Below are 144,179 nucleotides of genomic sequence, written 5' to 3' on the forward strand. Positions count from 1 at the left end.
AAATCAGGCAGCATCTTGGTAAACCTCTTCTGCACCCTTTCCAAAACCTCAACATCCTTCCTATAGTGGGACAACCAGAACTGTAGGCAATACTCCAGATGTGGTCTAAACCATTTTGAGGTTGCCACATAACCTCTTGACATTTGAACTCAATACCTCAGCTAATAAAAGCAAATACTCCATAAGCCTTCTTAACCACCTTATCAACCTGCATAGCCACTTTCAAGGAGTATGAACTTGGATTCTAAGATCTCTCTGCTCAGCAATACTGTTCAGGATCTTGCCCTGAACAGTGTACTGTCCTCTTGCATTTGCCCTGCCAAGGTGCAACACCTCACATTTATCTGGGTTAAACACCACCTGCCATTTCTCTGCCTATATCTGCAACTGATCTGCATCATACTGTATTCTTTGCCAGTCTGCTACACTATTCACACCACCACCAATCTTGGTATCACCAGCAAACTTACCACCCATCTATATTTTCATCCAGATCATTTATATACAACACAAACAGCAGAGATCCCAGCACAGATCCCTGTGATACAGCACTATTTACAGACCTCCAGCTCAAATAAGTCCCTTCACCACTACCCTGTCTTCTATGCACAAGTCAGTTATGAATTTAAAAAACAAACAATTCACCATGGACCTTAATCTTAATCATAAACATCTTAATCTTCTGGATTAGCCTCCCATGAAGGACTTTGCCAAATGCCTTACTAAAATCCATATAGACAACATTCACTGCCCTACCCTCAATCTCTCTCATCACCTTGTCAAAAAACTCCATCAAGGTGGTAAGGTACTACCTACCACACACAAGGCTATGCTGGCTCCCCTAACTATGCCATGGGTTTCCAAATACTCACATTCTATCCCTATGTCAGGATGCTGAAGCAGGGACCCAATCACAGACCAAGTACTGTGCACACTGTGATATTTACTGAGTAGCAAATCCAGAGAGGCAACAAAGTCAGCATCAATGTTCAGGCAGAGATCAAAAATTCCAGAGAAATCCAAAAACCAGAATCAGGCAGAGTCAATATTCAGACAGTTGAAGTTCAGATACAAATGCTGGAAAGGCTCAGGAAAACTCATTGGCACAAACTAGCAACAAACAGGTGAAAACACATGACTAAAATACACTGAGCAATAAACAGAGAGGCAGATGATAGGTGGAGCACAATGAGACACAGGTGGCAGCAAAACAGGTGATAATGAGAGACAGGTGAGAGGCGGAGTAGAGCAGGAACAGGGACAGGAGTACATGGGGCATGAAAACAAACAAGAGCACGTGGGAATACAAAACCACAGAGTGATGGCTTGGGGGAAAACACACAAAAAGACAAAGTTCAACTGGAGGTACTGACACCCCAAGAATTTTCTCCAGCAATTTCCCTACAACTAATCTGAGATTTACCAGTCTATTGTCGCCAGGACTTTCCCTTCTTCCCTTCTTAAATAGAGGTACAACATTAGCTACGCTCCAGTCCTCTGGAACCTCATTGCTGGATAGAGAGGACATGAAGATACTAGTCAAGGACCCAGCAATCTCATTTCTTGCCTCCTTCAATAACCAGTGGTAAATCCCATCAGGTCTTGGGGACTTATCCACCTTAATACTCGTTAGAAGGCCCAACACTTCCTCCTCCCTGACCTCTAGCTGCCCAAACATATTTATACACTCAGCACTGATCTCCTGGTCTTCTATATCCTTTTCCTTGGTAAATACTGAAGTTAAGTACTCATTAAATACCTCACTCACATTCTCTGCATCCAAGCAAATGTTTCTATCCTTCAGTGGTCCCACCCTCTCCCTAGTTATTCTCTTACTCATGATGTATGTATCAAATGACTTGGGATTCACCTTGATCTGACTTGCCAAGGAGCTTTCATGTCCCCTCCTGGCTTTCCTGATTTCCTTCTTTAGTTCTTTTCTGGCTTCCCTATATTCCTCATGTGCTTCATTTGATCCTAATTTCCAAAGCTTTACTTTCTTTTTCTTTTCCTTCTCTACTAAATTCATCAACTCTCTGGATATCCAAGGTTCCCTTATCTTTCCATCCCCGTCTTTCCTTCTAACTGGAACATCTCTCTCCTGGACTCTGTGCAATTGCTTTTTAAACACCATCCACATGTCTGATGTGGACTTGACAGAGAAAGGGTGTTCCCAATTAAAGTTTCTTAGTTCCTGCCTAATGCCCTTGTAATTTCAGCTCCATCTAAACCCTTTGCACTAAAAAGGTCCCAGTTTATATTAGGGAAGGTGAAATCCCCCCTGACAACAACCCTATTACTTTTAGACATTTCCTTAATATGATTACATATCTGTTCCTCAATGTCCCAGTATCTATAAAGGGGTCGGTTGTATAATTCTATCAGTGTTATTGTACTCTTCCTATTCCTGATGGATTCAGTGTCCAAGCCCTCCATTATGTCTCCCCTGAGTGCAGCTGTGATATTGTCCCTGATTAGTAGTGCACCACTCCTCCTCCTCCCCCGCTTTTACATCCTCATCTATTTTTTCTAAAACTTTGAAAACCTTTTACATTAATCACCCATTCCTGCTCCTCTCTCAGCCAAGTTTCAGTAATGGCGACATCGTAGTTCCCAGGGGTGCAGTGCTGTCGCAGCTCACCGGAACGCCACTCCGGCACCTCTCTAAAAAAAAAGTCAAAATAAACAAGCGGGGAATTTAACAGCGGCGGCATACTAAATAGAGGGAATTTTACAGAAGAGGGGGTTGGGGAGAGGGGGTGGTGGCTGTTGGGAAAATACCACTAATAACATTAGGATATTTGACCGTTTTTGGTGAAATCCTGGAGCTGTGACTGTTTTTTACTTAGGTATTTGTGAAATTCTTCCTCGCTTGACCTGTTGTCCCAGCATACCCTGCTGTAGCCTCCCGCCATTTCACAGATCCTCAATCTCTCTTCAGCACTTGTTGTTTGAGCATTGTTCACTGAGAAAATAAAAATCTTAGATCTTTTGAAAAGTGGCATGTCGCTTGCTGAAGTGGGCCGTAAGGTCAGTAAGAACCAATCGAGCATTCGCACAATAAAGCAGAAAGAAGCTGGAATTCGTGGAAGCGTTAGTGCTATCCCTACAACGGCAAAATGGTCTGTCTGGTTTGTGATAAAGTGCTTGCAAAGACTAAGAAAGCATTAAGTGAGTGGCTAGAGGACATGTCACAGAAGCATATCCCCGTTGATGGCAAAATTATGCGTGAAAAAGCACTTAGTAAGGCTACATCTGTGGTGGTCCGTGGATTACTCGCTAATACAAAAGTAAGTTTTTCTCACTAATAACCCTATGGCTTCTAAGCAAACAACGTTAACTTCTTTCTTTCATAAACAAGCTGAGGAGTGTAACAAGAATAATGTACAAGAGACTGATAACAGTAGAAGTGACAAAAGCTGTGTTTCGCCTGCTTCTAGTTCAAATTTTCTAACCGGGTCCAAATGCAGATCTGAAAGTAATGGTCAGGCTTGTATCCCTATTCAGATGTTTGGACTGAAGCAATGTGGAAGAAAAAGAAGGAAACTTATCCCTGGTTAGACTTCAGGGATGATAAACTTGGGTGTAAAGTATGTGCAAACAAAAGCAATCCAACACTTTTCACTTCTAAGGGTTTGAGGCTGTCAAATGAATGGCAGGTGTACCAAGTATCCTATTGTGGACCCAATCAAAGTACACACTTGAAGTCTCTCAGAAAAAAATTGTTGATCACAAACTATCAAAAGCTCACACTGCTGCTCTAAGTGTTGAAAATATAGCTAGTGAAGATGCTTTTGGAAAATTATGTGACACCATGAATGCTTTACGTCTAAAGGCAACTTGTTCAATTTTTAATTCTGCATATTATTTAGCACAGAATGACACACCGTACTCTGATCACTTTGGCTTATTGGAACTTCAAAAAAAAATGGTGTTGACATTGGAATTGGACTGCATTCCCGCACTAGTGCTACAGAGATAATTAATCACATAGCCATTAATATGAAAAAGAAAATTTGCCAGCATATCAAGCGGATAAATGGCAAATTTTCTGTTCTCATTGATGAATCAACAAGCCTGAGCAATAAGACCGCCCTTATAGTTGATTTGAAATGTGAAAGTGATAAGAAAGGTGATCCCTATTTTATGTTTTTAGATTTAATTGAACTGCCTGATCAGAAAGCTGCAACTTTCGCTAAGCATCTATGGAACTGTCTCAATAACCATGGGTTTGATGACTCATACTTGAAACAGAACCTTGTAGCATTTGCTAGTGATGGGGCGAGCGTAATGCTTGGTGTCAAATCTGATGTTGCTACAATTCTCAAGGAACATTACCCTGATGTGATAATTTGGCACTGTCTTAATCACAGATTAGAATTTGCAGTAGGTGATTCTGTGAGAGAAGTTCATGGAATAAATCATTTTGAATCATTTATGGACAAGTTGTACTCTGTTTATAGTAGATCACTTCTAAATCAAAAGGAACTGTCTGAATGTGCCTCTCAACTAGAACAACAAATTTTCAAAATAAGCCATGTTCTGGGCACCAGGTGGGTAGCTAGCTCGTTTCGAACAGTTTCAGCAGTGTGGCAAAATTATGAAGCACTGTGTTTTCATTTTGAAAAAGCAATGAAGGATGAAACAAGATCTGGGAGGGACAGAAAAACCTATGAAGGTCTGTTGAAAAGACTCTCTTCAGAACAGTTTCTATTGGACTTAGCTCTAATGTATGACACGTTGCATGAACGTGGTTTACTGTCAGAGTGCTTACAGAAATGCACTGCTACGATTGCTTATGTAGATAAACTGATCTGATGGAGCATAAGATCACTGCATGGGCTGAAAGAGCAACCTGGTACAAAAACTCTAGAAGCTCAAGAGGCAGTTGAAAAGGGGAAGTTTGGAGAAATTACCTTAACAATCAACAAAAAATTGTCTTGTGGCGACCCACTTTCTAGCACACACAAACCGGTGCACGCCGGCAGAGGGGCCGGCCCCAAAAAGGGCACCAGGCTATCTTCACCAGCAGGGGGAAGATCCCACACACGGGAATGGGAAGGCTTAAAAGGCCGCGAAGTTTGAATAAATCTCTTTTATCGCAACTCCAACTCACGTGTTGTTACTCTGGCGCTGTGTGTAGCACACTGCTACAATTGGTGACTCCAACGACCCAAATGATATTTGGACCAGAGATGACCAATGCCACATCTGTTTACGCAATTTTGTTAAAACTGCCAAGCTTCTGGACGCTACGACCTCGCTTATGGTTCGAACAAGCAGAAGCACAATTCCATGTTTGGCAGATAACCTCGGATTCCACTCGTTACTACTACATGCTGAGCTTCCTCGACCAGGAGACAGCTGCACAAGTTGAGGAGTTTATCCAGTCACCCCCAGAGGATGGCAAATACACAGCATTCAAAGTCCTGCTTGTAAGGACTTTTGGACTCTCACAGTGTGAACGAGCTGCCCACTTACTGCACCTGGATGGTTTGGGAGACAGGCCGCCATCGGCATTAATGAACGAAATGCTGGCCCTGGCTGAAGGACACAAACCCTGCCTCATGTTTGAGCAGGCGTTCCTAGAGCAACTGCCCGAGGACATACGCCTGCTGCTGTCCGACGCAGATTTCAGCAACCTCCAGAAGGTGCCGGACCGGGCAGATGTGCTGTGGAATGCCAAGGAGGAGAGGGGGCATCCATCGTACAGATCACCAAGCCGCGTGCCCAATGGCAGACCAGACCAGGCCTGGCAGCAGAGCCTACAAAACCCGGCGACAGGGGTAAGGAGTCCAATGAACAATGGTGCTTCTATCACCAGTGGTGGGGCACAGAGGCCCACTGCTGTAGACCACCCTGCAAATTCCCGGGAAATGCCACGGCCCAGCCACCGCTGATGGCTATGGCAGCTGGCCATCAGGACAGTCTCCTGTATGTCTGGGACAAGCAGTCAGGACGCCGCTTTTTGGTCGACACTGGAGCAGAGATCAGTGACTTACCTCCAACGAGTTACGACATCCACAACAGAGAACCGGGACCCACCCTGAGGGCCGCAAGTGGCAGCACAATACGGACCTATGGCACCCGCACGGTGCGGCTACAGTTCAGCTCCAGCCGGTTCACGTGGGACTTCGCACCGGCCGCCGTGGCCCACCCACTCCTGGGGGCGGATTTTCTACGAGCCCACAGCCTGCTGGTCGACCTGCAAGGGAAGCGACTAGTCCTCGCCAAGACTTTTCAAACGTTATCCCTGGGTGAAGCCAAGTTGCCAGCCCCACACCTGGACTCCATCACGCTGTCCGACAATGAACTCACCGGGGTCCTGGTGGATTTCCCATCAGTTCTAACACCGCAGTTCATGGCAGCCATGCCCAGACACGGAGTACAGCACCACATCCCGATCCAAGGACCACCCCTCCGCGCCCGTGCTCGAAGGCTCCCCCCGGACAAGCTCCGACTGGTGAAGGAGGAGTTCAAGAAGATGGAGGAATTGGGGATCATACGACAGTCCGACAGCCCATGGGCCTCCCCCCTGCACATGGTGCCCAAGGCAACGGGGGGCTGGAGACCATGCGGCGACTACTGCAGACTGAACGAGGCTACAACACCAGACTGCTACTCTGTGCCACACATTCAAGACTTCGCAGCAAACCTACACGGTGCAAGGATCTTTTCGAAGGTAGACCTCGTCTGGGGATACCATCAAATCCCAGTACATCCAGACGACATCCCCAAAACAGCACTCATCACCCCGTTCGGCCTAAAGAATGCCGCACAGACGTTCCAGCGGCTAATGGACGTGGTGGGACGCGACCTGGACTTTGCATTCATCTATTTGGACGACATCCTCATAGCCAGCAGTAGTCGTCAGGAGCATCTGTCCCACCTCTGTCAACTCTACTCCCAACTGAGTGAATTCGGCCTTACAATCAACCCAGCCAAATGCCAGTTCGGACTCGACACCATCGACTTCCTGGGCCACAGGATTACTAAAGACGGGGCAACCCCGCTGCCTGCCGAGGTAGACGCGGTCCGCCACTTCCCCCAACCCAACACAATCAAAGGCCTGCAGGAATTCGTGGGTATGGTGAATTTCTACCACCATTTCCTCCCCTCAGCAGCCCGAATCATGCGCCCTCTGTTCACCCTGATGTCGGATAAGGGCAAGGACATTACCTGGGATGAAGAGGCCGCAGCCGCTTTCGTTAAAACCAAAGAAGCCTTGGCAAACGCCGCGATGCTAGTGCACCCCAGAACGGACGTTCCTACTGCCCTCACGGTGGACGCATCCAACACAGCAGTCGGTGGAACGCTGGCGAAACTCATTGAGGGTTGCTGGCAACCCCTGGCGTTCTTCAGCAAACACCTACAACCACCCAAACTCAAATACAGTGCTTTCGACCAGGAGCTATTGGCACTATACCTGGCAATCCGGCATTTCAGATACTTCTTAGAAGGTAGGCCCTTCACCGCGTTCACAGACCACAAACCGCTTACCTTTGCGTTCATGAAGGTGTCCGACCCCTGGTCGTCCCGCCAGCAGCGACATCTGTCCTACATCTCCGAGTACACGATGGACATCCAGCATGTCTCGGGAAAGGACAACATCGTGGCGGACGCACTTTCCAGACCGACCATACAGGCCCTGTCGCAGGGGGTGGACTATGCAGCGCTGGCAGAGGCACAGCAGGCAGACGATGAGATCCCTAGTTACAGAACTGCGGTCTCTGGTTTGCAGCTCCAAGACCTCCCTGTCAGCCCAGGTGAGAGGACCCTACTGTGTGACGTAGCTACCGGCCAACCCCACCCCATCGTCCCGGCAGCCTGGCAGCGACGAGTTTTCAACTCCATTCACAACTTAGCACACCCCTCCATCAGGACAACCATCGGGCTGGTCTCCAACAGGTTCGTGTGGCATGGACTTTGTAAACAGGTCAGTGAATGGGCCAAAACGTGCATGCAGTGCCAAACGGCCAAGGTGCAGCGGCACACCAAGGCTCCACCACAGCAGTTCGAACCCACCTGCCGGAGGTTCGACCACGTTCATGTGGGTATCATGGGGCCCCTGCCAGTGGTGCGAGGAGCGCAGTACCTCCTAACTATAATAGACCGGTTCACCAGATGGCCAGAGGCGGTCCCGCTCACCGACACCACCTTCGAATCCTGCGCCCGAGCACTGATCACAACCTGGGTAGCACGCTTCGGGGTACCAGCCCACATTACCTCCGACTTGGGCGCCCAGTTCACCTCCAGCCTGTGGTCAGCTATGGCCAGTCTTTTAGGAACACAGCTACACCACACAACTGCCTACCACCCACAGTCGAAAGGACTAGTGGAGCGTTTCCACCGTCACCTGATGTCAGCTCTCGTGGCCCGTCTGGAAGGGCCTAACTGGGTGGACGAACTTCCCTGGGTCCTGCTCGGAATCCGCATGGCACCCAAGGAGGATCTGCACACCTCGTCGGCCGATTTGGTGTACGGAGCACCCCTGGTAGTCCCAGGAGAGTTCATACCAGCCCCAAGGGGGCAAGAGGAAGAACCCGCAGCAGTCCTGGACAGACTACATGAGAGGCTCAGTAACCTGCGTACCCAAAGACCTGCAGAACTGTAAGTTTCTTTTTGTATGATGGGGCAGACACTGGGCACCGCTACAGCGGCCCTACGAGGGGCCGTTTAAGGTGATCAGGAACAATGGATCCACGTTTGTGCTGGACATTTGGGGGAGAGAGGAGGTTTTCATGGTGGACCGACTCAAACCAGCCCATGTGGCCTTGGCACAGCCGGTCTGGGCTCAGGCACTGCGGTGCGGAGGCAGACCTCTGAAACAGAGGCCGATCCAGACTGTGGATATTGGGGGATGTATCGCTGGTTCTGGGGGGGGGGGGTGGTTATGTGGCGACCCACTTTCTAGCACACACGAACTGGCGCGCACCGGCCCTAAAAAGGGCGCCAGGCTATCTTCACCAGCAGGGGGTAGATCCCGCACGCAGGAATGGGAAGGCTTAAAAAGAGGCCGCGAAGTCTGAATAAACCTCTTTTATCGCAACTCAAACTCACCGACTATGTGTCGTTATTCTAGCGCTGTGTGTAGCACACTGCTACAGTCTCCATTAACTATCTACAGTTTCTTACTAGTCTTATAAACAATTTGCAGCACCGTCTGTTAACGGCAACATCCTTGAAAGGTTCTCAAACTTCTAAACCTCAAAGTACGTATAAATCCCTGCTAAATGAAATCTGTGTCCTTGATAAAGATAACTGGCATGCTGAAATACCGCCTAATTATGGAGAAGCTGCAATACTATCTCTCTGTAAGAGGTTTAGGCTTTCTTTTTCCTCTGTAATAAATGCTTCCAGTGATTATGTGGAGGATCATGGATGCCACATCCCCCAAAATTTACACCCATTACTGAGCTGTTCACAAGTTATTCCTATTAGTACTGCTGAGTGTGAGAGAGGATTCAGTCACCTGAACTTGATAATAACAACAACACGCTCAAGAATTCTCATAAATTATGTATCGGCACTTATATTTGTTAAACTGCACAGACCTCCTCTAGTTCAGTGGAATCCTGAGCCATAAGTCACATCATGGCTGCGGTACCACAGATCAGCAGATGACACCAGGACAAGAGTTGCTTCAGACCTCCGAGTACATATTACACCTGACCCTTTGTGGAAATTATTGTGAAACATCTCATTGGTGGCATTTGGTAAGTAGGTAATTACTTTTAAATTGGTAAAATACATAATTACCTTCTTTTTCTTTACTTGCTTGATAATTATATTTTATGATAATTAGTGAGTGCAACTGTGCAATACTTTATACTTTATTATCGCCAAACAATTGGTACTAGAACGTACAATCATCACAGCGTTATTTGATTCTGCGCTTCACACACCCTGGATTACAAATATCAAATATTAAAAATAGTTAAAATTAGTAAATATTAAAAATAGTTAAAATTACTAAATATTAAAAATTTAAATTATAAATCATAAATAGAAAATAGAAAAATGGGAAGTAAGGTAGTGCAAAAAAAACCGAGAGGCAGGTCCAGATATTTGGAGGGTACGGCCCAGATCCGGGTCAGGATCCATTCAGCAGTCTTATCACAGTTGGAAAGAAGCTGTTCCCAAATTTGGCCGTACGAGTCTTCAAGCTCCTGAGCCTTCTCCCGGAGGGAAGAGGGACGAAAAGTGTGTTGGCTGGGTGGGTCATGTCCTTGATTATCCTGGCAGCACTGCTCCGACAGCGTGCAGTGTGAAGTGAGTCCACTGATGGAAGATTGGTTTGTGTGATGAGCTGCGCTGTGTTCACGATCTTCTGCAGCTTCTTTCGGTCTTGGACAGGACAACTTCCATACCAGGTTGTGATGCACCCTAGAAGACTGCTTTCTACGGCGCATCTATAAAAATTAGTGAGGGTTTTAGGAGACAGGCCAAATTTCTTTAGTTTTCTCGGGAAGTAAAGGCGCTGGTTCTTGGCAGTGAACTCTGCCTGGTTGGACCAAGTCAGGTCATTTGTGATATTGACCCTGAGGAACTTAAAGCTTTTGACCTGTTCCACTTGCGCACCACTGATGTAAATTGGGTCATGTGGTCCGCTACTCCTTCTGAAGTCAACAACCAATTCCTTCGTCTTGCTGACGTTGAGGGATAGGTTATTGTCTTCGCACCATGCCACCAGGTTCTTAACTTCCTCTCTGTACTCAAACTCATCATTACCCGAGATACGGCCTACAATTGTTGTGTCATCAGCAAACTTATATATTGAGTTTGTTGGAAACTTGGCTACACAATCATGTCATATTATTAAATTATGTATTGTATGTTTTATTGTACCAGTAATACACTGAAATGTAGTGATAGGCTATAATCTTGTTAATGTCTTAACTACCTCTATATTTCTGTGGAGCTGTGGAATTCTTGTATTTCTTTCATCTTGGTTTAGTGCTTGACATTATAAGAAGCCCTATTCATATATATATGTCACACCCACTTTGTGTACCTACCCATTACATGAATGGGGCAAGGAAGTTGCCCAGTACATGAAATGAGCAGGTACACAAATTGGGTGTGACATATATAGAGAGAGGATATAGGAAATGGCAAACATTTTGTCAGCTCTGGCACCTAAAAAATTAGCACTGCACCCCTGGTAGTTCCATCTGCTGATCCATGCTCTGAGTTCATCACCCTTACCCATAATATTCCTTGCATTAAAATATACACACTTTCAACTATTCGACCCATGTAATTTCATTTTTGCTTTTCCGTACTTTCCCTAACATCTACCTTCAGGTCCAATCCTTATTTTACTGACCTGTGGCTCTGGTTCCCACCTCCCTGCAATTCTAGTTTAAACTCTTCTGAGTAGCATCAGCAAACCTTCCAGCCAGGGTACTGGTTCCCCTCCAGTTCAGGTGCAACCTGTCCCTCTTGCACAGGCCACCATTTCCCCAGAAAAGGCTCCAATGATTGAAGAAATTGAAACCTTGTTCCCGGCATCATCTCTTCAGCTACTCATTCTTTTGTGTTATCACCCCATTCCTACCTGCCCTAGCCCATGGCACAGGGAGTAATCTAGAGAATACTACCTTGGAGGTCCTTCTCTTCAGCCTTTATATATTCATTGCATAGGTCCTCTTCCCCTTTTCTGTCTATGTCATTGATGCCAGTATGCATTACGACTACTGGCTGATCCACTGCCCCCTTGAGAATATCCTGTAGCTGCTCTAATCATGGAGGCAATACACCATCCTTCAGTGTTTTTTGCTTTTAAAGGGAGATTATACTGTAACTACCCAATCTTCAAAGACTAGTTCACTTCCCTGTTTATTCTCCATGGAAGGTTTAGTTGCCAATGCCCACTACTCAAGCAATATGTCCCTCCTCTCTATCAAGCAGAACATACTTCCAGCTAGCAAAGTAGTGAACACAGTTCATTTATTTTTACTGATAACGTTTAAATCCAAACAACGTTCTTAAAACACATTTAAAACTCAAAGAGGATTTCTAACTTAAACATTTCCAATTTATAAACTATTTCTAAAACATAAACATTTTGAAACTCAAAGGACAAAAGATTCCCAAAACAGAAGTGCAATTTTTATAAACTAAGAAGACATACTGATGAGTTTCAGATGAACAATTCATCCACTGCGGGAACTGAAGCCGGAAGAATAGATTCTATTTCACCATGTGTTTCTTTCATATTTCCTGATGTCCTTCATCCCATTCCCAATAAGGTTGAACTCCTCTTTACTTTTATACTGTTTCTCTCCACCTGTCTGACTTCAGAAAAATATATTTCCTCAGATACCCTTTTAACACAAAAACATTTTGGAGACATAAATCTCAGCTTAATGCTCTCAGTTTACAATTATTGCTGTAAAGCTAACTTCCTTGAGTATATAAAGTTCCCAACATTAATAGATCAGTTATTGATATGCTAGATGATATTATCCATCTGGTTTGCAAGCTTCCTTGAACTAAGCAACTGAGTCAGCTTAGCTGCTTTGAAACAAGCTGAATTAAATAACCTATTGTCTTATACTGCATCCATGAGCAGCAATAAAGCAGGTATAGTTACCACTGACAGAGCATCTTCTGAGCTGCTCTGTAGACAATACATTGTTTTAACTTCAAACTGATTATTTCTTTCTATTTACATTTTAAAAACTGAAGACAGACTCCCATTTATGACCAGAAGCTAAACAGTGTTAGTTGGAAGTTGACTTACAACTGTTTGATCTTACAAATGGCACCTGCTGTGTTTAGAAAGCAAGCTTTGCAAAACATCAAGAGCCTCTTGCCCAAGGAAGCGAATATCCATCACAAACCAAAGTACAGCAATTTTAAGTCTATTTCTTTTTGTTTCTCATTGAGCTTTTTTGTTTTCCTTGTTTTTTTTCTCCATCATAAAAATCCTCCAAATAACAGTAATTCAACATGTAAAATATATCTACAATGAGACCTTCAAACTCAATTATCCGAAAAGTAGTACTCTTATTTATTCACAACCAGGTTATACCAAAGCTGTTTTCCTGTGCTTTTTAAATGGTCAACATTCAAACTACGTTCTTTACCCTCATTGAGTTCTCTAAGCTCTTTACCAAAAATATAATTTCATGAGTGTTTTGCTTTCTTTTGGAGATGGAGTTCAGATTTGCAGTCAAATCTCAGCTTCCCAGCCTTGTGACTTTTCTCAGCTGTTAATCCCTGCCTCATCTTAGAGTATGGCGCTCACTGATGCATTAGGGAGAACATTCAGACTCTTAAATGAAATCTCTTGTCTTTAAATTATGCCCATGGGAGTGGGTTTTCCAAGGTGCAGGCATTCTCAGGCTGCACTCATGTGCCAGTGGGGATCTCAATCCCCAGGAGCGCCTCACCTTAGGCTTGGCTCCCAGGTACAGTCATTGTGCTCCAGATGTGTCTCCACCCCCATGCACAGCAATCCTTAACACCTCCCCTCACCCCAACAAGACTCAATCATTGCAGCATCCATTTATTCAGGGCCAATAACCCCAGCAGCTGGTAGAACATTATTGGCATTCTGGTATATCCTGTTAAAGACCAGCTCCAATAATTGCTCAGTACCACAGCTGGTTGGGGAGCACCCTCAGGTCTCCAGTGACCTAAGTTCAATCCTGAACTCTGACACCATCTGTGTGGAGTTTGCACATTATGAGTGCTCTGATTTCCTTATGCATTCTGAGTGCTTTGATTTCCTTACGTATCCCAAAGACGTGCGGGCTGTTAGGCTAATTGGTCCCTACCATGCACCTGAGTATTAGAATATGGAGAAAGTTGATCATAATATAGTAAGAAAAAATGATATTGAAGGAGAGTTAATGTAGGTGGGTGCTTGATGTTTGACAAGGATTTGGTGGGCTGAAGGGCCTGTTTCTAGGCTGTGTTGTGCTATATCTCAATGAGTTTCAAGAGTTTGCAACATAACAGTAGGGAATGACATACTGAAATGAACAAAGTCAGTTTCAGCATGCACTGCATAGGAAACTAAGTGTCATTGTTCTTCGCACACTGAAAATACCTCTTTCACTCTTTATGTGACTTTAACAAATTTGCAGGGTAATAATGGGCCCATTAACCTTCACTGTAACTTTCTAGTTTCCAATATACCTTTGCTTGGTACCAAGAAACTGAAGCACAATTTACATGATTGAGATGTGAAGAATTTTCTTCATCCAGAGGGGAGTGAATTTTGGAATTCTCTACTCAAAAGCACTTGGAGGTTGATTATCCAATGAAGAGATTCAAAGAAATTTTGATATGAAGGGAGCCAACAAATTAATGCCAAAAGATGACACTGAAGTAAAGGATTAGCTATGATCTTATTGAGTTGTGGAACAGGAGTGAGGTTGAAAGACCTACTCCTGCCTCTGTTTTTTACATTCTTACTTTTTGGATGTGTTCACTCACCCTTAAATAAACTACACAGGCAAAAACTGTTGTTCTCACAGTAGGTTTGCTATTATTTTGTGCCTGACTCACCATGGGTATTTGTTTCATGACAGTCCAGGATATAACAAATTCAAAATTCTTAATCAAAACATAAGAAGTGGCGAGGTAACCAAAGATTGTTGTCTCTGGAAATCTGTTTATTTTCCATTTCAATACCAGCAAAGTTAATAAAGCAGTGTTTATACATAACAATATTTTAATTACTGGTACTAGATATCTAAAAATCCTCCAGCATGGATGGTCCCAAGCCTGGCTGTAAAAGGAAGAGAGGTGGGCATGGGGCTAAAAACCCCATCCCATAAAAGCCCAGAGCTACACAAACTCCAAACACCGTATCTCTGGAAGAGTAAGGATCGTTGCTTTGAAGATTCATGAAGTCATGTGGTGACAGCAGGAGCCACAGGGCCAATCAAACTTAAGTTCAGGACAGGGGACTCTGATGAGCTGCTGTTAGCAGCCTATGCCCCAGTAGGGGTGATGGGTTTAAGAAGAAGAAGAAGAAGATATCTAAAAAAGGATTTAATTTGCCTGGGCTTATTGATGCATACACAATTGTTCTTATAGCATATCATCAACAAATAATACATATTACATTTCCCTCCCATTACTGACCAAACCAACCAGGAAACATTACAAAAGAATAGTCACATCTATTATACAAACTCTGTGACTTTACACTGCAACACAACATAAATCCTTAAATCTTAATTTACGAAATATATTGAATAGTAAATACACAAAAAGTCATTGCATATCATGAATATTTTAAGCTAGTTTTTTTATTCAAATTGTAACTCAGCTAACACAGACATTGCTTACTCCCACAGTTCATCACCAGATCACTAGCATCAATCAGAGGTAGACCAAAAAATATTCAGCACAAGTAAAGTAACAAAATGTAGCATCCCATTCAGTCTATTTTTGAGAACAACGTAAAAGGAATGCTGTTACAGAATTATTTACTCTCTCATCTAACAGTGCAGATGAGATCATATTGTATAATATTAGGAACAAGTTTAAAATCACTAACTGCTACCTCAAATAAATATATGTTCTGAATAGCTGGTTAGGATAATAGACAAAAAACATTGTACATTAACTTACCCAAAGACATTTTTCAATGATTTACTCTCCTAACTATTGTCTCATAATGTAAATGTTAGTAACGGAATTAAGATATTGGAATTTAAATTCTGTTGAGTGATATTAGCATAAATCTGATAATGTTTATATCAAATACATGTGTATCAAATTCCTCATCCATTTGAAATACTTGGATAAACTCCCTCATAAATGGTAAGAAAATCAATTACACATGAGTACTAATGTTTTCAATACCAATAGCATATTGCGCAAATTCAACCCAAATGTGTCTATGTTAAGGCTTGGGTTTTTCATTTATTAGATAGACAATGATAATTTGTCTAGGCCAATGTTTAAAGTGATATTTCCTAATACTGCATCTTAGGTAAACATTTCCTTGTTGATCCACATCAGGCTGCGAGTCTCGTTGGGTTTACACTCATACTCGATGCTGCCAAAGCTGTTCCCCCACTGGCAGTGATCCCGTTTGTGATAATTGTAGAACTTCACTTGCCACACAGTCTCAAAGGTGCCAATGTCATTGAACTGGAGAGAGAGGAGAGAAAAGAATGTTTTAGTAACACTTGTGGTTCATTGGGATAATACATTTCGAAGCCAAATCAAAACCCCAAACCTAAAAAGGAAATGTTACTAGACTGTGAGTAGAATTACTTTAGTTACTCGAATTCAAGCTTATTGTCACATCAAGTACATGTATGCAGAGTTACAATGAAAAACTTAGTGCAGCAGCATCACAGGTACATAGTAATAGATACACAACATTCACAATAGAAATATTATATGAAAAAACCCAAAAGAACCAAAGAAAAAAATTATTGCAGTGGAAAGTGGTCAAAGTTCATTCTACTGAGGTAATGATTACGGTTATGGTTCAAAAATTGAATGGTTGAGGGAAGCACCTGTTCTTCAACCTTATGATGTGGGACTTCAGAGTTCAGTATCTCCTTCCATGAAAAGGTAGCATGGCCTGGATGATGGAAATTTTTGATGATTGATGTTGCCTTCTTGTGTTAGCACCTCATGCAGATAATACCAACAGTATGCATCAATAAGCCCAGGAAAATTAAATCCTTTTTTTAGATATCATCTTCTTCTTCTTCGTAAACCCATCAACCCTGGGGCATAGGCTGCCAACAGCAGCTCATCAGAATCCCCTGTCCAGAGCTTAAGTTTGATTGGTTCTGTGGCTTCTGCTGTCACCACATCATACAGGAAGGAGGGATCGTCGACTCAGGCCTAAGAGACCAGGGTCGGGCATTTTCATGCCTTACAGGGTGCGGAACGAAAGATTGTGTGGCGCGCCACTCTTCTCACAGACATACAGCAATGTGTGGTTAAGTGCCTTGCTCAAGGACACAACCCACTGCCTCAGCTAAGGCTCGAACTAGCGACCTTCAGATCACTAGATGAACGCCTTAACCACTTGGCCACATTACATCATACAGGGCTGAGGTAATGTCCTGTAGTGATCAGTGCAGTATGTAAGGTTCAGCTTTTACAATAAGGCACACGTCAAAATAAACAGTATGATCTGAGTTTTTACAATATAAACATGACTTCTGGTCGAACAAAACCTGGAAATGAATGTTTAAGGATATTTGACATTTAGGAAGAATAGGCAGAGTTGTAAAGGTGATGGTGTAAATAGTAATAAGGGAGACCAGTATAGTAGTAACAGGTGGTTTTGGCTCAGTAAATCATTATATAGGCAAATTGGTATATTAGTATTGTCTTAAATCTTGTCAAATTGGCTTATTATTGTCATATGTACCAAGACATAGTGAAAAACTTTGTTTTACATGACATACTTATGGATCATTTCATTACATTAGTCAATTGAGGGAAAGCAGGAGGCAAAGTAATAACAGAATGCAGAATAATATGTTACAGAGGAAGTACAGTGCAGGCAGACAATAAGGTACAAGGCCATGATGAGGTAGATTGTGAAGTTAAGAGTCCACCTTAACGTTGTTGTTGTTCCTCTTTGCACCTTGTGGTGCATTGGGTGGGAAACTTGCTGTTTCTTTAGCATTTTTGTCTGTCCTGGAGCCTGTTGGTCCTGGTTTTAATGCTGTGGTACCATTTCCCAGATGGTAGCAGTTGGAACAGTTTGTGGGTGGGGTGACTTGGGTCCCCGGTGATCCTTCGGGCCCTTTTTGGAGCCCAAAGTAGCATTTCCAAATTTACTGACAACACAGAACTAGGTGGGATTATGGGTTGTGAGCAGAGAGGCTTCAAGCAACTGAATCAGGTTGAGTGAGCAGGCAAATACAGTAGGCAGATGCAATAAAGATGGATAAATATGAGTTTGAAAGGAAAAGAATAAAAATAGAATATTACATGATTGATGATAGATTGGGATCTCACTGAAAGCTACATAGGTTGATATGGTGGTAAAGGCGGCATATGGTGCGCTTGCCTTTATTAGTCAAGGCATTGAATTCAAAAGTCAGTAAGTTATGTTGCAGCTTTATAAAACTTTAGTAAGGCCACATCTGGAGTTTGCATACTCATCTCATTACAGAAAGTATGTTGAGGCTTTGGAGAGGATGCAGAAGAGGTTTACCAGGATGCTGACTGGATTAGAGGGCATGCACTATAATAAGGGTTGGACAAACTTGGATTGTTTTCTGTGGAGTGCTGAAGGCTTGGGAGGGAGATCTGATAGAGGTTTATAAGATTATGAGAGGCATAAATAGAGCAGACAGAAAGTATCCTTTCCCCAAGATTGAAATGCATTCCCCCAGGGCATGCATGTAAAGGGAGAAGGGGTAGTTTTAAAGGAGATGTAAAAAGCAAAACTTTTACACAGAGAGTGCTGGGTGTCTGGAATATGCTGCCTGTGGCGGTGGTAGAGGCAGATACATTTGGAACTTTTAAGAGCCTTTAGATAGACACATGCACGTGAGGAAAATGGAGGGATGTGGGTTCTAGATTCAGGTGTTAGTAATAGCTGGTGTTAGCCCCATTTCAATTCTAGTTTGCTAAACACTGCAGCTCCATTCATACCCTGTAGTATCTCATCTACAGTTGGAATGGGATGTCTCTCCCTCCAATTGCTTCATTTGCCCTTCTCATATCTAGGTACATTCTGATGTTCTTATTGGGTATTAGTAAAATTATTACCGGGTTAACCCAAGTAGTTAAGCCTTCAACTTTCTCAATAATGTCCATTTTCATTGGCTGTTCAATTTTTTTCTCAAAAGCCCGAAGTTGTAAGGTATGTGTCTCAGTGACTGGGCCACAGGCTTAATCTTTGGATCAATGTATAGACTGATCTGCCTAGTGTTCAGCTTTCCTACCCCTTCAAACACTTTGGGGCTCTGCAGCTTGAGTGACTCTTTAACGTCGGTCACTACTGACACCTTTTCTCCAATCTTTATCACACCCACTTTTGTAGCAGTTTCTCTACCTAGGACTGGTTCACCATTTTTTTTTAAATCACAATGAACTCTGCCTGGTCTGTTCTGTTTCCAATACTTATTTCACATTCAAACACCCCTTTCAACCCCAGTGATGCGCTAGTTGGCTATGCGTACAACTTTCTCTTCTGCTTGAGAATAAATGACTGGCACTTTATCTTCTCTGACTGAAGTTTTTCCCACATATTTTCACCCAGTATATTATTTCAGGTCTTGAATCTACTAACATGTACAGATTTACATCCCCTACACAAAAAGTACATTTTTCGGATAACTCTGTCTCATTATCACCAAATGTAAATTCCCACTGTTCATCCTCAATAGAGTTCACTTTTTGTGTCTTTAATTCTTTTGTCCGGATTACTTGAGTTGGCAATTTGACTATTAATTTATTTGGTTCAGCACAGCATTGTGGGTCAAAGGTCCTGTTCCTGTACTATATTGTTCCATGTTCTATGTTCTATATAATAGGAAATATGAGGAAACCAAAGAATATATGTTGTTAATCAACCATGATTTTATTGACTATGCTGTTCATCGACTATAGCTCAGCATTTAATACCATCATTCCCACAATCCTGATTGAGAAGCTGCAGAACCTGGGCCTCTCTACCTCCCTCTGCAATTGGATCTTCGACTTCCTAACCAGAAGACCACAACCTGTGCAGATTGGTGATAACATATCCTCCTCGCTGATGATCAACAGTGGCGCACCTCAGCGGTGTGTGCTTAGCCCACTGCTCTACTCTATACACACATGTCTGCGTGGTTAGGCATAGCTCAAATACCATCTATAAATTTGCTGACAATACAACCATTGTTGATAGAATCTCAGGTGGTGATGAGAGGGTGTACAGGAGTGAGATATGCTAATAGTGAAGTGGTGCCAACTAGTGGTGTGGTGCCACAGCATCATCCTGGCACTCAACGTCAGTAAGACAGAAGAGCTGGACTTCAGGAAGGGTGAGATGAAGGAACACATACCAATCCTCAGAGGGATCAGAAGTGGAGAGAGTGAGCAATTTCAAGTTTCTGGGTGTCAAGATCTCTGAGGATTTAACCTGGTCCCAAACATTGATGTAGTTATAAAGAAGGCAAGACAGTGGCTATACTTTTTTAGGAGTTTGAAGAGATTTGGTATGCCAACAAATGCACTCAAAAACTTCTATAGTTACACCGTGGAGAGCTTTCTGACAGGCTGCATCACTGGTACGGAGGGGCTACTGCACATGACCGAAAGAAGCTGCAGAAGGTTGTAAATCTAGTCAGCTCTATCTTGGGTACTCACCTACAAAGTACCCAAGGCATCTTCAGGGAGCAGTGACTTAGAAAGGCAGCATCCATTATTAAGGACCCCCAGCATCCAGGGCATGCCCTTTTCTCATGGTTACCATCAGGTAGGAGGTACAGAAGCCTGAAGGCACACACTCAGCGATTCAGGAACAGCTTCTTCCCCTCTACTATCCGATTCCTAAATGGACATTGAATCTATGGACACTACCTCACTTTTTTAAAAATATACAGTACTGTATTTCTGTTTTTGCACATTTTAAAAAATCTATTCAATATACGTAATTGATTTACTCATTTATTTTTTATTTTATTTATTTATTTTTCCTCTGCTAGATTATGTATTGCATTGAACTGCTACTGCTAAGTTAACAAATTTCATGTCACATGCCAGTCATAATAAACTGATTCTAATTCTGACTATGTGAAGGAAATAAAGTCCAAAACTGGTTTAATCACAAACTTTCACTCACATTTTCATATATGGTCCTGTGGTGACGTTTAGATTACACTGATCCATGACTTTGCATGCAAAGAGTTCTCTTGCCATCATATCCCAGATCCTCCTGGAGAGGGCTCTGGTGGGTTGCCTATAGCTCTACCTACACAAAGTAGATCCTTGCTTTCTTCAAAAATAAAGTAAAAGACTGCAGATGCTGGAAATCTAAAATAAAAGCAGGAAATGCTGGAAGACTTCAACCTGAAACAATAGCTATGTTTCTCTTTCCACAGATTCAGCTTGACCTACTGAATGTTTCCAACATTTTCTGTTTTTATTTCTTTTTTTCTTCAAATGAGGCTTTTGCATCTCCTTCTCCTCCCTGGGGCCTCAGTATTGTTTGACTAGCATATTGTCCAAAACTTGTTTGCTAATGTTGGAGCAGCCCTTTAAACTCGGTATCCATGCTTTTTGGCAGCTTAACAAACAACTAACAAACGTCTCATATTCTGGAATGGTAATGCAATTTCATAAAACATGGAATTGGCTATTTCAAACAAACCAATTAACCACAGAGATGGAAATCCTGCCTCTGTAATTGTTGCATATTAAAGAACATACGATATATTAACACTGATTTATTGACTGTTTCCAATATCAATGCTTTAATATTGCATCCAGCTGCTGTTTTCAATATATAAGCCTCCAGTCCGCACAGACCAGCAAGGATCTCATCTATTTCACCTCGATTTATTTTGAGGCATTCACCATACATAACATTACTTCTGATTTAGAATTTTCTCATCTTGTGGAAATGTATTCAGTGTTCCACGCCATAATTTCTATTTATTTTAACATTAAAGCAAAGACCAGTAAAAGACGTAATAGAACAGAATTAATGACAGGAACAATAACAGTTCTGTCACAGAAACAGATGTCAAGAATCCATTCTATTTGTGGCTTGTATAATGAAGGTGGAACAAAAGGCATTGTGCTTTGAACACAAAGTAGGAGAACAAGTGTATGAAAAAAAGGTTGTGATGCTTTCAGATGATAAGTAGATAGCTGCTGCTAATGCTAACATGACATCAAGAATATCACCCACGTGCCACGTTACTGGACAGCTATAAATATTGGAGCTGCTACAAAGGGCTCATGTAGGACCAGATGTATTTTTGTGAGCATCCCCCTTGGTCACATTCCTCTCCTTTTCTCAGTTGATCACGTTTTCTTTGTTGGAACAACCTGTAACCCTCTCTCTGGGCTCAATCTCGGCTCGTTAGCTAGCTCTGCTAACGGCCTTGTGACTCAGCAGTAACTCAACCTGAGGAGGGGAATCTCTCAGGCTAAACACATATACAAACAGAGAATCGACGAGCATTTCAACTCCTCAGACCCCCGGTACATGTGGCATGGCATACAGGTCATTAGATTATGAAGACATGCAGTCCTCTTTTATTGTCATTTAGAAAAGCACGCATTAAGAAATGATACAATATTTCCTCCGGTGTGATATCACAAAAACACAGGACAGACCAAAACTGAAAAAAAACTAACAAAACCACATAATTATAACATGTAGTTACAACAGTGCAACAATACCATAACTTGATGAAGAAGTCCATGAGCACAGTAAAAGTTCAAAGTCTCTCAAATGTCCCACATCTCACGCAGACGGGAGAAGGAAGAAAAACTCTCCCTGCCATACCCGACCACGGTCCGACTCTGAGTCATCCGAAAACTTCAAGCTCTGCTCAGCTCTCCGACACCGAGTACTAAGCGCCATTTCTATCTGAGTGATTCGACCTCCAACTCGGTCACCACCAGCAGGCAAAGCCGGGGACTTTGAGGCCTTCCCTCCAAAAGATTCCCAACCGCGCAGTAACGACAGCAGCGAACAAGCGTTTCAGAAATTTTTCCAGATGTTCCTCTGTGCTTTCACGTCCATCTCCATCAAATCAGAATTGTCCACGGCCCCTATTTAACGGATACAATATTATTTTTCATCGGAGGGCTGCGCACGCGCAGCGCGCTGCTCTCTCTCCTCCCGCCGATTACAGACTTCAAGCCACCTAGTACTGTGCCCTCTTCCAGCTCTGCTTCCTTCCCTGATGAACTCAATTACTTCTACGCTCGCTTTGACTGAGAGAACAAGGAGGTCACCCTCAAAGCAGATCTTCCTCCTGGTGAACTGCTTCTCTCACTTTCCACCTCCGATGTTTGCGCCACCCTGAGCAGGGCGAATGTACGGAAGGCAGCTGGTTTGGATAGAATACCTGATCGTGTGCTCAGAGTCTGTGCAGGGCAGTTGCCTGGCATCTTCATGGACATTTTTAATCTGTCCCTGGCCCAGACAGTTGTCCCCACAAGCTTCAAGATCTCCACCACCGTGCCAGTGCTGAAGCATTCCACTGCCACGGGCCTGAATGACTTCCGCCGAGTTGCACTCACCCCCATCATTACAAAGTGCTTTGAGAGGCAGGTTCTATCACATCTGAAATCCTGTCTGCCCACTACCCTGGACCCCCATCAATTTGCCTATCGCACCAACAGGCTAACAGAGGATACCATCTTCACAGCACTTCACTCTGCCCTGACCCACCTGGACAGCCCCAACTCTTACGTCAGAATGCTGTTCATTGACTTTAGTTCGGCATTCAATACTGTGATCCCCTCCAAGCTGATCGCCAAACTTCGCCGGCCTGGTATCAGCTCATCCCTCTGCAATTGGACCTTGGACTTTCTGACTAACAGACCCCAATCAGTTAAGTTAGACAACCTCTCCTCCTCCACTCTCACCCTGAACACTGGCGTGCCCAAAGGCTGTGTGCTGAGCCTTCTTCTGTACTCCTTTTTCACCTATGACTGCGTTCCTGTACATGGTTCTAACTCCATAATCAAGTTTGCAGACGACACCACGGTGGTTGGTCTGATCAGAGGGGATGACGAAATGGCCTACAGGGACGAGGTCCAGCACCTGGCTGCATGGTGTGCCCTTAACACCCAGAAGACCAAGGAGATCATTGTGGACTTCAGGTGTGTAAGGAGCCACACTCATGTCCCCATCTACATCAACGGAGCTGTAGTGGAGTGTGTATCAAGTTTCAAATTCCTTGGTGTGCACATTTCCGAGGATCTACCTGGTCCCTGAACTCCTCCATCCTGATCAAAAAGGCTCAACAGCGCCTTTATTTCCTGCGGAGCATCAAGAAAGCTCACCTCTGTCCCAGGGGTGAGTCCTCTGACTTGGGGGAAGAAACTGTTACATAGTCTGGTTGTGAAAGCTCGAATACTTCGGTGCCTTTTGCCAGATAGCAAGAGGGAGAAGAGTTCATATGAGGGGTGCGTGGGGTCCTTCATAATGTTAACAACAGGAATTCTGCAGATGCTGGAAATTCAAGCAACATACATCAAAGTTGCTGGTGAACGCAGCAGACCAAGCAGCATCTATAGGAAGAGGCGCAGTCGACGTTTCAGGCCGAGACCCTTCGTCAGGACTAACTGAAGGAAGAGTGAGTAAGGGATTTGAAAGCTGGAGGGGGAGGGGGAGATGCAAAATGATAGGAGAAGACAGGAGAGGGAGGGATAGAGCCGAGAGCTGGACAGGTGATAGGCAAAAGGGGATACGAGAGGATCATGGGACAGGAGGTCCGGGAAGAAAGACGGGGGGGGGTGACCCAGAGGATGGGCAAGAGGTATATTCAGAGGGACAGAGGGAGAAAAAGGAGAGTGAGAGAAAGAATGTGTGCATAAAAATGAGTAACAGATGGGGTACGAGGGGGAGGTGGGGCCTAGTGGAAGTTAGATAAGTCAATGTTCATGCCATCAGGTTGGAGGCTACCCAGACGGAATATAAGGTGTTGTTCCTCCAACCTGAGTGTGGCTTCATCTTTACAGTAGAGGAGGCCGTGGATAGACATGTCAGAATGGGAATGGGATGTGGAATTAAAATGTGTGGCCACTGGGAGATCCTGCTTTCTCTGGCGGACAGAGCGTAGATGTTCAGCAAAGCGGTCTCCCAGTCTGCGTCGGGTCTCACCAATATATAAAAGGCCACATCGGGAGCACCGGACACAGTATATCACCCCAGTCGACTCACAGGTGAAGTGATGCCTCACCTGGAAGGACTGTTTGGGGCCCTGAATGGTGGTAAGGGAGGAAGTGTAAGGGCATGTGTAGCACTTGTTCCGCTTACACGGATAAGTGCCAGGAGGGAGATCAGTGGGGAGGGATGGGGGGTACGAATGGACAAGGGAGTTGTGTAGGGAGCGATCCCTGCGGAATGCAGAGGGGGGGGAGGGAAAGACGTGCTTAGTGGTGGGATCCCGTTGGAGGTGGCGGAAGTTACGGAGAATAATATGTTGGACCCGGAGGCTGGTGGGGTGGTAGGTGAGGACCAGGGGAACCCTATTCCTAGTGGGGTGGTGGGAGGATGGAGTGAGAGCAGATGTACGTGAAATGGGGGAGATGCGTTTAAGAGCAGAGTTGATAGTGGAGGAAGGGAAGCCCCTTTCTTTAAAAAATGAAGACATCTCCCTCGTCCTAGAATGAAAAGCCTCATCCTGAGAGCAAATGCGGCGGAGACGGAGGAATTGTGAGAAGGGGATGGCGTTTTTGCAAGAGACAGGGTGAGAAGAGGAATAGTCCAGATAGCTGTGAGAGTCAGTAGGCTTATAGTAGACATCAGTGGATAAGCTGTCTCCAGAGACTGAGACAGAAAGATCTAGAAAGAGGAGGGAGGTGTCGGAAATGGACCAGGTAAACTTGAGGGCAGGGTGAAAGTTGGAGGCAAAGTTAATAAAGTCAACGAGTTCTGCATGCGTGCAGGAAGCAGCGCCAATGCAGTCGTCGATGTAGCGAAGGAAAAGTGGGGGACAGATACCAGAATAGGCACGGAACATAGATTGTTCCACAAACCCAACAAAAAGGCAGGCATAGCTAGGACCCATACGGGTGCCCATAGCTACACCTTTAGTTTGGAGGAAATGGGAGGAGCAAAAGGAGAAATTATTAAGAGTAAGGACTAATTCCGCTAGACGGAGCAGAGTGGTGGTAGAGGGGAACTGATTAGGTCTGGAATCCAAAAAGAAGCGTAGAGCTTTGAGACCTTCCTGATGGGGGATGGAAGTATATAAGGACTGGACATCCATGGTGAAAATAAAGCGGTGGGGGCCAGGGAACTTAAAATCATCAAAAAGTTTAAGAGCGTGAGAAGTGTCACGAACATAGGTCGGAAGGGATTGAACAAGGGGTGATAAAACAGTGTCGAGGTATGCAGAAACGAGTTCGGTGGGGCAGGAGCAAGCTGAGACAATAGGTCGGCCAGGACAGGCAGGTTTGTGGATCTTGGGTAGGAGGTAGAAACGGGAAGTGCGGGGTGTGGGACCTATAACATGTCTGACATGTCTATCCACGGCCTCCTCTACTGTAAAGATGAAGCCACACTCAGGTTGGAGGAACAACACCTTATATTCCGTCTGGGTAGCCTCCAACCTGATGGCATGAACATTGACTTCTCTAACTTCTGCTAGGCCCCACCTCCCCCTCGTACCCCATCTGTTACTCATTTTTATGCACACATTCTTTCTCTCACTCTCCTTTTTCTCCCTCTGTCCCTCTGAATATACCTCTTGCCCATCCTCTGGGTCACCCCCCCCCCCGTCTTTCTTCCCAGACCTCCTGTCCCATGATCCTCTCGTATCCCCTTTTGCCTATCACCTGTCCAGCTCTCGGCTCTATCCCTCCCCCTCCTGTCTTCTCCTATCATTTTGCATCTCCCCCTCCCCCTCCAGCGTTCAAATCCCTTACTCACTCTTCCTTCAGTTAGTCCTGACGACGGGTCTCGGCCTGAAACGTCGACTGCGCCTCTTCCTATAGATGCTGCTTGGCCTGCTGCGTTCACCAGCAACTTTGATGTATGTTCCTTCATAATGTTGGTTGCTTTACGGATGCAGCGTGTGGTGTAAATGTCTCTAATGGCGGGAAGAGAGACCCCGATGATCTTCTCAGCTGACGTCACTATCCGCTGCAGGGTCCTGCGAACCGAGATGGTGCAATTTCCGAACCAGGTAGTGATGCAGCTGCTCAGGATGCTCTCAATACAACCGCTGTAGAATGTGGTGAAGATGCAGGGTGGGAGATGGACTTTCCTCAGCCTTCGCAGGAAGTAGAGACGCTGCTGGGCTTTCTTTGCTATGGAGCCGGTGTTGAGGGACCAGGTGAAATTCTCTGCCAGGTGAACACCAAGAAATTTGGTGCTGTTAACGATCTCTGCGGAGGAGTCGCCGATGATCAGCGAAGAGTGGTCGTTCCATGTCTTCCTGAAGTCAACAGCCATCTCTTTTGTTTTGTTCACATTCAGAGACAGGTTGTTGCTCTGCACCAGTCCGTTAGCCACTGCACCTCCTCTCTGTATGCTGACTCATCGTTCTTGCTGATGAGACCCACCACGGTCATGTCATCGGCGAACTTGATGATGTGGTTTGAGCTGTGTGTTGCAGCACAGTCGTGGGTCAGCAGAGTGAACAGCAGTGGGCTGAGCACACAGCCCTGGGGGCCCCCATGCTCAATGTGATGGTGTTGGAGGTGCTGCTTCCAATCCAGAAAGACTGAGGTCTTCCAGTCAGGATGTCTAGGATCGAGTTGCAGAGGAAGGTGTTCAGGCCCAGTAGGCTCAGCTTTCCAATCAGTTTCTGAGGAATGATTGTGTTGAATGCTGAACTGAAGTCTATGAACAGCATTCGAACATACGTGTCTTTTTTGTCTAGGTGGAGAGTGATGGCAATGGCATCACCTGTTGAACAGTTGGGACAGTACGCGAACTGCAGGGGGTTCACTGAGGGAGGCAGCGGGGCCTTGATGTGCCTCATGATGAGCCTTTCGAAACACTTCATGATGATGGATGTGACTGCGACGGGACGGTAATCATTGAGGCAGGACACTGAAGACTTCTTTGGCACAGGGACGATGGTGGCGGCCTTGAAGCACGTAGGAATGACGGCGCTGCTCAGGGAGATGTTGAAGATGTCAGTGAGAATCTCAGCTAGCTGGTCTGCACATCCCCTAAGCACTCTGCCAGGAATATTGTCTGGTCCAGCAGCCTTCCGTGGGCTGACCCTGCACAGGGTTCTCCTCACATTGGGCATGGTAAGACACAGCACCTGCTTGTTTGGAGGAGGGGTGGTCTTCCTCGCCGCCACATCATTTTCCGCCTCAGACCGAGCATAGAAGTTATTCAATGCATCTGGGAGGGAGGCATCACCAGCACAGGCAGGTGGTGTTGTCTTGTAATTGGTGATGTCCTGAATGCCCTTCCACATGTGCCGCATGTCGCCACTGTCCTGGAAGTGGCTGTGGATTCGCTGGGCGTGTGCATGCTTTGCCCCTCTGATGGCCCGGGACAATTTGACAGTTGGGCTGCCTTCTCACCTGCTCTGAAGGCGGAGTCACGGGCCCTCAGCAGCGCACCCACCTCCGTGGTCATCCATGGCTTTTGGTTAGCACATGTAGTCATGGTCTTGGCCACAGTGACATCATCGATGCACTTGCTGATGCAGCTAGTCACTGATGCCGTGTACTTCTCTAAGCCATCAGTTGCAGCTTCCCTGAACATGTGCCAGTCAGCATGCTCAAAGCAGTCTTGAAGAGCAGAGATGGCTCCTGCTGACCAGGTTTTCACCTGCTTCAGAGCTGGTCTGGAGCGCCTGATGAGCGGTCTGTATGCTGGGATTAGCATAACAGAGATGTGGTCTGAGTAGCCGAGGTGGGGATGGGGCTCCGTCGGGAATGTTTGTGTAAACAAGGTCCAACGCGTTCGCTCCTCTCGTTGCAAAGTCCACATACTGATGGAATTTGGGGAGCACTGACTTAAGATTTGCGTGGTTAAAATCACCGGTGACAATAAACAGTCCATCAGGGTGTGTGTTCTGCAGTTCGCTAACAGCCCCATACAGTTCACAGAGTGCCTCCTTAGTATTAGCGCTGGGGGAATGTACACACCGGCTACAAGGACAGTGGTGAATTCCTGTGGTAAATAAAATGGTTAGCATCTAACAGTCACAAACTCCACTAGCAATGAGCAGTATCTTGAAACCAGCACAGAGTTCTTGCACCATTCCATATTGATGTAAACACACAAGCCACCACCACGAGTCTTACCGGAGAGAGCTGCATCTCTGTCTGCTTGAAACAAGACGAGCCCATCCAGCTGAATGGCGGCATCCGGGATTTCATCAGAGAGCCATGTTTCTGTAAAAACGTACGCACAGCAGACTCTGTACTCCCGCCGAGTATTTCGTTGGGAGTCGGATATAGTCCAATTTACTGTCCAGGGAGCAGATATTGCAGAGCAGAGTGGACGGGAGAGCTGGCTGGTTAGGGTTTGCTTTTTTCCTGGCACGGACTCCTGCCCACTTGCCTCGCTTCCGCTTCCTCGCACACTGTTTATGACGTCTCCACCTCCGGCCACTGGCATCAGGCAACTCCAAGGACTGTAGGCCCAACCCTCAGCAAGCAGAGGTTACGTAATTTAACCAGCAGATCTTCATAAAGGTTTGTTTTTGGGCGATCTCTACATTGTAGCAGTATCTGGCGATGGTAGATAGTTGCTCTGTTATCCATGTGCCCTAATCAAAAATTGTGCCTTAAAATTAAACTAAAAAATTAAATTAAAGTAACACCAGATCCGAAAGGCCGCTGCTGCCGTGCCGCACCACCTGCTGAACCTCACATCACAGCGCTCAGCAGTATTGCACCCATATTGTGCTGTCTCAGTACTTTTATATTTGTGTGCTGTAGCACTTACTTTTTATTCGCAGTTATTTTGTAAGTAACACTATTCTTTACATTTCTGGTTAGATACTAACTGCATTTCATTGACTTTTTATCTGTACTCGGCACAATGACAATAAAGTTGAATCTAATCTAATCTAATCCCCATCCTGCTGATTGGATGACACAACATTCCTAAATTGAACAACTTGGCATCTTATCTCTAGCTGAAACCAAAACATTCTACCCTGGATTCTACAGGCATTAGGGGCAGGTTTACAGTGCCAATTAACCTACCCATCAGTCCTTAGGACGGGAGGAACCAAAGAAACCTGGGGGAAACATGCAGTCAAAGGGAGAACATGCAAACTCCATACAGAAAACACTTGATATCAGTATTCAACCGAAGTCTCTATCACTGTGAGGACACAGCTCTACTAACTGTGTCGCACATTGCCTGTGAAGTATTGCTGCTCTAGTAGATGATAATATTTTGAAATCTTTGTTCAATTGCCTTTTCGATTCAAATGGAAATTATACAATGATATACATTGAAAGCTTATCCTTTGCTATTTATCTCCAACAAGGACTAAAAAAATTGTGCAGTGTATAAAATGCAGCCAACATAATCGAAGACCCCACTCTATCCCATCAGGCAAAGGATACAAATGCTGGAAAATAACTATCACTAGGCTTAAGAACAACTTCTATCTCATTGTTATAAGACTATTGAAACGCCCCTTAGTGCAATAAGATTTCGCAATTTACCTCATTATGATCTTGCACCTTATTAACTACCTGCAATGCACTTTGTTATTGTTTTCCCTTACATTACCTCAAGGCACTGTAATAAGGAAATAATCCGTATGGGTGGCAACAAAAAACAAAGTTTCTCACTCTAGCTTGGTACATGTGACCATTGTAAAACAATTGGACTGGAATTTGATCTATACATGGTTCAAATTTAAATCAAATTGATATATTATAGTCATATGCAAAAGTAAGCTAATCAGGTTCTCAAGTCCATTCCACTTTTCAACCATACGCTGTTTTACTCTGCATCTTAATGTCATCTTACTTGTTATTTTCTCACTTGCAGACCTCAGTCAGTTCAGACTGGCAACAACATCCCCTTCATGACCTCCGTGTTCCACAGGGCTGTGTGCTTAGTCCCCTGCTCTACTCATTTTACACCACTGACTGTGTGACTAAGCTCAGCTCCAATGCTATATTCAAGTTCGCTGATGACACCACTACTGTGGGTCCAATCAAAGGTGGTGATGAATCAGCTTACAGGAGCAAGCCTGAAGATTTGGCTTAGTGGTGTCTTAACACCAACCTCTCACTCAATGTCAGCAAGACCAAGGAACTGATTATAGACTTCAAGAGAGGGAAACCAGTGATCTATAAGCCAGCCCTTATCAGAGGTCAGAGGTGAAGAGGGTTAGCTAAATTCCTGGGTGTTACTATTTCAGACGACCTGTACTAGATACAGCAGCATGTGAGTGCAATTGCAATGAAAGCACAGCAATACCTCTACTTCCATAGGAGCCTACAGAGATTTGGCATGACATCTAAAACTTTAACAAGCTTCTATAGGTATGTAGTGGAGAGTATATTGACTGGCTACATCACAGCCTGGTATGGAAACACCAATACCTTTGAACAGAAAACCCTACAAAAGATAGTGGATTCAGCCCAGTACTTTACAAGTAAAGCCCTCCCAACTATTGAGCATATCTACATGAAACACTGTCATAGGAAAGCAGTATTCATCATCAGAGATCCCCACCACCCAGGTCATGCTCCCTTCTTGCTGCTGCCATCAGGTAGAAGGCGTGAGTCTCAGGACTCGCACCACCAGCTTCAAGAACAGTTACTACCCATTGACTATCAAGGTCTTGAACAAAAGGGGATGACTACTCTCACTTGCCCCATCATTGAAATGTTCTGACAACCTATGATCTCCCTTTAAGGACTCTTCATCTCATTATCTCATGTTCTTGTTATCTTTTTGCTATTTATTTATATTTGCATTTGCACAACTTGTTGTCTTCTGCACTCTGGTCAATTTTTTAATTGATCCTGTTATAGTTACTATTCTATAGATTTGCTGAGTATGCCCACAAAAAATAAATCCTAGGGTTGTATATTGTGACATATATGTACTTTGATAATAAAATTTACTTTGAACTTTGATCTAGCTAATCTGATATTGTCAACCTTGCTACTCTATGCTTACATTGATTCGAATCTTACACCAAAGGCTCAGTGTCAGTAGATTTTTGGGGAAAAGTGTTTAAGGATTCCATTTTACTTCCTGACAAAAACCATTGGAGCATCACCCTAATTTTCAGACTATTTCCCTTTATTCTGAGTCTACCATCGCCAATATTGCTATGCACAATAAAAATAAGAGAAGATGATTAAAAGAATCATTGAAAGGGGATAAGATAGAATAGAGTGCTTTTTATCAAGCAAGTCATCCCCCTCTTTAACTGTATATTGTAGATGTTGGCTGATTTCAGTTATGATCTTAGGATTTTCATTAACATGGTGCTGAAGGCCATGTGAAACCCAAAAATAAAAATGATTGTGGCTTTCATGAGGGGGAAGTGCACATCATCTCAGTAACAAAAAGGTTAACCACTTTTTGTGTCAAATAAGGCCTAGTCCATAAATAGCAATAAGTATGAAGAATAGAATGGATGCATGTTTAAATAGCATGAGGATATTAACTTACATTCTTCAGATTGATCTGTGTGCCCTTGCCCAGGGAACATGGAAAGTTGTCATGAGAGTATAGATAATAATAATGAAGGGAAATGGAATATTGATCTTTATTGCCAAAGGAGCAAAGAAAGAAATAGAAGAAAAATCAGTTGATGCTGTAAGTCTGAAATAAAAGTCAGAAAATGCTGCAAATACTCAGCAGGTTACGCAGCATCTATGGAGACAGAAAGCTGAGTTAAAATTCTAGATCAATAAGTGTTTTCTTACAAATTGGAAAAACTGGTTATCTGGAATTATTGAATTCAGTACTGGGTTCTGTGAGCTGTAAGGTACCTGGATGAAGTGTACCTCTATGCTATGTGGGGCTTCATTTAAACAATGCAAAAGGCCAAAGGCTGAAAAATCAGAGTGAGATAGGGTTGGAGAATTAAGGTGACATGTAATTAAAAATTCAAGATCATCCTTGCTGACTAAATGTGATATTTACAAAGTGGTCACTTGATCTGTATTTTATTTCTCCAATCCATGAGCTACACCTGGAAGGAGTGTTTGGGCACCTGGATGTTGAGCAGGGAAGAGGTAGCAGGGCAGTATCTGAATCAGGTTTATTATCACTGACATATGTTGTGAAATGTATTGTTCAGTAGTAGCAGTACAGTATAAGACATATAAATCAGTGTGATTTACAATAAACAACTGCAGTGGATTCCTGTTAATTGGGACACATTGGGACCAGGACATTTTGGCCCAATTAAGCGGCTGCCCCAATTATCTGAAGTGTCATGGAAAACGTTAAAAAGGTATAAAAAGGGTAATTATGTATTTAAATGAAATACAGGACAAATTAGAACACTACCAATACTACTACAGTTCTATAAAACTGTGTATTAGTTCCTAACAATTATCGATGGAGGAATTCATTTAGTCACGTTCTTTTGATTGTAAGTGAACAAAATGAACACAAATACTTAGTGCAAATGATGGATTGCCTTCATACAATGCTATCGATGATTGTATCTTCCAAATCTTCATTTTCATTGTAACATTCAAGATGATTGCCGATACCTTCAAATTCTTTCTAGTTCCTAACTTACTGAAGTAGTGAAATTGTTTCATTTTCCCATTGACCATTTCTGGCATCCCTGAATGCTTGAAACCACAGTGAGCAAAACAGTTCAGAATTGTCTTACTGATTATTTCTCACCAACTATCAGTTACAGAAAACTCACATTTTTTTTAAAACACAAACACACACAACTGACGGCATTTTAAAAACTGTTCACTGGAAGCACAGTGTAGTGTCTAAAGGCTGTGCAAGTCTTCTGCACTAATTGAGTGGCATAGAGTCCCAAATAAATGAAGGGAATTCTAGGTATTTTCTCAATTTGTTTTTGTTTTTTTTTAATAAGAGTTATCCCCAATAAATGGTTGCCCCAATTAACTGATGGCCCAATTAATTGGAGTCCACAATAAATAAATACTGCAGAAGAGGAATAGCAAAGTAACGTTCATAAGTTCATGGAACATTCAGAAATCTTATGGCAGAGGGGAAGAGGCTGTTCCTAAAACAAATGAGTGTGGGTCCTCAGATTCCTGAACCTCTCTCCTGTTGGTAGTAATGAGAAGAAGGCATGTCCCAGTGGTGAGGGTTCTTAATGATGGATGTGGCCTTCTTGAGGCACCGCCTTTTGAAGATGCTCTTAATGGTAGGGAGGGTTGTACCCGTGATGGAATTGGCTGAGTCTGCAACCTTCTGCAGTCTTTTTCGATCCTGCATATTGGAGGCTCTATGCCAGGCAATATTGCAACAGTTAGCATGTGCTCCATCTAACATCTATAGAAATTTGCTAGAGTCTTTGGTGACATACCAAATCTCCTCAATCAATTAACTATTGACATATAGCTGCATCTCCCATAGTTGCAAGAGAGTAGGTATTTGTGAAGATAGATTAATGGACCAGTGATTATGAGAAAACAGTTTCTGTGGAATGCTTCAAGGGCAGATGAGAGAATGTCTGGAAGTACCATCACATTGAAGGAGATAGAAATTACACAGGATGGTCGACTGAATGTGGAGGCTGGTGGGGTGGAAAGCAAGGACAAGAAGAATTCTATCATCACTTTTTATGAAAGACAAAAGGGGATGAGGCACAGTGCACCACCATCAGTCTCGTTTTTCATTCACCATACAATAAACATTCCAGCTCCAGCTTTTCCTTTTCTCTGCAATTTAAGACTACTTTGTCTTCTAACTTTTTCTAGTTCTGATTAAAGGTCTTTGAACTGCAATATGAATTCTGTGTCTCTCTCCTCAGGTTCTGCTGGTTAACTTGCCAGAGTGCTTTCAGAATTTTCTGCTTTTTTCCCCAAGAATAAGGAAATCTCATTCCAATGTAGAAGCCTATCTGGCCTATGATGTATAGCTTTGATTGAATTTACTTGATTTAAAGGGTTTGTAACAGAGATATACTGTACATGGTATTGCATAGGATGTACAGCACAGACATAAACCCTTAGCTCAACCAGTCTGCACTGGCATTTATGCTCATATCAGGTCTCTCCCATCCTTCCCTAAGAAGTCCTTTCTCACCCATTTGCTTGTCCAGTGTTGCTTCCAATATATCAATACAGTTCACTTCAACTATCATTCTGTCAGAGCAAATTGCCCATTCTCACTATTCTTCAGCAAGGCAACTTTCTTCCTTTGCATATCTTGCTGACTATCTTATATTGATTGCGTCTACTGACTGTTTTCCCCAAAAGTTGAAAATTGGCTCTGTATCCATTCTAAGAATTTTTTTTTTTCATTTTAAAGACCTCTGTTAGTCTGCACCTCAGTCCAAAGAGCAATGGGGCATGATTTGTTCATTTCTTCCTAGTAGTGCATAGCTGTGTACTTCTTGCATCATCCTTGTAAACCTTCACTGTGGCCACTCCAGTACATCTATATTCTTTTTTTAGAAATGGGAACCACAAAAGCTTGCAGTACTGCAGATGTTAATTCACCAAGGTCTGATACTTCTTTGGTTCCCTACTTTGTTATTCAATTCCTCATACAGTAACTATTGGTTTATGGCCTTACTAACCAGCTGTACAATTTTTAGTGAGTGGTATCCCATTGTTCCTTTACCCTGCCTAAATAAGGGGGTAATTACCCTCCATCCTTTCTGTTCTTCCTATCAAAATATATCAGCTCACATTATCAATGTTGAACCTCAGCTGCCATTTGTTTGTTAATTTTGTAACATTTTAAAAGCCTTCTCAGAATTTTCTCCAGACTTCCCCTAAGACTTATGATTGTGTGTCTACGTACAGCTCCAACACCATGTACGAGTTTGCTGATGACACCACAGTTGTGGGCTGTATCAAAGGGGGTGATGAATCAGCATACAGGAGGGAGACTGAAAATCTGGCTGAGTGGTGTAATAACAACAACCTCTCACTCAATGTCAACAAGACCAAGGAACTGATTGTAGACCTCAGGAGAGGGAAGCCAGAGGTCTTTGAGCCAATAATAATTGGAGGAGCGTAGGTGTAGAGGGTCGGTAACTTTAAATTCTTGGGTATCCCCATCTCAGAAGACCTGTCCTGGACCCATCATATAAATAGCATTGCGAAGAAAGCATGACAGTGCCTCTACTTCCTCAGGAATCTGCAGAAGTTTGGCATGTTACCAAAACCCTTAGCAAACTTAAAGTGTGCTGACTGGCTGCATTACGGCCTGGTAGGGGAACACCAATGCCTTTGAGTGGAAAATCCTACAAAAGGTAGTGGATTCAGCCCAGTACATCATGGGTTAAACCCCCCCTCCCCCCAACCACTGAGCATGTCTACATGAAACGTTGCTGTAGGAAAGCAGCGTCCATGATCAAAGATCTCACCATCCAGGCTATGCTCTTTTCTCACTGCAGCCATCAGGTAGAAAGTAAAAGTTCCCCAGGACTTGCACTACCAGGTTCAAGAACAGTTACTACCCCTCAACCATCAAGCTCTTGCACAAAAGGGTATAACTACACTTTTATCTTGTTATCTCTTCTACCTTGTTATTTCATGCACGTTATTTATTGCTATTTAATTATATTTGCTTTTGCATAGTTTGTTGTCTATTGATCCTGTTTACAGTTACTGTTCTATAGATTTGCTAAGTGTGCCCACAGAAAAATAAACCCAGGGTTTGAATGGGCTGTCATGTATGTACACTGGTAATAAATTTCTCTTTAACTTACTTTGACTTTTGACTTTGATTTCATTTATTCTCCAACTGCAATGCTCTGGCCCCGCACACACATAATTTGTTGTCATCTTCAAATTTAGAAAAGATGTTCTTGATACTAAAGGGCAAGTCATTAAATCCTTAATCTAAACTCAGAAAAGTAGAGGTGCATAGCCTCGGTTGTTGCACTGTGCCTTGGGGCTGGCCTGTTGCAGACACTGGGGAAGGAGATGCTGGAGCTGGCTGTTTGCCGGGTTGGGTGCTGGCCTTTTCTGTCAGTTCTGCTCAACTGTGTTTGCTTGGTGGAAGACAAGTTGGATTGCATTCATCTGCAGCTGAACTCACACGAAAGGTGGAACTGTTTCGGATTTGTTCTTGCAGAGACATGACTCCAGGAGAACATCCATGCATCATCAGTCTACAGGCTATGACACTCGGGCACTTGCGCTATCTGTTTTTTAATGTATTTTTTTGTAACTATATATTTTCTGTTATCATAATTTTATGTGCTGTGTACCTGATGGTATGAACATTGGCTTCTCTAATTTCCATTAATGCCCCTCTCCTTCTTACCCCATCCTTTCCTTCTTTCCCTTTTTTCCTCTCTCTGTCCCTCTCACAATAACTCCTTGCCTACTCTCCAACTTCCCCTGGTGCTCCCCTCCCCCTTTCTTTCTCCATAGGCCTCCCCTTCAGCCTTGTATCCCTTTGCCAATCACCTGTCCAGCTCTTCGCTCCATCCCTCCCCCTCCAGTCTTCTCCTATCATTTCAGATCTCCCCTGCCCCCTCCCACTTTCAAATCCCTTACTATCTCTTCCTTCAGTTAGTCCTGACGAAGGGTCTCGGCCCAAAATGTCGACTGTACTTCTTCCTGCTGTGTTTCACCAGCATTTTGTGTGTGTTACTTGAATTTCCAGCATCTGCAGATTTCCTCGTGTTTGTGATTGTTGGTATTGTGTTTTGTACCTTGGCTCTGGAAGAAGGCTGTTTTGTTTGGCTGTATTCTTGTGTTTGGTTGAATGACAATTAAACTGGAACTTGAACTTTGCAGAAAACCACTGTCTACATTCTCCTATTCTCTGCTTTTTGCCTCGAATCCAGCTAATAATCTGTTCTGTTACATGCCACTTGATCTTCCATTCTCTGATCATATTCTTTTGTCAATTATGAGATAAGTTATCATTGTTTCCCATACCTGATAGGCATCAACTAATTTGATTCCTGGGATGGGAGTTGAAAATTAATGGAAGTCCCTCTAATTTATGTAATTGAGAAGAACAACGGAGAACCTTATTGAAATATATTACATTTTGAAGGACTTGACAGGATGTGGGTGAGAATGTTTCCACTATTGAGGGAATCTATTACCAATAGGCAATGTGAGAATGAGACATCAGTCACAAGGCAGACATTGTGTACACTCACAGCATTGCAACAATTTGCTATTTTCTGCCTTAGGACACTGTGCTAAGCATATTCAAGGATGAGAAAGATTTTTTGGAATCCAAGTTATGTATGCTCTCTTTACAAATCTTTGTTTCATGCCAGATTTTTAATGGTAGGCAACCTTGACATATTTGCTGGCTGATATAATGAGTAATGTGCCACCTTCCATCAAAAATAGTATGCAAAAATACTCAAAATGCATTTCTCCAACTTTTCCAATTTGAGTGAGCTAGATTATATTTTCCCAAGAACATAGTCCTTTCATAAATCACAGGAATGCCTGTACAGTGAAATTCAGGGCAAGAAGGATCAGTCTGAGTTGTGTCCAAAGGTCAGATCAACCATGATTTTATTGAAAACACAGAAGGCACAAAGGACCTTGTGGTTTACTCCTACTCACATTTCTTTTTTCCTATGATCTTATATATGAAGATCAGTTCATTTCTGGCTTTCAGATTATGTCATGGAAACAACAAGAATGAAAAAGCAATTTCTTTAGATCATAGGGCTCACACACTTTTAGATTTGTTGTCAGATTTTATCTTTTAAATCTCTACTATTGCAATTCTCTGAATTAGATGACTTTACATAGTGGGATTGTTTTTTAATAGTGCACAATGTGGTAAAAGTATCTATGAACAACCTTAGCATCCTATAAAATAGATTAATTATCAAGTTACTTTTCCAAATCGTGAGGATATTCCCCCCCCCACCGAATTTGAGAATTAAACATCCATCTGAAAGTGAAACTCTCATTTATCATTGATAACTTTCCCTCCTTCAGAATTTGATCCTCCTATTTTATTTCTTGCTCTGGTTCAAGTCAGATTTAGTAGCTAACAATTAAAATCACTTACTGTTGAACTGCTAATCTCTGCAAGTTTAGAGCCCTGCTACACAGTGTAGGAATGGCATTATAAGCTACTGACTTGGAAAGACATTTTATTTTTTTTTTAACCTGAATGTTGACTTGTAGAGGCTGGCGTTCCCCACTTTTCGTGTGAGCCACTCCTTCAGTGTCATAGATCCCAGTATAATTCACCACTTGTGGGTTCCTCGATTTCTCTTCTAGGGGGATAAGTACAGCCCCAATCATCATCGACCTGCAATCACACAGGATCCTCCTTCAGTTATCTCAACATCTTGGGTGCATTATGATTTGTCACAGACAATGCTCCGAATGACAGTGAATGCCGTAGGCCGTCTATCAATGCTGATTGTGCCGTTTGCACTATTTTATTAATAATGCAAGAAATGTCATGGACGTGAAGAGATAATTTACACATTTAATAGGAATAACAAATATGGAATTGCAGTATAACCATTCCGTTTTTGCTACGTGCTGCTGGCGTGGGGAGGGGCAGCGGATCTTTGATGACAATGGGGCTGGGTCTTGTATCAGCCGTAACCTGCTCTGCCGTCTCCTATGAACCTTCCGCCGTTATTTGAAATTGGCCGGCCTTTAGGTTTGGGTGCGCGGGAATTAAACGAAAATTTATTGCAGCGTGAAATTCCGAAATGGTCATTTATTTAGATGCGGGCATCCGCGTGCAAAAAAGCACCAGCTGGTCAGATTTTAAGAGACACTGACAAGAGGGGACCAAATGACAACTGGCATCGCCTCCTTTCAGAAGCTCAGCCGCGAAACGCCCACGGGATGGTCCCAAGGATCTTTACACCTGAAGCTGGCCAGGATAGAGAACAGCTGTCGTCAAGCGCACCAGATCATAAAGGCAATAATAGCCTGGAGATGGAAAAAAAACAGCGAGTTTACCTAATTACACCCCCTCACCCAAAGATGATGAAAAGGTCTCGCCAGTATAGCCTTTATACTCACTTTGCTGATACAATCCCAGGCTTTAGCATAATATCGATCTTGTACTTCGCTCCCGTTAACAGCTTGATGGTCCGGTTTTGCCCGAATCGCTGACCGTCGACTTTGAAATACACCGGCCCGTCACCGGGTTGGATTTTCAAAGAGACGCCGATTTTCACCAAACTGGGCACTTCGTCCATGATGGACAACGAGGGCGTCTCAATGATGCTGATGAGCCGGGCGAAAGGTATACTATAGCCTAGTCATTCAGAGCCCGTGGAAATCTCCGGTGCAAGCGCACAGCACCACCAAGACTGCATGCATCAACCTGCACGGGCTAAATCCACTTTGATTGCACACATAATCCTAGGCTACAATGCACAGACGTCAGCACTGCGCTGCCGGTGTGGGACACTGCCTAATGAACTGCTGTTCCTGAAAGCAGTCAAGATGGCATGGCATGTAACGTCCTCATTTCTCTTCATTCGGTGTAAATACATGGCTCACCCACTTGAAAATAGAATGCACCATGGGATGGAAAAATATTGTCAATTACCTTATTCGTGAACGCATATCAATTCATTCGTGTCAAAGGTTTACAGCATCTTTTGATATAGGTTTCTGATGGAAGGTGCTTTTGTTTAAAATTCTTTACTAACTGCAACATTAAAATCTATGTTGCATTACACGCGGAATGTGGAAAATACTGAGGGTTAAACAAGAGATAGCAGATAGGCCGAATGGCTCTTCTCTAATGCACTATTTTCTGATGCAAGATAATTCAAGTTAATTGCCTAAAACTAAAACTCTGTCTTCACACTTCTTAACAATATATTTGTGTTTTATTTTAACGTGTTTTGATTAGAGCTAATTCTCTAATCACAGTTGCTCACATACAAGGGGGAAACAGTTGCAACACATAGCATGAACAATTAAATAAAATGCTAAACACTTGTGTCTGGAATATCCACTTGTTCTAAAATCTCCCTATATATGCCAAGTCACAACTTTTGAAATACCAATGGCTAGTGAATTTAATTTGATGCCAAAATTAAGTTGGATTAAGAAATGCAAACGCGCCTGCAGCTGTAATTGATTTTTAAATCAGATATGTTGCATCCTATCAGCCCATAATCACTGTGTTTCATGACTTTTCCAATTCCAGGCATAATACCACTGGATTTCTGAATTCAAGGGTCTATATACAGTATGAGCAGGATGACATTTAACTTTGTTTGTAGTGGGTGACCACAGTCTTTATAAACATCAGTTGGGCGCAACATAATTCAACTGACTGTTACAAAATTAAAAACAAATATATTGTTCTTTACACCTGCCAACATTGCTCTGCCTGCTGGACATTTACAGTACATATTAAACTGTTATTCCTATAAGCTATCAAGATCATAGAACATGACAACAATGTGAATTTTTAACATAGTGAAATACTCCATGGCACTCCACAGAGACATACTTGTTACTTGCTTCTTGCATTGATCAATGGGGCAAATATATTGTAATACATACAGAGGCTTGCTCGTGAATTTAGCAAATACTTAAGTGGTTGATACAGAGGAGCACTGCCTCAGTAATGACACCCAAACCAAAACTGAATCATTTTAATATTGCCTTGCAAGCAAACATTATACATACTGGCTTCAGAAAGCATGACAAACAAATTGCCATCTGCAGTTCACCACATGCTATTCCCCTCCACAGCATACCACATCCTGACAGTGGCAATAGATAGAAATGCTTGACCTGCTAGAAAAGCTCACATCAGAAAACTAGTAACAAGATATTGTAACTATTGTAAAGACAAGATAGAATCTGATGTGTAATGTAAATTACAATCCTATACATTGTTGTTTAGATGGAATAAGTTGTATATAAATCAATTTACAAAGTAAGTTCATAGATGAATGGATGCCCTCTTTAAAGTTAAGATCAGTTTACCTCTAGGTCCTCAGTCAGTCTGCAATGAATCTGCACTATAAGAGAAATATTAATAAGTATTTATTTAATGCTATATTAAACCTGCATTCATGTAAACACTGGCAATGGCTAATTAATGGAATTATTTACAATTAATATACAAAAATACATTTCTAATGCAAATAGAATAACATTAATAAAATATGTACTTAGTATGCCCAATGGCAGTCACAGCTCTACTCTCTCTACACTTGTGACCGTGTAGCTAGGGACAGCTCAAACACCATTTATAAATTTGCTGATGATAGAACTATTGTTGGCAAATTTTCAGATGGTGATAAGAAGGTGTACAGGAGCTAGATAGATCAGCTGGTGGGGTGGTATCACACAACAACCTTGCATTCAATGGCAGTAAGACCAAGGAACTGATTATGGACTTCAGAAAGTGGAAGTTGAGGGAACATGCACCAGTCCTCATCAAGAAATCAGCAGCGGAAAGGGTGAGCAGTTTCAAGTTCCTGGATGTCAACATCTCTGAAAATCTATCCTGGGTCCAACATATTGATGCAATTACAAAGAATGTATGACAGTTGCTATATTTCATTAGGAGTTTGAAGAGACTTGGTGTGTTACCAAAGACAGTTGCAAATTGCTACAGATGTACTGTGGAGAACATTCTAACTGGTTGCATCAATGTCTGGTATGGAGGGGCACTGTATAGGATCAGAAAAAAGCTGCAGAAAGTTGTAAGCTCAGCCAGCTCCATCATGGGCACCAGCCTCCCCTGCAGCAAGGACCCCTTCAAAATGCGATGTCTCAAAAAGGCAGCATCCATCATAAGGACCCCCATCACCCAGGACCTGCTCTTTTTGCATTGCTACCATCAAGAAGGAGGTACAGAAACCTGAAAACATACACTCAACATTTCAGATACAGCTTCTTCCCCTCAGCCATGAAATTTCTGAATGGACAATGAACACTACCTCACCATTTTCTCTCTTTTTACACTACGAATTTATTTTAATACAGTATATACCTCTTATTGTAATTTATAGTTTTATTATTATAATGTATTGCAATGTACTACTGCCACAAAACAACAAATTTCATGACCTATTCCAGTGATATTAAACTTGATTCTGATGATGGGCAGTTCCATTTCCTCAAACAGCACAAGGTGTCACAATGGGGCATTGGGAACGGACCCAAATGCAAGACACAGACACTAAAGTACAAGGAACAGGACTCGACTAAAGTAGGGACGTGACAGGATACAGACAAGGAGCAGGGACAAGAACGCTGACTTGGGCTAGGACCCCGAGCCAGAGACTGGACAAGGACCCAGAACCTGGGTCTTGCCTCGGGCCCCAGAACCAGGCAAGGACATGACATGACTACATGACAGGAGGCTGGGGTCTTGAGACTTGAGCTTGGAAACAGGCTGGGGTCTTGGACCTTGAAATGCAGAGGCTGATAACTGGAGGCTGGAGCTCAGAGACAGACTGGGAACTGAACATCAACATAGAACTGGGACTTATCCTTCAAAAAGCTGGGACTCATCTTTAACACAACACCAACATGAGACAGGACAGTACATAGACACAGAGCCCGGACTTATACTTAGACAAGCCAGGACTCAACTTTATCTCCACACCAAGGTGGGACAGGACTCCCCGCAGGGCAACAGCAGAACAGCCGGACTTACCCAACAGAGGCAAAAACAAGACAGGACCCCCCACAGGGCAGACCAGCCTGACTTAGCCCACAGAGGTGAGGACAAGACAAGTCAGATTTCCCCACAGGGTAACAGCAGAACAGCCTGACTTACCCCACAGAGGCGAGGACAAGAAGAGACAAACACCAAAGAACGACAGACAGTTCCATCTCTGCATCAGGGTTGCTCCGAGTCATGGTTGGGCCAGCAGCCTCAGCTGGCTACGGAAACAGCCAGATCCCTACCTAGCTCAGAGTGGCTGACATCCACTCAGCTGGCCCAGGAAACAGCTGAATCCATACCACAAAGACAGCTCCAACTACTGACAGCAAGGGTCCATGATGCAAAGGTTCTCCAACACAGCCTAAAGATGGCAAGTGGCCACTCCAGCCTTCCACCAGCAGGCTGCTCCCAGGGAATCTTGACAACGCAAACCAGTAGCCCACACTCAACCCCAAGGCTACTTATATTCCAAGCCCCAAGATGGGAATCAGGTGCCTATGATTAATTCAAACAAAACAAGGGACAGCTGGAAGACCCAGAGTCCTGAGTCCACGGACCGGACTGTGAACCAGAATGTGGACTTCACGGACCAGACCATGACACAAGGGCTTACCACTTGGCCTATCAAATCCAAACCAGGCTTCAGAGTGTTTCCTTCACCCCGGCCTTCCACATATTTTACAGTAACCTACTCTCTTTCATCCATCCATTAACTCTTTGTTTTCTTGCCATGCCTAGGCTAGGGATAACTTACAGTAGTCAGTGCATCTGTTGTCCAGCACTACTTTGAGATGGGGAGGAAACCAAATGAACCTGCAGGAACCCCACAAGGTTGCAGGGAGAATGTGAAAGCTTGACACAGACAGCCCAGGAGGTCAGACTGAACCCAGAACCCTAGGGGTGTGTGGCAACAACTCTGTCAGCTGGACCATTGTACTTGGTTTTCATACAGGGAAATATATATGGATGAGTGAATATGGTAGATATTCAAACAATGAATAAATTAGATGTGATAGATTTGCAGTGAAATTTTCCACTTGAAAATTCAAAGAGTGGTAGATGTAGGCAGTTACTAAATTAGCCCAAAAGGGAATTAAGTGCAATTTTCTTTAATCAGAGGTGGTTAGAACTTACTACCAAGACTAACGACTTAAATGCTTTTGGGAGCAGACTAGATTTGTACATGACATAAAAGGAAATATTAATATGTTGAAGGCTGGGATAGGATTGTAGGGAGCTCATGGACTAATTAGTTTGAATACATACTTCTCCATAGCATATCTAATAAACTCTATGCATAACTGTGCACTGGCAATGTCAGAACCCAAGTGTGGAGGAAAGACAGAGTGTTCTGTGTTCAATTCCCAATGCTGCCTGTAATGAGTTTGTACATTCTCCCTGTGACCATGTGGGTTTCCTCCGGGTGCTTTGGTTTCCGCCCACAGCCCAAAGACATACTGGTTGGTAGGTTAATTGGTCATTGTAAATTGTCCCATGATTAGGCTAGGGTTAAATTGGTGGGTTGCTGGGCAGCGTGGCTCAAAGGGCTGTAAGGTCCTACTTTACACTGTATTTCAATAAATAAATTCCAATAGCTGAGTATCACCATGAGGTGTAACATTCTCAATACTCAGACCCCATGATTAGTGCTAATCAGGCATCTGTTTAAATAATGCAAGTACCAAGGAAGCCCTGAGCCTATCAAAATAAACTTAACAAGTTTAAACAGAATGCACCAGGAGACTGCATTACAAAAAACGGGTTGCTCAAGAAAAAAGACACAAAGAGCTCTAAACAATTAATTTATCTCATTAAACAGCAATTAATCAATTCAGATGCTTTGGAGCCCAATGCTCTCTGGCTCCCCAAAGAGCTCATTACAGCACTTCCCTCCTTATGGCTGGCAGGCCTGACAGTCCAGGGGATCCTGAAAACTCGAGAGGGACTGAAGAACCATGAGAGAAACTCAAGAATGTTAAGGCATCATGGAATAACCCTCAAGAACATTGGAAAACCTGCAGAAACATTCAATAAACCATGGGAAACCTGGAGGGTCATGGGAAACTTTGATGACCTTGAGAACCTTGACAACCTTGCAGACCTTGATGACCCTTAGACCAGGGTCACTTAGACCAGTGATGCTTAGATTGGGGTTTGCTTAGACCCAGAAAAAGCCTTAAGACCTGAAAAAATACTTGAGATCCAAAAAAAAGCCTTGAACGTAGACTGGAGAAGTTCAGAACATGGACTCAGAATGGGAGCTTGAGAAGCTCAGAACATAGACTAAACACACTTGGAATGCGGACTTGGGTATAGATGGGATTCTTACCTAAACCCGACTCACAACAAAACACCCCAGTTCTACCTCCACTGGTCCACTACTTGGCAGAGTACTTCTGTCACAATGTGCGCTCGCAATGTCGGAACACAAGTATGGAGGAAAGACAGACTTCAATGTAGAGAAGGCAACCAGAGTTTATGCTTAAGAATTCTAACAGAACATCGGTGGCTCAGTCGAGTGACTTCACGAGACATAACATTCTCAAAGCTGGGATCCTGTGATTAAAGCTAATTGGGTGTCCATTTAAATAATTCAAGAAACATTGAATCCCTGAGCCAATCAAAATAAATTTAAACAAGTTTAAAAAGCACCAGGAGACCGCATTACAAAGAGCGAATTGCTCGAGTAAAAGCACAAAGAACTTTAAGTGAATTAATGACCCTCATTAAACAACAAGTATCCAATTCAGGTGCTCTAAAAACCTCAGAGCCCAACGCTCTTCTGCTCCCCGCAGAAGTTGAAAAGCTTATTTGTCATAGTCCGGTCCGTGAACTCCATATTCCGGTTCTCGGTCCGGTCCATTGACCCTTGCTCCAGGTTTTCCTTTCTACCCTGTTTCTGTCCTTGTTGAGCTAATTGAGGCAGCTGATGCTAATTGGGGCTGGCTGCATAAATACCTCCAAAGACCAGGGCATGGTTGCTGGATTGTTCTGGTCCCCACTCCTTGTATCCCTTGCTCTGCCTTCTATTTCCTCTCCCGTAACCCTCGCCTCAGCTTGGCTACAGTCCCCGCCCCACCCCCACCCCCAGCCCTGCCTCGAGCCTCCTGCCACCAGCCTCAGCTCGAGCCTCCAGCCTCGCCTTCTGCCTCGAGCCTCCAGTCTTGCCTCGAGCCTCGCAAGTCTCCAGCCTCCTGCCGAGCCAAGCCAAGTCTCTAGCCTCTAGCTTCAAGCCTGTAGATTTCTGCCTCATCCTGCCTGCCTGCCGAGCCTCGTCCTTGCCTAGTTCTGGGGTCCGAGCCAGAGGCAAGACCCAGGTACTGGGTCCTTGTCCAGTCTCTGGCTCGGAGTCCAAGCCCGGGCTCCTAGCTCTCTTGTTCAATACTGTTCCAGGTTCCTGGTCTTCCTGTCCATGTCCCTGCCATCACCCTGTATCCTAGTCCTGTCCCTAGTACTTCAGTGTCTGTGTCCTGCACTTGGGTCCGTTCCCAGCCACCACCTTCTGACATTATTACAATAATTGAGGATATCAATAGCCTAAACTTCCTAAAATAAATCATATTTACATTTAAATTTATATAGCATTTATCAACATATGTTGATATTCTTCCATTATCCCTAATGAATCAAGAAGTTTCTGTCAGATTTTTGATTCAAGGAAATTAATGAAATTGATGTGGGCTCAGTGTGTTCTCCTGAATAGGAAACATAAATGATAGGATGAGTTCAGTTGGTCCCTGATGCTGAGATGAAAACTTAACGGATGAAGACAGGTACTGTAGGTGGCTAATGAGGGACACTCAACACGGGTTTATATTTCTGTGTTTAAAAAATTGGGGAAAATCACAGTCAAAGATAACAGTGATAGGCAGGTTGTTGCTTTGACTCTGGATTTTTAGAAAGCATCAACAGAATCACTGTTATCTGCTGACAATATCGAGCATTTTCTTTTTGCATTTTACTATTTGCAAAAAAATTCACGCACAGGGACATGATGTTACCACAAGATCTATCTAGTGAAATGAGCACCCTCAACAGCAGAGGGACAGTACTACAGCATAACAGGATGATCATGATTTGACAATTCCAGTCAGCCTCACCACTGACTGCACTACACTGTACCACTAAAATTGAATAGAGCAGTCGATTTGTGTCTAACAATTCCCAGCACCACGCTCTTCTGATGAAAATACACTGCTTGGGTTGCGAGGAGTTCACCTGGTTTCCTTCGTAAAGCTATGTTTCCTCTGCTCTTTAAATTCACAGCTTTCTAAGTCAATGTACATGATTAGTGGAACCATCAGTTTTTGCCCTGAGTTCAGATCATATGCCTTGCCCCATGTTCAAGTTGTCAGTTGTTGTTGGCACCCACTTCAGTTGGAGTAGCCCAAGAAATTATTAGTTGGAGAAGGTAAATGGATGGTGAGGTGTGTGTGGATCATGGCCTCCAGTGCTGTGAATAAGAACCTTACCTGCATCATAACATGAGAATTTTTTTTTTATTTTATGCCGTGATAACAGCCTTCATAACGTAAGATGGTTCTAAACATAGAAACATAGACATCTACAGCAATGTTGTGCCAACCATGTAACCTATTCTAGAAGCTGCCTAGAATTTACCTACTGCATAGCCCTCTATTTTCTAAGCTCCATCTACCTATCTAAGAGGCTCTTAAAAGACCCTATTGTATCCGCTTCCACCACCTTCACTGGTAGTGCATTCCACGCACCCACCACTCTCTGTGTGAAAAACTTACCCCTGACATCCCCTCTCTACCTACTTCCAAGAACCTTAAAACTATGCCCCCTTGTGCTAGCCATTTCAGCCCTGGGGAAAAAAACCTGTGGCTATCCACACAATCATTGCCTCTCATCATCTTATACACAATTATTGCCTCTCATCCTCCGTCGCTCCAAGGAGAAAAGGCCGAGTTCACTCAACATATTCAAATAGGGCATGCTCCCCACTCCAGACAACATCCTTGTAAATTTCCGCTGGACTCTCTCTTCAGCATCCACACCCTTCCTTTAATGAGGTGACCAGAACTGAACATAGTACTCCAAGTGGGGTCTAACTAAGGTCTATAACATTACCTCACAGCTCTTAAACTCAAACCCACGGATGATGACGGCCAATGTACCATATGCCTTCTAAACCACAGAGTCAACCTGCGCTTTGAGTGTCCTATGGACATGGGGCCCCAAGATCTCACTGATCCTCCACACTGCCAAGAGTTTTACTATTAATATTATATTTAAAGGAATTTCTTGGATGGGTTCAAAAATTAAGTTTCAATGACACAGAGGCTTTGGCTTTGTGCCATTCTTTCCTGTTGTAAATTCCTGGATCCAGGAATTCTGACTCTTTGTTCAAGTCATCTGTGGCTCAGTAGATGCTTCCCCTTCTTTAGGGTCAGGGGTCCGGGTTTGCAATGCCATACCCAGACGCCAGAGCACAAGGCAGGCCTTCCAATAAAAGGACGGATGAATCTCTAATCCGAGGGTCCTTCTCGCTTATTTTAACCGTCCCAACCCAAAGCACTGACTGCGTCCAATATTCACCCGTTAATTGGCATTACGAAACAAACTATCTGGCCATAACCAGGTTTATATTTGTGGGATCTTATAAATTGGCTGCCACGTTTCTTACAACTGTGTCTGCAGAATAAAACAGACTTCAGTAGCTGATAGAAGAACTGAGATGAAAGCCGCTTTACAAGGCCAGGTCTTTTCTTCGAACAAAAGGCAACGTGTTAGAAATGGCTCTTGCAGTTGTCTGGATGGTGGTATCAGTGCAACGTGACGGCGGAAGGCAGATTACCAGCCACACGGAGATCCAGAATTTATCTCCATCCCTGCAGCAGCGACAGCACGCTCCCCAACTGACGACCAGAGTAAAATGGAAATTCAGCGGCTTTGCATGCGGAAGTGGGTCTCTTTCCTGGGCGTCACGATACACCGTGACAGCGAGGAACCGCAATCCATTTCCAAACTGAACTGTTGGTACAGGAGCCTAGCATGGAGGAGGAGGCGAAAGTTATCCGAGAGGGTTACCTTGTCAAAAAGGTAGAGTTGTGTTAAGTTTACCTGTTATATTTCTCTTGTTATGTTCCGGCGGGACGGATCACTACTATTAACAAGATGTTTATACCGCCACAAAAAAATCGGTGTTTCTTAGAGATACGAGAAATTTTAGCTGTTGCTAAAATTTGGACAGAAAGAGAAAAAATAGCAAACTGCTGGAGGACCTCAGCAGGTCAGACAGCATCTGTGGAGGCAAAGGGATGGTTGGTGTTTCGGTTTAGTTTTTGCTAACGTTTCTTTAAATCCGATTGTAACATCGTGATTATAATGTTTTAGAGGGACCAAAATCATTGCACGTATTCTCCTGAAAGGTTTGGATATCATGGGGTATATAGTGCCGTTTGTAAGTGAAAGCGTGTTGCAGAAGTATTTACCCGTATTTTTGCAAACTCTTGGTTTTTTAAAAGTTTTCTCCTACCAGTAGAAATAAACAAGGAACCGTGGTTTTTCAAAACTTATGAATGTGTGCGCAGGGTAATACAGTATACCATAGCTGATTCCTAGTACATTGAAATGTATCTCAGTGCAGGGGCAGCCAACGTTTCGGTTTGCAGGGGGTTCACGCATCATTGTTCTACTTGGCGTTTGCAAGTTGCCAATGAACCAGTTAGAATTTGTTGGCCCAACTGGGAGCAGTGCCCAGACTCGAAGCAGGAAATCTTCAACTTGAACTTCTCAGACAGTCCAAGTCGCGGTTCCGAGTTTCTTTGTGCAGAGGGGGATGAGAAAAATCCCTTTACAACTAAGGGGAACTAAAAAGAACCGCTAGACTAAGAGTAACCACCCCGCTCCCTCACCGCCCGCCCTGGAATAACTCTGCAATTTTTTGGATGGTGTATAATTTAGGGACATAACCTGCGTTTTCTTTACATTTATTTTATAACCTGATATTTTCCCAAAGTCATCCAACAGTGTAAACAATCCTATAAATGATTTTTCTGGTTCACTCAGATAGACCAAAACATCATCTGCGAATAACGCCACTTTCTGTTCAATCCCTGCCACCTTGATACCTTTTACGATTTCGCTCTGTCTTATTAGTTGGGCAAGTGGTTCAATATATAGCGCAAAAAGGAGAGGAGAAATTGGGCATCCCTGTCTAGTGCCTCTCTCTAAAATGAAGGAGTCAGAGAGGTCCCCATTTATCTTAATTCGGGCTGTTGGGCTGTCATACAGAGTCTGAATTACTTTAATAAACCTTTCTTGAAAGCCGAATCTTCCTAACACTCTGTATAGGAATGCCCAACTAACCGAATCAAAAGCTTTCTCAGCGTCCAATCCTACTACCATTGTCTCTGTCTCGTTCTTATTAACCTGTTCTAGTATGTGCAGAGTTCTCCTTATGTTGTCCTGTGTTTGTCTTTGTTGAATAAATCCAGTCTGGTCTAAATGGATTAGGCCAGGTAAAAGCTTTTCCAATCTGCGCGCTAATATAGATGTAAATAGTTTGTAATCTAAATTAAGAACACTAATTGGCCGATAATTGCCACATTCTAGTTTATCTTTACCCTCTTTAGGAATAACTGAAATAATCGCTTCTCTCCAGGAAGGTGGAGTTTCTCGTCTCTGCAAGATCCAATTAAAGGTGTTAAGTAGTAATGGGGCTAACTGTGTCTTCAGGGACTTGTACCACTCTGAGGTAAACCCATCAGAACCCGGGGACTTTCCAGCCTTTAACCTAGAGATGGCCACGTTCAGTTCTTTGACAGTTACTGGTTCTAATAAACTTTCATTTTGTAAATCTGTAAGTTTAGGTAGATCTAAAAAATTCAATACACTGTCTATATAGGGCTCATTGGGGGCCCGGGGTTGGGAGTACAGCTCTCGATAATACGTTTCAAAACTCTCTTGAATTTTCCCTATTGTACTCTCCACAAGCTTTGTCTTTGGATTCTTTATTTTATGAATTGTATTGTCTGCTTGTTGTTTTCGTAATTTATATGCTAATAATCTAGCTGATTTACCTCCTACTTCATAATTCTTTTGTCTCAGGTAAAGAAAATTTCTTTGAGTTTCCAATGTATAAATATCATCAATTTCACTTTGCAATTTCCTAATTTCCTGTTTTCGATTTGAATTACTTTTGTTGCTATGTCCAACTTGAAGTTGTTTTAATTTTCCTTGAAGGTCTGCTAATTTTTGTGCATTGATTTTTTTCATGTGAGTAGTAATGGAAATAATTTTCCCTCTCAGTACAGCTTTCAATGTATCCCATAAAATCACTGGTGATGTTTCTCCCGTGTCATTAAGGTCTAGATATTCTTTGATTTCTCCCCTTAATCTCTCCATTACTTTTGGGTTATTAAGTATATGTGAGTTTAGCCTCCATAGTGTTTTCCTCACGGCGACTATACTGTGGTCGGCGAGTTACTAAATTCAAGAAATGGCAGGACCATTCAAGAAATCTGAACACAAAACTTTTAACTCGGGTGAATGTTCAGATAGCACAGTGTTAAATGGTCCTGTCTTTTAAATCCAATGTCAAACTTAAAGCCCGTACTCCCTTGTAGGAAAATTTCCCACAATGAAGTCTTGAGGAAGAATGGAACGGTTTTCTTTGCTTCGTAACAGATGGCCCCATCATTACCACGTTGCTCTTTGCTCAAACAAGTGTATATTGACTAATGCATTTCCTACATTACAACATTTATTGCCCATCTTTAAGTCTCCTTGTAAAGGTGGTGACTGACTGCCGCCTTCTACTATCGCAGTCCTTACAGAGAAGGTACTTCCACTGCGCTCCTGGGAGGGAATCCCAGAATTTAGAACCAAAGACGACGAAGAAATAGAAATATTGGTACCAGTCACCTGTGTGTGGCTTGAAAGGGAACCTGCAGGTGATGGTGTTCCCAAGCACTTGTTCTTCGTGATCGATTCCGTATATTTGGGAGTAACCTAGGCAAGTAACTCCAGTGAATTTTGCATCTGGAACACTGAGGTGCTGTGGAGCTTTGGTGGTGGAGGTTTAGGGCTGGTGGCTCTGTGCCAGATAAGCAGGTTCTTGTGTCCTGGATAGTGTTGGGCTTCTTGCAATTTATTGCAGCTGCACTCATCCGGGCAAGGATTCTGTGATATTTCTCTCTTGTCCCTCATAGGTGGAAGGAAGACCCTAAGGTACGATAAGATGGATTACTTGCCCCAGATATATGGCTTCTGAGTTGTTACTGTAGCCACATGTTTACAGTATATGGCCTATAATTGTAGGCACATATTTATTAATGCGGACAATTAATAAAGAAGCATTCTAAAGGGAGCATGATACAACTGCAGCAGACCAGGAAAGCACAAAAGCAAAATAGAGGGCATAGAATATAGCAAAAATTAGTGGGAAGTTTTTAAAAAGCAACAGAAGGCAACAAAAAAAAAGAGAGAAAAGATGAAATGTGAAGGCAAATTAGTTAATAATATAAAAGAGGATACCAAAAGTTTTTTTTCAAACATAGAAAGTTTAGAAGAGAATCGGAAATGGATTCCGGCCTCAGTTTTAGAGTGAGGTGGCTTTAGCTCATTAGGCTTGGGTGAGGTAATAGATGGTAAATTTCTTAGTCTTTAATCTGCATTCTTTTTCTGTTAGTGCACTGTTTAGAATAGTGAGAAAGGCTCTGAGGACTGTATTGTGTCCTTTGTGTGAGATGTGGGAATGTTGGGAGACCTCCACCCTCCCAGATAGCCACATGTGCACAAGGTGCACCGAACTTCAGCTCCTCAGAGAACATGTTAAGGAACTGGAGCAGCAGCTCAAAACCATAGGCTGACATGAGAGAATGAGGAGGTGATAGACAGGAGCTACAGGGAGGTATTTACCCCGAAGTTGCAGTATACTGTTTTGGACTGAGAGAAGCAGCCTACCAGAGAGGAGCCATAGCAACTGGGTCTCTGGCACTGTGGCTCAGAAGGGAAGGGAGGAGAAGAGGACTGCAGTAGGGACAGGGGATTCCATAGTTAGAGGAGTAGACATGAGATTTTGTGGACACGACAGAGACACCTGGATTATATGTTGCCTCCCAGGTGCCAGGGTCAGGGACATCTTGGATCAGGTCCATGGCATTCTAAAGGGGGAGGGTGAGCAGCCAGATGTCTTGATACACATTGGCACCAATGACATAGGTAGGAAAAGGGAGGATGTCCCGAATAAAGAATTTAGCGAGCTAGGTAGAAAGCTCAAAAGTGGAACCTCCAGGGTAGCCTGTGCCATGCGTCAGCAAGAATAAGAAGAGAATGAATTGGCAGATGAATGCATGGCTGAGGAATTGGTGCAGGGAAAAGGGTTTCAGATTTCTGGATCACTGGGATCTCTTCTGAAGAATGTATGTGTAAAAAAGGTATGGGTTACACCTGAACTTAAGGGGGATCAACATCCTTGCAGGCAGGTTTGGTATAGCTGTTGGGGAGGGTTTAAACTAATTTGGCAGAGGATGGAACTGGAGTGATAGGGCTGAAGATGGAGCAGTTGGTTTACAAGCAAAGGCAGTGTGGAGTGACTCTGTGAGGAAGGACAGGCAGATGATAGAGCAAAATAGCAATAAGAAGTGGAATGAGTTGCAGTGTAATGGGGACAAAAATCGAAAAGGGTGATGAATACAGGACTGAAGGTGTTATAATTGAATACACACAGTATATGGAATAAGGTAGATGATCTTGTAGCACAGTTAAAGATTAGCAGGTATGACGGTGTGGGCATCACTGAATCATGGCTGAAAGAGGCGTATAGTTGGGAGTTCAATATCCAAGGATAGACATTGTATCAAAAGGACAGGCAGGTAGCTAGAGGGGCTGGCATGGCTCGGTTAGTAAAAAATGGAATAAAATCCTTAGAATGAGGTAACATATAACGAGTAGATGTAGAATTATTTTGGGTAGGGTTAAAAATTGCAAGGGTAATAAGACCCTGATGGGAGTAATATACAGGCCTCTGAATAGCAGCCAGGCTGTGGGCTACAATTTAGAACAGGAGATAGAAAAGCCATGTAAAAAGGGCAGTGTTTTAGTGGGCATGAGGGATTTCAATATGCAGGTAGATTGGGAAAATCAGGTTGGCACTGGATCCCAAAAGAGAGATTTTGTAAAATGTCTACGAGATGGCTTTTTAGAGCAGCTTGTGGTTGAGCCCACCAAGGGATCAGGTATGCTGGACTGGGTGTAACAAACAGGATTTGATTAGGGAGCTTAAGGTAAAAGAATGATTAGAAAGGAAGTGATCTTAATATGAAATAATTCACCCTGCAATTTGAGAGGGAGAAGCTAAAGTCAAATATATCAGTATTGCTGTGGAGTAAAGGGTATTACAGAGGCATGAGAGAGGAGTTGGCCAAAGTTGAATGGAGGAGGACGCTAGAAGGGATGATGGCCAAGCAGCAATGGCTGGAATTTCTGGAAGCAATTTGGAAGGCTCAGGGCAGATGCATCCCAAAGAAGAAGTATTCTAAAGGCAGGATAATGCAACCGAAGTTGATAAGTGAAGTCAATGTCAACATAAAAGCAAAAGAGAGGGCATATAATAGAATAAATATTAGAACATAGAAATTTACAGCACATTACAGGCTCTTTGGCCCACAATAGAAATCATAGAAACCATAGAAAAACTACAGCACAGAAACAGGCCTTTTGGCCCTTCTTGGCTGTGCCGAACCATTTTCTGCCTAGTCCCGCTGACCTACACACAGACCATATCCCTCCATACACCTCCCATCCATGTACCTGTCCAATTTATTCTTAAATGTTAAAAAAGAACCCGCATTTACCACCTCGTCTGGCAGCTCATTCCATACTCCCACCATTCTCTGTGTGAAGAAGCCCCCCCTAATGTTCCCTTTAAACTTTTCCCCCCTCACCCTTAACCAATGTCCTCTGGTTTTTTTTCTCCCCTTGCTTCAGTGGAAAAAGCCTGCTTGCATTCACTCTATCTATACCCATCATAATTTTATATACCTCTATCAAATCTCCCCTCATTCTTCTATGCTTTAGGGAATAAAGTCCTAACCTATTCAACCTTTCTCTGTAACTGAGTTTCTCAAGTCCCGGCAACATCCCTGTAAACCTTCTCTGCACTCTTTCAACCTTATTTATATCCTTCCTGTAATTTGGTGACCAAAACTGAACACAATACTCCAGATTCAGCCTCACCAATGCCTTATACAACCTCATCATAACATTCCAGCTCTTATACTCAATACTTTGATTAATAAAGGCCAATGTACCAAAAGCTCTCTTTATGACCCTATCCCCCTGTGACGCCACTTTTAGGGAATTGTGCCAACCACATAACCTACTCTAGAGACTGCCGAGAATTTCCCTAGCGTACAGCCCTATATTTTTCTAAGCTCCATGTACCTATCTAAGAGGATCTTAAAAGACCCGATTGTATCCACTTCCACGACCACCGCCAGCAGTGCATTTCACGCACCCCCACTCTGTGTGGAAAAACTTTCCTCTGACATTCCTTCGGCGCCTACTTCCAAGCACCTTAAATCTATGCCCTCTCATGTTAGCCATTTCAGCCCTGGGAAAAAGCCTCTGGCTGTCCACATGATCAATGCCTCTCATTATCTTATACACCTCTATCAGGCCACCTCTCATTCTCTGTCGCTCCAAGGAGAAAAGGCCAAGTACACTCAACATATTCTCATAAGGTACGCTCTCCAATCCAGGCAACATCCTTGTATTAGTGGGAAGTTAGAGGATTAGGAAGCTTTTAAAAGTCAACAGAAGGCATATAAAAAATGCGATAAGGAGAGCAAAGATTAGATATAAAGTTAAGCTAGCCAATAATATCAAAGAGTTTTTTCAGATATGCAAAGACTAAAAGTGAGGCGAGAGTAGATATCAAACTGCTGGAAAATGACACTGGATAGGTAGCAATGGGAACAAGGAAACGGTGAATGAACTGAGTATTTTGCATCAGTCTTCACAGTAGAAGATACTACCAGTATGCCAGAAGTTTGAGAGTGTTGGGACAGAAGTGAGTACAGTTGCTATTACTAGAGAGAAGGTGCGTGTGAAGCTGAAAGTTTTGAAGATAAATATGTCAGCTGGACCAAATGGTCTACACCCTAAGGTTCTGAAAGAGGTAGCTAAATAGATTGTGGAGGCAGCAGCAATGATCTTTCAAGAATCAATAGATTCTGGCATGGTTCCAGAGAACTAGAAAATTGAAACTTTCACTCCACTCTTCAAGAAGGGAAGGAGGCAGAACAAAGGAAATTATAGGTCAGTTAGCTTGAACACAGTGATTGGGAAGATGATGAAGTCGATTGTTAAGGTTGAAGTTTCAGGGTATTTGGAAACACATGATAAAATACATAGGCCAGGTTCAGCATGTTTTCCTTCAGAGAAAATCTAGCCTGACAGACCTGTTAGAATTCTTTGAGGAAATAGCAAGCAAAATAGACAACCATAGATTTTCAGAAGGTCTCTGACAAGGTGCCACACTTGAGGCTGCTTAACAGGATAAGAGTCTATGTTATCACAGGAAAGATGCTAGCATGGATGGAGATTGGGAATAAAGGGAGCCTTTTTTTTTGGCTGCCAGTGGTGTTCTGCAGGGATCAGTGTTAGGACCGCATCCTTTTATGCTGTATGTCAGTGATTTAGATGATGGAATTGATGGCTTTGTGGCCAAGTCTGCAGAAGATACGAAGCTAGTTGGAGGGGCAGGTAGTGGTAAAGAAGCAATGAGGCTGCAGAAGGGCTTAGACAGATTAGGAGACTGGGCAAAGAACTGGCCGGTGGAATACAGAGTCAGGAAGTGTGGTCATGCTCTTTGGTAGAAGTAATAAAAGTGTAGACTATTTTCTAAATGGGGAGAAAATTCAAAAATCCGAGGTGCAAAGTGACTTGGGAGTCCTTGTGCAGGATTCCTTAAAGGTTAACTTGCAGGTTGAGTAGTGGTGAGGGAGGCAAATGCAATGTTAGCATTCATTTTGAGAGGACTAGAATATAAAAGCAACGATGTAATGCTGAGGTTTTTCTAAGGCACTGGTGAGGCCTCGGCTGAAGTATTGTGAGCAGTGTTGTGCCGCACATCTAAGAAAGGATGTGCTGTTGTCTCATTGAAACCTATCAAATGTTGAAAGGCCTAGATAGAGTGGATGTGGAGAGGTTGTTTGCTATGGTAGGGCAGCCTAGGATAAGAGGGCTCAGCCTCTGAATAGAGGGTCATCCATTTAGAATGGAGATGAGGAGGAATTTCTTCGGCCAGAGGGTAGTGAATCTGTGGAATTCCTTACCACAGATAGCTGTGGAGACCAAGTTATTGGGTATATTTAAAGCAAAGGTTGATAGGTTCTTGTTTAGTCAGGGTGTCAAAGGTTACAGGAGAAGCTAGGAGAAAAGAGTTGAGGGATAATAAATCAGCCATGGTGGAATGGCAGAGCAGACTTGATGTGCCCAAAGGCCTAATTCTGCTCCTGCGTCTTATAGTCTTATGTTCTCATGGTCTTTCTCATTGCCTCTTAGACAATACTGTTTGTGTTTGCTATGCTCCTCCAAACGCAGTGATATTTAAATCCCAGTATATGCCTTTGTCTAGAACTGTCTTATGTTTCACAGTTTCATCCAACAGATAAAACTGTATATAAAGGTATAGTTTTATCTGTTGGATGAAGGCGATCAATGCAAGTGGACAGATAATGCTATCCCATAACATAAGCTGGCTTCTCATTAATAAAAAATATGGATCATACTACTACCTCAACATGAATTTATTTCCCTTATGATGCACTATAAAACTGAGAGATCAGTATTTACATTCTTTCAAAATATTTAAAGCTGAATTAGTTATCAGTTTTACACAAAATGAATTAGTTTTCCAGGGGATGAATATGGGAATAAATAAACAAATACCTGATCATGGTGAAGTGGTCTTTGATGGATTTATGAATAACTTATATATTGGAGTCCATGGTCAACAGATCTTCATTTTGGCTACTACGGGAAAGTCTGCACTTAATACTATTTTCTAACTTCCAAGCTGAATTCCTACAATACCTTTTGAAAATGTCCAAAACATTTTTAACCCATTCATGGTTTGTCTTTCCTAAATGTCCAATGACTACAAAATTATTACTTATCTCTTTCTCAGTGCACAATAGCAGATCTAAAATAGTCTGCTCTCTTCTTGGTTCCTACATATATTAATGTAAAAGAACCATCCCATATGTTCACAATGAATTTTCTTCTACGCAATTGCTGCTAGCTTGATTTTCATGGTCAATATCTAGTTTAAAGTTCACACAGTTATTGTGTTACTCTTGTTATATCTGCTGTTTAGTTTGAGAATAGCAACAAGATGCACAGTGTAGCCATTAACCTCAATAGATGAAAGGATGAAGTTGATATTAATTTTGAAATAGGGTGAGATGGAGATCAACATTTTTATAGCAAAGAAGTTCTTTGGGAAGAATTAAGGGGGATGGTCCTGAAACATTCAAAAAAGAAAATTCATTGCTTAGGCCAATAACTCGGTCTGTCGACAATGCAAGCATATTCATCTTAATTATTAGTGAGCCTTGTCCAAAACCTACCCTGCATTTGTTTTATTTTACTCCATACATCTATAAATCTATAAACCCCATACTGTAATGATTTGGGCTCAGGAAAAGCTGTCAAAATTTGAAGATTACACCAAACATCTTAGCTAATACCAAATGATAGAAAGTGACATCAGAATTTTTTCAGATTTGGTATTTATGTCAGATTGACTTCAGTATCAGTAAATATGAGGTGATTGACTTTTGTAGGAAAAACAGAATGATCACTTACTTAAATAAATTAAATGGGAGAGAGAAAATGGAATTGGGGAAGTCAACTCAAGACGTATAGCCAGCAAAGTAATATGCACATTAACAATGATTGGGATTTACTTTAAAAAGAGTGAAGTTGTGTTGAACTTTAAAATGATCAAGTAAACTTAACAGCTCTGAAGAAGCTGAAAAATAGTTCTTTGCAGATATTATACAAACTGAGATGTAACAACAGTTGAGATAAATGAAACATAATACCATAAGATATAGGAGCAGAAATAAGCCATTTGGCCCATCGAGTCTGTTTCAGCATTTCATCACAGCTGATCCATTTCCCTCTCAGCCCCAATTTCCTGCCATCTCTCCATGACTAATCAAGGACCTATCAACCTCTGCCTTCAATATACCCAATGACTTGGCCTCCACAAACATCTGTGGCGATGAATTCCACAGATTCACTACTCTCTGGCTGAAGGAGTTCATCCTCATCTCTGTTCGAAATCGACATTCACCAGGTTTCAATAAGATCCCTCCTCATTCTTCTGAATTCCAGCGAGTAGAGGTACAGACCCATCAAACGCTCCTCATATGATAAACCTTTCAATCCTGGAATTATTTTCCTGAACCTCCTCTGAACCTCTCCAATGTCAACACATCTTTTCTTAGATAACGGACCCAAAAATGTTCACAATACTCCAAGTGAGGCCAAGAAAGCCTCAACATCATGTCTTTGCTCTTATATTCTAGCCTACTTGAAGTGAATGCTGTCATCACTTTTACCTTCCTCACCACTGACCCAACCTGCAAGTTAACTTTAGGGAATCCTGCATGAGGACCCCAAGTCATTTGTGCCTCAGATTTTTGAATTTTTTCTCCATTTAGAAAATAGTCAACTCTTCCATTTCTTCTACCAAAGTACATTTCCCTACACTGTACTCCTTCTGCCACTTCTTTACCCATTCTCCTAATTTCTCTTAAGTCCTTCTGTAGCCTCTCTGCTTCCTCAACACTACCTGCCCCTCCACCAGTTTTTGTATTGGTGTGGGTGGAGAATTGGTTAGCAGACAGGAAGCAAAGAGTGGGAATAAACAGGACCTTTTCAGAATGGCAGGCGGTGACTAGTGGGGTACTGCAAGGCTCAGTGCTGGGACTCCAGTTGTTTACAATATATATTAATGACTTGGATGAGGGAATTAAATGCAGCATCTCCAAGTTTGCGGATGACACGAAGCTGGGTGGCAGTGTTAGCAGTGAGGAGTATGCTAAGAGGATGCAGAGTGACTTGGATAGGTTGGGTGAGTGGGCAAACTCATGGCAGATGCAATTTAATGTGGATAAATGTGAAGTTATCCACTTTGGTGGCAAAAATAGGAAAACAGATTATTATCTGAATGGTGGCCGATTAGGAAAAGGGGAGGTGCAACGAGACCTGGGTGTCATTATACACCAGTCATTGAAAGTGGGCATGCAGGTACAGCAGGCGGTGAAAAAGGCGAATGGTATGCTGGCATTTATAGCGAGAGGATTCGAGTACAGGAGCAGGGAGGTACTACTGCAGTTGTACAAGGCCTTGGTGAGACCACACCTGGAGTATTGTGTGCAGTTTTGGTCCCCTAATCTGAGGAAAGACATCTTTGCCATAGAGGGAGTACAAAGAAGGTTCACCAGATTGATTCCTGGGATGGCAGGACTTTCATATGAAGAAAGACTGGATGAAGTGGGCTTGTACTCGTTGGAATTTAGAAGATTGAGGGGGGATCTGATTGAAACGTATAAGATCCTAAAGGGATTGGACAGGCTAGATGCAGGAAGATTGTTCCCGATGTTGGGGAAGTCCAGAACGAGGGGTCACAGTTTGAGGATAGAGGGGAAGCCTTTTAGGACCGAGATTAGGAAAAACTTCTTCACACAGAGAGTGGTGAATCTGTGGAATTCTCTGCCACAGGAAACAGTTGAGGCCAGTTCATTGGCTATATTTAAGAGGGAGTTAGATATGGCCCTTGTGGCTACAGGGGTCAGGGGGTATGGAGGGAAGGCTGGGGCGGGGTTCTGAGTTGGATGATCAGCCATGATCATAATAAATGGCGGTGCAGGCTCGAAGGGCCGAATGGCCTACTCCTGCACCTATTTTCTATGTTTTCTATGTATCATCTGCAAACTTCTCCACAAAACAATTATTTACATCAACCAAATCATTGACATATAATGTAAAAACAAGTGATCCCAACACAGACCCCGTGGAACACCACAAGTTAGGGCAGCCAACCAGAAAAGGCTCAATTTATTCCCATTCTTTACCTCCTACTAATCAGCCAATGCTGTATCTATGCTAGTATCTTTCCTATAATACCATAGACTCTTAACTTGTTAAGCAGCCTCATGTGTGGCTGCTAGTCAAAAGGTCTTTTGAAAATCTACCAATTCTTCTTTGTCTACCTTGCTTGTTAGTTCTTCAAAGAATTCCATCAGACTCTTGGATATTGGAGCCAGAATTAGGCCATTTGACCCATTGAGTGTGCTCCACCATTTCATCATGGTTGACCCAATTGTCTTCTCAGTCCCAATCTCTTGCCTTCTCTCCACATCCCTTTAGGCCCTGACCAATCGACTTCTGCCTTAAATATATGTAAAGGTTTGGCCTCCACAGCAGCCTGTGGTAACAAATTCCACAGATTCACCACTCTCTGGTTAAAGAACTTCCTCCTCATTTTTGTTCTAAAAGGACACCCCTCTATACTGAGGCTGTGTCCTCTGGTCTTAGACTTTCCCACCATAGGAAACATTCTCTCCACAACCACACTGTTGAGGCCTTTCACCATCTGAGAGGTTTCAATGAGGTTGCTTGTCATTCTTTTAAATTCTAGTGAATTCAGGCGCAGAGCTATCAGTGCTCTTCATATGACAAGCCATTCAATCCTGGATTACATCCTTGCTTTTATATTCTAGTCCACGAAATTAATGCTAACATTGCATTTGCCTTCTTTACCACAGACTCAACCTACAAATTACCCTTTAGGGAATCTTGCACAAGGACCCCCAAGTCCCTTTGTGTCTCAGTTCTTTTATATTTTCTCTTCATTTATAAAATAGACAACCCTTTCATTTCTTAAGACTGTAAGACATAGGAGCAGAATTAGGCCATTCAGCCCATCACATCTGCTCCACCATTCCATTATGGCTGATCCCAGATCTATTCAACCCCATACACCTGCCTTCTCGCCATATCCTTTGATGCCCGACTGATCAGGAAACAATCAACTTCTGCCTTAAATATACCCACTGACTTAACCTCCACTGCAGTCTGTAGCAGAGCATTCCACAGATTCACTACTCTCTGGCTAAAACAATTCTTCCTTACCTCTGTTCTAAAGGGTTGTCCCTCAATTTTGAGGCTGTATCCTCTAGTTCTGGATAGCCCCACCACAGGAAACATCCTCTCCACATCCACCCTGTCTAGTCCTTTCAACATTCAGTAGGCTTCAATGAGATCACTCTGCAGTCTTCTAAATTCCAGTGAGTATAGGCCCAAAGCTGCCAAACGCTCCTCATATGTTAACCCTTTTATTCCTGGAATCATTCTCGTGAACCTCCTCTGGACTCTCTCCAATGCCAGCACATTCTTTCTGAGATATGGAGCCCAAAACTGTTCTTCTACCAAAGTGCATGACCATACACTTCCCGACATTGTATTCCATCAGGCAATTCTCCAAACCTGTCTAAGTCCTTCTCTAGCCTCTCTACTTACTCAAAACTACCTGCCCCTCCAGCTATCTTCATATCGTCTGCAAACTTTGCCACAAAGCTATCAATTCCATCATCCAAATCATTGACATATAACGTAAAAAGAATTCCCAACACAGGCCCCCCTGGAACGCCACGAGTCACTGGCAGGCAATCAGAAGAGGCTTTCTTTATTCCCAGTGTTTGACTCCTGCCAGTCAGCCTCTGCTTTATCCATGCTGGAAACCCTTCTGTAATACCATAGGCTCATATATTGTTATGCAGCCTCATGTGTGGCACCTTTTCAAATGCCTTCTGGAAAGCAAAGTATCAGCATCAACCTTTGAATATTCTGCTTGTTATCTCTTCAAATAATTCCAGCAGTCTTGTCAGGCAAGATTTTCCCTTGAGGAAACCATGCTGACTATGGCCTATTTTATCATGTGCCTCCAAGTACCATGAGACCTCATTCTTAATAATCAACTCCAACATCTTCCTGACACTGAGATCAGATTACTGGCCTATAGTTTCCTTTCTTTTGCATCTCTATTTTCTTAAAGAGTGGAGTGATATTTGCAATTTTCCAGTCTCCTGGAACCATTCTAGAATCTAGTGATTCCTAAAAGATCATTACTATAATCTCTTCAGCCACCTCATTCAGAACCCTGGGATGTACACCACCTGGTCCAGGTGACTTATCTACCTTCGGACATTTCCGTTTCCCAAGAACCTTCTGTCTAGTAATGGTAACTTCACACACTTCATGACCTCTGACACCTGGAAATTCGGCCATATTGCTAGTGTCTTCCACAGTGAAGACCGATGCAAAACACTTATTTAGTTTGTCCGCATTTCCTTCTCCCCCGTTATTACCTCTCCAGCATCATTTTCTAGCAGTCCAATATCCACTCTCACCTCTCTTTTACACCTTATGTATCTGAAGAAACTTTTGGTATCCTCTTTAATATTACTGGCTAGCTTAGTTTCATATTCCATCTTTACTTTCTTAATGACTTTTTAGTTGCCCTCTGTTGTTTTTTAAAATCTTCCCAATCCTTTCACTTCAAACTAATTTTTGCAGTATTATATACCCTCTGTTTGGCATTTATGTTGGCTTTGACTTCTCTTGTTAGCCACAGTTGTGTCAGCTTGCTTTGAGAATATTTCTTCCTCTTTGGGATGTATATGTCCTGTGCCTTCTGAATTGCTTCCAAATATTCCAGCTATTGCTGCTCCATCGTCATCCCTGCCAGTGTTCTTTTCCAATCGATTCTGGCCACCTCCACTTTCATGCCTCTGTAATTCCCTTTACTCTACTGTAATACTGATAATCTGACGTTAGCTTCTCCTTCTCAAACTTCTGGGTGAATTTGATCATATTATGATGACTTTCCCCTAAGAGTTCTTTTACCTTAAGCTCTCTAATCAGTTCTGGTTCATTGCACAACACCCACTCCAGAATAGCTGATCCTCTAGTGGGCTCAACCATGAGCTGCTCTAAAAAGCCACCTTGTAGGCACTCTAATAATTCTCTCTCCTGGAATCCAGCACCAACCTGATCTTCCCAATTTACCTACATATTGAAATCGCCATGATTCTTGTAACATTGCCCTTTTGGCATATGTTTCCTATCTCCCTTTGTAATTTGTAAGCGACACCCTTACTGCCGTTTGGGGGTTTGTATACATCTCACATCAGGGTCTTTTTACCTTTGCAGTTCCTTAGCTCTATCCGCAATGATTCAACACCTTCCGACTCTATGTCACCTCTTTCTAACATTGCATCTCATCCTGTTGACTGCAATTTTGCCCTATCAATAACTTCTCCTCACTACATATTGTCACTGTTTGTAACCCAGCTACCTCATCTTCTGCACTATCACTATCCACCTTTCCTATGATACTTCTTGCATTGAAATATATGCAGCTCAGGACTCTAGTCACACCATGCTCCACCTTTTGATTCCTGTCTTTGAAATCTTCCCAACATCTGCCCCCATAACCTCTCCACTAACTGTTCTGGCACACTGGGTCCCATCCCCCTGCAACTCTGATTTAAACCACTCTGTGCAGCATGAACAAACCTTTCCGCTACAGTATTAGTCCCTCACCAGTTCAGGTGCAAACAGATTGTCAAGCAAAATTTTGCTTTAAGGAAGCCATGCTGACTTCAACTTATTTTATCATGTGCCTCCAAGTACCCTGAAACCATATTCTTAACAATTGATTCTATCATCTTCCCAACCACTGAAGTCAGACTAACTGGCCTATAATTTCTTTTTCTCACCTTCTTTCCCTTTTTAAAGAATGGAGCAAAATTTGTAGTTATCTAGTCCTCTGGAACCATGCCAGAATCTAGTGATTATTGAATGAGCATTACTAATGCCTCCACAATCTCTTCAGCTACCTTTTTCAGAACCCTGGGTGTAAACAATCTGGTCTAGGTGGCTTATCCATCTTCAGACCTTCCAGTATCCCAAGTATTGTCGAACTTTTGACAAACAGTTTTGAAACTTTTTACTTTGGAAGGGGGAAGACTTCCGTCAGAGCCTTTGAAAGATAAGAGTAGTTTGGATTGGAGGAAATTTTTCCAGCTGTTAGAGGAATCCAAGACCAAGGATCATTTAAAAAATTATTTCTCAATGGGCTGTAAATATTGCTGCCAAAGTAAGCATTTATCATCTAAGGTTAAAAGCCCTTAAACTAAGCAGACTGTTAAGAGTTACGTGCAGCCTCAATCAGCAACAATGACAGATTTCTTGAATGACAATAGTGAATCAGCTGTTTTTTTAATAGAAATGTCATCTTCTCATTATAATTTTTTTCCATTTTAAGCTTTACAACTGCCGTGTATGATTCAACAGTATAAGTCTCTAGCTATTCTAGTAAACTAACAACAATGCCACCGGAAGATAGCTACTAAGAAATCTATTGGACAAGTAAGGAGAAATGTCCTTGCTTAGATAGAAATTGCTGAGAGACTTGCCACCACAGAATGTGGTTGAGGTAAATTGCAAAGTTGTATTGAGACAAGGACCATGACAGGAAAGGTAATATAGGTTAAGGGCTTAAAATGAGGCAGATGGAGTGGGAAGAAATTTGTCTGGAGAATAAATATCATCATTGTCCTGCTTGGCAAACTAGCCTATCATGTATACTCTACATAATCACTGGAATGTTTTTCTTTGCAATTTTCTCTCTCGCCCCGTCTCCCCCTTACAGGATTGTACATATCCCATCTTCACACACTCACACTCACACTCACTCACTCCTCCAGTTGGGTTCACTACCAAATGAACAAGAACTGAACCCAGGGATGATTCTGAACACAGTAGTTCAGGGGGCTCAGGGCACTTGGCCACAACTTGAGTCTCCCGAAATGGCTCATATCAGGAGTGAGGTGGATTCAAATTAATACTTAGTCACTTCCAATTTCTGTTCACAGGTAAATTTTTACTTCTACATTAATTAAGTTGGTGGCGAGTACCACCAATTTAATGAAGGGCATGTTTCTTTACAGTAACAGTGAGGCCATCCGTTAGTCTTGTGAGACCATAGATCTACACCTGGAAAGTCTTCACTCTCCAGGGCGCAGGCCTGGACAAGGTTGTATGGAAGACCAGCAGTTGCCCATGCTGCAAGTCTCCCCTCTCCACGACACCGATGTTGTCCAAAGGAAGGACATCAGGACCCATACAGCTTGGCACCAGTGTCATCGCAGAGCAATGTGTGGTTAAGTACCTTGCTCAAGGACACAACATGTTTCCTAGGCTGGGGCTCAAACTTATGACCTTCAGGTCGCTAGTCCAATGCCTTAACCACTTGGCCACGTGCCCACACGTGGCATGGTTACTGATATCTCACTTTGAAATATTAGTTATTTTCCATTATTGCATAAATTCAGTTGATAGTGTGAATGATGCATAATTACATATGTTGCTTTCTATTGAGTTTGTCACTGTCAGAACATGTATTGTAATGCCTGAGTCTTCTTTCTCATTTCTCGAAACAATAGCAGAATTGCAGTCATTAATTTTCATGGATTACCCAATTTCCCTGGATTTTTAAGCAACATTTGGGCAAGTGATTGCAGGAATTTTGAGGAGTTCCGGTCAAGATGGTGCCTGCATACAATGCTCCTTTGGTCAATGTCATCTGGACAGATCAGGAAAACATATATTTCACTCCTTTTATGTCTTTTACATTTGCTTTTCATCTTGAATGTGAATCTGGAATTGTTGCAGCATGTGATTTGCAGTTTGGAGATCGTTTGGGTGTTTCAGTGCTTTGCAGTCTCCAAGGTGATTCCGGGAGTCGGAGGCAGTGCACGGGAACCTCTTGGTGAGAAGGCCAGTAGCGTATCTAAGGTATGTCAGGTATGGCACGTGCCCTGGGTGCCACTTGAAGGGGGACGCCACAGAGCAGTTTCTATTAAAGTCAGACCGGATAGTGAAAAAAGAATTTTCTTCAGATGTATGATCCGTCTTTGATTATCATGGGTGAGAAGCACTAGGATGGTCTTATTTCAGAGCATTGTGTAAGAAGACCATGAAACATTTCTTCACGAAGAAGAAGAAAAGTGGAGCTGAAGGATGGAAGAGACGAAAGTTAGAGGCGGAGGAAGCCAAGAAGTCGAGTATGTTCTTCATTCCCTTCTTTGAAAAGCCCGGAACAAGTAGTTCGACACGTTCCATGGAGTCGCCTGCACCTGCTACAAGTTTGTTAGAATCCGAAGGTGGATCAAGTACAAATGTGTCACAAGCCGAGGAGGAAGTCAAGTCAGATAAATCCGAGTATGACAAGATTAAGAGTGAGGCTGCCAGAGAGAACATGGACATGACAGGAGGGGAAGACGATGGTGGTGGTGGTGATGTTGAGTTTATTGACAAGATTTTACCTGACGAGATTGAACCTGACGACACTGAACCTAGGGAACTGGATGGTGTCAAAGAGCCTCGAACTGTCATACCAGAAGTGATTGAACAGCATGACATTGAACTTCTGAAGTTTGACAAGGATACTGGAAAAGTAATTCTGCCTGACGTGTTGAGAACAGAAAAAATAAAGCTGGGTTCGAAGTATTTCCAGAACAGTGAGGGGCCTTTCCTACCAACAAATAACCGCTCAATGAACAAAACTTGGTTCAAGAGGAAATTGGGAAATGGTCGTGATGAGGAAGTGACTCGCTCATGGCTGGTCTATTCTCCTTCCAAAAAGTCTGCATTTTGTATCTGTTGTCTTCTCTATTCCCGGTCAGACCATCAATCCTCATTGGAGCAGGAAAGTGGATTCAACCAGTGGAAAGCACCTGAAAGGATTAGTGTTCATGAAAATGCCAAGAATTATCGGGAATGCTTCACACAGTGGAAAGAAATGGAAAGAAATTTAGCTGGAAACAGAGGAGTTATTGATGCAGTATTTCAGTCACAGATTGAGGAGGAAAAGCAGAAATGGCGAGATATCTTGACGAGAATCCTTCACTGCATAAAATTCCTTGCGACTCAGAACCTGGCTTTGCAAGGACACAGGGAGTCACTTCAGCTAGACGATGACTCCAATATGGGAAATTTCCTTGGCTTACTGAAACTACAGGCCGTCTTTGACCCTGTCATAAAAGAGCACCTCACTTATTTGGAAAGTTATCCTGGATCCACGTCTTATCTTTCACCGGGTGTCCAGAACGAATTCATCCGCATGATGGCATCTACTGTTCGCAAGAGTTTACTGAGAAGCATTCGTAAAGCCAAATATAGTGGTCTCATGTTCGACTCGACTCCTGATCAGGCACACGGTGAGCAGATGTCAGAAGTAGTGAGGTATATGGAAGTTGATTCTGAGAGGAAAACAGTCCGTGTTAGAGAGTCCTTCTTTGGTTTTATCCAGGTAAGCCAGAAGGTTGCTGAGAGTTTGGTTGAAGACATCTTGAAACAGCTAGAGAAGGATGAAATGGAGCTACAGGATTGTCGGTCACAGTGCTATGACAACGCTGCTGTGATGGCCGGACACAGAAGTGGTGTTCATCAAAGAATAAGTGAGAATATCAACCTGGCAGTGTTTGTGAATTGCAACAATCACTCACTCAACTTGGTGGGTGTACATGCAGCCAAGCAGGATACAATGATGGTCACGTTTTATGGAACCATGGAAGCTGTCTACGAGTTTTTCTCTTGTTCAACACAGCGCTGGGAAAAACTCAAAAATGCCGTGCCTGTGGTTGTTAAGTCAGAGTTTGAAACCAAGTGGAATGTAAGGACAGAAGCAGTGAAGCCCATCAACAAGTACCTTGAGGAGATACTTCAAGTTGTCCAGAACATGATAGACAATGAAAACAAGACCAGTCAAGCAAGAAGTGACGCAAGGCAGCTGTACAACCGCATGTTGAGTTACGATTTTCTGATTTTGCTAGGATTTTGGAGCAAAGTACTCATTCGCATTGACCGTATTCAAAAGAGGCTGCAGAATCCTAGCATGAACTTCCACGATGCTGCTCTGGATTTGAAAGCCCTCCGAGATCATTTTTATGATGAAAGAGAAATGTTGGTCAGTGAGTCACTCGAAGAAGAAGTCGGTCTCTGTCAAGGATGGAATATTCAAGTTGAAAGATGTCAGAGACGAAAGAAATGAATGGCTGATGAAACTTGAGAGATGCTGGGTTAACAACTACGGAGGAAATGGAAAGAGTCATGAAGGGAACACTCGACCATCTTCACAGAGAAATGGATGAAAGGTTTGTTCGTTTGCATGATACTGATGCCAAGTTTGGGTTCCTTCTCGATGTCGAGGGACTGTGTTATGGTGCCGACACTAATGACCTAAGAAGAAATGTGAAAATTTGGGGGAATTGTACAGCTCTGATGTTGATGGACAGCATCTATATGAAGAAATTTTGGATTGCAGAATGTTGCTATCAATGCAGGTTAACATGAAAATATCAAGACCTGAAGAGCTTCTTGAAATTATTGTTCAGTATGGAGATGAGAGTATCTTCCCCAATCTTCGCATTGCTATTCAGATAATGCTAACCATTGCATTTTCCATCGCCAGCTGTGAGAGATCATTCAGCAAGTTAAAACTAATACTTTCGTATTTGAGAGCCTCCGTGGGTCAAGGCAGACTCTGTGATCTTCCTCTGCGGAGAGTAGAAAGAGAAGAAACTGAAAAAAAACTGACTTTGATCATATCATAGACCAATTTGCATCAGTGAAAGCAAGGAAGGTGCAGTTATAATTTTCATGTAGCGCCATAATTTGTTAATCAAAAGATTAACAAGCTTGACTTGTATTTTTGAGCTGATATTATGGTAAAGTTATCTAAAAGATGGGTGCCAGATGTTTGGACAGGGGCGCAATTTCAGTGCTTGCCATAGGCATTATTTTCCGTAGATACGCCCTGGAGAAGGCTGTGGGCTGAGTCAATGTTTGTCTCCATTTCACCAACTAAAATTTCCATTGTTCACCGATTAAAGCAATGAGGGAGGTTGAAATGATGGATGCCTGCCTTTTTATCACCGGGGGATCACTCTGCTGCTGGTGAGAGGAGACTGCCTTTTTATCGCTGGTGAGTGCGCTCTGTTATGGAGAGAGGAGGCTGCCTTTTTATCGCTGGTGAGAGCGCTCTGTTATGGAGAGAGGAGACTGCTTTTTTTATTGCTGGTGAGATTGCTCTGTTATGAAGAGGGGAGACTGACTTTTTATCACCAGTATGTTCACTTGGCTGTGGAGAGGGAGAATGTTGCCCAGGTTTGCTGCTTTTTTGATGTGGACTTGGACTGTGGACTTTTTTTCAGTCTTATGCTTTTTTTTGTATTCTGTGTCTTTTTGTCTGATCTTTCTTGTTTTTTTTTCTCTGTTTGGGAGGGGGATTTTGAGGGTCGAAGCGCCTGTTCGATTTTCGTTTGTTTTCATGTGTGGGCAGGAGGGATTTCGGGGTTGATGATCATGCTGCTGTAGTTTTCTTTCTTGGTTTTATGGCTATCTGGAGAAGAAGGATTTAAAAGTTGTATACTTTGGTAATAAATGAACCTTTGAACCTTTGAAATCCTCCCTCTTCACTGTTTAAATGATTATTAATGACACCAGTTCTACCAAGTTGAAACTTGGTCTGCGCTGAATTTTAGAGTTTGGAAATCACAGTGTGAGGATGATCATAGGACATAAGAATTTGAAGCAGGAGTAGGCCATTAGGCCCTTGAATCTGTTCATCTGATTGAAACTTCAGCTTGACATTTCAGTACACCTGCTGTCAGTTTTCCCTGCATTGTCTATTAGGAGTCTCATTTAACTGTTCCACTTTCACTGCATTTTGAGGAACTCATTTAATTGTTTGCCTTATCACTCTCTGAATTACATTATCAAGAGGGTGAATGGTTAAAGCAGGTGAACAGGAGTGTTGATCTTAGTTTACATTCAGGACAGCCACCGCTTATTTTTAGACCCCTGCCCTCTCATTCTAGCTGCTCTTGCAAGAAGAAACATCCTGTCCAATTCTCCTTGTCAAGATCCTTCAGACAATTATATGGTTTCATTTCTGCTGCTGCTGCTATGAAGCAGTGGTGGGGAATGGTTTACTTGTTAATCTTCCTGTGACATTCACTTATTTCAACTTATTTAAGCAAAAGGATCGATGCTTCTGTTGCATAGCATTTTTAACTCCAAAGATCAGCAGATGAGACTAGCTGAGGGAGTCAGTGTGGAGCTGTCACAGAATCATAACAGCTCAGAAACGGGCCCTTCGGCCGATTTACTCCATGCTGACCATCAAGCATCTATTTACACTTAACACCACACCAATCCTATTTTATTCTCTCCACGTTCCCTCCAGATTCTCTCATTTAAATGCACAATACGATCACTATACAGTGGCTAGTTTCCTTACCAACACACACATTTTTAGCATTTGGGAAGAAAACGGAACATTTGAGGACCAACTATGTGGTCACAGGGAGAATGGAACACAAACAGCACTGGAGATCTTGACAGAACTTGGGTTACCGGAGTTGTGAGGCATCAATTCTATAAGCTCTCTGTTTCAGGAATGAGTAAGCAGTTCTTTCAAAAATTTGAAAGAGCAGAGAGGAAGAAAGTTTTCAGTCAGCTCATGGCTACCAAATTATCTTTCATGTTTTCTTAGGCATTTGGGAGGCTTATAACCTCCTTGAGATCTTGTGAAACCAGTACATAACTACTGTACTGTACCTGAGTATGAAATTAGGTTACTGGGTCAAGCAGGAATGAATTTCTTGAAACCTTAAAAAAGAAGTCAGGCTTCAGCATCTCCTCACTCTCAGATCCTGTCACACAGAGTTTCAAGAAATTTTATTGTTCTCCCTTCTAGAGAAAATCAGCTGAAATTTTCTATAAAAATAACTTCTTTATTAAATCATTATGCTGTACTCAGCAGTTACCATTGTAAAGAGGAAGATCAAGTTCCTTCTATGTGGTACAGAAATCCCATGCTAGGATATTTATCTACTGTAATTGCAATAATATACACTTTTTGAGAGGAAGATGTATTGTTTTATTTCATTTTCAGGATCAGTTGTCACCAGGAAGGCCAGCGTTTATTTCTTGTATCAAAGAACTCTTGAGAGGCTGGTTTTGAACAGCCTTCTTGAACCAATGCAGCCTGTAGAACAGGTAGCATATTATGGATAGTATATTATAAACAATCTTTGAATCTCATTAAAACTAACATATTTTCAAAGCCAACAGCATAATTTCCAGATCTGAATCCTAACGTTTTTAGCCACATAGTTGCAGCAAAAGTCGGATTCATAATGTTTAAGAATCAATATGCTTTGAATAAACTTAACATATACATGCATCAACTTAAAGCATGGCCTTTTTTTAAACACTTGATTCTGGAAAGAAATGTGCATTGATTTCTTTTCATATTTTCTTTTGAACAAAAATATCAGCACAGAGTTGATTGGCTAAGGTTAACTGAGAGCGTAGATTAATGGACACAATAAAAAATGGAAACAATAAAGGATTAATTCACCACAAATATACAAAACTATATTTTATTTGGATAGGACAGGGATTAATTTTGAACTCCAGGGTAGGAAACTGGAGTTGGGGTCAAGAATTATCAATATCAAGGCTCTGATATCCCACTTTCACCTGCTACCAATTCTTGTGATTCTCAAGAGAAGAAATGTATTTAAAAATTTTTCTTGGGAGCAGCTTGTAATCCCTGTGGTTGCTTTGAAATGATCATTGAAGAAGATCGTTCATCCCACAAGTTTTGGACAAGAATGGGAAATAGCATAATGGGACATTACTGAGGATTATGGAAATAATATAGCTCAATAGGAGGTGATTGTTCCTAGGATCTGTCTTTTTTTGAGCAATATATTTAATGTAATCCCTATGATCTTTTTTTTCATAGCTTGTAACTTTTCTTTCCCTTATCCTACTTTTGCTTTCACCATCCTTCTAGGCCAGGAGTGTCAAATTCCCGGCCCATGAAGGGGTCCAATCCGGCCCGCGGGATGATTTTGGGGGAAAAGTATATTCACGACCATTTATTATGTACCTGTACGGCAGCCGCTCTCTCCCACCGCTGTCTGTGCCACCTGCTGCACCGGCAGCTTGTTGTGTGTACTTAGAAAATAATAGGCGGCAGTTAACCACCCGCTGTGCATAAGCACCTACCACCCTGCTCTGAAGACCACTAGGGCCCTACTTACGTCGTCAGACACAGTATAAACACACAGAGTACTCAGGTAAGTAATACCTGTAGCAAGGCTGAGACTGTTTGCTGCGGAGGTTCAAAATGCTTTCCAAAAGAAAAGTTGACATCAAAGGTCCGATATTCAACGATAATTGGAACGATAATCTCTTCTGTGAGGTCAATGGCAAACCTGTGTGTCTGATATGCTGGCAACAAGTGGCTGTGGCAAAAGAGTACAATATCAAACGATACTATGAGACATCACACGGAGAAAAATATGACAAGTATGCAGGACGACTCAGAATGCAAAAGGTGAACAAGCTTGAAGCAATTCTGAAAAAACAGCAATCAATGTTCAGCAAAAGTCGAGAGACTCATGATGGAGCTGTCAAGGCCAGCTATATTATTGCCAACAAAATAGCTGCTGCGTTGAAGCCATACTCAGAGGCGGAATTCATCAAAGCATGCATGCTGACGGCGGCTGAGCTGGTGTGCCCTGAGAAGAGACAGGCTTTTAGTAATACCAACTTGTCAAGAAATACTGTGGCAGAGAGAATCGGGGACCATGCAGGAGATTTGAACAGTCAACTAAAAGACAAAGTGAAGTCATTTATTGCCTTCTCTATTGCAATTGATGAGAGCATCGACGTGTCTGATGTAGGCCAATTGGGAATATTTATTTGCGGTGTTGATGTATCTTTGACCGTCACCGAGGAGTTTGTGGAGATGGTGCCCATGACAAACACCACAACAGCGAACGACATTTTTTCCAGCCTCGTCGACGCCTTGGACAGACTGGGGGTTGACTGGAGTCACGCTATCAGCGTGGCAACAGATGGTGCACCGTCCATGGTCGGGAAAAAGGCAGGTGTTGTTGGGAAACACAGAGAGAAAGTTCAGACAGAGAATCCACAGCAGGAATTCCGGAATTTTCATTGTATTATACACCAAGAGGCATTATGTAGCAGGAGCCTGAAAATGGACAATGTCATGGATGTAGTAATCAAAACAGTTAATTTTATTAGAGCCAAGGGACTCAACCATCAGCAATTTGACATTCTTTTGTTCGAAAGTAATATTGGACACGGCCCACCCTACCACACTGAAGTCCACTGGTTGAGCAGAGGAGTTGTGCTCAAACGTTTTTTTCAATTACGTGCGGAAATTATTCTATTCATGAACGACAAAGGGAAGCCAGTGGCAGAGTTGGATGACCCAGACTGGCTTCATGATCTTGCATTTTTGGTGGATATAACAGAGCACTTAAATGTGCTTAATGTTAATGTGCAAGGCCGCAACAAACTTTTTGTGGAATACTACGACAGCATTTGTGCCTTTCTATTCCGGAGCAACCGAGCTTATTTCCCCTCTTTGCATTCTGTGCGTGTCGCTCATGGGAGTAATGACAACATGGACAGGTACAAGGACAAAATTTCATGGCTGAAAAGTGAGTTTCAGAATCGTTTCCAAGTCTTCATTCATTCCGAGAAGGAATTCTCACTATTTTGCTTGCCGTTTCGTTTGCCGTCAACGCAGCATCAGATGTGCCGGAGGAACACCAAATGGAACTAATTGAAATTCAGTGTAACTCGGCTTTGAAATATAAATTTGAGACTGTGGGTCTGGACTCATTCTATCAATACCTGGGACCGATGTACCCCAAGATGACAGACTTTGCCTCAAAGATCCTTTGCATGTTCGGGACAACATATCTCTGTGAGCAGGCGTTCTCCATAATGAACATTAACAAATCCAAGCTGCACTCGCAGCTGACACACAGACATCTAAATGACATTATGAAAATCACAACTGCCCAGAAACTGGTCCCTGATGTTGACAGGCTGCTTAAAGCCACGAGATGTCAGGTGTCTGGAAGCAGCAATTGAAAAATGAGTGGCACTGTTCGATGCACTGCGACATGTAAGCAAAATGCATTATGAAATATTGAGTGTCATAATATTGTGATGCATTTTCTGACTATTCTATTATTGTAAATGTGATCACTTCAATAAAAATTAGAGGCTAACTGTGTTCATTGTCTGAGTTTGATTGCTGGAAGAAGGCTAATAAAATTTAGGTGCAATTGTGTAGCCTACATTTACAATTTGTTTTGTTAGGTCTACATTTGTGTCTGCTAGTGTTCGATTTCAAATGGTTTATTGATGGAAAGGGTGTGGCTCCCAAAACAACCTTAGCCAAAATAGCATCGCTGTTTTTCTCTCTCTCATCACAACTTTCTTGTAGCCTACGACTGTAAGTTAATACCAATCATAAAAATAATGCTTACTAGGCAATCTTCTTCATAAGAAATGAAATTTGTAAAGTGAAACACTTTGTAGTTATAGCAGAGACTGAGACACATGACAGCAGGTTGAAAAAATGAAGGCAACGAAAGCTGTGGGAGCTTTCGTGAGTTTGCGCGTGCACAACTGATCCGGTCTACATGAAGTCGCATTTTGCCCAATCTGGCCCGTGGCCTAAAATGAGTTTGACACCCCTGTCCTAGGCTAAACAGACACACCTCCTCATATTATCGCTGAATCTTTTGCCAACTATCTTTAACCCTGGTTTCTGGTTACTCGCCCTTCTGCCATGAGAAACATTTCCTTGCTACTTTTCAGAACTAGGATCCCTTGTACGTGATTTAAGTCTATCTTGTGTCCTCTCTCAGACCTTTTGAAAATGAGGTCAAGGCAGAGTTTTGTGAAGCCTTCTCATAAATTAAAACAAAGCCAAGATTTGATACTAATATTGCAAGATTGCAGCATCATTCCTACTCGACTCCTCTTCTCCACACAGCTGCTCTAACAGTGCAGGATAGGTGGGAGCACTCAGCTTGGTTAGCTTCTTTTAAATGTGAAACAGTTAATATTTAAGACCTTGGACCCTTCATGAAATAGCCATTAAAAATCTGACCTGTAACTCCACAAGATAAATCATGCCTGATTCTGCCTGGTTATCAAATGCAATAGAGCTGGTTTGATAACGAAGTTAAATTGAGTTTTCTTCCGAGGTGGGCAACAGATGATTATGTCTATGTCAAGGATCCCAAGTATGAATTTGCTCCAGCTGTACATTCCATGTATATGAATATTCATTGTTGAAGGCATACCTCTGGAAATGGTTATTTCAAAGCTTCCTCTTTTACTTAAAAAAAAGGACTGGAAGGCTGCTGAACACACAATGCTTTCAGTCTACACTATTTCTTCCTTCTGTTTATAACCACGCAATCCGTTGATCCCCTCACTAACTGTAGAAAATAATGTAATGGTTACTTCACAAAGCTGGCTTTCATTTAATGGTGTAAGTACTGGTATTCTGTTACTTCCTTTGTGCTGAAAGATCAAGTGAGTGCTTTCTTCCCCTTTCCACTATGTTTAGATCAAACCACTTCTGCTACTAGTTTTGAATGCTGAAATTAATTGCAGCACATTGCAAAACTTGTGAAGCAGTCTAACTCATTACAGTTCCCAGAACCGTACTAAAAGAATCAGTTATCAGTATTTATTCAATGGACATGTTCTTGAAATTAACTCCTTCTCTAGTAAAGGCATACAATTGTTTGCAGATCTCAACTTTACTTTCCAAAGATTGGAGGCCAAAAGGCCATTTCCCATGGTGCACCATTCGGTGTTCTTCATGTCCCTTCAGTCTGGATCAAGAAGAAAAATCCGGTCAAATTGGGTCATTCAGAGGTGGGATTGCTGGTGAAATATGGACATTGGTATTTCAGATACAATGGGCAAGTAAGTGAGAACAGAACCACATCATGAATAGAAGCTGAACTAGACAATCAGCTGCCAGAACCTGCAACCCAAGTCGACTGAATCTTGATAGATCCTCCGACTTCAATTTTGCTTTGCCACCAGATCCTTAGATCTCTTCAGTTCATCAGGGTTCAAGTACTAATTAACCTCAACCTTCAGATTTTTATTGTGGGAAGAGGGCAACACTGTCAAAGCCAAATATTACTGCTGAATCCTAACTGGACTTGAGAGACTTCTGGCATTCCACCCCCCCCCCACCATCTCTTGTTCCTTTTTTGATTCCCATTCCGGCTTCCTTCTTACCCATTCTCCTCTCCTCACTTGCCTATCACCATCCTCTGGTGCCCTCCCTCCCTCCTTCCCTTTCTCCCATGGTTCTCTCTCTATTTCTATCAAGTTGTTTCTTTAGTCCTTTACCCTTTCCATAAGACCATAAGATATAGAAGCAGAATTAGACTGAATTAATCTGTTCTGCCAGTCCATCATGGCTGATTTATTATCCCTCTCAACTCCATTCTCCTGCCTTCTCCCTGTAACCTTTCACGGCCCAACTAATCAAAAACCTATTAGCCTCTGCTTTAAATGTACTCAATGATTTGGCCTCCACAGCCATCTGTGACAATGAACTTCACAGATTCATTACCCTCTGGCTAAAGAGATTCCTCCTCATCTCTGTTCTAAATGGTGCCCCTCCATCCTGAGGCTATGCTGTCAGGTCTTAGACACACCCACTAGAGGATACATCTTCTCCGCAACCACTCTCTCCAGGCTTTTCAATATTCAATGAGAACCCCCACATTCTTCTAAACTCCTGTGAGTACAGCCCCAGGGTTATTAAACACTGCTCACGTTAACCCTTTCATTGCCAGTATAATTTTCATGAACATTCTCCGGCTCCTCTCCAATGCCAGCACATACTTTCTTAGATCAGGGGCCCAAAATTCCTCACAGTATTCCAAGTGTGGCCTGACCAATGCCTTATAAAGCATCAGCATCACACCCCTGCTCTTATATTCTCGTCCTCTCAAAGTGAATGCTAACATTGCATTTGCCTTCTTTACTACTGATTCAACCTGCAAATTAACCTTTAGGGAATCCTGCACAAGGACTCCCAAGTCCCTTTGCACCTCCAATTTTTGAATTTTCTCCCTACTTAGAAAATAGTCTACACCTTTATTCCTTCTATGAATGTGCATGACCATACACTTCCCTACACTACAGTGTATTTCATCTGCCATTTATTTTCCCTTTCTCCCAATCTGTTTAAGTCCTTATGCAGACTCCCTGCTACCCGTCCCTCCACATATCTTTGTATCTTCTGCAGACTGGGCCGCAAAACTATCAATTCCATCATCCAAATTATTGACATTTAATGTGCAAAGAAGTGGTCCCAATACAGAAACCTGCTGAACACCACTAGTCACCAGCATCTAACCAGAACAGGCCCTCTTTATTTCCACTCTCTGCCACCTGCCAGTCAGCCTATCTTCTACCCTGTATAGCATTGCCTAATCTATCCTGCTAGCATCCTGTATTACCATGGACTCTTATCTTGTTAAGCAGCCTCATGTGCTTCACTTTGTCAAAGGCCTTCTGAAAATCCAGGTAAGCACCATCCACTGACTCTCTTTTGTCTACCCTGCCTGTTATTTCCTCAAAGAATTCCAACAGATTTGTTAAGCAGGATTTCTCCTTAAGGAAACCATGTTGATTCTGGCATACTGCTAGTGAAGACTGATGCAAGATACTTATTAAGTTCATCCACCATTTTTATCCCCCATTACAACCTATCCAGTGTCATTTTCCAGCAGTCTGATAACCATTTTGCCTCTCTTCTACATTTTATACAATAAAAAAAACTTTTGGCATCTTTTATATTATTGGCCAACATACCTTCGTATTTCATCTTTTCTCTTCTTACAGTTTTTTATTTGTCTTCTGTTGGTTTTCAAAAGTTTCCCAATTCTCTAACTTCCCACTAATTTTTGCTGTACAGGTATTATATGCGCTTTCTTATTTTATGCTGTCTTTGACTTCCCTTGTTGGCCACGGTTCCCCACCCACCCTTTGGAATACTTCTTTGTGATGTATTTATCCTTTGCCTTCCAAATTCCCCCTCAGATACTCCAGCCATTACTGTTTCACTGTCATCCCTGATGGTGTCCACTTCAATCAACTTTGGCCAGCTCCCCCCTCATATCTCTGTAAGTCTCTTTACTCCACTGTAATATTGATACATTTGGCTTTAGCTTCTCCCTCTCAAATTGCAGGATGAATTCTATCATATTATGATCATTGCCTCCTAAGAATTACTTTACCTTAAGCTCTCTAATCAAATCTGCTTTATTACACAATACCCAATCCAGTATTGTCTTTCCCCTAGTGGGATCAACCACAAGCTGCTCTTAAAAGCCACCTCATGCGGGTTCTACAAATTGCCTCTCTTAGGATCCAGCACCAACCTAATTTTCCCAATCTACCTGCACATTGAAATTTCCAATGACTATCATAACATTGCCCTTATTACATGCGTTTTCTATTTCCCATTGTAGTTTATATCCCTGCTCCTGACCACTGTTTGGAGGCCTGTATATAAATCCCATCAGTATCTTTTTATCCTTTCATTTTCTTAACTCTACCCACAAGGATTCTACATCTTCTGATCCTATAGCACCTCTTTCTACGGATTTGGTTTCATATTTACCAACAGAGACACTCCACCCCTTCTGTCTACCTGTCTAACCGTTTGATACAATTTGTATTCTTAGATCTTAAGCTCCCAACAATGATCTTCTTTCAGCCACGACTCAGTGATACACCACAACATCATAACTGCCAATATCTAACTGTGCTACAAGATCATCTACCTTATTTAATGTACTGCATGCATTCAAAAATAACACCTTCAGTCCTGTATCCATCACCCTTTTCCATTTGTCCCCTTGCAACACTTCAACTAATCCCACTGACTACAAATTTTGCCCTATCATCTGCCACCCCTTCCATACAGTCTCACTACACAATCCACCTGCTTGCATACCAACTGCCACATCCTCAGTCCTCTAAGTCAGTCTCCCATAGCCCTGCCAATTTAATTTAAACCACCCCCAGCAGCTCCACCAAAACTGCTTGCAAGGATACTGGTCCCCATCGGGTTCAGGTGTAACCCATCATTTCTGTACAGATCATATCTTCCCCAGAAAAGATCCCAATAGTCCAGAAACCTGAAACATTGCTCCCTGCATTCATCTGTGCCATCATCCTATTCCTGCTTTGACCGGCACGTAGTACTGGGTGTAATCCAGAGGTCCTGTTTCTCAGCCTGTTTCCTAACTCCCTATGAACACTACGCAGGATCCCTCCCCCCTTTCTACCTGTGTCATTAGTGCCAATGTGCATCATAACCTCTGGCTACTCACCCTCCCTGTTGAGAATATTCTGCAGCCACTCTGAGACATCCTGGATCCTGTCACCTGGGAGGCAACACACCATCATGGCATCTCTTTTGCAGCCACAAAATCGCTTGTCCATCCCTCTAACTATCGAGTCTCCTATCACTATCATTCTGCCTGACTTTACCCTTCCCTGCTAAGCCTCAGAGTTGGCACAGTGTCACTGGCCTGCAGCTGCTGCTGTGCCCTGATAGGTCAAACCTCCAGCAGTATCCAAAGGGGTAAATGTTGCTGAGGGGAAGAGCCACAGGGGAACCCTGCACTGACTGCTCACTTCCCTTACTGCACCTGATGGTCATCCATCTACTGTCTGAAGCCTGCGCTCTGCATGTGACCACTTCAGTAAAAGTTTGATCTATGAGTTTTTCAGCGTCCTGGATGATCCTGAGTACATCCAGCTCCAGTTCCAGTTCTTTGACCTTCTCACTTAAGAGCTAAAGATGGGCAGACTTTCTGCAGGTGTAGTCATCAGGGAGACTGTTATATACCCTGAAATCCTACATTTCACAGGAGAAGCATTCCACTGCTTTATACACCACCCTGTTTACGTTGATATACCTCCAACTTTTCAAGCTTAAGTTCTAGCCTGTGCCTGTTCTTGCCTAATGTTGAGCCAAATCCTGTCTACTCTAACACTGTTCACTCTAACAATGACCGATCTGCTTACAGCTCACTTCTTTTTATTGGCCCCGTTGAATGCCGAATGGATTGATATGATTGCAGCCTGCTGAAAAGTTCTGAAAGGCCCTGAGCACTTTTTATACCTCGCACTGTCTCACCAATGAACAACTTCTTACCTATCACCTCTGAGCTTCCCATTTCATCCTTCTTCCTCACCCACCTACCTTCTCCCTCTAGGCTTCACCTATCACCTTCCAGTTTGTACTCCTTCTTCATTATTCTGGCCTCTCCCCCTTTCCCTTTCAGTCCTGATAAAGGGTCTTGGCCCAAAACATCAATTGTTTATTCCCCTCCATAGAGCTCCTGACTTGCTGAGTTCCTCCGGCATTTTGTGTTTGTTGCTGTGGGCCTGAGAGGATGCTAGTGACAAATGCTTTGGAAATATTTCTGTTGTGTGTTTAGACACATCAAGAATGATGTTGCTTTGGGAGTTTTGGTTCTTCAATCCTCAACAACTGAAGGACTAACATGATGTTTCCAAGACAGATAGATGTTTTAATGCATGAGAATTCCCAGTAGGTGTTCCCATGCACCTGTTACCCATGTCCTTCTACAAATTGCAGCTCATGGATTGTGAGTTTGTGAAATGCTGTTTGGAAACCGGAGGAGTTATTGCAATGTGTCTTGTAATTTGTACAAATAACTAGACACATAGCAGAAATTCTGAAGGTGCACAAGTGGTGGACAGAATGACTTTTAAGGTCACTTATAACAATCTAATTTACTTGTTGATATTCCAAAACTGCTAATTAAATGGAGCCTTCAGCATTGTTGCTTTATGCTCCTTTTAAAGAAGTGTGCAAACTGTTTAAAATTATATGTAATTCTTCAAGCTACTGTTCGATGTTTTACTTGCCACCCACCCCACCCCACCCCACCTATTCCCAGCTGACTAAACATATCCACTTTCTACTGCTCTCATTCACTCCAATTCCATTCATTCACCATTGCCATAGAAACCAACTCTTTCCCCCCCCCCCCACCCTCACATATCCATATGTCTAAGCCCCTTTAGCTGCCATGAGAACAAACTCATTCTCAGAATTAGGTTTAATATCACTGGCATATGTTATGAAATTTGTTATTTTGTGGCAGTAGTGCACTTCAATACATAATAATAAAGAAAACTATAAATTACAAAAAACCTAACCATTCCCATTCTCATATGAAACATCTAACTTCTGTGCAGTTCATCTACAATCCCATCTCCATGACTCCCTTGTATAACTTGACAACGTTATTCAAGAACACACCCTTCCCTTTCTGAGAAGGGGCCAATATGCTGTCAACCCCTCTTGTTACCTTCAGGTGTAATATATTTTCTTTCAAGATATCTTTGCATTTTTAGGTCGATTGGATTTACTTGTTTGTTGAGCCAGCAAATTGCTGTGCCTCAGTTACAGGTTGATTTGCTTCTAAGCCCCATCACTGCTGTCTAAAGTAGGCCAGGATGGGAAGTGCAAGAGGTGTGTGAAGATATAATATGCTGCAGGAAGATACATATTTAGAGTGAAGCTTGAGAATAACCAGCACTATCTTTGTGCAGCAAATGCTTTGCATATAAACAAGCAGTTACCATCAACTATGGTGCTTGGTGCGAATAATTTAGTATATGCATATCTAGCTGACTGAATCTAAAGCAGAAAAGATGCAGTTGAGAAAACTACTGTATTTTAAACTGAAACTAGAATACGTGAGAATGCAACTTCCTGACTGTGACCATCCTGTGGCTACTTTTCAGAATGTTTGTGATTTGGAGTGATGCCAAAATGCAAATTGCTCTAAACTGAGATATTCAAATGAGCAAACATGCACATGTTATTGCATTTATTTGTATTCTGATGAGATTGAGAGTCATACAATTGGATACTCATCATAAATGGCAGTTTCTATATTGTCCAACCTGATGAAGTATCATAACAATGTCAAGCACTGATGCAATGCAAAGAGGTTTGTTAAATTTAAGTTGAAGTTTGACACAGTTAACTAGAGTATGATTAATGTTACTTCTGTTATTAGTTGTGTGCAGATGATTGGTGGTCAAGTTTAGATATCTGCTGTGAATACAACTATTAATATACTTGTGGCTTGTAAGGACTAGGGATTTAAAAAAAACTATATGCTTTTGACTAATCAAAAATATCTTGCTAAAAAATAACAAGAGACTTCTAGAAGCATCTAGTCTAATGGGGCTTCCCTTTAAAGGGAGTTCAGTTGCAGCTCTGTGTCTGGACTATAATAAAAGAGCGGTGTGTAAATCCAATTGTTTATTGTAATTCTGTGCTTGACTGTAAGTAGGAGCCAATCATACTGAACTGGAGGGGGATTAATATCCTAGTGGGAAGGTTTGTTAATGCTACAGAGTAGAGTTGAAACTAGAGTTGCAGGGGAATGGGAACCAGAATGCCAGAACAGTACGTGAAGAGGTTTTGGAGGCAGATGTTGGTAAGATCTCAGACCAAGTTAGGAATCAAAAGGTTGAGCACATTGTGACAAAATCGAAAAGGGTGAATGCGGGACTGAAGCTGTTGTATCTGAACGTGCACAGTACACGGAATAAGGTAGATAAACTTGCAGCACAGTTGCAGATTGGTAGGTATGATGTTGTAGGCATCATGGAATCATGGCTGAAAGATTATAGCTGGGAACTTGATGTCCAAGGATACACATTGTATCAAAAGGACAGGCAGGAAGGCAGAGGGGGTGGCATGGTAAAAAAAAAAATGAAATCAAATTGTTAGAAAGAGATGACATAGGGTTGGAAGGTATTGAATTATTGTGGTTAGAGCTAAGGAACTACAAGTGTAAAAAGACCATGATGTGAGTTGTATACAGAGCCCCCAAACAGTAGTAAGGATGTTGCCTACAAATTACAAAATAGAAAATGCATGCCAAAAGGATAATGTTACAATAGTCATGGGGGACATCAATATTCAAATAGATTGGGAAAATAAGGTTGGTGCTGGATTATAGGAGGGGGAATTTCTAGAGCGCCTATGAGATGGCTTTTTAGAGCAGCTTGTGGTTGAGCCCACCAGAGATTCAGCTATTCTGGATTGGTTGTTGGGCAATGGACCAGAATTGATTAGAGAGCTTAAAGTAAGAGAACCCTTGGGGGTAAGTGATCATAATATAATTGAATTCACCCTGAATTTGGAGATTGAGGAGCTGAAGTCAGATGTACCAGTATTACAGTGGAGAAAAGGGAATTAAAGAAGCACGAGAAAGGAGTTGGCCTGAATTGATTGGAAAAGAACACTGGCAGGGATGATGACAGAGCAGCAATAGCTGGAATTTCTGGAAGCCATTCAGAAAGCACAAGATATATACCCCCCAAAGAGGAGGAAGTATTCTAAAGGAAAGATGACACAACCATGGCTAACAAGAGAAGTTAAAGCCAACATAAAAGCCAAAGAGAGGGCATATAATAGAGCAGAAATTAATGGGAAGTTAGAGGATTGGGAAGCTTTTAAAAACCAACAGAAGGCAACTAAAAGAGTCATTAAGAAGGTAAAGATGGAATAAGAAAATAAGCTAGCCAATAATATTAAAGAGGATACCAAAAGTTTCTTCAGATACATAAGGTGTAAAAGAGAGGCAACAGTGGACATTTGACTACTGTAATATGATACTGGAGAGGTTATACTGGGGGACAACGAAATAGCAGGTGAACTAAATAAGTATTTTGCATCAGTCTTCACTGTATGGTGGGAGTTCCAGGTGTCAGAAGGCATGAAGTGTGAGAAGTTACCATAACTAAAGAGAAGATTCTTGGGAAACTGAAAGGTCTGAAGGTAGATAAGTCACCTGGACCAGATGGGGTACACACCAGAGTTCAGAAGGAGGTGGCTGAAGAGGTTGGGAAGGCCTTAGTAATGATCTTTCAAGAATCACTAGATTCTGGAATGGTTCCAGAAGACTGGAAAATTGCGAATGTCACTCCACTCTTCAAGAAGAGAGAGAGGCTGAAGAAAGGAAACTATAGGCCAGTTGGTCAGACCTCAGTGGTTGAGAAGATATCAGTGTCAATTATTAAGGATGAGGTCTCAGGGTACTTGGAGGCACATGACAAGTCTGCTGGAATTATTTGAAGAAGTAACAAGCAGGATAGTCGAAGGAGAATCAGTTGATGTTGTGTACTTAGATTTTATGAAAACCCTTGAGAAGGTGCCAGATATGAGGCTGCTCAACAAGTCGTGAACCCATGGTATTACAGGAAAGATTCTAGCATGGATAAAGCAGTGGCTGATTGGCAGGAGGCAAAGAGTGGGAATAAAGGAAGCCGTTTCTGGCTGACTGCCGGTGAGTAGTGGGGTTCCACAGCGGTCTGTTTGGGACCAATTCTTTACATTATATGTCAATGATTTGGATGACAGAATTGATGGCTTTGTTGCAAAGCCTGCAGATGAAATGAAGATAGCTGGAGGGGCAGGTAGTTTTCAGGAAGTAGAGAGTGTACGGGAGGACTTGGACAAATTAGGAGAATGGGCAAAGAAATGGCAGATGGAATACAGTCAGGAAGTGTATGGTCATGAACTTTGATAGAAGAAATGAAAAGGTTGTCTATTTTCTAAATGGAGAGAAAATACAGAAAAACTGAGATGCAAGGGGACTTAGGAGTCCTTGTGCAGGATTTCCTAAAGGTTAATTTGCAGGTTGACACGGTGGTGAAGAAGGCAGATGCAATGTTAGTATTCATTTCAAGAGGATTAGAATATAAAAGCAAGGATGTAAAGTTGACACTTTGTAAAGCACTGGTGAGGATTCACTTGGAGTTTTGTGAGCAGATTTGGGCCCCCCCCCCACCTAAGAAAGGTTGTGCTGAAACTGGAAAGGGTTCAAAGGAGGTTCATGAAAAGGATTCCAGGATTGAATGGCTTGTCATATGAAAGTGTCTGTTGGCTCTGGGCTTGTATTCACTGGAATTCAGAAAAATGAGAGGTGACTTCATTGAAACCTATTGAATAGTGAAAGGCCTTGATAGAGTGGATTTGGAGAGGATGTTTCCTATGGTGGGAGAGTCTAAGACCAGAGGGCACAGCCTCAGAATAGAGGGGTGTCATTTTACAACAGAGATGAGGAGAAATTTCTTTAACCAGAGTGTGGTGAATCTGTGGAATTCTTTGCCATAGGTAGCTTTGAAGGCCAAGTCTTTATGTATATTTAAGGCAGAGGTTGATAGATTCTTGATTGGTCAGGGCATGAAGGGATACGGGGAGAAGGCAGGAGACTGGGACTGAGAGGAAAATTGGATCAGCTGTGATGAAATGGTGGAGCAGACTCAATGGGCTAAATGCTCCTATATTATTTGGTGTTATTAATAAACAAGAACAAAACATTTATAATTTAAGAATAAATTATAATCATGTATCAGTCTCCAGTGCTGAGATCAGGTGGTTGGCTATGTATTGGGTATTTGGGAACATACTATTATGCATTTACTGTTCGGTGTACAGGGAAGGGGCACGTGTGTACAGTATATGCTTCTACTTCATGAGGACCTATCCCAGGAATATGGGAACAAAATTTTGACTCGTAGCCAGTAAGTTTCATGTAACTTAGTATCACACATTTTATTGGTGTTGAATTACATTTAAAACTGATAGAAATTTCAACTATACTCCACTTTCTACCATTCTTTAATAAGCTTCTTAAAGCCCATCATCTTTGACCATGTTTGGGTGTCAAGATTTCAAACTTAAAAGTTCAAAGTTAATTTATTATCAAAGTACCACCAGGAGTTTAATTTTATTGCAGGCATTCGCACTAGAACAAAGAAATACAACAGAATCAATGAAAACCTACTCACAGAGACTGATAAATAACCAATATGCAAAAGAAGACATACATCACAGCATCCCTGCCAGCATCTGTTAAATAGTCTTTCCTACTTTCCTTGTTCTGTTAATAATTATTTAGTCTGTTCATATGTTACATTTATTTAGGTTTGATTATTGAAGTTTGCACTAATTGTTGATCACTCCTGGATGCTTTCATCATTTTCTTGTAAATTTTTGGCTGCTATTGTGCTGTCTGTTATGGTATTGTCCTGTGTTTTATGCTTGGCATAGAATCACAATTCTGGTATGTTTCACATACTGGCAATAAAGTGATCCTGGTTCTGATTCTGAAACTGCAAATTTTTTTTTAAAAAACTAAGCAATAAAAATAGGTAAATAATACTGAGTCATGAGTTGTAGAATCCATGACTCCACATGAGTTTGATAATGATCCTGTTAAAGCACTTGGGACATTTTAGCTACATTAAAGAAATAACACATTGCCTTTAGAGATGGGAAGAAATAAAATCCACTGAGTCATGGATCAAAGCACATTGGGACTTAAACTACGAATCACCTTAAATAGCATTCAATTGCAACAGCAAGCCACATCAGAGTGAAGTTGGTGTTTATCCTTGGGCCTCCCAGTGAGGTGATTGTGCCTATGCAGCTTGTACTGTAGAACATCAATAAGTCCACATTCTCAGAAAGCCTTTGGAATCAGAATGGGGTATGGAACAGTAGTTTAGGCTGCACTTCCCTACTTATCACTTCCCTAACGCAAATTTACATAATTTACACTACTTTGATGTTACAACAGATGCACTTAATTCTGAGATAAATCAAAATGCTATGTAAAGGATTCATCAGTGTCTTTCCAGTAAGACATACTTAAATGTCTTACTGGAAAGACACTGTAGTGCAATATTGCTTCCTAATATGCATATTTTATTTTCATTACAGGGGACTGTGTTCAACTCTTGGAAAGCTGTTTGGGCAGTTCTTTTAGAAGATTCAATTGAAGTTTACAGTAAAAAAGCTGATGCGAGTCCGAAGGGTGTCTTTCCCTTGAAGGGGAGTTCAGTTGTATCCCCATGTCAGGACTACAGCAAAAGAGCGGTTTGTAAATCCAATTGTTAACTGAAATTCTGTGCTTCGTTGTAAGTAGGAGCCAGTTATCAATATACAAGAATAAGACATGTATAATTTAAGAGTAAATTAAATTCATGCTTTATTCTGCTTCTGTGTTTAAAAATTCAGTTGTAATTGGCAGTGCCAAAAGTGTTCATTTTTGCAGCATAATTTGTTTTGTTTTCTCTAATATTTCTGTACATCCTTTCTTCTCCCCCTTCTATTGGACAGAAAGCAGGCACCACCAGCCTCCAGGGCACCGTCTACCCTGTTGTTGTAAGACTATTAAATAATTTCCCAGTATGATAAAATGGACTCAACCTCACAATGTACCTTGTTATGATCTTGCACCTTATTGTCTACCTGCACTTCACTTCCTCTGTAGATGTTATAATTTGTTCTGCATTGTTGTTGTTTTATCTTGTTCTACCTTAATGCACTGTGTTAGGATCAGATCTATTGTACATATATGACCAGTATGCAAGACAAGATTTTTGCTGTGTTTTCGTACATGTGACAATTATAAATCAATTCCAATTCCAAAATATGGTTCGATTAAAGTGCAAGAAAGTGAATTTTGGAAGCAGGCTACAACAACAATTTGATAGGTTTAGAGCTACTGACTAGACGGAAGGTGTCTGCTTAGTGTACAATATGAATTGTTAATGACTGCAGATGAGCCCCCATTCCGATCCATGTTGAAATTCGGCTGACTATCTCAGTACAAGTTTCAGGCCGCCTGTGAGCTAAGTTTGCAGATAAATTGCATGTCTCGGAAGCTGTAAAGAGGAAGATATTAACACTGGCAATCTGATCTTTCGCCAACAACTCCATGGCAACTGTTTGACACTGAAGTAGATGGTTTGAAATCTGGTTTTCAACTTGGTGATGAGCTTCAGGCCACATACATGCATCATCAATAATACAAAGGCAAATAATTCTGTTGCTGGAAATCTGAAATAAAGCAGAACAATCTTTTAATACTCAACAGGTTAAGCTGAATCTGTGATGAGATTTAATGTTTCGGTTTGATGAGATTTCATCAAAAAAAGATGAACTATTACTCTGATAATTTTTTTGCTATGTTTAACATTGATGATCTTTGTCCCAATTCAGAGCATCAGCAGGTGAAACTTCTGTTTGCCTCTGTAGACTGGCTTAGCTCCAAACATTAACTCTTTCATTCAACCCTCCATGAATTGAGTTTGTCCAAAAGCCTGTGTAATAACTCACAACAAGTCCTATTTGACATCAGCCTCTGCTGCCCGGGTAAAGTAATGTCTTGGTTTTAAATTTCCTCCTTTATTTTTAGAGCTCTTCAAGGTTTAATCTTAAACATCATTAAAACTCTTGGTAAAATCTAGACTGCTGGTGCTCATTGCCCAAGATACAAGATTCATAGTTATCCTAAACTAATGCTGGAAGATAACCTTTTCAAAAGGACAATAAACAGTTGATGAACTGCTATCATTGGCTATAATAATATTTTAATGAATTTTGTAATGGTGTCCATTGAAACTTTATTTCCACTGAAGGCATAGGTTTGAATGAAAATAATTAGTAAGAATTACGTATATCCTATGGGATGGAACTGAAATGTTAATCAGAATATGGCTCTATGTATCTTAACTGAGATTTGGCTATTGTTACTTTAGGAGGATTAGGAGTTATCGTCAATGGTCAAATGTAGTTTCAGGTTTTAGGTTTTGAAAATATTTACTTTCATCCTCAATACATACAGCTGGTTCCTGCACTTTTTTTTGTGTTATATATGTTATTATATATTTAAATGTGCAGACTATGGGATATCACGTAGCACAAAAGGAAAACATTTGAGCCATCAAACCATGCTGACCCTTTGAAAGATTTTCCAATTTAGTCCCACAAATCACTTTATTTTTTCTGCAACCCTGCATATTTAAAAAAAAAAAAAATTGGCACTGCTTATATGTGAGATTTAAAACTACAGTTCAAAATGAGGAAGTGGTATGGTAAATAACATTGCTTCTAGGATTAAAGCACAATGTTTGAAGATTTTGGAAATAAAAGCTAATGAAGTATTAATGCTGTTCAAGCATCATATTTATTGAACTGAATTATGTAGACAATACAATATTATAAAAACCCATTTTCTCAAATTTGTTGGTGCCAGATGGGGTGGTTTGAGTATCTCAGAAACTGCTGATTTCCCGGGAACTGCTGACTCTCCCTTTCTAGCTGCTTCATTTTTCTTTCCTTTTTCTGTCTGCCCTGATTGCCTTTTGAAAGCATTTGAACTATATATTTTTTTCAAGATCAATTTCCAATAAAGGCTGAAATGAGTATGAAATGTGGGAAACAAAAACATAGACTTAATATAGAAGTCACAACAATTATGCCACGAAATTGTTGAAACAAGAAATTGATTCAAGTTTCCATTAAAAACTATATTTTAGCTCAGACTAGAGTTCAAGAGAAATGCTACAGGCTGAAACTGAAACTAAGTTTATTTCGGTCAGTGAATAGCATAATTTTGGAATTAAGTTGCAGGTGAGGCAGTTAAGTCTTACTGTCATATTATTAAAATACATAGTTATAACTGATATTTAAAAAGCTTAAGGTTCAAATGATTTTCTATAAGGAACATTTAACAATAAGTGAGCCCAGGGACACTTAGTGGCCTCTTTATTAGGTACCTTTGTACATCTGCTTGTTAATGCAAACATCTAATCAGCTAATCATATGACAGCAACTCATTGCAGAATAGCATGCAGATATGGTCAAGAGGTTCAGTTGTTGTACAGAACAAGCAGCAGAATGAGAGAGAAATGTTAGCTAAGCAACAATGGAATGATTGTTGGTGCCAGATCGGGTGGTTTGAGTACCTCAGAAACTGCTGATCTCCCGGGATTTTCATGCACAATAGTCACTCGAGTTTACAGAGAACAGTGCACTAAAGTGAAGAAACCTCCAGTGAGTGTGAATCCTGTGGGCAAAAACATCTTATTAAAGAGAGAGTTCTGAAGAGAATGGTCAGACTGATTGAAGCAGGAAGGGGACAGTAACTCAGATAACCATGCATTACAACAGTGGTGTGCAGAAGAGCATTTCTAAATGTACAACACTTAGAACCTTGAAGTGGATGGGATGCCCCCTGTACTAAGTAAAGTAGGCACTGAATGTAGAGAATGAATAAAACTGAATGTGTTTTATCATAATCAATTACAGCTCTTTTATACACAAGTATCTAATTAATTTATTGAATATAGGTAAATAGGACTCATGGTTTCAGAATCATACATTCATAACAAAGAAAAGGTAGCCCAAACTCCCTATCTTTTGTGGGTCCTCAATTTAACTCTTGCATTCCTCCTCTTTTCTCACAGCAATTTTTTTTCAAATGTATTACCAGTTTATCAAGACCCCATTGAATCTACTTCTGCTAATATATTCCAGATCATGGGAACTCGTACATAGAAATTTTTTTTTTAAATTCTCTGGCATAGAGATTTGGTCTATCTGTGTATTGTGCTTTGCAATTGATTATACCACTTTATATATTTTTAAAAACCATATCTCTTTTATCCTAGTTTGTTTTCAAGTTTCGTACAGCAAAGAATCAGGACCATTACCTGCAAGCTTCACACCTTGAGGAACGCGATGCCTGGGTGAAAGACATGAAGAGGGCCATTCAGTTTATTGAAGGTGGTCAGAAATTTGCACGGAAGTCGACTAGAAAGTCTATCAGGTTGCCAACAGATATAAATTTGGGGTAAGAAACTTGACAGATCCATTTTCTTTGTTTTTATGTACTTGGTCTATTTTGTGAGGCAGAAGGTTTGATCTGTTATTAAACTGAACCACTATAATGAGAAAAAATTTCATGTTCAAGTTCAGTTTATTGTCATTCAAATGTACACATGTATAATGCCAAGCAAAACAACAATCTTTCAGGTCAAGGAACTTATAACTCACACACCTAACAAATAAGCAATATTCCCACTAGTAAATTCACAAATAATAAGCTTCATATATTATACGTTAAAAATCAGCATCACAATACTACTGGCTCTTCATATACGATGAGACGGTACGGTCTTGCTTGCTGACAGGGAGTTCAGTAGATCTATGGCTTGGGAAAAGAAGCTTTCCCATCCTAGTGCTATGGTACTGCCTTGTGGTGGGGGGGGGGATTTGGGGTGGGGTCAGAGATTGTTGGATGGATGGGAGAGATCATCGACAATGCTAAATGCCCTGCGTACACAGAGCTCCTGATAAATATCTCTAATGGGTGGAAAAGGGACCCCAGTGATTCTCTCAGCAGTCCCCACAACCCTTTGTAGGGACTTGTAGTCAGATGACTTGCAATATCCGAACCAGACAAAGGTTGAATCAATGCAGGTTGGCCCCTTACTCTACTCCTTATTGTGTTTAACATATGTTTATTGTGTTTTTTTTAATTGTGTTCTTGATCTTATTGTGACTTTTTCTGCTGCATCAGATCCAGAGTAACAACTGTTTTGTTCTCCTTTACACTTGTGTACTGGGAATGACATTAAACTTGAATCTTGGTACCCTCATCATTGCATAGCCTGATTTTGTTCTAACTCCATCTAGAAGTTCACAGATGATAGCACCATGTGAGCCAGATTCAAATAATGTTGAGTCAGAGTACAGGAAGGAGATAGCGAGCACAGTAACAGGGTGGGTGCCATGATCTTTCCCTCAATGTCAACAAAACACAAGAGTTTTTATTAAATGGGGGGGAAGGGGTACTGCATAGGGAAAGATTAGTCACACTGGATCTTTCTTCTGTAGGGTGCTGGAGAATGAAGGCTACTGCACAGCAGTTTACAAACTCATTAAGGGTATGAATAAGGTGGATGGTCAGAGTCTATTTGCTAGGGATTGGGAATCCAAAATTAAAGGACATAGATACACGAGGAGAGAGATTGAACTCAGAGGTAACTTCTTGTCTTGCATTTCTGTTCATTTAGAAATCTGATGGTGTGTTGAGCGTGAGTCTTTAGGGTCCTGTACATCCTCAGTAATGGTAGAATCAGGAAGAGGGCAAGTCCCAGATGGTGAAGGTCCTGTGTGATGGATGCCCCTTCTTAAAGCATTGCCTCTTGAGGATGTCCCTGATGGTAGGGAGTGTTGTGCCTGTGATGGAGCTGGCTGCGTTTACAGCCCTCTGCAGCGTCTTTTGGTCCTGTGCATTGGAGGCTTCATATCAGGTTGTGATTTAAGTTCTCTCTACTCTACATCAGTGGAAATTTGTAAGCGTCTTTGGGAACATAACAAACCTCCTCAAACTCCTAATGAAGCAAAGTTGTTGACATGACTTTTCCATGATCCCATTGTGTGTTGGGCCCAGGACAGATTCTCTGATACGTTGATTTCCAGGACTTAAAGCTGCTCACCCTTTCCACCGGTAACCCCTGAAAGAAGACTATTGTGTGTTCTCCCAACTTCCCATTCCATTATCAATTTCTTGGTCTCATTGACGTTACATGTGAGGTTGTGGCTTTGACATCACTCAACCCCCCAAACTATTTCACTCCTGTACACCTTATCATTACCATCTGAGATTCTACAAACAACAACGATAACACCAGTGACTTTATAGATGACATTTGAGCTTTGTTTAGCCACACAGTCATAAATGTAGACTGTGGGCTAAGCATTCATTGTTGAAGTCATTGTCTGTGAAATGTTATTACTGTTCTTCACTGACTATAGTTTCCTAGCATCCAGTTTGATAGGGATGTCTCAGGTTGATGACTCTTTGACAGACTTTATCAGACCCAGTTATGATAAAGGGCTTTTGACCTGAAATGATAATTCTGATTTGGACTAACTAGATTGCTGTTTGAAAGTCTCGATATAGCTGAGCTAAATGGCCGCCTTCTGTGTTGTGCTACCCCGTCATACTATTTGTCGGAAATTTCCATGACTTCAATTTTTTATTTGATTCAGTATAACAACGATATCTGTGCAGAAAAATAGAATTAAGCATTGATTGGGGATAGGTTAATACCACTCTCAAGAACACAACTACTGCATCTACTCAACTCCTGACATCTTACATTATTTCTTTATTTTAATCTTACCAGCTTCTCCCTTAAACTTTGCTGTGAAATTGATGATATTCATTCCATAGTTCAACACTATTCTCTCAGTAGATGTCCAACAGAAAATATCACTACCCCAATGGTGGCGGTTGTCATCATGTCCAATGATGACAGGAAACCTGTGCAGGAGAGTTTTTAAAGTGAAAAAGCCACTGGGGAAGTTCCACTCTCTCGACCTCAGAAGACCAGCTACTATAACCCGAGAAAAATATCTTTAACTTGCTATTCAATCTATGAAAGTACACCTTGAGACATGTTACTGAATGATAATTGTATATGACAATGTAAATAGGTCTTATGGGTAAAGGAAGTAGAGAGGTCATCACAAGCATTTACAGATTGTATGCTGAGCTCCTTGTTGTTAAAACAAACTCTTGTTTGAAGCTCCCACATCTTGTGACTGTAATTATAACTAAAATTACCAAAGTACCAACAATATTCAGGGTCCAGGGAACAATATTACTATTAGTCGCAAGGCCTCGTAAAAGTTAAACAAAGAAGTTTAGGAAGACATCGGTAATACACAGTAAGACCATTGTTCTTTCCTTGTTCAGTCAGTGCAAAAAAACAGCAGAATAACATTCAGTCTTCCAAAAGGAGGTCGTGTAAGTCCTTTTTATGTCAGTTCTGCTTGACTAAGTTAAGGAGCATGAAGAATTCCATTCAACTATTTCCACTATTTTATAAAGCTGCATGGACTGGTTTTCAAAGAAGAATAATGGTAAGGCAGACAGTGCAATTCTGTGTACCGAATAACAAGTTGAAGGGTAAACATACAGGAAGCACACTATTTTGGCAAATGTCATCTCAAGCACAATCAGCCTGAATGTGCTAGATGCACAAGTCATAATCAGATAGGGTTAATCAACAGGAAAATAGACTCTTCAGCCTACTGTGTCTGCTTTGACCATCAACACTAATTCCCCATATTAATTTTAACTTCTATTAAAATTGGGTGGTGAAGATTCATGCTTGCTTTATCATTTGAGATCTAGAATATAAATGTTGGGACATTGAATTGCAGTCTAAATGTTACAATGCTTGGAGTTCACTTGGAGCATTGTTTGCAGTTTTTGGTTGCCATAATTTAGGAAGGATGTGGTTGTGCTGGAAAGAGGACAGAGGAGATTCACCAAGATATTTTATAGATTAGAGGACTTTAACTATGGGAGAAACTGGATAGTCTGGGCTTGTTTTTCCAGAGTAAAGGAGGTTGGGAGGTGACTGGTTAGAGGTATTTAAAATTAATAGAGGTATTGATAAGGCAGAATCTTTTTTCGCATGATAGGGGTTTTAAAAATAAGAGGTTTGTGAGACAAATTAGTTTTAAAGGCGATTTAAGGGATAAGTTATTTTTACACTGAGAATGTTCAGTATCCAGAATGCATTGCCAGAGGAGGTGGTAGAACCAGTTATAATGACTATAATGAAGGGAAAATTTGGACAAGTACTTGAATAGACAAGCATGGTAGGACAAAGAGCCTGTTTCAGCACTGCACAACCCTAATGCCACTATGAGTCTCTGAGATGCTATGTAACAGACCACACTGGGCAACTAGTGACAACAAGATAAAGGATTTGACACTACTTAATTGTTTGTTTGTTCAAATGTGATGCACCGTACAGATTACTACATGATTTATCTGATATTGAGGATGAAAGTTCCATGTTAATTTAATGGAACTTTCATTGTCAATGTCAGATGTAGCTTGTGAATGAAAATTTCCTAATAGCAGTCAGTGAGGTTAGTCAAGTCCAATCAAATCAAATCAAATTTATTGTCATTTAACTATATACAGGTTTTTTGCCGACGCTGGCCCCCTAAGCCTGAGTCGATGTAGTAGTAGTGGTATACCGTCAAACAAAACAACATTTATCCAGGCCAGGGTGTAAAGCACAGTAGTACACTTAACATATGTATACCACACAATAATTTAGGAAAGTAAGAATTAAAGCTACAAGTTAATTACTCTGGCCATTCAGCAAGATGTAGTATTAAAGCAGTCTATAAAAACACATTGAGAGAGAATGGACAAGCCTGATAAAGTGTCAAAATAAACACCAACTTGTTATAGCCAATCTGCTTATGTTTCTAGCTTTGAGTTATCAATTGCGGAGGCTGTTTAAAATTGGTATATTGAGTCATCATTTCAAATGTTCTCAGGAAAGTTAGATGGCATACAACACACTGGACCTCTTGTTATAATGTCAGTGCTGGAAACTTTGCTATTTGTAATTTATATAAACAATTTGGATGTGAGCATACAATGATAAGGAGGCTTGCAGATGAACTGAGATAACTGGCATTGTAGATAGTGTAAAAGATTCTGAAAAACTACAGGAGATCTTGATTAGTGAGGTTTGTGAGCTGATCTTTGGCAAATAGATTTCAATCCGGATAAATGTGAGGTATTGCATTTTTGGAAATCAAACCAAGTTAAGACTTATACAGTGAATGGTAGAGCTCTGAGGAATGTGATGGAACAGAGGGATCAAGGAGCACAAGTGCTTAGTTTTCAAGTTTTAAATGTATCAATTATCTTTCTAAAAAAGTTTTCTAATTTGTTTTCTAATTTTGCTGCAACAAAAAGGCAGGCTATAATTCTAGAAACTTTGTTTTCCCCTCCGTTTAGTGCTTTATACCTCTCTATGAAAGACCCTGAAACCGGAGTGAAAGAACTTAAATTACAAAAGGAGAAGAAAATCTTCAATCACTGTTTTGCAGGTGAATATGTATGCTAGAAATAGCTTCATATGGATTTTTATTGTGTTGAAATAGTGTTGTGATTCATTCTATTGCTGCTTGTGAAAGAGGCAGAATTTTAATACAAAGGACTATATTGCCATATTTCCTTATGTAAAACTCCACTGAAGCTAACATTGTGGCTTCTGTGTAGCACTCCCCACAGGATCTTGCAGTTCTCAATATGTGGAACAGTAGCTGTGATCATTGTCAGCTGCTAAGGGACAAGCCACAGTGCAAGCAGTCATAGACGTCACTGAATGAATGTTAAAGATTTAAAGATAATCTTTACCGAAGGGGTACAGGGGAACATGGAGATGCTGATTTTTTTTAAATTATGAAAATAGATTTTATTCATGTTAAAATTATATAGTGAAAAACTTTTTCATTATGATCACTTTATTCAGTAATATAAGCTTAAAAAAACATAGCACCATAATCATGTGGCCTGCTGGGGTGTTTCACCCTTTCATTGTTTCAGGGGCTTCCTTGCCTGACTCAGTCCCTCAATGTGCAGCAATGACTGTGTCCCTTCCCCAAAGAGCCTTTGCTTTGGCTGCACCGACCTTCAGTGCATTTCACAACAGGTACTCCTACAGCCTGGAATGTGCAGTCAGCCGCATCCTCTAACAGACAACTCACTGTTCTGGAGATCAGCATATTTCAGGCAGAGCAGTCCTCGGGCAGTCTTTCACTCAGTTGGTGACCTTCCCCCAGCACTTGATGTCTGTCTTGGTGTATGACTCTGGGAATAAAGTTCAAAGCAAATTTTATTATCAAAGTACATATATGTCACCATATACAAACCTGAGATTCTTTTTCTTGTGAGCATACTCAATAAATGTATAAAATAATAACCATAACAGAATCAATGAAAGACTGCCCAACTAGGGTGTTCTACCAGAGTGCAGAAGAAAACAAACTACAAATTCAAAAGGAGGAAATAATAATAACAAATACATAAGCAATAAATATCGCAACCATGAGATGAAAAGTCTTTGAAAGTGAATCCACTGGTTGTGGGAACATTTCAATGATGGGGCAAGTTAAGTTGAGTGAAATTATCCCCTTTGGTTCAAGAGCCTGATGGCTGAAGGTTAACAACTGTTCCTGAGATGGTGGTGTGAGTCTTGAGGCTCTTGTACCTTCTTCCTGATGGCAGCAGAGCATGTCCTGGATGGTTAGGGTCCCTGATGATGGATGCTGCTTTCCTGCAACACTTTCCTGCAGCATTGGTATTTCTATTCCAGGCTGTGCTGCAGCCAGTTAATATATTTTCCACTAAACATCTATAGAAGCTTGTCAAAGTTTTAGATATCATGTTGAGTCTAAGGAAGTAGAGGCACTGCCACGCTTTCTTCGTAATTGTACTTAAGTGTTAGGCCCAAGACAAGTCGTACCTGGACCTCGCGTAACTTTCTCGGTCACCAGACTTGAATGCCTCTGATCTAGCCCTCAGCAGATTTTGGATCTCATGGTACGTAGATCAGAGTCTTCTGTTACTCAGCTGCAGGGGATGAACTGGAACACAGACTCCATTTGTACAAGGAGTGTCCACTGCATCCTTCTCAAAACATTCTTAGCAAATCCACAGTCTGCAAAGATGTAGTTGGCTGACTCTTCCCCACCGCAGCAATACTTGGGTCCATGTGCCTTGGGAATGATATGATATCTGTATAGGAAAGTTCTGATTGTTAGGACCCCTCTCGTCTCTTCTGTAAGTAACAGCCAGTGCAGCATATCATTAGGGACATTGCACAGTAACAGGACTGGAAAAATCCTCACAACACCACATGGACAGGTAGAAACTCAACATATAATGGTATCTGGTGTTCGTATACATTGGGTCCACCTGACATAGCCACACACAAATGTAGTCATCAGGGCTGGGCCCACTTTTCATCAATGTTGGGTATACTTTTGCCCCTATTCTTTGGGGAGTTATATATACCAACCCATCAGACTCACTCCATCTTGGACCCCCAGAGAAACTGGAAGAAGTTGGGAGGTTACTGAGGCGAAGAAGCAGGGAAAAGACCGTACATGTGGCTGAAAGGCTAATGAAGTTGAAGGAGGCAAGTTCTTTGTGGAAGGAGGTGCTCTCTGGCAACTTCTTCCGAGAAGTACTTACCTATAGCACTGTAGACCTTCCAGTCATATAGATAAGTGCTTCTGACAAGATGTGTACGCAGACATCCCACCCTGCAAAAACTCATTTCAGGGAGGTAGCACCATTAATTTGCGGGAGACTCCCAGAACGTCCGGGAGAGGTGGGATGTCTGCAATAGAGTAGCTCCTTAGCAGCTAGCCAGCTAGTTTAAATAACGTTAACTATGCTATGAATGAATGACACCTGTTAAACTCACCTCAACATGTCTTTTACAGTCTTAACCCACCATGGGCAATAGAAAAGTCACTGTAGCAAACAGTGCAGTGAGCAACACTGTCATTATTTTTGACCCCTATTAGGCAGGGGTACACTTTATTGTAGTCTGGGGTGACGTATGTTTTATATTTTCTTTTGGAACACTCTGCCACTCTGACTTTTTTTGGCACTCTCTCGCTCTCTATCACGCGCGTGCTCTCTCGCTTGTGGTCGCTCTCACTCATGCTCACTCTCTGGCACTTGCTTTCTCACTCTCGCTCTCACTCTCTCGCGCTTGCTTTCTCGCTGTCTCTCTCGTCGCTGTCTCGCACTTGCTTGCACACTCTCTCACTGTCTCTCACGCATTCTCTCACGCTCACTCTCAAAAAAATCAATTTCCGGGACATTGTATATAATTTGTGGGCATCAGGGAGCCACTATTAATTTGCAGGACCTGCACCTGGTGCTCCCGATGTGGCCTTCTATATATTGGCGAGACCCGACGCAGACTGGGAGATTGTTTCGCTGAACACCTACGCTCTGTCGGCCAGAGAAAGCAGGATCTCCCAGTGACCACACATTTTAATTCCACACCCCATTCCCATTCTGATATGTCTATCCACAGCCTCCTGTACTGTAAAGATGAAGCCACACTCAGGTTGGAGGAGCAACACCTTATATTCTGTCTGGGTAGCCTCCAACCTGATGGCATGAACATTGACTTCTCTAACTTCCGCTAATGCCCCACCTCCCCCTCGTACCCCATCCGTTATTTATTTTTATACACACTTTCTCTCTCTCTCTCCTTTTTCTCCCTCTGACTATACCCCTTGCCCATCCTCTGGGTTTTTCCCCCCCTCCCCCTTTTCCTTCTCCCTGGGCCTGCTGTCCCATGATCCTCTCATATCCCCTTTGCCAATCACCTGTCCAGCTCTTGGCTCCATCCCTCCCCCTCCTGTCTTCTCCTATCATTTTGGATCTCCTCCTCCCCCTCCCACTTTCAAATCTCTTACTAGCTCTTCCTTCCGTTAGTCCTGACAAAGGGTCTCGGCCCGAAACGTTGACTGTACCTCTTCCTAGAGATGCTGCCTGGCCTGCTGCGTTGACCAGCAACTTTGATGTGTGTTGCTTGAATTTCCAGCATCTGCAGAGTTCCTTGTGTTTGAGTAGAGGCCTTAGATTGGCTGAAGACCAAGCTTATATATTAATGTATTTTAGGGAAAGAAATGTCTTTAGGAGGAACTAATCTGCTTTCTGTACCTAAGCGTGTTCAAGAACACCATAGTTAGATCTTAAATGTCCTCTTTAAAAAAAGGCTTCTTAGCCACACAGTTCATGGGTGATTAGGAGTGAGCATTGGGTACTTAAAAAAATAAAAACTGTATAAATAACAAAATAATGATGGATAGCAAATAGTAATTAATGCAGGTACTGAAATTGGACAAGAGAAACAGATGGCATTAGTCTAGGCCACAACAAAAAGAAGTGAACTTACTGAAATCATTAGAGCATCTTATTGTAATGGTAAGAAAGTCAATGGGTTTTAAGATGCAGAGTTTTGAAGGGCTGAGAGGTGACATGTACTTCCATTTGCTCCTGAAACTATAGAAGGAATATCCTATAGGAGGCAGGACTAAGCAAATCAGTCACAGTAGTGTCTGGCGAAGGCATCTGGCCAATGGGGAGATGTTAAAGAGTTTGAGATTTATTTGTTTTGGAGATATTAATCAAAATTTTTTTTTGAAGTAAGTATAGTAATGTCATTAAGATTGTACGTCACTCCAGCTTATGAGGCAAGCATGATTCCAAACAGAGGATGCAAATGTGGTTCCTGGTTATATTGAAACCGTATATGTCTCTCTGGTTGTTTTTCTCCTGCTGCTCCTGGGAATTTCCAGCACAGCTGAGAGGGCTAGGAAACAGTTGCACATTCCTCCTGATGTCTCTGGCATAGCTGCAAGTTTTCTTTTCTAACATCTCAGATGTGGCTGCAAGAACCAGGCAGATATCAGGCAGAAAAAAAAAATGTACTGCGATCATCTTGCAATACCACCAATAGTTGCTTTGTTGTCAAATGAGTATTTTTCTTTCTGACATGTCAGGCTTGGTTGATCCATGCGTGGACTTTGAAGTGGAAAGACTCATTCTGGTTGAAATAACAACTGAAAGCAGTGGGTAAATAGTTAAAGGCAAAGTCCTTCAGTTATGGCAGGCACCATGAGGGAATTGCCATTCAAGTGAGGCCAAGCTCTGACTAAGGAATCACAGCCTGGGACATTGATAGGTCAATGAGCCAACAACAAATAGCTGGCTTAAAATGATGAACAAGCTGCATGTCAGTTTCTCAGAGTTTCTATGATGGAAAAGCTGAATGCAGATACCCTGTTAAATTTTTATTCTAAACTCTAGCACACACAGACAACAAAGTTCAGAAGATAAATTTAGCCGGAGAACTGCATTGTTTGTTCTCGGCAAAGTAATCTATCAATGTCCCATGCTCTGACTCCTTAGTCACACCGGTGTGAGATTGTTTGGATTTTGGCCATAGTGTTGTTGAACCAAGTAGGGTGATGGAGTAGGTGAGGAGAATGGAGGTGGGGGGGGTGTGTGGGTAGGGCTTTAATCAGCCAACCAGAGTCATGTCTGGAGCTTACATTGCACCAGAGCTTCTTGGTTACATTAGTAATGACTACACAGATGCCAAAAACCATTTTATTCATTCTCCAAGGACCCCAGGAGTGAGCAATATAGATTGTAAATCATTTCAAATGTTTTTATTGTGAAGCAACATCAGCTTAACCACAACAGACAATATCCTAAAGTACAATGCTTCTTTTTTCTTTTCTTCTTATAACAACATAATGAAAATCAAATGAATGTATGTATAGTAAACAAGCAAAAAGCAAAGGAAACCCTACCACCCCGTCTCCTTTCCCCTTTCCAGCCCTACCCTCCCCCCTCCCGTATGTGCTGTTTAGGTCCTACCACCCCCCACACTTACTTCAGCTGTCGGTCTCTTCTAAACACAACAGAAATGGTTGCCAGGTTTTTTCAAATTCCTTGAGTCTGTCCTTGATAACGTATCTTATCCTCTCTAGATGCAGAGTATCCATTAATGCAACCAGCCATTGTCTGAATGATGGAGTTTCCTCCTTTTTCCAGAACATCAGTATGAGTTTCTTTCCATTAAGTATGTCATAGGTCAGGAGTTGTTGCTGGGTAGCCTGGAATTTATTTGACCTCACAGAAGTTCCAAAAATTATTAAAATGGGGTCTGGTATTATCTGAATCTTTAGTACCTTCGATAGGACCTCAAATATTTGCTTCCAATACTCTTGTATCCTGGGACATAAAGCATAACTATGTAACAAATTTGCCTCCGAGGACTTGCATTTCTCACACATTGGAGCCACCTCTGGGAATATTTTATGAATCCTTACCTTTGAGTAATGTAGTCTTTGTAGGATTTTAAATTGTATTAAACAGTGCCTGGCATTGATGGAACAGGAGTTAACATACTCCAAAGCCCCATTCCATATAACCTCCTCTATCTCTGTACCCAACTCCTTTTCCCACTCTTTTTTAATATTATCCATTGTTGTATGGCAATTGTTTTGTATGGCGTCATATTGATAGGCGATGATGTGTTCTGTCCCTAAACATGATCTTAAATGATTATCTAATTTATCAGGTTCTGATAAAACCAGAAAGATGTGATCTTATGTAGTGTCTTAGCTGGAGATAGCTGAGAAAATGACTCTTTTGCAATCCAAATTTGTCCTGGAACTGCCGAAATGACGCAAAAATCCCTTTTATGTATAAGTCTCCAACACTGCGTATCCCTAATTCTCACCATGCACCAAAGGCCCCATCTGCACATGAGGGGATAAAAGAGGGGTTCGCTGATTTAGGTACAAGAAAAGATAGTGTTCTGAGCTTCAAATGCTTCCTCATTTGTCTCCACATCCATATGGTGCTATGGATTAGTTACATTGTAATTTGGAGTTTGATCATTGAAATTGTTAACTTTGTATACTTACAATATATAAAGTTTAATTTAGTTTTTAAATGCAGAGAATATTTTAAAATCAATCATGAGATTCTGACTGAATCAACAATCCAGGTGGTTATTGATTTCTCCAGGAGTTATTTGGAGCAAATCCTGATGCCAAATACATCAAAGTAACAGACTTAATTTATTAAATTTAAATAAGGAAATGATGACTGGCTTTTTGTTGTTTGGTTATCATTTGAGTCAAGACAAGGCAGATAATAACTTTAAGCAGTTGCATTTGCGTAAAGTACTGAAGACGTTACCATTTGGTTATGTAAAACAAAATAAGTATACACAACCAGAACTGATTTGCAAACAAGAGAAAATCTGCAGATACTGGCAATCCAAGCAACACACACACTAAATGCTGGAGGCATCCAAGGAAAAGAGTACAGTCCACATTTCGGGCTGAGACCCTTCAGCAGGACTGATTGATTTGAACTGTCAGTCTAGCTCTCTCCACAAAGAAGGTTGTGCACTATTAGTTTAATTTTCTTGCCTAAGGGTATTTTTTGATAAATCTTAACTTAAATAGTTTACAATAGCCCTTCACAGAAGAAATCTGGTAATTATGTGGTTATTTGTAAATTAAATAAATATTCTAAAGTGGATCCCAGCACAATCTCAGGGGAATAATGTAATAGTTATTGTAGTTATTGCAATAGTCGTATAGTGTAAATTTTGAGACAAATGGCAATATATAAAACAAGGACTTATTTTCATTGCTTTTGAATTATTATTGCAGGTGCCTCCGTGATTGACTGGTTGCTGTCAACTAACTTTGTAAGGAACCGTCGTGAAGGCATCCTGCTGGCAGCTGCCCTCGTCTGTGACGGGTACATACAGCCAGCAGAGGACAGGACCAAGGAAGCAGCTGAACGTATCGCGGAAAACTGCTTTGTGGATGACTCTGATGCTTATTATTATTTTGTAAGTAGTTAAAAATCTGCCCTGTGGTACTGCATTTGTTTAATTTTCCTTTAAAAGTTTTATAAGTTTGGTAAAGGGCCCAACAAAATCCTTATTACACAAGGATGCAGAAGATGGCTCCAGGTCGCCTCTCATTCACTCTCTCAATTACTGGAGGTTAATGTGCAAAGTGACTTTATTTATCAAACAATTTAATGAGAGCTAGTCGGTGTTTCCTGCCTTCTTCACACAGGCAGGGAGCCTCTGCAAGTCCTAAACATGCTATATGCAGTTCCCTCAGCAGGACAACTACATGTAGTTCTGGTCACTAGGAAGGATGTACAAGCATCGGAGAGGGTTCAGAGAAGAGGCAACAGGATGGTGCCTGGGATGGAGTGTTTCAGCTATGAAGAAAGTCTGAAGATGATTTGTTCCTTTGATTAAGAAAGGGAGGAGGGATGGGTAAAGATTAGGAATAGTAAAAGGAAAAAAATCACTGGTGGGAGTTCTCTATAGGCCACCGGATAATAATATTAGGGCACAGGCAATAAACTGAGAAATATCTGAGGCATGTAAGAATGGAACAGCAGTTATCATGGGGGACTTTAACTTGCACGTACATTGGGTGAATCAAGTTGGTCGAGGCAGTCTTGAGGAGGACTTCGTAGATGCACACATGATGGCTTTCTTGAACATCATGTTACTGAACCTAGTAGGGAATGTGCTATCTTGCATCTGGACCTGTGCAACAAGACAGGTAAAATTAGCAATCTTGTAGTTAGGGATCCTCTTGGAAAGAGTGATTACAATATGATTGAGTTCCTCATACAAATGGAGAGTGCAATTGTTTGATCTAAAACCAGTGTATTATGCCTAAATAAGGGAGACTACGGTGGGATGAGGGAGGAGCTCAATAGGGTAGACTGGGAACACAGGCTATATGGTGGGATATGGTTGAGAAACAGTGGAAGACTTTCAAAGAGATTTTTCACTGTGCTCAACAAAAGTATATTCTAGTTAAAAGCAAGGACGGTAAGGGTGGGAAGAGCCAGCCTTGGGTAACTAAGGAAATAAAAGAAGGCATCAAACTAAAAACCCGTGCATACAAAGTCAGCAAGAGTAGTGGGAAACTGGAAGATTAGGGAAATTTTAAAAAGCAACAATGAAACACTAAGCAAGCAATAAAGGAAGGGAAGATAGATTATGAAAATAAACTAGCACGAAATATAAAAACAGAAAGTAAAAGTTCTTATAATTATATAAAGTGGAAAAGGGTAGCTAAAGCGAATGTAGGTCCCTTAGAAGATGAGAAAGGGGAATTAATATTAGGTCATGAGAAAATGGCTGAGGCTTTGAATGACTATTTTGTTTCGAGCTTCATGGTAGAGGACACATCTAACATGCTGAAGAGAGATAATATGGATGCAATGGGAGGGTGAGGACCTCGATACGATAGCTATCACTAAAGAGGTAGTGCTGAGCAAACTTGTGGGCCTAAAGATAGACAAATCCCCTAATCCTGATGGAATGCATCCTAAGGTACTGAAAGAAATGGAAGAGGTTATAGTAGAGGCTTTGATGATAATTTACCAAAATTCTCTAGGTCCTGGCAGATTGGAAGAAGTCAAGTGGCAGCCACTGTTCAAAAGGCAGGTAACTATAGGCCAGTGAGTTTAACACCAGCAGTTGGGAAAATGCTTGAAGCTATCATTAAAGAAGATATAGCAAGGCATCTGGAAAGAAATGGATCCATCATGCAGGTGCAGCATGGATTCAGCAAGGGCAGGTCCTGTTTGACAAACTTACTGGAGTTCTTTGAGGATATAACGAGCGCAGTGGATAGAGGGGAACAGTTGGACATTAGTCATAGTCATACTTTATTGATCCCAGGGGAAATTGGTTTTCGTTACAGTTGCACCATAAATAATAAATAGTAATAGAACCATAATTAGTTAAATAGTAATATGTAAATTATGCCAGTAAATTATGAAGTAAGTCCAGGACCAGCCTATTGGCTCAGGGTGTCTGACCCTCCAAGGGTTTACTTGAACTCCCAGAAGGCTTTCAATAAAGTGCCATATAAAAGACTTACCCATAAGATAAGGATGCATAGAGTTGGGAGTGATGTATTAGTATGGATATAGGATTGGTTAACCAAAGGAAAGCAGAAAGTTGGGATACATGGGTGTTTCTCTGGTTGGCAATCAATGGTGAGTGGTGTGCTGCAGGGGTCGGTGCTGGGCCCACAATTGTTCGCGATATACATTAATGAACTGGAAGAGGGGACCGAATGTAGTATATCTAAGTTTGATGATGACACTAAATTGAGTGGAAAAGCAAATTGTGCAGAGGATACGGAGAATTTGCAGAGAGATATAGATAGGTTAAGTGAGTGGGCAAGGGTCTGGCAGATGGAGTACAATGTTGGTAAATGTGAAGTTATCCATTTTGGAAGGATAAATGGAAGATCAGATTATTATTTAAATGGTAAAGATTGCAGCGTGCTGCTGTGCAGAAGGTCTTTAGGAGTGCTTGTGCAAGGTTAGTTTGCAGATGCAGCAGGCTATCAAGAATGCAAATGAAATGTTGGCCTTGATTGCTTGAGGGATTGAATTTAAGAGCAGAGAGATTATGCTGCAACTGTACAGTGTACTGGTGAGGCTGCAGCTGGAGTACTGCATGCAGTTCTGGTCTCCTTACTTGAGGAAGGATCTACTGGCTTTGGAGATGGTGCAGAGGGGTTTCAGAGGAGTTGATTCCAGAGATGAGAGGGTTAGAGATTGAGTCAGTTGAGATTGTACCTGCTGGAATTCAGAAGAATGAGAGGAGTTCTTGTGTAAACATGTAACATTATGAAAGGGATAGATAAGATAGAGGCAGGAAAGTTATTTACACTGATAGTTGAGCCTAGAACTAGGGGACATACCCTGAAGATTCGAGGGAGTAAATTTAGGAAGGAGATGAGGAGAAACTGCTTTTCCCTAAGAGTGGTGAATCTGTGGAATTCTCTGCCCAATGAAGCAGTGGAGGCTTCCTCAGTAAATATATTTAAGACAAGGTTGGATAGATTTTTGCAATGTAGGGGAATTAAAGGTTATGGGGAAAAGGCAGGTAGGTGGAGATGAGTCCATGGTCAGATCAACCATGATCTTATTGAGTGCCAGAGCAGGCTCAATGGGCCAAATGGCCTACTCCTGCTATTTCTTATGTCCTTATGTTCTTATGACCCCGGAAATTACAAACCAGTGAGTTTCACTTCATTGGTGCACAAATTATTAGAGATGATTATTAGGGACAGGAGTTACAAATATTTTGAGAAGCTTAGCTGATTAGGAATAGTCCGCTAGGCTTTGTGAGAGGGCAGGTCATGCCTCATGAGTACAATGGAATTCCTTGCGGATGTGACAAAACACATTGATGAAGGTAGAGCAGTGGATGTGGTGTATATGGACTTTAGTAAGGTATTTGATTAGGTTCCCCATGGTAGGCTCATTCAGAAAGTCAGAAGGCATGGGATCTAGGGAAACTTAGCTGTGTGGATATAGAATTGGCTTGCCCTTAGGAGGCAAAGGGATCTGTTCTGGGATCCCTGCTCTTTGTGATTTTTACAAATGAATTGGATAAAGATATGGAAATGTGGGTTAGTAAATTTGCAGGTGACATGAAGTTTGGTAGAATTGTGGATAGTGTGGAAGGCTGCTGTAGGTTGTAACGGGACATTATCAGGATGAAGAGGTGGGCTGAGAAATGGCAGATGGACTTCAACCTGAAACAGTGTGAGGTGATTCACGTTGGAAGGCTGCACAAGTTGATCGTGTTGTTAACAAGGTATATGGTGTATTGACCTTCATTAGTTGGGGGACTGAGTTCAAGACCCATGAGGTAACGTCGGAGCTCTATAAAACCTTTTTCCTCAGTAGGTGGCAATCAGCACAATAGGTCATTTGTTGGTGGTGAAATGTGAGGTTTAAAGGAGCCCAGGTGCTTTTCAGCTTTTTTCTTGGCGGGCAGCAATCAGCGCAAGAGGCCGTCATTGGTGATGCAGTGTCAGGAGATGGAAAGGGAATAGACAGCCAATGCAGAGTAATCTTTTGGCCATTCCCCTCAATAACAGGTATACCGCTTTGGATACTGTTGGGGGAGATGACCTGCCAGGGGAAGCCGCAGCAACCAGGTCTCTGGCACTGTGTCTCAAAAGAGAAGGAGTGAGAAGAGGAGTGCGGTGTTGAGTGGGGATTCTGTGCATGTGAAAGAGATGCCTGGATGGTATGTTGCTTCCCAGGTGCCAGGTTCATGGATGTCTCAGAGTGGGCCCAGGACATTTTAAAGGGGAAGATGAACAGTCAGAATTTATGGTATATATCGCTACCAATGACATAAGTCGGAGAAAAAAAGAGGTCCTGAAGAGAGAATATAGGGAGGTAAGCAGAAGGCTGTAAAGCAGGACCTCTAGGGTAGTAACATCAGGATTGCGGCCTGTACCATGTGCCAATGAGAGTAAGAATAGGATGATTTGGCAGATGAATGCATGGCTGAAGATATGGTGCATATGGTTTCAGATTTCTGATTCATTGATATCTCTTCTAGGGAAGGTATGACATGTACAAAGAGGATGGGTTACATCTGGATCTTAGGGGAACTGATATCCAAGCAGGCAAGTTTGCTAGAGCTTGTGGGAAGAGGTTACCTTAATTTGGCAGGGGATGGGAACCAGAGTGATAGAGCTGGAGTTGTTGTAGTTGGCATACAAGTAGATGCAGTGTGTAGTGAGACTGTGAGGAAGGACAGGCAGTTGAGAGGGCAAAATTGGAGTCAGTGGGATGAGTTAAGTGTAACAGGAAGCCAGAATCAAAAAGGATGATGAATACAGAATTGAAGGTGTTATATTTGAATGCACACAGTATATGGAATAAGGTAGGTGATCTTGTAGTGCATCTAGAGATTGGCAGGTATGAAGCTGTGGATATATCCAAGTCGTGGCTGAAAGAAGATCATAGTTGGAAGCTTAACATCCAAGGATATGCATTGTATTGAAAGGACAGGCAGGTAGGCACAGGGGGTGGTGTGGCCCTATTGGTAAAAAATGAAATTAAATCCTTAGAATGAGGTGACACAGGATCGGAAAATGTAGAAGCATGGGGAGTTATATATTGGCTTCCATACAGTAGCCAGAATGTAGGGTACAAATTACAACAGCAGAGGGAAAAGACATGTAAAATCAGCAATGTTTGGTTAATCATTGTGGATTTCAATATACAGATAGATTTGGGAAAATATGGTTGGTGCTGGATCCCAAAAAAGGGAATTTGTAGAATGCTTACGAGCTGGATTTTTTGAGCAGCATGTGGTTAAGCCCATAAGGGGAATGGAATTCGGGATTGAGTGTTATGCAGTGACACAGATTTAATTAGGAAGCTTAAACTAAAGGAAACCTTAGGAGGCAGTGATGATAATATGATGATATGATAATATGAATTTTGAGAAGGAGAAGCTAAAATCGGATGTATCAGTAGTACAGTGGAGAAAAGGGAATTACAGAAGCACGAGAGAGGGGCTGGCCAAATCTGATTGGAAGGAGATACCAGCAGGGATGACTGTAAAGCAACAAGAGCAAAAGTAACGTAGTGGTTAGCACAATGCTTTACCGTACAGGCAACCCTGGTTTAATTCTCACAACTGCCTTTAAGGAGTTTGGACGTTCTCTCTGTGACTGTGTGGGTTTCCTTCAGGTGCTCCAGTTTCCTCCCACAGTTCAAAGACGTACCAGTTGGTAGGTTAATTGGTCATTGTAAATTGTCCTGTGATTGGGCTAGGGTTAAATCGGGGGATTTAAAAGGCCAGAAGGGCCCATTCTGCACTGTATCCCAATAAATAAATAGAAAGATACTCCCCAAAGATAAAGAAGTATTCTAAAGGGAGGATGAGGCAACCGTGGCTGACAAGGGATGTCGAAGACAGCATAAAAGCAAAAGAGAGGGTATATAATATAGCAAAAATTAGTGGGAAGGTAGAGGATTGGGAAGCTTTTAAAAACCAACAGAAGGCAACTAAAAGTTATAAGGAGAGAAGAGATGAAATATGAAGGTAAGCTACTTAATAATGTGATAGAGGATACAAAAAGATTTTTCAACTATGTAATGAGTAAAGGAGAGATGAGAGTGGATATCAGACCACTGGAAAATGACACTGGAGAGGTAGTAATGGGGGATAAAAATGATGTATGAACTTAATAAGTATTTTGCATCACTCTTCACTGTGGAAAACACTAGCAGAATGCCAAAAATACAAGAGTGTGGTGGGGCAGAAGTGAGTGTCATTGTTATTACCAAGGAGAAGATGCATGGAAGCTGTCATTTCTGAAGGTAGATAAGTCACCTGGAGCAGATGGACTGCACCCCAGGGTTCTGAAGGAGGTAACTGAAAAGTTTGTGGAGGCACTAGTAATGAACGTTCAAGAATCACGAGATTCTGGAATGGTTCCTGAGGAGTGGAAAACTGGAAATGTCACTCCACTCTTTAAGAAGGGTTTCAGAGGCAGAAGAAAAGAATTATAGGCTAGTTAGCCTGACTTAAGTGATTGGAAAATTGTCGGAGTCTAAGGATGAGATTTCGGGGTTTTTGGAGACACATGATAAATTGGCCAAATTCAGCATGGTTTTCTAAAGGAGAAATGATTGCCTGAAAAATCTGTTGGAATTCTTTGAGGAAATAACAGGCCGGATAGATAAAGGAGAGTCAATGGATGTTGTTTATTTGGATTTTCAGAAGTCCTTTGACAAGGTACCTCACATGAGACTTTTTAACAAAATAAGAGCCCAAAGTTGTCAACTTTGTTTGACAACTTCCGGTGTGGGAACCTATCAAAAGACGTTTAAAAATCTGAATATTCATTGGTTTCTCCCTATTATTTCTACTGGATAAAAGCTTAAATGACTCTCTGCTCAGTTATATTATTTTCTAATGATCTTGATGTTATATTATTTACTATTGATTCCACATTTTCCAAACCCCCACTGATAAGACTAACTGGTCAGTAGTTCCCCACTTCCTTCCTCCAATCTTTTGTTGAATTATTGGATCACATCATAGGTTGTCCTCCAATCTGCAGGAACCATTTCAGAATCCAGAGAATTTTGTATTATAACCAAAGTATCTATTATCACAGTAGTCATCAGTTTGAAAACTCCGAGTTGTAAGTCATCAGGTCCTTGAGATTGAGCAGTTTTTAGGTTCGTTCATTTTTCTTGAAGTATTTCTTTAATATTGTTGAAACTCTGCAGATGCTGGAAATCCAGAACAACGCACAAACATGCTGGAGGAACTCAGCAGGTCAGGCAATGGAGAAGAATAAAAAGCTGATGTTTTGAGCTGAGACCCTGGTGATGAGACCTGATGAAGGGTCTCGGCCTGAACATTGAATCTTTATTCCTCTCCATAGATGCTGCCTGACCTGACGAGTTCCTCCAGCATTTTGTGTGTGTTACTTTCTAGTTCAGCACTCTTGGGACCTCTCTGGCACCAGATCACGGAGATTGTCCTCAATCATTCTTCTCTGGGATGGGTAACTATCCTTTTCAATTGTAGATTCTCATCAGGTTTCATAAGGACACAGAACCTCCTGTAATCCAAAATTGCTGTAAATCAGTGCCAATGTTGGTGAGATCGTAAAGTTGCAGTGGTGGTTTAATTGGCAACAGATTGTACAGATCTTCGTTAAATTTAGATCATGGTTAGAATTAGTTAATTAATAGAGATCTGCACTACAATTCACAGACCAGCCAATGAAAGCTAGACCAGAGAGTTTTAACAAGTATTATTAATTTATTTTTCTTTCTCAGTTAGAGAGGCATAGTGGTGCAGCTGACGGAGCTGTGTCACTCTGTGCCAGAGATCCAGGTTCAGTACTGACCCTGGGTGCCTCATGTGTGGAGCTTGCATGTCTTCCCACGTGCGCTTCCTCCAGTTACTCCATTTTCCTCCCACATCCCATGGATAGATTAATCAGCTGCTGTAAAATCGCCCCTAAACTGTTGGTGAATGGTAGGATCTGGAGAGAGTTGATATGATTGTGGGGAGAATTGGAAGAAAAGAATTAACGTGGGATTAGTATAAATGGGTGTTTGATAATCAGTGTGGGTTTTGGTGGGTCAAAGGACCTGTTTCAATGCTATATTTTTCTGAGCCTAATCACCCCATTCACTGTAGACTCTTGGTTCTTTAGTGTCCCTGAGAAGTTTATTTTATGACAGACAGGTGTTGCATCTTCTGAGTACAAAAATATAGGCTAACATTCTGATGTGCTTCGAGGTTTCTTTCATAGAGATTCATACTTCTTCCACCATACACTTCTCAAGGAAAGTTACTGAGAGTATTTACATTCTATGTGAATTGAAATGATAAATGATATCTGACTCCAGTGCATTTCCAACAAATTGCAGTCTGACAGTGGGTTTTTCAGCGAAGGAAACTCAAGTGATGATGAAGACGTTTTAAAGGAGGAATTTCGAGGAGTTATTATAAAGCAAGGTTGTCTGCTGAAGCAGGTATGTACATCATTTCTGCACCTGTATTACATCAGCTCAAGTTCAGCGTATTGTCACTCAACCATACAGATGCATATCATCCCTCATTAGCATGGGATCTGAGTGTGAGGACAACTCTACCTCTGTAATTAAATGTAATGCAGGGGTAAAGGGACAGCTGGAAGTACTGTCTGGTGTTATCTCATTGCAACACTGCCCAAATAATCCACAAAATAAGTCCCTCAATTATACAACTGATAATCTATTTCTCCAGTTAAATTGACTCTTTTATCTGCTCCTGATAAAGTTTATGCTGATATTCATCTTACACTACAAGCCCAGAATAACTCTTGTTTCTCTTTTGAACTGCTAACCTTCCCCTGCCCTTGCCTGTTCCTGCTCTTGCCTGCGTGTATGCTAATGGGCCTGAGGGGGTACTCTGTTCGTTCTTGTGGTTGAGTATGCTAATTAGTGAAGTTCCCTTCGGTACTTCTGCTCATTGCCCAAGGATTCCATGACATCTTCTGTTCATCCCAGCATTGTATCTTATAGCCACACCAGGGTAGAAGTTGTAATTAAGGGACATGGTTCATCTTCCTCGACCAATATCAGTAGGTTCTTGCGTAGTAACTGAACCAAAATATATTGAACTGGTGATGTTTGACACTACTTCCTACTTCATAATTTTTCACAGTGCACAGTTGTGATACAAAATACACTGCTGGGCACAGACGTGAGCTGATGGGCTCTGTTTGCTTTGGAACTGCACCAGAAGGCCAGATATCCTCATAGCTGCAAAGACGCAAGAGACTGCAGATGCTAGGATCTGTAGCAACAATTTGCTGCAGGGCATCAGTGAATCTGGCAGCAGCTGTTTTGAGCAGCAACCTTGTTTCAATCCAAAATGTCGATGAATTCCTTTCCTCCTACAGATGATGCTCAAGCCACTGAGTTCCTCCAGCAGATTGTTTGTTGCCGTGCCTAGTTGTGTTGTGGAAGACTCCATTAGACGCAGATAGATAATATAAGGTTCCGAACAGCAGATATACACTAGAGGGTTCTACTGGACACAGCTGAGATATGGAATAGTCAGACCTTGGACAGGGTGTGGGAGGTATGGGACATAGCCAATGGGAAAGATATCACTAAACACATCTCAATTCTGAAAGGTTAACACGATTATCTTATTTTTAAACAGGGCCACAGGAGAAAAAACTGGAAAGTACGAAAGTTTGTGCTTCGTGATGATCCTGCCTACCTGCACTATTATGACCCAGCTGCGGTATGGTTTAAGAACACTATTGGGCTTACCAACACCTCTTTCTCTTTGGGGTTAAAACACACATTGCTCTTCTCTACTTCCATCCTCGTAAAAATTAGTTAACATCCCATCAAAATACAAATCTACTACTTTGGTAGAAAAAAATATCAATACACAATTAAAAAATCTACTATCTAAAGGGAAAAACAAATCTAGTAACTGAGGAATAAAATTTTAAGATATTTTAGTGTCCAGGTGGTGCTGTAAATGAATCAAACTTCAGTAGAGGAGCTGAATTTGCGAATATTATTATATTGTGTACTTAATGCTTAAAACAGAGGATTAATATCTACTCCATGATATGGAATTACTTAGTTTCTGCAAAGGATATTGTTCATTCAAATCTAATGAAATACATGCAACCACATATCCCAAAGCCAAGTGATAGATTTTATAACCTTCTACATGAAGAAAGGTTTTATTTTCAGCCTCTTCCCCGACTATTATTATTTAACAACTGAAGGTTGATACTGACAGTGCATTGAAAGCTGGGACACACAGACAGGATATATCTCATATATGGTTAACCCATACATTGGCAATGCTTAGAGTTTACCCATAGAACTTAGGGGAACCTCCATAATTTAGTTTCAGCACCTGTTCTGCAATCCTTCCTTTTCAGCCAAAATATTTTAAAGTAGCGTTTACCTCTGAAGCTACCCTCCATGGAAGATTTTGCGTTATATTCCTCCCCTGAAACTTACTTGTCATATTTGTGCTTTAGAGCATTAAATTCAAGAAAAGAACGTGGCACCTAAAGGGTGCCAGTATCGATTAAATAGCCATTAGCATCTGACGCTTTGATTGTCCAAGCTCTTGAAATGCTTCCAAGGCTAATGCTTAATTTGTTTAAGAAATCAAAATGTTACCTTCTGAATTATATACAGCACACCACTGGCAAAAATAGCAACAGTGGTGTTACCTTTACTTAGTTAATTTGAAATGAATTCTATTGCCATTCACTTAAATTTGATATTGCTGGTGAATCCAATATCTTCACTCTGTTGATTGTCCAAGTAATGTCATTCATCAGAGAAAGATAAGAATGAAAATTAAAAAAAAAGATATGGAAGAAGTTCTTTGGAAAACTTCATAGAACCATTCAGCGTAAATATTGCAAGAGGATCCCCTCAGTCCCACTCTCTTGCTCTTCCTCTATACTAGAAAAGTTTGTCTTTCAAATGTTTATCCAGTGCCTGTTTGAAAATTGCTATGTTTCTACTTACATTTTCATACAATGAATTACATATCACAATAAGAAACACAAAGTAACTTTTTGTTTACAAATATTATGATATCCTTCCCCTCAGGATACTGATCCTTTGTCGTCAGGAGGCAGTTTCTTCTCTTTCACTGACTCTAAACCTTTAAAACGTGGACTATTTTAAGAGGTACTTACTTGTGCTGTAACGTGTATTTGTGCTTCCCCTTTACAGGGTGATCAGGATGAGCCCCTTGGTTCCATCCATCTCCGCAGCTGTGTGGTGACTGCAGCAGACGACCTTGCAGATGGTAAGCATGCCTCTTGATCTGTTCCTGCAAAAATGAATTTACCATCTGAAGTTACAAATTCATCGAAGAAAATTTCTTAAAGTTATTTCCAGTCAGTAACTTCAACATAAAGTTCAAATGTCTCACATCTAAAATTCTCAAATTCAGAACTTGGTCTTTTCAGATAACTTCAGATCTCACCACTTTCTTTGTAACCTTTCCCCAGTTTACAACTCACAGAGATATCTTCATTGTTGGCCTTTTCCATGTCATGTTTTAATTGTTCCTCAATTGATGATTGCACGTACTGCTACTAAAGTTCTAAACTGCTTCTCTATCTGATATACTGCTTGAAGATGTTCTGTGAGACTAACTGTTTTGAGCCAGAAACTTAAAAAAAAAACTAGAAACCTGAAATAAAAACAGAATATGCAGTGAAAACTTGACAGTTCAGACACCATCTGTGCGAGAGAGTAAGAGTTAACGTTTCATGAGATCAAGGGTTTTGGACGAAGTGCCAGTCGTTGAGAGGAGGGACCGAAGGTGTTAGAGAATACCACTGAGTGAACAACATTTGATTGGGGAGGTGGAAAGATGAGCCAAGTCAAAGAAGAGCGAATTTTGGAAAGGCTGGGAAAGCAAGCAGAGGAGGATAGGGGGGATGACAGTGATTAGAGTGGGATAGATGGGGAGAAGGATGAAATTAAGGGGAGAAGGAAGGGAGAACAGGTAGGGATAGCAGAAAGAGGATTTGGGCCCAGTGACAAGAGGTAGTTTTTTGATTGGGGAATGTCTGGAAAGTGGAGACCAATAGATGCAATTTCATAAACAGGTGCATTGGTCTGGATTTGCTCCCAAATTATAATTGAAAAATTAACCCAGTTACTTACCACTGTCCTCCCCCTGACTGGTTTTGTTAGTGAATTCTTACTGTAATCTGGTAGGATTTCAAACTCGTGTATGTATGTGAACAGAGATGTAACCATTTTTAAGACAGACTCTTACATGAATATGTTTGCTTCCTGCAATTCAGATATATAGAAATTGTAGTGTTTGCTTAGTCACTGCATCACCAGAGGTTATTATAATGTTTTTCCCAGATCATTTCATGACAGGAAAGCATGGCAAAAATAGGTATATGTAGATTTGCAATCATTGCTAATCATAAACATTTTTTAAAATGTTGGGCTCAACAAATCCCTAACCATTCCTGATAAGTGTCTTAGATATGAATTCCACTAGTTTCTTCTCATTTATGAATTATCAATGAATATATCCTGAATTATTGTATTTTAACATTGAAAATTGATCACCCAAGTTCTCACAAACAATTTTCTCTTCAGGAAAAAAATCTGATGTTAGAGGAAATCTCTTTGAAATCATCACGGCCAGTGAAGTGCATTATCTGATGCAGGCTGCCACACGGGAAGAACTCACAGAATGGATTAAAGTCATTAAAAAAGTAGCCACCAGTGGAAAATAAAGACAGAGTTAAAACAATATTGTATTACTAATATGCAAGGGCAATTCAAATATGCAGTATTAACCTTAACTTTAAAGTATTCAACCCTTTATTTGTGGGATCAGCAACATAATTGATATGCTATTGATGTTGCAGACCAAACGTTTGCAATGATCTAATTAAGAAATAGCATGACTGATATTAATCACTCATCAAATTTTGCTTACAATATTTGAAATTGTGCTTTGTAAATACTGTCATCAAACTAACATTTGATGGATTGTAAATTTGTGGCCTGTGGGTAAGGTTGGAACAAAGAAGGTTTTTCACTTGTTTATTGTGTTAATTATGATTTTCCCCTCTTGTTACAATCACGTGTTTTATTTCACCACAACATCCTGTGTTCTTGCATTTATGTATAGCCTCAGAGAGAAAACTTATTAAACAAAATTTGACATTCAAACCACAGGTGTTGGGATATGTGTTGCTTTGGCTACCTGCCACAATTCTGTTGTGTGCTGCAAAGTTTGATGCTCTCTAATGCATATCACAATAAAATGTTTCTTCCTTGCAGACTTGATAATAACTTGTTTACTGAAATTCTTCAAACGTGTATTTCTTATTTTATTCAAACCAATACCCATTAGTGCTTTATAGAGTCATGTAGAATGCATGACCTGGACAATAATTTGGTGATATTATACTCACGGATTAGAGAAACATATTTCCGAAAAAATCATGTTTAATGCTAAACAGCATATTTTGGCTGAAAAGAGATGCCACTTTGAGATCAAAGGCAGAGAGACTAAGATGGAAGTGGCATGATTAAGACATAATAACCTTTCCAGGAAATTTTGTTTCTTTCCTTTGTAGGATATGAGAGTCTCTGGCAAATGTAAAATGAATCCCATATATGCTGGGTGTTTAGTAACACTCTATTTAATCCCATCTACATATCCTTCTGTTCCATAACTCCCCTTTTGTTTATCGAGCTTTCAAAATTTTTCTTTCCCTTGACACCAGGAAACTGTGATGAGTAGGGTCATGGTTATCTTCAACAGGAATTCTTGTGGGAATAGCAATCGCATTTCTGGGAATCATAGTAATATTTTTTGTGTCACAGTAATGTTATCTTCTGTTGCCAGAAGGACAACTACAGCAGGCATATGCTAATTTGCTTAAAAATTCCACTTCAGATCACATGGACATAGTCCATATATTTCTGTTCTTTGATTATTACTAGATCTACTGCCTTGCTCACCTTAAGGATTTTTTTTGTTTCCTTTCTGGTTTTTGATAAGGTACTAACCAAAACTTCTGGCATAAATTTCCTTAGCTGTGTGTCTGGCTCCAACCATCCAGTTTTTCACGAGGTACTAGGCTCATCACATGACCCTGCATGCCACGTGTTGGCCCATGCGTACTCTTCATCGCTGCCTGCAACGATAACCAACCAGCTCTACCTGCCTGTGCATTTCTACTTTATCAGTGCAGCAACAGGAGACTTTCCTCTTACATTTCAGATGGTGAAGCTCGTAAGCAACTCTTGAATTCCAAGATACATCCCAAACTTTCTCCCCATTCACTTCCTTTCAACCTAGTTTCTCTGCACAATGCTATGCTTTTACCTTTTTCTCTGATATTCCCCATTCTAACTCCAAATGATGACTTGTCAGCAGAGGATTCAGCTTCAACCCTTATGTTTCCATTTTAATGAATTCCATTGTGTCCTTCTTTTCCACTTCCATAACCATTTTTTTTGGCTAAGATTCAGCATCTCAGGCTGTGAATACTTTCTCCAATTGCCAGAATTCCAGATACACTTGGAGCACTCCTTCTGCGTTTTTACTCTCTCTTCAGCAGTTTGAATGGGGCACGACTGCGCAAGCGTGTGGAGGTCAGCCAGTGAGAACAGCGGGAAGAGCTAAAAAGAAGAGAGCTTTACAGACCGAGCATCAGTGTAGAGGGAGACAGAGTAGGAAGGCGTTGGCTCAACGGGGCTTCAGTGATAATGGGTCGAGGTGAGGTAGGTTATCTGTTTAGAATACAGACAGAAAGAAATATGTGTGAGGCCAGTTTTCTGTGCTCAGTGTCAGGTGTGGTAAGTCCTGGAGACTCGCGGCCTCCCGGACGGCCACATCTGCACCAGGTGCGTCGAGCTGCAGCTCCTTAGGGACCAGGTTAGGGAACTGGAGATGCAGCGTGATGACCATGGTCTGGTCAGGGAGAGTGAGGAGGTGATAGATAGGAGCTATAGGCAGGTAGTCACTCTGGGGCTTGGGGAGACAGGTAAGTGGGTAACAGTCAGGAGAGGGAAGGGCAAGAAGCAGGTGCTAGAGAGTACCCCAGTGGCTGTCCCCCTAAACAATAAGTACTCCTGTTTGAGTACTGTTGCGGGAGACAGCTTCCTGGGGGAAGCAACAGTGATCACGCCTCTGGCACAGAGTCTGGCCCTGTGGCTCAGAAGGGTAGGGAAAGGAAGAGAATGGCAGCAGTAATAGAGGACTCCATAGTTAGGGGGTCAGACAACTGATTCTGTGGATGCAGGAAAGAAACACGGATGGTAGTTTGCCTCCCAGGTGCCAGGGTCCAGGATGTTTCTGATCGCGTCCACGATATCTTGAAGTGGGAAGGAGAACAGCCAGAGGTCGTGGAATATATTAGTACCAACGACCTAAGTAGGAAAAGGGAGGAGGTCCTGAAAACAGACGACAGGAAGTTAGGAAGGAAGTTGAGAAGCAGGACCTCAAAGGTAGTAATCTTGGGATAAATAATCTCATGACAGTGAACATAGGAAGAGAATGAGGTGGAGGATAAATGTGTGGCTGAGGGATTGGAGCAGGGGGCAGGAATTCAGATTTCTGGATCATTGGGACCTCTTTTGGGGCAAGTATGACCTGTACAAAAAGGATGGGTTGCACTCGAATCTGAGGGGGACCAATATCCTGGTGAAGAGGTTTGCAAAGGCTGTTGGGGAGAGTTTAAACTAGAATTGTTGGGGGGTGGGAACCGAACTGAAGCGATGGAGGAAAGGGAGGTTACTCACAAATAGAGAATGCTTGGAGACAGTGCAAAAGGAAGGATAGGCAGATGATAGAGAAGGGATGCACTCAGACCGATGGTTTAAGATGTGTCTATTTTAATGCGAGGAGTATTATGAATAAAGTGGATGAGCTTAGAGCGTGGATCAGCACTTGGAGCTATGATGTTATGGCCATTACAGAGACTTGGATGGTGCAGGGGCAGGAATGGCTGCTTCAAGTGCCAGGCTTTAGGTGTTTCAGAAAGGACAGGGAGGGAAGCAAAAGAGGTGGGGGAGTGGCACTGTTGATCAGGGATAGTGTCACGGCTGCAGAAAAGGAGGAAGTCATGGAGGGGTTGTCTACGGAGTCTCTGGGTAGGAGTTAGGAATAGGAAGGGATCAATAACTCTACCGGGTGTTTTTTATAGACCACCCAATAGTAACAGGGACATTGAAGAGCAGATAGGGAGACAGATTCTAGAAAAGAGTAATAATAACAGGGTTGTAGTGGTGGGAGATTTTAATTTCCCAAATATTGATTGGCATTTCCCTAGAGTGAGGGGTTTAGATGGGGTGGAGTTTGTTAGGTGTGTTCATGGAGGTTTCTTGATAAAATATGTAGAAAAACCTACAAGAGTAGAGGCTGTACTTGATCTGGTATTGGTAAATGATCCTGGTCATGTGTCAGGTCTCTCAGTGGGAGAGCATTTTGGAGATGGTGATCACAATTCTATCTCCTTTACCATAGCATTGGAGAGGGATAGGGAAATGTTTAATTGGAGTAAGGGGAAATATGAGGCTATCAGGAAGGAACTTGGAAGCATACATTGGAAACAGATGTTCTCAGGGAAATGTATGGAAGAAATGTGGCAAATGTTCAGGGGATATTTGCGTGTGGTTCTACATAGACACATTCCAATGAGAAATAGTCAAGGTGGAAAGAAGAGCTTAGGAAAGGTTCAAAAAACTTGGTAATGATAGAGATCTAGAAGATTATAAGGCTTGCAGGAAGGAGCTTAAGAATTAAATTAGAAGAGCCAGAAAGGGCCATGAGAAGGCTTTGATGGAGAGGATTAAGGAAAACCCCAAGGCATTCTGTAAGTATGTGAAGAGCAAGAGGATAAGAGATGAGGGAATAGGACCAATCAAGTGTGACAGTGGAGAAGTGTGTATGGAACCGGAGGAGATGGCAGAGGTACTTAATGAATGCTTTGCTTCAGTATTCAGTATGGAGAAGGATCTTGGTGATTGTAGGGATGACTTGCAGTGGACTGAAAAGCTTGTGCATGTAGATGTTGTCATGTGTGACGCCTAGCAGAGCTGCAGGACGGATGATGCTTATGAGATAGATAACGGAAGACAATGGAGAAACATTCAAAATGCTAATAAGAGAGAAGAGAGAGATTAATGAGAAAGAAACACAATTCCGATGTTGACGTCTGCGACAGGCCGTTTGCTTTGAACCTGAACTGTTTGAAGTTTGATGGACAGGTGATACCCCAGCAGGGGGATAAAAATAGCAGGTTTGCTAAGGCATGGGACACACACACACGCCTCGAGACCCTGGAAAGAGCAGTGTGCCCCACAAGGTGGTGGGAGTTTGGAGGACCAGTTCACAGGAATCAGTCAGAGGCTCACAGGGTGTAAAGGTACGATCGGTGGGAACCTGGTGTGTGTCCGCCCTTGCCTGGGTGCCAGGTTCACCACGGAAGAACGATTGCATCCGGAACGGAGGGGTCACGGTCGGTGACCACAGCGGGATCAGAAGGCATCAAAAAGGTTTGCCTGAAACCAACTGTATCTTTCTCTCTCTCTCTCTCTCTCTCTCCCACTCCCCCCAATGGTACAACAACAGCGATTACTTCAAACTGCACTAGACTGAACTGAACTCTGCTTCACTTAAGACTGATCATTTTAGCCCTAGACTGCAATAGAGCTTGGTTGATTCCTAGTACCCTATTTCTGTGTATTTGTGTATACTATCATTGCTAACCTGTTACATTTATATCCTTGTGATTAGTGTACTGTATTACTTATTTCTTTAATAAAACTTTATTAGTTCCTTGCAATCACAGACTCCAACACGTGTTCCATTTCTGCTGGTTTGGCAACCCAGTTACGGGGTATGTAACAATATTAAGGAAGAGGATGTGCTGGAGCTTTTGGAAAGCATCAAATTGGATAAGTCACTAGGACTGGATGGGATGTACCCCAGGGTACTGTGGGAAGTGAGGGAGTAGACTCCTGAGCCTCTGGCAATGATCTTTGCATCATCAATGAGGACAGGAGAGGTTCTGGAGGATTGGAGGGTTGTCAATGTTGTTCCCTTCTTCAAGAAAGGGAGTAGGGATAGCCCAGGAAATTATAGACCAGTGAGTCTTACTTCAGTGGTTGGTAAGTTGATGGAGAACATCCTGTTAGGCAGGATTTATCAACATTTGGAGAGGCATAATATGATTAGGAATAGTCAGCATGGCTTTGTCAAAGGCAGGTCATGCCTTGCGAGGCTGATTGAATTTTTTGAGGATGTGACTAAACACATCGATGAAAGTAGAGCCGTAGATGTAGTGTATATGGATTTTGGCAAAGCATTTGATAAGGTACCCCATGCAAGGCTTATTGAGAAAGTAAGGCGGCATGGGATCCAAGGGGACATTGCTTTGTGGTTCCAGAACTGGCTTGCCCACAGAAGACAAAGAGTGGTTGTAGACGGGTCATATTCTGCATGGAGGCTGGTGACCAGTGGTGTGCCTCAGGGATCTGTTCTGGGACCCCTACTCTTTGTGTTTTTTATAAATAACCTGGATGAGGAAGTGGAGGAATGGCTTAGTAAATTTGCTGATGACACAAAGGTTGGGGGTGTTGTGGATATTGTGGAGGGCTGTCAAAGGTTTCAGCGGTATATTGATTGGATCCTAAATGGGCTGAGAAGTGGCAAATGGAGTTCAACCCAGATAAGTGTGAGGTGGCTCATTTTGGTAGGTCAAATATAGATGGTAGAACATAGCAATAATGGCAAGACTCTTGGCAGTGTGGAGAATCAGCGGGATCTTGGGGTCCGAGTCCATAGGATGCTCAAAGCTGCTGTGCAGATTGACTCTGTGGTCAAGAAGGCATACGGTGTATTGGCCTTCATCAATCGTGGGATTGGGTTTAACAGCCGAGAAGTAATGTTGCAGCTATATAGGACCCTGATCAGACCCCACTCGGAGTACTGTGCTCAATTCTGGTCACCTCACTACAGGAAGGACGTGGAAACCATAGAAAGGGTGCAGAGGAGATTTACAAGGATGTTGCCTGGATTGGGGAGCATGCCTTATGAGAAAAGGTTGAGTGAACTCGGCCTTTTTTCCTTGGAGCAACAGAGGATGAGAGGTGACCTGATAGAGGTGTATAAGATGATGAGAGACATTGATTGTGTGGATAGTCAGAGGCTTTTTCCCAAGGCTGAAATAGCTAGCATGAGAGGGCATAGTTTTAAGGTGCTTGGCAGTAGGTACAGAGTAGACGTCAGGGGTACATTTCTTTACGCAGAGAGTGGTGTGTGCATGGAATTGTCTGCCGGTGGCGGTGGTGGAGGCAGAAACGATAGGGTCTTTTAAGAGACTCCTGGATAGGCACATGGAGCTTAGAAAAATAGAGGGCTATGGGTAGCCCTAAGTAAGGACATGTTTGGCACAGCTTTGTGGGCCGAAGGGCCTGTATTGTGCTGTAGGTTTTCTATGTTTCTAAATCCATTCATTGTTAGGCACGTTCACCTTCTGTATGAATGGCACTGAGAGTGGATGTATCTCCTGTTTCAAAGAGCCCTGAGATTGGACAAGCTTCCCGATCCTTTCATGGAAATCCTCAATCCTCATTTCACAGACTTTCGGTTCCTTATGAATTTTGTCATGGACATACCTGAACCAAAAGTTGTGGAGCCTCGTGTTCTGCTGAGGGCTGCATCCATGGCATTCAACAATGGTGATCCAGAACCATACAAGACGTCCAGGTACAATTTTCAGAAGGCTATTTTATGAGTGAAAAAACAACTGATTGAGGTTAGTGATGAAATCCGATGCACATCAGCGCTGCCAGGGTTGCAGGTCATAAATGCCTACAAAGAGAAACCTAGCATCATGAATGGCTGTGATGCTTCACTCCCAGATGAGCTCAACGCCCTTGTGCATGCTTTAAAAGAGAGGATAAAACTAAACCTCTGCGAATCCCTCCAGCATCTGGTGACACTGTGATCTGTGTTTTGGAGGCCGACGTCAGAACATCTTCAAGAGGGTGAACCCTCGCAATGCGTCAGGCCCTGGTAGGGCTCTGAAAACCTGTGCCAACCAACTGGCGGCAGTATTCAAGGGCATCTTCAATCTCTCACTGCTGCAGCCAGAGGTTCCCACCTGCCTCAAATGGGCGACAATCATACCAGTGCCCAAGAAGAGCAGGGTGAGGTGTCCCATCCACCATCGCCCAATTGAACTCACATCTACTATGATGAAGTGGTTTGAGAGGTTGGTCATGGCCAGAATCAACTCCTGCCGAAGTAAGGACCTGAACCCACTGCAATTTGCCTATCGCCACAGTATGTTTACAGACAAAGCAACCTCATTTGTTTCCCACTCAGCCTTTGATCATCCGGACAAGAGCGATATTTATATCAGGCTGCTGTTTATTGGCTACAGCTCTACATTTAACACAATCATATCCTCAGTTCTAATCAACTAGCTAAAAAGTCTGGGCCTCTATACCACCCTCTGCAACTGGATCCTTGATTTCCTCACCAGGAGACCATGGACAGTGCACATCGGAAATGACATCTCCTCTTTGCTGGCAATCAACACTGGCACACCCAAGAAGATGTAATTAGTCCACTGCTCTCCTCTCTACACACATGACTGTGTGCAATGGCACAACTCAAACATCAGCTATAATTTTGCTGATGAAACCACTATTGGTGGCAGGATGTTAGATGGTGACGAGGAGGCGTACAGGAGGGAAATGTATCAGCTGAGTGTTGAGAGTTGTCACAGCAACAACCTTGCACTCGACGTCAATAAGACTAAAGAATTGATTGTGGATTTCAGGAAAGGGAAGTTGAGGCAACACACGGCATTCCTCATTGAGGGATCAGCTGTGGAAAGAGTGAGCAGTTTCAAGTTCCAGGGCGTCAATATCTCTGAAGATCTATCCTGGGCCCAACATAATGATGCAATTACAAAGAAGGCACAACAGCGCCTATATTTCATTAGGGGTTTGAGGAGACTTGGTAAATCGCCAAAGACGCTCACAAATTTCAGCAGGTGTACGGTGGAAATCATTCTAACTGGTTGCATCACCGTCTGGTACAGAGGGGCCATAGCACAGGGGTGAAAAATCTGGAGAATGTTGTAGCCTCAGCCAGCTCCACTCTGGGCACTGGTTTCCCCTGCATTGAGGACACCCTCAAAAGGCAATGCCTCAGAAGTGGCATCCAACATAAGGACCCCTTCAGCCTTTTCTCATTGCTACCTTCAAGGAGGAGGTACAGGGACCGGAAGGCACGCACTCAACATTTCAGCAACAGCCTTTTCCATTCCGTTGTCAATTTCTGAATGGACAATGTATCCATGAGTACTATCTCACTTTTTCTGCTCATTTTGCACTCCTGGATTGAATTTAATTTCTTAAATATACTTATTGTAACTAATAGTCTTTTTTATTATTATTTAGCAATGTACTGCTGCCGCAAATCAACAAGTTTCATGGCATAAGCCCTTCATCAGGACTTTCCTAATTATCTTCCCCCCTGACCTTGTACTCCTTCCCTTTGCCCATCTTCTTATTCTGGCTTCTTCTCCCTTTCTTTCCAGTCCTGCTGACATGCCTCCACCTAAAACATTGACGCTGCCTGAATTGCCGCGATCCTTCAGCATTTTGTGTGTGTGTTCGTCCTTGTTTCCTGTTTGATTTCACCTATGTATCAAGTTTTTTTAATATAAATATCCTGAAATCCCAGTCTATTCAACATAGGTTTGTATAGTATCTGGATATATCATAGGTCACCTTCACTTTGCCAATTTTAATTCTTGCGTATATGATTTTTACTCTATCACTATTGCTGGCTATGCATTCAGTTTCTGAGATACAAGATCTGGAATTCCGGCACGGAAACTCTCTGCCTATTTTCCTTATTTAAGAAGATAAGGAATATGAGAGGAGAACATATAACTGCCCTGTTATTCACTATGATCATGGCAGATCTGCATTAAGTCCACTTCTGTACCCCTTTTCTAAATGCCCAGATTTCACTAAAGAGCAATCCAACTTTATCTTGCATGCAACCAATGACTGAGATTTGGCAGCATCCACAGCAAATCAAAATATTCACAACTTTCGCATTGAAAACATTTCTCTTCTACTCAGTCTTAAAATGGCTGACCTCAATAACGGGAATTAAGAGATTCATTATTTCTGCAAACAAAACAGGTTGTAGAGGAGGAGCTAAGGTCACGTGCTGCATTGCCCAACCCACGCATCATTAGACCTGGATGATTTTAATTCCCAGGCCTCAGCAGTATGCTACAAGCTGGTCCTTCATTGTCAGTGAAATGGCCTGTATTTCCTCATGCAATGTATCTGTGACTAATAAACAAAGTGAAGAAGATGAAGAAGGAGCACAATGTTTTGTTTCACCTTGATTTGTTGCTATGTCATGGGGCCAAGATTTCTCAGAAAGAGACCATTCATCTCATTCACTATGTGCTAGCTTCCTTTAGATTCCTCCCAAGTTCTTGTATTTTAGCAGATTTCTGCAAGGTTGACAACTCTGCATCTCAAGCAAAGAAAGAAGATAACACTTAAAAGTTAGACCCATTTTCTCATGATTGCACCCTTTTCCATTTGACATCCTGTCTATTAGTAAATTGTGGGCTTATTTCAGCTTGCCATGAGTGTCATTTGCATGTGATTATATCATTAATGAATGCAATATTTTATTTCTTCGTTGATGACTGAAACCTACAACTGGCCTTCTTTGCTTATTTCCAGATGAGAAACAAATCCTACACCAAGTCAACAACTACACATAAATTAAGATGAGGCTGCTGGGACATGGATGTTCTGTTCACTAATTTAACCCTGCGGGTACAACAGATGTGCTCGAGTGCCTGCAATAATCACTGTTCTGATCTCTGCCTGCATTGTGATTGAATGCTTCACATTGACATGGGAGCACCCAGTGCACAGGCATGGATGTGTGAGTGTGAATAGGGATTGTGGCCGTACACAGGGAAGGCGGGTTCTCCCTCACCCCCTCCATAGTCTCCTTCTGCTCCATGGCGCTTCTAGCATATTTATTGCAGCTACCAGGTGACGTGTACTTCAAGGTGCTAATCACTTCCTATGATCCTTAGTGACAATAATATGACCATAAGACGTAGGAATAGAATTAGCTCATCTAGCCCTTTGAGTCTGCTCACCCATTCAATGATAATTGATTTATTCCCCCCCAACCCCATTCACCTGCATCTTCCTGTAACCTTTGATACCTTTACTAAACAAAAACCTATCAACCTCTGCTTTAAGTATACCTGATGACTTGTGCTCCACAGCCATCTGTGGCAATGAATTCCACAGATTCACTATTCTCTAGCTAAGGAGATTCCTCCTCATCTCTGTTCTAAAGGGAGCTCCTTGAGTTCTGATGCTGTGCCCTCTGGTTCTAGACTTCGCCACTATTAGAAACATCCTCGCCATGTCCACTCTATCTAGGTCTTTGAATATTCGATAGGTTTCAATGAGATCTCCCTCATTCTTCTAAACTCCTGTGAGTACAGGCCCAGAGCCATCAAACGTTCTTCATACATTAATCCTTTCATTCCTCAGATAATTCTCATAAACCTCCTTTGGATCCTCTCTGATGGGGCCCAAAACTGCTCACAATACTTTAAGTGTGATCTGACTAGAATATAAAAGCAAGGATGTAATGCTGACGCTTTAAGAGGCTTTTTAAAGCCTCAGCATTACATCCTTGCTTTTGTATTCTAGTCCACTTGAAATGAATGCAAACATTACATTTGCCTTCCTTACTATCAATTCAACCTGTATATGTGACAGGTAGCAATCTCTGTGGGCATTGAGAGTAACATGGCTCTTATTGTTGACCACCAAAATTACAGGGACAATACTGAATAAGCTTCAATATCTTTGGTTCCTCTTCTTAAATGTACCACTCATTTACTGCATAATTTTTGGGTAAGATCTGATTTCTAGTCAATGATATGCCACATTTCACACATTACGTTTCTGGATAAGTGAATGCATTTATCTTCTTGCCAATATCTTATAAAATTTTCCTGTATTACTGTTATAGAATTGTGCTAACTTTGTTCACTGGATGTTATCTGTTACAATATTGATAATCCAGAATTGCATGAGAGTGAGCTGAACCCCAGGAAGTGGTGATACTTTTAGTCTGATTATTATACATATTATCAATCTTTCCTGTGCAGCAGTGGTCTAGACCTTGAGCTCATTGATGAAATGTCTGATGAGAAAATTGTCAGGTCATGTATAGCAGCATTCTCATCCCTGAATATGCTAATTAAGTCTCTGCAATATGCAATTTTCTATAAATAATCTTTTCCTTTGCAGTTTGGCAAGCATGACAACTTATAATTCTAAATATATCTGCTTTATACTTAAGTGTCACATTTAAAGATAACATGTTGATTAACTTATTGCTTGTTAGGACAGTCTGAAGCTTTTTTGCAAAGCTGATGCTATTTTGAGAAAGCTGAAGCCTGACATTACAAGTGACTTGCTCTGGAGCTGGACTTTACTGATGTTAAACCACATAGCACTAAGAAAAATCTAACTGGAGCTCACAGTATTGACACATGCCTAGTCTTGTTGCAGTTGCTGTCACTTGCTTGTGATTGTGTAACACATTATTGCAACTATAGTGGAGGTCTGCATTGAATTATTTAAAATGCCCAATCCAAAAATAACCCCTTTAGCAGCTGGCTCAAGCTGCTTTTAATGGTCAATGTCACCTCCATTCATTCTGAGTATTTCTCTCCCACCTACAGTATCTACCTTCCCCTCACCTGGCTTCACCTATCACCTTCCAGCTCTCCTTCCCTTTCCCCCAGCTTCTCATTTTGGCTTCTCCCTCCTTCCTTTTGAGTTCTGATGAAGGTTCTCAGCCCAAAACCTTGATATAATTCTTCTCCATAGATGCTGTCTGACCTGCTGAGCTCCTCCAGCTTTTCGTGTGTGTTAAACTGAATGTTTCATAACCTTCTGCTATTGGAAGATTAAAGAGAGTCTTTTATTTATAGCAGTTCTTGAGAACACTTCCCTGGCATCTGTACTTATGTAGTATAGTGACTTAAGTTGCATTTTTCTTCTTTTACTTACTTCTCTGCGGGCCAGTATGTCAGAGCTGCAACATTCAATGAACTGACCATCTAGGAGGCTACCAAGTGTATCTGTGATGCAATGAAACCAGAGACAGGATTTCTCTTTTTGTTCCTGAAATAAGAGATAGGTATTCTGATTTACATTTTCCTTCTCTAGCACCAGTAGAAAAATTCACTGGCCAGCAATCTTGAATAATGAAAAGGAAATGAGGCCTGGGGAATGCTTTTCCATTCCACTGCTACTATGTACTGTATGTACAGCATTCCTGACAGGACCCTGAGCTATCTCTTGTAAGTACGTCCTTCCCACACTCTCCCACAACCTAAGGATGGCAACAGATGGGAAAATTAGTGCTGGGACACAATTTTCATCACATTACCTCCTGCCCTTGAAAAACAACTAACGCTATACCTTGCTTCTTAAATGTACTGTTATACATTATTATTGTTAAATGCAAATATGGTGGCACTCTGAAATGGTCCAACTAGCTATTTAATTCAAAGGAAATTCATACTGTAAATACTGTTTTTGTCAATGACTTCCACATACTAAAAAAAATGGAGCAGGTACTCTCATTTTGGCAATTCAAGTGAGGAAACAGGGATTTGTGAAATATTTATCAGAAAGTGTGTTTTGTTGATTTGTAAATTTGGCATTTGGCTTGAGCAAAACTTTCGGAATGGAGAGATATCAGATGATTAGATAGACTTTTTAATTGTAAAATTAGGGGAAGAAACTACTTGTTGATTTAACCTTGAAGTGGTCATCAATCAGAGCAAAGAAAAATTCCATACCATCCAGATGATGTGGAACAGGCGTTTGTTTAGAGTGACAGCACCTGGAGAGTTTTAGCAAGTGCATTTAACACAAAGTTTCACTGGAACACTTAATCGATCACTACAATTACAAACTTTGTTTTAAAGTCTCTGTGGAAGAATATATGATAGTTGATCATGTATGATAGTAACAAATTTTTTTCCATCTATTTATTTAGAGATACAACATGGTAACAGGCCCTGATGGCCCAATGAACCCACATTGCCTGATTACAACTATGTGTCTTTGGACTGTGGGAGGAAACTGGAGCACCCGAAAGAAACCCACATGGACACGGGGACAACATTCAAACTCCTTACAGACAACCGAGGGAACTGAACTCTTGTCACTGGCTCTATAATATTTTTACACTGACCGTGATGCTGCCATGCTATCCCCAGAAGGTACATGCAGCCTTTCTAGAATTGCTGAGGTATTTGTCCTGGTTGAATGGAGTCCTTCTGCTTGTCCTGCTCGTAGAGCCCCAACTCTTTGACAAACTCTGTGGTCAGCTACTCCAAAATTTTCTTAATTAGTTTAGTGACAATTATTACTTGATTATGATGCTGTGAAGCATCTCAGCATATTTTGGTGTTTGAAAGGTGCCAAGAAAATGCAATTTATTGTTATTACCTGTCTTAAGTTGGCAGTTGTTTACTAAATCCAAACCAAGTTGTTTGTAAGGGGAAGCAAGCAGGGATACATGCATCTTCCCACTAAAACTATATATTAATATTCTATATAGGGTGAGCATATCAACATCAATATTTACTCCACAAAATTAAGACCCATGTTTGTGCTGAGTGGAGTGCTCCACTTTTTACAATTTTGACAAATAAATTTGATGAATGGATCGAATGCGTAGTTTCTAAATTAGCTGATGACAGGCAGCACGGTACCATGGTGGTGAGCATAATGCTATTACAGAACCAACGGCCGGGGTTCAATGCCTGTCACTGTCTTTAAGGAGTTTTTGTGTTCTCCCCTTGACTGCATGGGTTTCCTCTGGGTGTTCTGGTTTCCTTCTACATTGCAAAGCCCGATGGGTTATTTGATCACATAAATGTAACTGCTATGTCTCAACATAAAATAAAACAAGATAGTTGGAAAGTAAATTGTGAAGAGGAAGTAAGAATGCTACAAAGGGATATAGATGGGATAAGTAAGTGGACAATGATCTGGCAAATGGAATACCAAGAAGAGAAATGTGAAATTGTCCATTTTGGGAGGGAAAAATGATTTTAAAAATCATTAACATCTAAACGATGAAGGATTCTGAGATGCAAAGGAATATGAGGGATCTAATGCATGATTTCCAAAAGACCAGTACGTAGAAACTAGCTAGGAAAGCAAACAAAATGTTACCAATTATTCGTAGGGAAATTGAATATAAAGGCAGCAAGGTTATGTTTTAATTATAAGACGTATATGGAGTGCTGTGTATAGCAGTGGTTTCCTTAAACAAGGAGGGATGCTAATGTGTTGGAAGCAGTTCAGAGAAGATTTACTGGATTCACTGGAATTCAGAATAATGAGGGGTGACCTTACTGACACCTATCGGTTGGTGAAAGGCCTTGATAGAATGGATGTGGAAAGGATGTTTCCTATGGTGGGAGAGTCTAAGACCAGAGGACACAGCCTCAGAATAGATGGGCGCCCTTTTAGAACGGAGACGAGGAGGAATTTCTTCAGCCAGCTGTGGAGGTCAAGTCTTTATGTATATTTAAGGGAGAAGTTGATAGATTATTGATTGGTCTGGGCATGAAGGGATATGAAGAGAAGGCAGGACATTGGGGCTGAGAGAAAAATTGGATCAGCCATGATGAAATGGCACAGAAGACTCGATAGGCCAAATGGACTAATTCTGCTCCTATATCTTATGATCTAAAAGCTTAATTTATATTTTCATGTGACCTTGTGACTTTGGCTGACTGCAGGAGCTTCGTACAACCTTTGGTTATGGCAAGCCACTACACTTGCTCCATGGCCAGCGATTGCCTCTGCCAAATGTTCATTCATATTTTCACAACCTCTCTTATATTTTTCTCTCTCCTCACTTCTCCTGTTTACTTCTACCACAACATCACACCCACCCACCCTCCCCATTAGTCTCACGCATATCTGCAGATGCAGTGCCGAGATTATTTCAAAAGTGGTGATCCACATGAGAATAAAGCGGCAGCTCTCTGCTTCTCAGTTAGCTGCCAAGCTGTGTGGCAAATGCATTGCATTTTTACACTTTTATGGAGGTGTCAACCATTATATACCCAGAACCTATTTAGAACACAAAAACGCTTAAAATATGGTGTTTAGGCAAATGACTCTTCAATGGTGCAATATTTCTGAGGGGAATGTCCCTTCAAATCTGAGAATAAAGATCCCTCCACTGTGGCACTGCCTGGGACATATTGGGTGTTCAGTATTGGAGAATTAGTGAAAGAGTATATCCCTCCAATCCTATATCCTTTTAAGTTTGCAGCAGCTTTGAGAGAACATCTGTTTGAAATAACAATTCACTCATTTACTGTCAAAAACAGATCTTAAAATAGATGACCAGGCCATCAAATGCACAGGAAATGTGTCACATGAAAGAGAAATGAAGAGAACTTCATGCTACTCTGACTTTAAAGTGTTCATCAGCACTAACAAAAAAAAATAAATCTGGCACAAAATACTGAAGAGATCTTGATGTGAGCTATATTTTTCCCTTGGTTGAGGAGTGAATAACTAGAGGCCACAGTTGCAGGTTAGAGATAGGCTATTTCAAACTGAAACAAGGAGTATCTTTGGAAGAATCTAGCCTAGGGGGAAGTGGAGCCCAATCATTAATTTCATTCTAACAATGGATCAGCTAATTGTGGACACCAAGGAACCAAGGGATAAGGCTTGAAAATGACTTTGTGATAGAAGATCAGCAGTGGTCTCGTTGAATGGCTGAGCAGATTTGAGGTGACAAGTGGCCTACCCCTACTCCTGTTTCTATAATCTTAATACAGTAAATGATCTTAAGATGCTTTATGATGGATAAGAACTATGTTACTACTTGCCAGAACAGGGGTGGGGAGGGGGGGGGTTCAACCCTAATGCCTTGACAAATATTCATCCTTCAGTCATTTGACAGAGTGACTCACATAAAATAGCGGCCGTGTGATCAACAGCTTGTCAAAGAAGATGAAGGAGTCTTAAAGGAGAAGAAGTGGAAGTTAAAGAGATAGTTTGGCTTAGAGAAGTAATTCCAAGCTCTGAGCCTAAGCATTCAATGGCAAATATTGAGTGCACGGTGGTAAGGGGGCGTTGGGTGAAGGCAGAGCTGGAAAAATATAGTGATTTCATAGGCTTTTGTGGAATAGATATAAGGGAGAGGTTACAGAAGAATTTGGAATCAGGAATGAGGATTAATAATAAGCAGATAAATGTATATATTTGGCTAATAAATTAAATCCAAATATACCATTATTTTCCCTGAAGAGCTACATGAGCGAAAATTCTTGCTGTGGCTCAGACTGAAGTTTAAAAAAAGATCTGCAGCTGCACTCAAACTGCAGTTCTCACAGCAGAGGGCTTCCATTCCCAGAGTTCGCTGACCGACTATCTTCAATATCTCCAGGAGCCGCTTGATAGACAAGCACCTCGGGGCGCGGCCTAGCGCAGCCCTGTGGACTCAATTCCTCGCCAGTGTCAGCAACTGAGGTGTCATGGGAGACTGAGACATCAAGACAGCAGGTGCGACTGTCGGAGGCCTCTGTACTCAAATGTTTGCTCTCTCCCTCCCTTTCAGTGGTGTGGGGGAGTTTGCTGCTGATTCTCAAGTCAGAGAAACTTGGAATAAAAAGTAATACTGTAGCTTGTAACATCGAAATAGTGAGTTGTTTGTTGGTCTGCCTTCTCACTTGTGGAAAGGTACCTCTCTAGCCCTTGTTAGTTAGAGAGAGAGTCTGTGGTATGTCGAATCTTTGGGGGAACAATGATTATTTTGGACTGCAGATCCTTTGGTATGGTTACGATAAACTAAAAGTTGATCTATAAATTGTTCCTCAAGGTCCTTCGCTTCATTCTACCATCCATCTTTGAAGAGCTTGCCTGTCCCATCAGGTGAGTGGAGAAAATTCATGGCACATTTTTTAAGAAAAGTAGGGGAGTAACATTTGACTATCTGACCTCAACATTTCCGTTTGTGTCTTACTCATCATCAAATTATTTTGGTATTCAGTCTTATGATCATTACCAACTGTGCATTGAGGAATTGAACAAGAGATAAATATCAGTCAGGGCATGACAAATAATTTCCCTCCCTTTCTGTTCAATAATGACATAATTTCTCTCTTCTTAGAAACGTTTTAAGATAATTTCCTGTTCAATATGTATCCCTCTAAATTTACCATCAAAATCATCTAATCACAAATACATGTGACATCTTGTTCTGTATAGATAATTGTTCAGTTTCCTATTTTACAGCCGGGACTCCTCATCAGTAATGCATAATATGCTTTTGGATATTCTGATCTTGTAGGCTTGTACTACTTGTGACAATTTGAACTGCTGCTAATATCTGGAATAGCACCAGCTTTTCTGTAAAAATAATCAGCATTACAGCATAAAGCTGAAATGCTCTTAGATCCTTTCTAAAGAGCATTTGTCATGACAGGAAGTCTGTGTGCATATCTGGATTAAACTATGAAGAGGGATGTATTTACCACCTTTGCTTTAGGAAGCAAATTTAATAAATCTTTCAGCTAGATTAGCACACATAAATGGTGTTGCGATACATTGAGCCACAATGTATTTCATAGAATGCACTGCAAGGCTATCAGGAGTCATTTTATGAATGTTATAGCCAACATAAACAGCAATTGTTTTACAATCTCTTTTGACTCAGTTGTTTACGTTTCTTCTGCTTCCAAACATAGAACCATCTTTCATCACTACCTAATGAACATTGACATCGAAAACTGATATTTCTGTTGTTAAATACATTCAGATAACATCAGAACACACAAACATATCCATCATAGTCCATACTGGCAACCTTCATTCAGGAAATAGATGCAGAAGTTTCATTTGTGATTATCCATAACAGAAGAAACATTGACAGAGCATTCAAACAACAGAAGTGCCTTGAGCATCGTCTAGATTCAAACCTAGTCCATGGTCCTGACTTTGAGTCACATGTAACTATTCCAAGCAGACCAGGACAGCTCTTCACACGTTATCTCTCCCAATCAACAGTAAGAACATCAGAAACATTTTTCACTCAACCAACATCTGCTAATTTATTATCAGATCACCATGGTATTGTTTGTTGGTGAGAGAAAACTGGCTGCAATCCTTCTTAAAGTGAATGAATGACAGCACTTCCAAATGATTTCATTGCCTGTAAAACACTTTGGAATGCACTGAAGTTGAGTGAGGTGTAATGGGAATAAAATAAATCAGCTTTGTAATTACAAATCTATTCCTTCCCACAGCAAAAGTGTTCCATTTTGAACTGCCATGCCTCAAAGCATGATGGAACCATATTTAATTATAACATTTGTTGGGAAATTGGATGGACATTGAAAGACTAAGTGTCGCAGGGTGAAGGGTGAAGTGGAAAGGGCCTGATGGATTATTTATTTCGAAGAGCTGACAGAGACTCAACAACAAGGATAGGTACCTTCTGAAGTGTATTTTTCTTGATAAAATGTGTGGAAGTTTTTTAATGATATCTGTAACACAAAAAGTTAGCACACAGCTGCACCAAATCATTAGGAAGGAAAAAGGAAAGTTCATGTCAAAAGGGCAAGAGTAGAGAAGTAGGGAAACGTTGCTAAAACTATAGAGGGCATCAATGAGACTTCAATTCTCACAGATGATTTTGGTCTTATTTAAGAATGGATACACTTGTAATTCAGCACAAGTCTCCAAGGTTGATTTATGTGAATGCGCAAATGAGAAATGTTCTGTCTTTTGGTATCTAAATTGAGAAAATGTACAGAGGGATCGAGGTGCCCAAATTGGAGAAAGTAAGCAGGCAGATGGTGAGGAAAGCCAAGGGAGATATGGGCCATATTGCAAGAGAGTTGGAGTAAGTAAATATTATAATAATTGAATAAGGTACTGATGAGACAACACCTGAAATACTGTGCAGTTTTGATCCCCTTCCAAGAGATTCACTAGGATATTCTTAGATGAGAGGACTGTGCTAACACAAGCGGCCAAAGAAATTGGATGCAAATTAGACAATAAGACATAGGAATTGAATAAGGCCATTTGGCCAATCAAGTCTGCTCCGCCATTCAGTCATGGCTGGTTTATTTTCCCTCTCAGCCCTACCCTCTTGCCTTCTCCATGTAACTTTTGATACCCATGCTAATCAAGAACCTATCCACCTCTGCATTAAATATACCCTATGACTTGGACTCCACAGCTATCTATGGCAATGAATTCCACAGATTCATCATCCTCTGGCTAAAGAAATTCATCCTCATCTCTGTCCTAGAGGAACACCCTTATATTCTGAGGCTGTGTCCTCTGGTTCTAGACTCCCCTACTATTGGAAATGTCCTCTCCATCTTCACTCTATCTGGGCCTTTCAATATTTGTTAGGTTTCAGTGAGAGACACTCCTCTCCCTCACCATCCTTCTAAACTTCTTTCGAGATGAGAAGAATAAGAGTGCTCCGACTGAAACATATAAAATCCTTAAGAGGCTTGACAGGAGAAGCTGAGATATTTTCACGAGTGGAGGTATCTTAAACAAGGGGTCATAGCCACGTACTTTGAAGGTGTTCATTTACTATTAAGGTGCCTGGAACTTTCTTGCAGACATCTCTTCGATTCTCTACCCTAGCGGGTTATGGAGGGTAGTTCATTGGAAGTATTTGAAGAGGAAGAAGACTGGTCTTTGAAAAATGAAGGAAATTTAAATTTTAGGGGACTTGCACAATAAGAGGAAATGAAGTTTGGGACAAATCAGACTCTATCATATCTTCCTCCTACCTTGCTACCTTGTATAAGATTTTCACATAAGATTTTTTTATAAGATTTTCTATATAAGATTATATAAGACTGTAACCTCAACTCCACATTCCATCTACCAGAAGTAACCTTTCACTCAACTGCTTATCAAAAATCTATCTACTTCTTCCTTACCAATCCTCAAAGGCTCTATTTCATGACAGAATTGCTGAGTTAAGGAACTGTCTGTTGGGAAGAGATTATACAGATATAGTCTGTACACACTGCAGTTTAGAAGAATAATAGGTAATCATACTGGCACATTTAATGTTATGAAAGGGCTTGACAAGATAAATGCTGAGGGGACGTTTCCCATTTGTAGGGAATTGAAAAGCTTGTGTTATAATTTCAGAATGAAGAATCATCAATCCAGGTGGAATAATTTCCATGAATCTTCGGAATGCTTTGCCCTGGAAAGTTTTGTTGGGTGAATTATCAAATGTATTCAATGCTGGCATAACCTTTGTACAATAATTCATTTTGTTCTGAAAGTAAGCACTTTTGTCTGCTTGTTTGTTTGCTGTGTACAGTTTTGGCATTGAAAATCCTCTTTTACCTGTGGGCAGATTCTTTGCTGTTCCTTTAATTCAGAGAATGAAGATTCAGCATTAAATGGGGGCAACTGAAATTGAGGCCAAAATCAGATCACCCACAATCTTGCTGAAAGCTGCAACTGGCTCAAAAGATCCACATAGGATATTCTGGTTTCTACTTCTCATGTTGTTAGTGAAATACTTAGAATTTAGTTTCAGTTTAAGCTTAGTATGATCTTTGAGATATGTAAGATCACTTTTATTTTTAAACCATTAAAAATGTTTAACACAACAAATGAAAAAACATCAGCAGTTGTAGACTTGTTAAATTTGCATTTGCTTGTTAAATTAATAAACTTCATTAAATTTCCACAGGATGTGTTTTAACCAATTGTTATCGCTTCCAATTTGGCATACAGTGCAAATTACTGTTATGTGTAGGAAGCATTTAGTTTAATCAAAAGACCGATAGTTATGCAATCTGTGCTATTGTTCAAATGTCAAACCTTGGTAATGTAGCACAGAAGTGAAAAGTACAGGTAGAAACAGATTTTTCTCTTTTGATAAGTTTACATATATCTGAACTTTTGAAAAGTGGCTGTGATCTGTTGTGGTTTTATCAGGCACTGCTGTTTTCAGCGCTGCTTCCTGTGGCATTTGTGAATATGCATGAGGTTCGTCATCCATCACTGGCATGAAAAAATGCTGTGCAGTTCACTCCCACTTTGTCTCTGTATCAACACTAGAGCAAGGGCAAAAAAAAATTCCATCTTCATGAATATAACAATAAAATTAATACCTCCAATTGATTAATAAAGACAATAGACAATAGACAATAGGTGCAGAAGTAGACCATTCGGCCCTTCGAGTCTGCACTGCCATTCTGAGATCATGGCTGATCGTCTACTATCAATACCCGGTTCCTGCCTTGTCCCCATAACCTTTGATTCCCCTATCCATAAGATACCTATCTAGCTCCTTCTTGAAAGCATCCAGAGAATTGGCCTCCACTGCCTTCTGAGGCAGCGCGTTCCACACCTCCACAACTCTCTGGGAGAAGAAGTTCCTCCTCAACTCTGTCCTAAATGACCTACCCCTTATTCTTAAACCATGCCCTCTGGTACTGGACTCTCTCAGCATCTGGAACATATTTCCTGCCTCTACCTTGTCCAATCCCTTAATAATCTTATATGTCTCAATCAGATCCCCTCTCAATCTCCTTAATTCCAGCATGTACAAGCCCAGTCTCTCTAACCTCTCTGTGTAAGACAGTCCAGACATCCCAGGAATTAACCTAGTGAACCTAAGTTGCACCTCCTCCACAACCAGGATGTCCTTCCTTAACCCTGGAGACCAAAACTGCACACAATACTCCAGGTGTGGTCTCACCAGGGCCCTGTACAAAAGCAAAAGGATTTCCTTGCTCTTGTACTCCATTCCCTTTGTAATGAAGGCCAAAATTCCATTAGCCTTCTTCACGGCCTGCTGTACTTGCTCATTCACCTTCAGAGACTGATGAACAAGTACTCCTAGATCTCTTTGTATTTCTCCCTTACCTAACTCCACACCGTTCAGATAATAATCTGCCTTCCTGTTCTTGCTCCCAGTGAATAACCTCACACTTATTCACATTAAACGCCATCTGCCAAGTTTCTACCCACTCACCCAGCCTATCCAAGTCACCTTGAATTCTCCTAACATCCTCATCACGTGTCACACTGCCACCCAGCTTAGTATTGTCAGCAAACTTGCTGATGTTATTCACAATGCCTTCCTCTAAATCATTGACGTAAATCGTAAACAGCTGTGGTCCCAATACCGAGCCCTATGGCACCCCACTAGTCACCACCTGCCATTCCGAGAAACACCCATTCACTGCTACCCTTTGCTTTCTATCTGCCAACCAGTTTTCTATCCATGTCAATTAATAACCATCTCTAAATTAAAGAAAGTAAGACTCTGACCTTACATAAGAAGTAATTTTTTGATGTCAAAATTACATGCACCAAGCATGCAAGCAAAACAAAAATGGATTACTTTCAGAATAAAATATATCGTTGTATAAACTTTAAATATAATGTTTTATTAATTTTATGTTTGTGCAGATGTGTGAATATTATGGAATATATTTACTTGCCATACTAGATCACTTGATACAATCAATTTACAAAGATTGGATAGGCCAGAAAGCAGTTTCATTAGTGACTCTCTCATTTAGTTTAAGTTGTCATTTAAATGAACAGAAACTGGGCAGAATTTTCCTGGACTATTATACCTAGGATCATAAACATTTTCTTCAGTGTTTTAACTGAATTATATGAAGACTATTAATTTTGGTGTAGGTAACTTGTAAGTTATAAATCATAAAAAAACCTTTCATTTCACAAGTAACCTCGCACAAAAATAGACTTAAGCTGAGAGGCAGCTTTAAGGCTATTGTTTTGTGCTGCATTACAAGTGCCCCCTCTAGTGTAATTTTTGGACTTGATACAAGCCTTTTGCTCAATTCTACTCCATTCCAGAAACTGCTCTCAACAGATGAATTTTATTTTGTCCTATGTTCATGATCACACCTCGGTATATTTGTAGCATCATCAGCAAAATATATGTTACAAATTAATATTTTGCTGAAAGCAATTGCATTGAGAGAAAATGGTAAGCTCCTGAAGCTAAGCAAGTATAGCTTTCATCAAGCAATTTAATTTGTTGTAACTTACTTCTCCCAATGAGATGACATAACCGGACTGAGGGAGCTTGGGCTCAACCATTAGAAGGTACCAGGAATGTGGATTGATTCTGAATGCTCTGTGAGCTTGTATTAATGATGTATTTCAATTACCAATCCTCATGTTTATTTCTCTAGAATTCAAAGACCTATCTTGTCCATGAAAATTCTCATTGGTTGAGTACCTACTGCCCCTAAGGAAGGAAATTACAAAGATTCACAATCAAAATAGAATAATAGAACACTCTTATAACCTGATTGATATCTTTCCTGTAGATAGGTGACCAGAACTTCTTGCAACACATCAAATTTAGCCTCACCAATATCTTATACAACTACAACATAATATCCCAACTCCTGTACTGAGTACTTAGATTAAAGAAGGCCAATATGCCAAAAGCTCTGTTTATGACCTTATCTACCTGTGACGCTACGTTGAAGGAATTATGAACTGTATTCTCTGAACCCTTTGTTCTCTCAGTACTTAAATTAATGAAGGCCAATGTCCCAAAAGACCTTGTTATGACCTTATCTACTTGTAATACTACCTTGAAGGAATTAGGGATCAGTATTCCCAGATCCCTTTGTTCTACTTTACTTCTCAGTGCACTATTGTTTACTGTGTATGTCCTACCAAAGTGACTGAACATTCCTGACCAGCCTCCCATGCATGATTTCGTCAAAGGCCTTCCTAAAGTTATGCGGAAGACATCCACTGCCTTTCCTTCATCAGATTTCCTGGTAACTTGCTTGAAAAACTCTGTAAGATTGGTTAGACGCAACCTACCATGCACAAAGCCATGTTGACTATCCCTAATCAGGCCCTGCCTATCCAAATACTTATATACCCTGTCCTGCAGAATACCTTCCAATAACTTATCCACTATTGACTTCAGGCTCACTGTCCTATAAATTCCCAACTTATTCTTATAGCCTTTCTTGAACAACAGAACAAAATAAGTTATCTTCATATCATTTGCAAACTTTGCCACAAAGCCATCAATTTCATTATTCAAATAATTGACGAACAATGTGAAAAGTAGCAGTCCTAATAATGACCCATGAAAAACACCACTAGGCACTGGCAGCCAACCAGAAAAGGCCCTTTTTATTCCCACACACCTGTCAGTCATTCCTCTATCCATGCCGGTATCTTTCCTGCAATGCCGTAGGATTTTATCTTGTTAAGCAGCCTCGTGTCAAAAACCTTATCAAATGCCTTTTGAAAACCCAGGTAAATGACTGCCTCTCCATTGTCCACCCTGCTTGTTACTTCCTCGAAGAACTGTAACAGATTTGTTAGGCAAGATTTCCCTTCACCGAATCCATGCTGACTTTGATTTAATTTATCATTAGCCTTAAGTACCCCAAAACCTCATCCTTAATAGACTCAAACACTTGCCCAACCATTGAGGTTTGGCTAACTGGCCTATAATTTCCTTTCCTTTGCCTTTCTCCTTTCTTAAAGTGTGAAGTGACATTTGCAATCTTTCAGTCCTCCGGAACCATGCCAGAATCAAATAACTCATGAAAGATCATGACCAATGCATCCTTTATCTCTTCAGCAACCTCTCTCATGACTCTGGGATGTAGCCCATTTGGTCCAGGTGACTTATCCACTTTAAGACCTTTAAGTTTGCCTAGCACTTTTTCCTTTGTCATAGCAATGGAACTCACTCCTGCTCCTTGACAGTCATGGACCTCTGGCATACTGCTAGTGTTTTCCACAGTGAAGACTGATGTAAGATACCCATTAAGTTTATCTGCTATTTCTTTGTCCCCCATTACTAGCTCACCAGCATATTTTCCAATGGTCCAATATCAACTCTTACCTCCCTTTTACGCTTTATGTAACTGAAAAAACTTTTAGTGTCGTGCTTTATATTATTGGCTAGCTTGCCCTCATTTTTTATCATTTCCATTCTTATAGCTTTTATAGTTGCCCTTTGTTGGATTTTAAAAGCTCCCTCTTAGTCCACTACTATTCGACATTGCCTTGGAACCACTAGCTATTGCTATTTGTGACTCCCCTAATATATTTGGTATTATCCGTAGAAATGAGACACATAAGTTATCACTATATGCTGATGATTTACTATTATATATTTCTAACCCGGGGAAATCCATTCTGGCAGTGTTAACTCTGCTTGCTCAGTTCAGTAGTTTTTCTGGTTATAAATTGAATCTAGGTAAGAGTGAACTTTTTCTATTAAATATGCAGGTTCCCATTTATAGATGCTCTCCATTCAGAGTGATTACTGACTATTTTACTTATTTGGGAGTTAAAATTACTAAGAGACATAAGGATTTATTTAAGTTCAACCTTTTACCGTTAATTGGTCAGGTTAAACAACTGATCACTTTGTAGTCCCCATTGTCTCTATCACTGATTGGCTGAATTAATGCTATTAAAATGATTATTTTACCTGAGTTTTTATATCTATTTCAAGCAATACCAATTTTTATTCCTAAATCCTTTTTTGATACTACTGATTCCAAAATTTCCTCTTATATATGACAGAACAAAAATCCCAGGTTAAGTAAAAAATATTTACATAAGTCCAAGAAAGATGGTGGTTTAGCACTGCCTAATCTAGGATTCTATTATTGGGCTATTAATATTCAATATTTAATATTTTGGACACAAGATTGGTATATAATTCCAGGTCCACATTGGCTAAAGCTTGAAGTCTACTCTGCACAAGGGTTCTCTTTGGCTTCCATTTTAAGAACTTCACTTCCTTTTGTATTATCTAAGTTGAATAAACAAATGGTCAATCCAATAATTAAACATACATTACGAATATGGTTTCAATTTCGTAATTATTTTGGTTTGAACAAATTTATATTATCAAGCCCTATTATATCTAATTTTATTTTCAACCCTTGGTTATGGACCAAGCCTTTTTGATATGGAAAACGAAAGGTATAACATGTTTTCGTGACTTATTTCTGGATAACTGTCTCATGTCTTTTGAACATTTATCTAATAAATTTGATTTGCCCAGATCCCATTTTTTCAGATATTTACAAATAAGAAACTTTTTAAATACCATGCTGCCTACCTTCCCGACCTCATACCCTACTGACATCATCGATAAAATTTTAGGTTTAAATCCCTTTCAGAAGGGATTAATAGCATCTATTTATGATATAATTATGAAATTACAGCCAGGTGTATTTGATAAAATCAAAAATGAATGGGAAAGGGAACTTCAACTTTGCTACCTATAGAGAAATGGGATAAAATTTTTCAATTCATCAGTACTTCCTCTATATGTGCTAAACATACATTAATACAATTTAAAG

At 41.5% G+C, this 144,179-nt stretch overlaps 2 protein-coding genes across 2 annotated transcripts; one reads left to right on the plus strand and one right to left on the minus strand.

The window, feature by feature from the left end:
- Positions 1–14,577: 14,577 nt before the first annotated feature.
- Positions 14,578–40,217, minus strand: cnrip1b (cannabinoid receptor interacting protein 1b). The gene is made up of 3 exons (XM_063056129.1): positions 39,748–40,217; positions 38,869–39,013; positions 14,578–16,122 (listed from the first exon to the last, which is right to left on the minus strand). The coding sequence occupies exons 1-3, from the start codon at positions 39,924–39,926 to the stop codon at positions 15,958–15,960; spliced, it is 489 nt and encodes a 162-aa protein (XP_062912199.1). The 5' UTR covers positions 39,927–40,217; the 3' UTR covers positions 14,578–15,957.
- A 9,114-nt stretch (positions 40,218–49,331) lies between these two features.
- plek (pleckstrin) lies at positions 49,332–117,976 on the plus strand. Its single transcript, XM_063056126.1, has 9 exons — positions 49,332–49,444; positions 88,239–88,394; positions 91,976–92,157; positions 97,153–97,244; positions 104,427–104,611; positions 113,029–113,133; positions 114,311–114,394; positions 115,870–115,945; positions 117,268–117,976. The coding sequence occupies exons 1-9, from the start codon at positions 49,397–49,399 to the stop codon at positions 117,405–117,407; spliced, it is 1,068 nt and encodes a 355-aa protein (XP_062912196.1). The 5' UTR covers positions 49,332–49,396; the 3' UTR covers positions 117,408–117,976.
- The last annotated feature ends 26,203 nt before the right edge of the window (positions 117,977–144,179 follow it).

Source organism: Mobula hypostoma, chromosome 8 (genome assembly GCF_963921235.1).
Source record: "Mobula hypostoma chromosome 8, sMobHyp1.1, whole genome shotgun sequence".
Taxonomy (NCBI): Eukaryota; Metazoa; Chordata; class Chondrichthyes; order Myliobatiformes; family Myliobatidae; genus Mobula; species Mobula hypostoma.

Excerpts from the sequence above, each read along its gene's own strand:
- cnrip1b (XM_063056129.1), bottom strand. The coding sequence starts at position 39,926 with ATGGACGAAGTGCCCAGTTTGGTGAAAATCGGCGTCTCTTTGAAAATC. Across the intron at positions 39,014-39,747 it reads CCTGGGATTGTATCAGCAAA|GTCGATGATGATTGGGGCTG; the intron begins GTGAGTATAAAG and ends GTGTGATTGCAG. Across the intron at positions 16,123-38,868 it reads CTCTACAAGTCAACATTCAG|TTCAATGACATTGGCACCTT; the intron begins GTTAAAAAAAAA and ends CTCTCTCTCCAG.
- plek (XM_063056126.1), top strand. The coding sequence starts at position 49,397 with ATGGAGGAGGAGGCGAAAGTTATCCGAGAGGGTTACCTTGTCAAAAAG. Across the intron at positions 92,158-97,152 it reads CCAACAGATATAAATTTGGG|TGCTTTATACCTCTCTATGA; the intron begins GTAAGAAACTTG and ends CCCTCCGTTTAG. Across the intron at positions 97,245-104,426 it reads CTTCAATCACTGTTTTGCAG|GTGCCTCCGTGATTGACTGG; the intron begins GTGAATATGTAT and ends TTATTATTGCAG.